We start from the raw sequence: 117,494 nt of genomic DNA on the forward strand, positions 1-117,494 counted from the left end.
TTCGATTTTACAAGAGCGGCAAGTTGGGAGGGAAAAGAAAATGAAAGAACGCAGACATAATAGAAGAAAAGGTTGTTTCTACTATGTTCTATCGTGAAATTAAAATGAAATACCTACTGCGGCATGCTACTAGAGGCATGTTTTGTCATTTCAACAAATTATTTCCAGTTACATTAAGAATGCTTCGTTCTCGTTCCTTTTATTGCAGCACAACGAGAAGTACAACAGGTTTTGTGTTTTCAAATGAACTGTTGTCGGTCAAGGCCTGCCTGTACCACTTGTGGGGAACTTTTGTTTTAGTGGCTTAATGATTTCCCCCCATAGCAGGATAGTCAGTCCTTCGTATGGGGGCACGGTCCATTCAGGGCTTGAACCCATACAGGGAATGTTGTTAGGTCGTACGAGTTGACGATTGTACCGCGAGACCGGCTGAGAATATTCGGTTATTTACGTTGATTTAGCGATTTCAAACTTTTAGCAAAACTGCAATTTATTTTGAATGTGACAATTGTTGGAGGAAATTGCACCAATTTGACGTATGAACTGTCTAAACTTAAAATTCTCGTGACTCGGGGAAAGACTGTAAATATTTTTTTAAATCTAAAACCTAAAACGCTAAATAATGATCGATTACGCAATCATTTCTTCCGAGTATTGAGCATTTCAGATTTAACTTACCACCGACGTAACAGTGAAGTTAACTCGTGAAAATTTAATTTGTAACCCCAAAACTGCACACTATCAAATCTATTATTCATCCCGGTCAGCATTATCCATGCGGTTCGCTGCTGAGCCGTGGGTGTGATTTTCCCGCAAATACGCCAACCACACGTGGCAGTTAGGCGTGCACACCGTCCATCCTGTTCGAAGACTCGAAGGCTCGCATCATATTACACACTGGATACCGACTGCAGACACACACGATGCAGCCCGATGCCGGTGACCGCCAATTTAAATAACAATTTCCACCTTTCCATTAGTGCGGCTAATCGGCGTGCCGGTGGGCCCCGACCTGATATGCTGGCTCCCACGCCAATTGCGTACCAGAGGCGTTAGGCGTACGTGTGCGTGTACGGTTCGCGCTACGCGCTGTTACGGATGCGTCAAGAAGTTGATCCATGTGATTGGATTCGCAACGGGGCGGGGGGGGGGGGGGTCCAGTAGGCTTTGGCGCGTTACGATTCCACACTCACAGTCGACTTAGTTTGCCCCGAAGCGATTGGGCTCGGAGTGTGTGCTAGTGCGGTTACCAGCGGTCGACGTAATGTGCAGGAGCTGTTAGCTCCACGGGATGCGGTTTGTTTTACATTTGCAGTGCAAATAAGGTGGGTTTGTAGGTGGGTAGCATTAGCCGTGCGATGCATGATAAGATGGTACAGAACCAGGTCGAAGTCGATGTGGCCGTGCTGTTGCGTCACTTGTGGGTGAGGTTGTGTCGATAGCGATCGGAAGGCTTGCTTGTGGGATTCAGCAATCCCACAATGGTACGGTGATGATGGCATGGGTTCTCATCATATGAGCAGGATTATATGTAATTTTAGTGTATGGATCGTTCAATTAATCTCAATTGAAGGATATCTTCTAAAACAATGCACCATGATGTACAGCGAACTTTGGGCGAAATTTGTTTACTGATTTATGCTTATGCTTATTAAACTAGAACTAGGAAATTTATTCAATAAAAATATCTAAAAATTTTATTGGTATTTTTAAAAGATACCACGCTTTCAGTGAAATTATTGTCAACTTTTATATTTTCACAGCAGCAATATTGGTAAGTTTATAAGCAAATCAGTTTTCTTTTATTTTTCTATTTACTCACGCAATGCACTGTTAAAAAAATGTTTGCTCTTCTTTCATATAATGTGAACAGATTGAAGCAACAGTGTATTGTGTGAAAGTTATTGTTAATAATACAATGAAAAATTATTAATGTCTTATGTCAAAAGATTTCGTTTCCCTTTAGTCCTCTCCAAGAACTACAATAGTTAAAAGGTTAGACGGCGGAAGGAAACAAATATAGCATTTCTTATTGTTTCCTTCAACATAATATCTTGCGTTCAAGAAATACATCAAAGTGTCTGAGAAGAAATTAGAAGCTGGTTCTAATTATGAAAACTTAAAAAAGTGGCGCCATCTGTGTGTCTGAAAAAGTAGATAATTTATTATAATTGACAAAACACTAGCATAAAATACCAATAGCCTCCCATTGTTATGAGCTGAATCACTGTGCAATGGCGTGATGCACACTGCTGAATAAGCCTCTGAGGACTTGGCATACATGTCTGTGGAAAAGTACCAAAAATACATTAAAACTGGAAGAAATGATTATTTTTACAGAACTATCTACATATTTTAATAAAATAAATAAAAACAAATAATTAATACTTGTACCTAGCACTTATGTAGCAGCATTGGAGAATGCGTTTTTATCCGAAAAAGAATTTGCTCGATTTGCGTATAACCTTCCAGCAAAAGATTCCCCACACAAGCTTAACCTCTATGAATATTAATATCGTTTCATTTCATAACACGTGCATTCACCTTCGCGCACGATGATAATCTGGCCCGATCCGCCAGCATTAACTGATCAATTATTTGCATTGCGCGGGACTGTGGTTTTCCTTGAGCCGCATGAAGCAACAAAACAACAACAGCAGCAGTGGGAAAATCCATCAGCGATGATCAAATATTTGGTTCAATTTGGGCAGCTAGCTTCACACATACACACACACACCAAACAGGACAGAAAATAAAAACAATCCAAACGGTACAATAATATCGTTCGTGATAGTGATGGAATGAGTGTGAACAGAAGGGGAGGGAAAAAGGGGAAAACCAACCGTTTGAACGATTGCAATCAGAAGTGCCCGTTCCCGCTTTGGCAGTGCAACAATCTTATGGGAAAAGGGAAGGAAGAAAAATAAGGAAAAGCAAATCTATCATAAAAAACAATGGTAACATGGAGAATGGTTGAATCATCGTTCGAGTCCAACATCAACAACGGCAGCACGAAGCAGCAGCATCATTCCTGTGCCATCACCCAGCATCACCGGTGCCCGAAGGGTATGCGGATTATTTTGGAGCTGTCTTCGTGCGGGGTAGCCTTGCGCTGCAAAACAACATCCACCCTCGGGGGTATTTGTTCGAGGTGGATTTTTTGTTGCACGTTGCCTTTGTTGGATTCCTTGGCGAAGCTGCAGCGAAACCGGGCTGGTAGCACATGTGAAGGATTTTCCCATCCCGAAGGCGTGCTTGGCACCGAACGGAACTGTTATGATATGCACAAATTTTATTCATATCTTTGCTCGTGCTTTGGACGACACACAGAGCTCACAAATCCATACAGTTCCGTTTTGGCAAAACCCAACCCAAAAAAAAAGGACAAAGACAGTGGCGGAAGGACGGAAGGGCCGGATGGTTTGAAACTCAGCATAAATAAATACTCATTCAGTTCCAGAGCTTACGCGTGTCTGCTGACGTAGGGATTGAAAACTAGCAGCAATGGGCCGAGCGGTGAAAACTGATGATAAAACATTCATTTCCGACACAGGTGGTAGATCCCTTCCGAAATGATAATGCTCCATGATCCTGAGCTTGTGTGTGAAAGGACAAAATATATTCGAATGAGCTGCAAAATAAAGGGAGTTCTTTGGAGAAAGTGAGACAGTTTGTTGTTTCCGTTCGGCATGCCTTTATTTTTAAACTTAATCTGCCCTCTCTTTAGCATAAAAAGAAGCCTTTAAATACTGAGAAATCTCCCGATCTCCTCCTCTCCTTGCAAAAAGTCAGTTGCACTTGTAGAGAAAGTTGCTTCAGTACATTCACTCTGGTTCGGCTTTGTTTTACACCACTCACTACTCTAGGTTGGCTGTAGTTGGTGCTGAAAGGCCAACAAGATTGGTTGAGAAATCACATCCTTACATTACCTTTTGCCTGATCCTTCTGCCATGGCATGTTCTATCTTTGTACAACGAGAAAAAAATGGAAGCATCCGAAGAGAAGCTGCGACTCCTCGCAACGATTAACTCCACCACCGAGTACGACCGGAAAGTTGTCCGTTTTCGGGTCATGTTCAGATTTGTGCCTTGTTTTGTAGGATTTTTTGCCTATGTGCGTGTGTGTGTGTGTGTGTGTGTGTGTGTGTGTGTGTGTGTGTGTGTGTGTGTGTGTGTGTGTGTGTGTGTGTGTGTGTGTGTGTGTGTGTGTGTGTGTGTGTGTGTGTGTGTGTGTGTGTGTGTTTGTGAGTTGATCTTTTTTCTGCAAACTCCATCGAAACTTTGGAAAGACACTGAAGAAAGAAAGAATAGAACAGGGAAAAGTTTTCCCCTTACAGAGGGAACCGAAAGCGAGGGGTAGTGTAGTGTAAAAAGTTGTGCAGCATGACAACATGTCATCTGGCTGGCTCACGGGCAGCCTACCGTATGGGTCTGTGTCCGGGAGAGGTTGTGTATTAGTGTGGGTTTTTTTTATCCCCTCGGTTTCCGTATTGTTGGCCCTGAACGATACGAAGCTGTTTAGTATATTATGGTGTGCCGGATTGCGGTGGGAAATGGGTTTTTGAACTATATTTAAAGAGCATTAGCATGATGAGGAAGCTGGTGCGGGTTTCGATCGATTGTTTTATGGAAATTGGGGGAGAAAAAGATCATCACAAAGAGTGGGTCGTTGTTTTTTTTTGTGGTTGCTGTGAGACTAAATGGTTATTCCTTTAGTCCCTACAGGCTACATGGTTAAATCATTTTTGAAATCATTATGTGAACGAGTTTGTGGAATGCTTTCCCTGTTCAGATTATCATCCTTTGACGACAGACTAGAAAAAATCTTGAACAGGATATGTGGAGAACATTTTAGAAGAAACCATAAATGTCGTATGTAGGTTGGCTTTGTTCTGAGATGGAATTTTGAGAAAGGGTTTTGATTAATCATCCTTTACTGAGAAGCTCGTGATCCTTTCTGATGCATTTGAATTCCTTCGAGACGAAGACGTTACTTGGATTTTTGGAATGGTCAGAATTGTACATTGCGTTGAAAGGAAATGAGGTACTTTAAAATGAAGAAAAGCAAACATAGATTTGAAATTCAGCAAAACTTAACTGAGTTTGGCGTGATGAAATTGGTGTCTTGAGGTTGAAATTTTGGCATCATAAACTCCGTGTATCGAATAGGAAACAGGAAGCGGAAGCGTCTGATGGGGGATGATGGACTCACCTGTGTCCTACTCAACTTGACGTTATTGCCTTATCGCAGACGCGAAGGAAACTATAACTCCTTACTGATGATATATCATTAGTTAGATGCTCTCCTATATGGCCTAGGCTTTCTAATAGATCGTAAAGACGGCCAAATTGATGGTGACGCTACGATCAAACTTACCATCAAATCCATGTTTTTGTAGGATTGCCGTACTATTAAAGTCGTCCAGGATTTCATTGACTTCGGGTCAAAGCCCATCATCGACAATAGCTGGGAAGGTTGTGCTCTAAAATGCAAGGTTACCAGCTGGTCATAATATAGCCTCAGAAGGGCAGCTTTATAGTACCGCTACTCATATACGCATCTGATGCATCTGAACACTGGCCAAATTGTGTCGTAAGCCTTTCTGAAATATCTACCGAGATGTTGTACGAGGAATTCTACTTCGAGGGCTCGAGATCTGGGGGCCCCACGCGTCCACTTAGTCTGCGTACTGCTTATCCTGCACTCTAGCACCAATCGTACAAAATATCGAACATGAAATGTATGGAATATGTCAGTGATTTGGGACACTCCTTCCACCGGAAAAGGGCGCTAATCAGTTATAGAGCCTAATAATTCTCTCTCTCTCTCTCTCTCTCTTTCTCTCTCTCTCTCTTTCTCTCTCTCTCTCTCCTGTTGACCATCTCACGATAGAGCATGTAGAAGTGACATGGCCCGGTCAACAATAATTCTCCAGGATGCAGTCTCCCATCCATGTAGGCGCCCGATCTCCGACAGGTCTCGCTTCACCTGATCCAGCCATCGAGTTCGCTGTGCTCCCCTATGCCGGATAATTAAGTAAGTTGAAAAGAAATATTACCATACGTGAAGGTGATATTCTCAATGCTATAAAATCATCGTTCTATTTGGAAACAAATAATGCTCAACACTGTCATAATCATAGCCGAGATTAAAACGCACCAAACTTCCCCCTTCCATGCCCACAGTAAATAAATCGCATGGTTTGTGGTTTCAAATAAAGCACCGTTGATTTATGGTTTAGATTATAGAGGACCATATGATAGTGCAACTATTCGCCTGCTCACAATATCATTGATTTAGTGAACTCAGGCTCTTTGTGCTGTAAAGATTTACGCAAACACAAACCGCTGTTGTAAAAAGGCTGTCCCAACACGGTCATAAATCATGACACAAAATGAAGTGAGGATCGAATGACAACAGCAACAAAAAAACTCGCTTTCAAACAAGGATAAGCCTACGGAACGCTTAGCCTTTTGCTCGTTTTGTTAAAAAACGGTGAAGCTAAAGGGGCGGAAAAAACGGGGAAATAGTTTGAATGTGTGTGTGCGCGCGCACGCTAGTGGATTAAAAGAAAGTAAAGTACAAAAAAAAGAACAATCAGTGGATAAAGGATTTACTAAAGAGAATAAAAAAAGGTTGTACAGGAAAAGAGAGTGCGAAGAGGGTTTAACGAAATGTCGAAAGTCATCCCGCGCCGTACGTACACCATCAGCCATTAGGATTATTCAATTTTATTATTCATATACGCTGCTACTGCTCATCCTTTTTAGCACAAAACGGGTCCAACCGTTCACCATTTCCCACGTTTCCCTTTCGCCATGGGCACGGGATCGTGTGCCAGTGCCGAGGCGCTATGAATCATTAATCTGTTTGAATAGCTTCCGGCGCTAGTGCGACCTGTGTGCAGCATTGTTGTGGAACCTAATCTCGCCAATGGTCCCCGGAAAACGTGTCGCCGTGACGAACCTTTGCGACTTTGACTTTGTGTGCTAGGGCGCGGGGCGAACTCACCGGTAGTAACCGGATAGGCTTGAGTTGCGACCGGGAAACTTCGTGCCAAGATTTACAAATAGTGCGATGGACCGGGACGCTATCTATTTGGCTTGTTCGTTGTGTGAGGCGGCAGACCCTAACCTAGGACCTAGGAGCGGTACGAGCGGTACGGGCACGGGGTACGTTTTGTCTGGAAATTGAGACGTTCCGGTGCTTCACAACATTAGCTGATTAGGTCGACCCAGGGAAACCGAGCCCAGTCGAATGGGGCTTTAATTTTTAAGCACCCACCAGAGGGAGAGTGTTGCTTTGGGTGAGTTTAAACGGCATAAACAAACCGGCAAAGGCTAAACCGGCTGTTAAACGTTTCGTTTCGATTCGTCAGGCGGGAATCGAGCAATGGGGGAGCGGGAGGATTATGAACAGGGTTATTAATGTTTGTGTATGCTCAGCTTTGTAATGGCGAAACAATGGGCGGCTTGTTTGCTGTGGAGCTTTTGCTGTTTCTGTGAATCGATTGCTGCGGGGTTCTGCTTTTGAGTAGAATTGTGTCGCTTTCACTATAAATAAAACAAATAAGATCTTGTTAATATGTGGAACGTGGTTTTGTTGGTTTTATTTCCAACATGAGAGGATGAGGTGCGGATAAGAAAATTGAATTAAAGATTAAAGACTGCTTAAAGATTGCTTAAATAGACTCTATTTACATTATGTTAACTCCAAACACCCAAATTCTAAAAGCCTTTAAGTTGTATCCGTAACTTCACTTGGAGATTAACGCTAAAACATGTAAAATTCTTCTTGGAAGTATATTTTACAGGTCAGCATTGGTTCCATTACGCACGCTAAAGAGCCAAACAAATTCAGAGATTGCTACCATTGCTTGCGTCACGCTGTACAAGAGATATAAAACACGGAATGCAAATACACGTGTACCGTAAAAACAACACCACGAATGGTCAGAGAGGCTGATTTCGCTCTGCTCCTCTTTTACGATTGCAGCTGCGTTTGATGACTTTCATTTTTCGGCCGAATGCTTTTACCATTATTTTCGTCTCGACTCCGAATCCAGATGGATCGAGCATCGCAGAAAGAGCGACATGAAAAATGAAATGTGTAGCACAGATTGTATCTAACTTGATGATCAACATTGTTTTTCCTTTTCCAGGAAATGGAACCAAATTGAATGCGTCATGGGAAAAAGGCAATTTAATTGGCAGTGAGCGGCAGCCAATTGGGTTTGATAGAAATGGTCAGCGTGGAGTGGGATGAATTTATTAAACTAATTGAACATTTCAACAAGATTTGGCATTGCATTCATGATGTTTTGGATGTCAACAGAAAAACATACTGATACAAATAGGGTGGTTCAGTGGTACAGTTGTCAACTCGCACCACTTAACAACATGCCTGTCGTGGGTTCAATCCCAGAATGGACCATCTTCTCGTAGCAAGGACTTCGTGATACTGATTAAGTCTCTAAAGCTTGGGATGCATGATGTGGGATATTTTATCTATTTTCTGAGAATACATCTGAACAAAATCAGAACAAACAAAGACTAACATTAGCATTTATAGCAGATCAAGTACTCAAATCAAGCTCTCACTTCCATGTCTGGATTGACTGCAGTCTTTATACAAAATTACATGTTAATGGCATCAATCAAAATCTGGGGTCTTCGAACTTTCAATTCGTTGGCCGCATTGCTTCGCATATTTAAATCTCGTTTTTATAACAAAATGCTAACAGAAATCTTTTTAGAACAAAAATCAAACAAAGCTATCGGACAGCATAATAGGCTCTCGAGGGCAGTTTGGAGTCGCAGACCCCCAGTTTGAAGTCCCCTGATCAAAATCATACATTTCTCACAATTGAATCACCTACATGTTTGATATTATGACAGCTCGATTCTCGATATTAATATCTATTATGCATCACATTTAACATTCCAACATTACAGGAATAAACTGCGACAACTGTTAGAACCACACAACCATTACGGTAGTAATAGAAGAAATGTACATTTTATTGTTTTTAATGGTATAAATGGTTGTTTGAAACAAACAAAAAAATGAAAAATGTATTTTTGTGTGTTAAAATATAATTGTATTTATTTGATTGAATATTATTTCGTTTAAAACATATCCTCACCACTACCATTTCGATTACTATTGCTGCATTGACCCAGTATATGCAAAACTGTACAAAAATTATCTTTTAAATACCAACCCTCGACACATGCAATAACAGTTACAAAACGGCAGAATGAAAAACAAAAAAAGCTATTCCATTGAAAAATGCCCGCACTCACACATGAGCAGCCACATTATTAGCTCATTGAAACTTTCGACATTTATGCGCTGATTGAAAAGCACTCAAACGAGTGAACAGATGCTGCACTACGAGGGCCATTTTGCATTCGTGTGCACTGGACGCAAAAAAAAAAAGAAAAAGGTACAATCGGTTTTTGTCCTTTCGGTAAGCCAGTGGAATGAGCGCACATACTCTCATGCCGAAAAGAATTTGCATATTTATGTGCTTGTGACTGGGCACTGGGTGGCGGTGGGGGGAGCACTCTATTGTTCCGTAGTTCGGTGTTTACGTCGTCCGACGTGTTTGGACTTAATTTCCGCTTGCAGAGTTTGCTGAATTGTTTACGCTTTTGGCAGGAAGCGTGACACAGAGAGAGAGAGAGAGAGAGAGAGAGAGAGAGAGAGAGAGAGAGAGAGAGAGAGAGAGAGAGAGAGAGAGAGAGAGAGAGAGAGAGAGAGAGAGAGAGAGAGAGAGAGGGAGAGAGGGAGAGAGAGAAAGAAAGGCTAGCTTAAATAATAATAGTTTAACTCCGAACCTTACCAAACACGTGTAAAAAGCTGAACATACGTGAGTGGCGAGTATTTGCTGCCGGACTCTGCCTCAGCCGGGCTCGAAACAATCAGGATTCTTTTATTTCTCCCTTATCACCAGGCACGCGTTAGCCTGTTTCAATCGGTGCTGTTGGTTGGCGTTTGTTGTTGGTGATGGTGATGCAATTTTAATACGGAAAACATCGTGCCAACACCGAGTGGGATACACATTCACAGTATATCGTGTACAATTGGTTCAACATGTAGATTATCATAATTTTATGTGATCTATCGGATGGTAGCGTATTGTTGTTGTTGATTCGATGACATTTCCAGTGCGTGCTTTTGCTGTCTTTTGCCTTACAAATGCTGACTGAGCTGGTCGTTCTGTAAGTTGTTTGTTTGCCGTTGCCGTATTTTTCCCCCCGAACTTGATGAGTGGTTGGTTGGAACATAAACATGCGAAGAAAAGCGAATAAATAAAAACAACAATCGGAAAGCTTCCACACAAACACAGGAACACACATGAGCGAGCGTTTTTTTCGCAAGGTAGCCGGTTTATTGATTTTCCTGCGCGTGCAGGGTATCTGCTTTTGACCGCTTCGAAACCCGCTTTGCCGGCAAGGCCGGGCAGGACGTTCGTTTCGAGGTCGACCCTCAAAGGCAGGGTACACTGTTCAAGGGCAACGCAGCATAGTCCGCGAACAGCTCGAGGCAGCGGTTGTTTTTGCTCCTTTGCGTTTGCTTCTGTGAGATCGATGAATAGCAAACGGCTAAAAGTGAGTCATTCCAATGCTAATGCGACCCATAGTTGCATGAAAGTGGGCAATAAGAGGGAATGTTACAGCAGTCAAGAGTCTGATTTTCTGTTGTTGTTTGAGCGCATCCGTAAGACGTTGTAAGGCAAAGCATTGGATGGATTTTTGTTGGAAAATAACACAAAACGAGACGTATGATAAAACAACGCAGTGATTGGGGCATTAGTGTTGATATTGAAGGGTTTTGAATTTTGATTTAAATTGTGGAAATGGTTTAACTTTGTTACGGTGCACTACGCAGCCGAATCATCATTTTTGATGCTTTCAACGACTGAAACGCTCCAGTATAGGTGAACCAAATCAACCCCATTTCCGAGCCCTGGCTGGTGGGAACATAGATGCCGTTTAGAAAGCTGAAAATAGTACAAAACATTAGCCATGAATGCTTTCAAGCCGAAAGTATGTTAAGGTTAATTAATACGCTTGCAACCTCACCATGAGTAACAGTCCTTGAACCACCAGCCGCCACCGTACTGGGCGCCACAGTTCAATCCGTGCTCATCGTTATCCTGATCGTAGGTAGTAAATTTGGAACCGACGTGAAACGATAGCGAATCACCAGCTGTGCCGGCGTATTTGCCCACCGTTTTTATCGCATACTTTTCGCGCTCCGTGCCAATGCTAAACGCATCGTAGTGTGCGTACACGGTAGTACCTTTAAAGCTTTCCATAACGATCAGCAGCTCGTGCGGTCCTTTGGCTAGCAGTTGCTCGAGCGCCCTCAAACCAAGCCAATGTTCACCCAGCGGGTTACCGAAGCCGACCCGATAATCGTCCCAGGTACGGTTGAAATTGAGCGAACCATTGAATCGTTCCTGAAACAGGATCCAATCACCAGCCAGGTTTTTTCCACCGGTGAGTTCGGCTATTTTTTCCAGCCTGTAGCTGTTTGACCGCGGTCGCCCTGCTGCGGGAAGTTTAACCGCCGCCGAAAAGGGACGTGGTTCACCCAAACCGCAGAGCTGCTCCAGCTGTTGGGATTGATTTTGAGCGATTTCGGCGAGCGTTGCTTGCAGCCGATTCTCCATCTCTGTCAGATGGGTCAGCAGTAGCTCGAAGTGGAAGCCCTGCAGATCAACACTAGCGGCAAGGAGTTGCTGACGGTGGGTAATTTGCACTGCACCAAACACGATGAACACTGTTGCGAGCAGCATCTTTCTTGCTTTTTGATTTACTGCAGACTGTCGTCGAGAGTGGTTGAACAGAAAATGAAGAGCAATGTATGGAGGAAAGGCTGCATTACTACAATAGTTAGGACTGGCGATAAGAAAGTAGGTTATTTTTAAGTCAAATGGCCAATTTTGTGGTTTTTGCGGGAGCTGATTAACGAGAGTGATAAAGACAAAAGAAGGGCAGTACTGTAGGTCGCTCTGTTTCAGTTTGTCTCAGAGGCAACTAATGATTCATATATTAGTGAGAAGTTGTTCATAAGATTTGATATCGTGTTGGTTCCTTGTATTCTTATTTTTTCTTAGACTGTCTTCTTAGACAGATTTTTGTTAGACTGCCGTAATCGGTCTAGGTCTTGTAGTCTTAGTCACTAATGCGTTTTGATATCTGGGACTGACTGGTGTACCCATAGCACGATAGATTGCCCTATCGAGGACGAAAGAAGGTATGGAGAAATGGAGGAAGACGGTCCATACAAGGCTTGAGTCGGCATGATGGGTTACTGAGTCATGCGAGTTGACGCCTGTACCAAGTGACAGGCCCAATGATTTCGGCTTAGCAATCGATTAATGTGATGGAGACGAAATAACTGCTTGCCATAAGTTTAACTGGTAGTAGGGTATATACCCAACAGTGCAGTGACGATTTTAACGGTAGGCAAAGTAAGCAATTACGGGGGGGGGGGGCGTCGATGGGTGGCCCCGCGGATCTTTAGTCCAGCATCTATAACAGTTGATAGAATATGGTAGTGTATTAGCAAGGGGGGGCCCGTGGGCGATGGACGTTGGGGCCCCGTGCTAGTCGAACCGTGAGTACTCCCCCCCCCCGGTAGTAACAAAATTTAAGTTGAAATGTTACATTTTACGACGAGTACCACCCAGTAATCATATACAGAAGGCCTCAACAATTCTTACTGCTCAGGGCCCCCGACACTGTACATCCGCCAACGTGGTAAAGGAGCTCAGCTGTCTTGGAATACTCGTAACTTCACTCAACGACATCATCATAGAGACCAGGGATCTCCAAACTACGACCCTCGATAGTTAATAATGCGGCCCGTGATGTGTTTGTAAAGATTAAAATGAAAAGTCTCTTCTGTTGACAATTTCAATCGAATTATTTACAACAACATTTGAAAGCCGTAAATCAAGCTTGAATAACACAAAACCTGCAGCAATTTGATGTATTTAGTGAAAGATATAATTTGTCTATCATTTGACGTTCACCTGTCGAAGATCGGGATCGTACATGGATTAAAAGCTGCCGATCTTTTTTGTATTCAAGGACCAAACATTATTGTTGAATAGGCCAACAAGAGACCAAGTGGAAGAGAGAGAAAAAGTGTGTGAGAGAGAGAGAGAGAGAGCGAGATAGCCTTATAATAGAGCTCCTTTTGTTTATTAACCTGATTTGATTGGTAGGACAAACTACGTATGATCAAATCAGATCAGATCTCTATTTAAAGGAACAACTTTCCCAATTATTCAGGTTTGATTTTAGTATCCATCAAAATAAAAAAAAAAAATAGATTATGTGATATTGTTAGCTGAGTAATTGTATTGAAAATGTTTTAATGGAATTGATACAATAGATTACATTAGTTTCAAAAATGACGTCAATTATTCCATTTTATAAGGACCTTGTAAACGAAAAAAAATTGTATATCTTAAGGCAAAGCGGAGCGGGCATTAACCAGACAAGTATCGCCACAACAAGATACATAAACATCATAAAATGATTCGATCTGCAGGCGAGGAGGTGCGGCAAAAATGAGGTACACACAACATAATGCCCCAAAACAGGGCTATCAAGATTGTCTACCATAAGGTCGGTGTGTGTATGTGTGTGCGTGTGTATTCCTTTTCTGCAAGTGGGCGGCAGAATCAAGCGGTAGAAGTTAATTTTTCAAAACTTCCAAGCCAACGCTCATGCCAACAGGAACACCACGGTGTGGGTAGTGGTCGTAGGAAGGTGCCCTTTCAGACTAATCCTTCCAGCGACACCAGCTTCCGCTGCAAAAGCTCCCGAGTGGCCACTCTCGGCGGTTGATCGCTGCTGGGACGTTGGAGGGTTTGCTTTTGTTTTATAATTGGAGCAAGTGGGGTGGGCAAAAGGGGGCGAAAGGGACACGGTGTACTCACCCGGCCGCTGCCCCGCTGGAATGTAAAATGATAGCATAAATTTGTTACAAGATTTTATTTTTAATGAGATGATTAAAAGTTAACTTTACACTTCTTCTTTGCGTTGGGCGTCGGTTTTTTTTGTTGTTGTTGCTGTTGTTTTCCGTGTTCCCTTTCCTCTTTGGCTCTCTGTGAAAAGGCTAACGTCTGGTTTCGCGTTTCGCTCTCACCGTTTCAAACGATCGGCAACTTCCTCTTCGCTAGTACCCTTTTCCATCGCAACAGTTTCCCGTGTTTGCCAGTGGTGGGTGGGAAGCTCGGGTGGTTAACCGGTGTGTAAGAAACAGAGATTAGCAAAATGAGCGGAAGCGCTCAACGCAATGCGGAACCCGTAACGCAAAAAAAGCATTGAAAGGAACGGGGGAAAAGGGCACCGCACAAAAAGCAGGGCAGGAGGGGAAACATTCCCTAACCAGGTTTATTAAGCGAGCCGGATCGTCGAAAAGCTGCCCGGAGGCTTCGTGCGTTCGTGCAAAGCGTAACGGCGGAGAGCTTTACGGTAGGCCGGGCAGGCTTCAGGTTTTGCAAATGAGCGAACGGAAACGGAGCGACCGGAAACGGTTGCGGTGGCACGGGGGTACAGAAAAAAATGTGTTACAAAAGTGAGAACAAATTCATGTGCGAAGGGCGAAAAAAAAACATTGCTTGCCCACGGGCACGGGAGTGTGGCGCAAGGCTTGTTAGTAGGCATCACATTTGCGCGAATGTTTGAGCAAACATTAAATTACATGCATTTCGTGTAGGAAAGTTTTAACGAACCCGCGGGACACCGGTTCCGGTGTTGTCGGTGGTAACCATCGCGCATTTGAATGGAGATTTGAACCTTCAACCGCAGAATTGAATGGAGTTGTTTGGGAAAAACTAGAGCGTGCTTTTGAAACACAACATTCAAACACCATTCTTTGCTTTGAAAGAAGGTTTTTTTTGTAACTTTGCAGTGATCTTCCTTTTTTTTGACTGATGCTGGAGACTGGATTGATAGTGTTTAAACATCATAAATGCTTAAAAAATAAGCTAAGATTTGATAACCAAAAATTGAATGCATACAAATGAATGTTTAATTTATAAAAATAACTTTGTTCGCGGTGTAAAACAGGAAAAAAATACTTCATAACCCACCCCCGTTCAGCAGCAACAAGCTTCCACGGAAGCTTTAACTTTTCCCTTTTACCCTCTGCTTTTCTGCCTACTCCAACATCAAATACTGTTTTGGACCGATTGTTGTAATCCTCCTCATTTATTCTCATTAAGCCAATTGGCACAGGAATAATTTACATTGACAGGGAGGGGCAGGAAAGTGAAAGCCCCGTCGTTTTGAAGCTGAAACGATCAAGCTTCCCTTGGCCCTTCTCCCTCCCGCACTGGTTGGCTGGACAGTCCGGGGACGGCTTAGCTGAATAATACCATCGCCATTTCATTTTGATTACGATGCGAACTACAGTCGCCACCATCATCGTTTTGCTACAGACCATTTTCCGCGCTGGTGTTAGCTTCGGTCGGGAGATTCTTGCGCCACGGTGCGCCATCACTTGTGGAGGTTGGTTTTTTTTGTCGATGAAGCATAATAAAATGTGCTTTCATTGACAGTTCCATACGGTAAGCTGGTGAGACGGAGGGGGAGCGAAGGCCGGCTCATAAATGGACGTTTAAAAGAGAAATCGAAATTAAAACCAGTCCTCGTCCTCCGGTAGATTTGGCAGTTGAGGCGAAGGAAGAACGGGAGTCTGCTAGCTCCAGGCTGTTTCTAGCAAAGGAAATGGTACATTTTTTTTTATATTTCACAGCTTCATTTCGTTTTGGCTTTGAGTGAAGAAATTCAGCAGTAGAAAGAGATTTGAGAGAAAAGAAAACAGACGGAAGTTTAGCCTTACCTCGCTCCCGTTCCCTGTCTATGTTATCAGCGTAATTTGATGGAGCTGGGGATTGGGGGTAGATAATTTAAATTGAAACGATGCTAAGTGGCTTGCATAAAAGCTGGTCCGTTTCAAATTCGGTGGATGAGTAATGTATCGTAAAAATTGCAACGGGCAGATGGTTTTGATGATGTTCTGTGTATCGTAGTAGGCTTTGAGATACAGCTTACAGGGTTTCCCACGATTTATTGGTCAGTTCCCATGATTTTTTGGTGCGTTCCCACGATTTTTTGGTCGTATCCCATAGATTTTTGGTTCGTTCCCATAATTTATTGGTATTTTCCGATTGGATATCAATACAATTGGACCAACAAATTCTGGGAAACGACCAAAAAATCGTGGGAACGCACCAAAAAAATATGGGAACCCACCAAAAAATGATGGGAACCAACCAATAAATCGTGGGAAACCCTGTAAGATGGGAGGGGAAAGCTCATACAGTCAGGAAAGTGATTGGTTGTGTTGGCAACATTACTATTTTTGCGCAATCAGTAAGAAGCTTATACGTTTTACGTTTACGTCGTCAAGAATCTCATACATACGTGCGCCAATTGCGTGAAAGTTTACGTAATACGTTGTTGGAACCATATGCTGTTCTGGATCTGATTCGCTCAGCTAGTATCTTCCATGAACTGTTGAAAGATAATATGAGTGAAAGTAGATAAAGACGAACTTAGTGGTAGTGACTGGCATTACTAAAACCTTAAGAATAAAAGTTGCTAAGGTTTATTTCAAGAATGCAATCTCATCGTCGATTAGATCACAAATCTTTATCTATGCGCATGCTGGTGGTCGTAATTTGACTATAACGGATATTAAGATTTACGTTCTTTAGTGCTAGTGATTTCGGGCAGGTTGTCATTATTATCAATAACATGATCTATTTTACCTATGCTATCGATTCTTGATGTATCAAATCAGATGCCATTCAATTACCACCTCAAGATAAACCTGAAGTCATATAACATCCAGCAACTGGTATTTAATTAATTACTTATTCGGCGCTACAACCGCTTTGCGGTCTTGGCCTTCCTCAGGAATGTCCGAAACCGCTCGCGGTCTCGCGCCTTCGTCTGCCAGTCCGTTATCCCGACCTTAACGGCGGAAACCACGCCATCTTGTCTCCTCAATTTGGGCCTACCACGCCTCTTCTGTCCTTGTGGACGGCCTAAAAAGACTTTACGGGTTGGGTCGTCCGTTTCCATGCGTACAACATGCCCAGCCCACCGGAGCCTGGCGAGCTTGACATGCTGCACGGCAGTGAGGTCGCCGTACATTTCGTATTGCTCGTCGTTATAGCGGCTCCTCCATTGTCCTTCCACACATACGGGGCCAAGTATCCTTCTGAGCATCTTCCTATCGAACGCGACCAAGAGGGTTTCGTCAGATTTGGACAGTGTTCATGTCTCAGAGGCGTATGTAACTGGTAAGAACATTTAAGTAGGCTGGCGAATTGATGAAAAAAGTGACCACAAATTATGGTGTTCCACGCACGCTGCATTTCATAACATCCAATATCTTGCCACGACTTACTTGCCAATGTGTTCAAAGTGCTAATGTGCCAATAATAGGAAAACTTGTAAATTAGGAGTAGGAATAGGTGGAAATATGGTCTGCAGTCGCATATTTGAGCTTTTTACTACACTCAAATCCTAAGCTGTCCTTGCGTAAGCCTGAACCAACCTCAACAGCTTGTACGAGGTTTCAAGGAGGTTGTAGTTCCAGAATTCTACGATTTATCAGAAGTGTCACCAATAACTCCTTATAAATTTAAAAATTGCTTGGAATTTCTTTGTTAAAGGGAAAACAATTTATAATATTGAATATTATCAACACTCTGTGCTACTCTACTACTACTACTCTACTATCAATGTCAATGTTAATAATACAGAATGATAATATGTTTTTAATTCATAACAAAAAAAATTTAAATTTCATATAAATTTAAAGTTTCAAACAGTTTATATTCTAGTATAATTTAGATGTACAATGAGATCTGCACGTATCTCATAACGCTAAATTTATAAAAAAATTATAAAGTTGTATTGGTGGTATAAAGCTATGCATCCTTTTGAACTGTACCATAGCTAATTCATCGATAAAACGATTTGAAAAGAGTTACAACAGTTGATCCTTTATGGCTAGTTTTAAGGATCATTCTCCTTTTTGTTAACCGGTATTGGCCTCTGATTCTAAATAGGATCTAGGATGATCTCTTTTGTGTTGACACGTTGTTTTTTAATTTATTTATTGCAATTCGATAGGGTGCAGATTCGTTATTTTGGTATTTTGCACTAGGTTTACGGAACCCGTCAATTTGACGGAATGCAAAATTTGAAGTGAAATACTAAAAATACTTTTTGTTTAATATTGATCTTTACTTTTCGTAAATTTATCATTACATTCTATGATTTTTTAGCATAAGTATTATTTTCATAACTTTCATATATTTTTAGATACATATGTGGTGTATCTACGGAACCCATCAAATTGACGGGTGGGTTGATTACTATCAATTGCTGATCCATTTATTACTCGTGTTTTCTGATACTCCCGCGGACATCGGTAAAAATGTGGCACCGAAAAAATATCCGTTCATGTGTTCGATGAAACAATAACGACTGTTACGATAAATTAGCATTATACAGATAATTTTTTTATGGAAACCAAAACATGTTGAACGATTCATAATTTTAATGAAACAGGGTTTTTCATGTTTTTTACCAATCGAAATACGTATTTTTAGGCATCCGTCAAATTGACGGGTGTCCGTAGAGATAGGTATATAAGAGACGGCCGTAAACCTAGTGTTAAATCAGGCTTACTGGTGGACTTTTTTCATTTCTATTTCAAAGTAAATCAATCATCATGTCATCAATCAAATCATCTAAACAAACTACAGTAATTAATAAAACTGTCTAACTTAAGCATTTGTTATCTATTTATACAGAAACTGTTATCCCTATAATTCCTACATCCAATTTAATCGATACGAAGAGTTAAACTCACCCTTCACTGCAAAGATACCTTCTTTCAATTCACCACCACTAAAGACCACCGCAGCCTAGTCTAGTCGATGGCAAAATTTATATGCACATCCAAATTAGCCCTACGAGAGCACTTTGCACTTGTGAACAGCGGGCCCAAAACTTTCGCTTCCGTACAGTCCTTTGGACGTAGCATTACCATACCCACGCTTACTTAAGTACTGCGGCTGTGGCTAGCGGCAAGCTCAGGCTCCAGGAACACTGCCGTGTGAAGACGGATGGAGCAACGGGAAAAAAGACCGAAAAAAGAGAACATTCTCTATTCTTCGTTTACGTGGGTAAACTTTTCCGGTGTAGCAAACTGGAGGATGGTGGTGGTCGTCCCAGCATTTCCCGCCAGTGGGAATAAGCTCTGCGTCGTCTGCGTGATGACATTTTTGCTGCCTGGTACGTTGCCGCTGCCAGGCGACAGCGACAATGACAGCGAGCATAATGACCGTGGCGTTCAAAGTTAGGCTGGCCGCTTCCGGTCGAGACGGTATCGAAGGTTTTACGATGGTGGTAGCAAAAAAAAAAAAAAAAAAGGCATACGTAGACTGCTAGCTGGGGCACACCTGGCCAGGGCAGTGAGCTAGCCGGTTTTATGGCGCATTTTTCAAGCGAAGCGCAGGACAAATTTTAGCTTTAAACAAAAGCGAAACAAACGGCACGGACGCAGAAAAGAGAAAGAGGTATGAGGGTCTGTCCGTCCGTCCATGCGGTACACTGCGGGGTGGCGCAAACTTTAGTGCTCTTAATTTGAATAAATTTAATTTTCATGATTACAAGCCGAAAGTGATGCGGCGTGATAGGCCGGCGCAAGGGAAGACAAGCAGGTTGGTGATGGTAGACCAGGCACGAAACGTGGTGTGGCTGATTTTGATCCTGTCCGTGACTCGGCCACCGAACGTGACCGGGTGCCTCCGCTGGGTCACATCGAGTCCCATTTACACCTTCTCTTCGTGTGTTTCGTGATGCTTTTTTGTTTGACGCACAGCCGAACGAAGAGCCTTTGTGGCGCAAAAGGCTTTACGGCAAAGGGCTTCCTGGGCACGTGGACGGGTTTGGGCAAATTGGTCCTTAAATCGTGTACTTGGCCGGCTGCCAGCGGTGAATGTACTGTGCCACTGTGTGTGTGTGTGTGTGTGTGTGTGTGTGTGTGTGTGTGTGTGTGTGCAGCGCGGGTACAGCACTGGATCTGTTGATTGAAATAAACGGTTCGTGGCGATGGCTTTACAAGACTGGGCAGACTGTCGGGTCCGGCCAGTCAGTGGGCACCCGCACTGCTCGAGCGTGAGTGACCAGGGATTAAAGCAGGTGAATAAAAACGGACCTTCGCCAAAACAAAAACGAAAAAAAAAAAAACAATGCGGTGCATGATGTGTATAGATCATGATGTTTTTTCCTTCTCCTTCTGCTGTTGGGTTATTCGCGCAAGCTTTGGCTTTGATGACGTCCGCCACAAAGGAAGATTAGAAAGTATGAAAAAGTTAGGCGTGCGAAAAAGTAAAAATGTCAATAAACTAATAGCGGGCTTACCGAGGTTGATCTACCGTCGACATACGTACATACCGGCTCGCTGACGCTTCCGCTGGCTGACCTGTTCAAAGGGGATCAGGTTGAAAATTAGCCTTTTTTGTTGGTTTGCTGCAAAGAAAATTGTTCAGAAAAAGGAGAATACACAAAACATCCCGTCTTGAGGTAGTATCTTTTAGGGGGCCCTTTTTTGTGGGTCGTCCCTTTGTGATGTAGCTATTTGTCATCATTATTCATCGTGAGTGTGCTGTTGGCTGACGGTAAGATGGATGAAAACAGTAAATGAAGGTGATTTTGATGCTTTTTGTTGGTGTTTAATAATTCGTAATGGTTTAAAATTAGCAAGTATATTGTGCTGTTTAGCAAATATTTTAATGTTTTTGTTAGTGAATCTGGAGTGAGAGCTTTTTTAAGTTTTTGAATAAAATTTGTATATCAGCAATGAGTCAGGTTTATTGTAGTGTTTTCAGCCCATACTATAAATTTTTAACTTTTTTTCGTAGTTATGTTTCAATGTGAGATGTTTTTCAACAGCACAGCTGCCAAAAATATATGACAGCTGTTGAAAACCATCTCGCAAACCTCGATTAATGCTGTTTCCATTGGAAACTTACATGGAAAACAGTGTAATATGATAAACTAACCCCAAGGCAACACCGAGAGAAATGCACAGGAAAAGGAACTAGTGAAAAATTGCTAGTACAGTGGTTTTCAACCGTTCAATTGGGTCAAAATTTCGCTAAATACTATAGATTGTCACACTTTCCCCAGCTCATGAACTTGTAAGGGGGAAATGCAATCCTACAATCCCATGTAGGGTGATGGGGGAAAAGCTGCAAAAAGGTCGAAAAACACTGTTCTAGTAAATCCTAATGTCCCTATAAATAAATAAAATTTTTTTCTATCATTTCACTAGATATTGGGCCAGATGAACTTTGTCAGCTATGTTGATATTTGTGCAAACACCTATGACGATTAATGACGAAATTTCGAGGCTGTTTTAAATTTGAATCAATACTCGAACTCGAATATGTACGAAATTGAAATACAAATAGGGTTTAGTTTCCCGTTTTTTTTGCATTGTTTAGAGTTACATTATAGCAAATTCTCGTTCATTTCTCAAATGTTAGAGGTTTGCTGGGGTAAAATAAGGTAGCATGATCAATTGAATCAATGTTAGTTCAAAAATATTACGTGCAAAACAAGGCATACGGGTCCATACTTCGCATGGTCCATGATATAACCTTCATTTCTACTACACATTGCTGGCACTCATCAAGAGTTACAAATTGAAGAAATGAAAGCATGAATCCGTTTCCATAAAACAGATAACGCAAGAAGAAACACAAATTTTGCGTTTTTTTAATTCAAGAGAATAGTAACGCAAGAATAAAAACGTAATCTGCAAAACGTCGGAGCAGAATACAAGCCATTTCCTTCAAAACAATCAGACCTGAGAAACAACAGAAACAATTTGCTGGCTGTGTAAACTCGATTAACGCGCAGCTTCTTGGTTTGGTGCACCATTGCCATGCCCTTTCGCTATCGTGTGCAAGTCAACAAACGTAGCTGAATGTTTCTATTTGTATCCAAGTTCCTGGGTTAACCTTCATCGTATCTTTCCCCTTATGATACATTAATTTAATTTAATTTACAATTTATTTTTGACTACAAGATGTGCTGTTGCACAAGTAAGACGGAGCTGCTCACGGTACAGAACAGGGCAAAAACACAGGAGCGCATTTTTTGTCATACCAATGCTTATTGTTTCGCTCAAAACTGGTGTGGCAGACCGATTCAGTGCACCCGTAAAGTTCCCCAAGGGGTTCTTTAATTGAGTTTCCGTTAATTATCCAAAATTTGGTTAATCATTCTCGACAGGGCGTGGGCATGGGGTGTGTTTTTAAAATTGATAGACAAACCGGTAGTAACAGCAACAGAAACGACAGCACAAAAAAGGAGAAGTAATTCACTTAGATCGAGATGTGAAAGCTCGAGAGTAACGACAAAAAAGAGGAACGGAAATAACTTGGAACCTGAACTGGCAAAATGGCACAAAGAGCAATGGTTGTGTGTGTGTGTGTGTGTGTGTGTGTGTGTGTGTGTGTGTGTGTGTGTGTGTGTGTGTGTGTGTGTGTGTGTGTTTGTAGATGTCTTACCGTTGAAATGGGTTTGCCTGCCGCGTCCTAAAGTACCCGTACTGGCAAACTGTAGCCGTCATAATTGCGGCGTTGTCGTTGATGTAGGTTCGAAGGATTTACAGCGCATTTGAAACAAAGGGAATGAATCACCCGTGCTTGGGTGCTTTTAGGTTTGATTTTGGAAATGACCATGTCATTATTACGGCTTGGTATGCCTGGGAGTTTTCACATCTATGATTAATGAAGTTTGCTGGCAGCAATGAGCGGATGGAGGCGCATAAATTGTGATAAATTTCGTGAAATTTCTTTTTTATTCGGTTTGGTTTGTGTTGTTGAATTAATGAATTTATTTTATTACAATTATCATCTAAAAATAAGTTATGATGTCGAGGAGACCTGCTAAAGCATAGCATATAACAAGAAACTTTCCAGTACTATACTGTATGATACACTGCTCCTGATCTAGCGTGTTGTTTCAGTTGAGATAAATCTTCGGCAAAACGGCATCCACTTAAGCCCACGTAGCTTGTCACTCTTTGGTTCGGTAAGCCAGCGGGCCGAATTGGTTGATGAAATGATACAAACAATGGCTGTGTGTGGTACGAACACGGAGAGTGTGTTTTCCTTCGCTGGAATACTAGAGCAAGGACCAGTGGATCAGCATGAGAAGCATATGCAAACAAGCCAAGTTAACAAGTTAACCGTGCGCTTGATGAAATGAGTGTCTGCTACCAATGCTGGGGCGAACGTGCGGGGGCACTCTGCTTGCTGCTCGGATGTCACCTCTGTCCGTGCTGTTTGTCGTCGTTCGTCGTTCTGCGCTCTGCTCTGTAAGCAGATTATCATTACATAATTTTGCCCTGATCGGTACTGGCTATGGCGATGGTATCAGTATATCTTCTTGAAGCACTGATCCTTCAGCGTCCAAGTGAAGGGCACAACGCACAAACCCTGAAAGCGCTTGCCAGCGCGCCAGAGCGTGGGAATGATTTTGTGAGTAATTGTTGCTCGGCAAACATGATTCTAATTTACTGAAACGATCCAAGCGACAGAGCGATGGGGATGGGGCGGTCGGGCCAGGAAAGCTGGCTGGTGCGAAGTGTTAGAGTGTAAATGTGCCAACAAAATCACACGCCGAAAAGCCAAACCGAACGAAGCGGCAGCCAAAGCACTTCCCAGAGTCGAGCCGGTGTGGACGGCTGTGGTGTGGTCGCGTTTTTGCAACCCAACCGTACCCGGCATGCTTCCGCCCAGCGTGCGAATCCTGTTTCGCTTGACAAGTGCTTGAGACCGGAGGATCAGAGACACAAATCCGGTGTTGGCTTTGTAGAGAGCCCTAGCGGCGGCTGCTGCTGCTGCTGCGTACAGAACGGAATGGAACTGCAGTGTATTGGTTCGTGCTTGGAAATCGCCGTTTCATCGCAGTGTGCTTCCCCTTCTCAGTCCTTTCAGGCCACTGCTGTCACACATTCCGCACGGGTCCGTAGTGGGTTTGGACATTCCAAATGGCATATAATTAAGTAGAGTAAGCACCGAGCTCTAGTTTGGTAGAGCATTTTCATTACATTTAGCTTAATTGAATGGCTTTCGAAGTCATCTCGGGCGGAAAGGTAAACTGTGGCCGGGGTGCGGTGGTGTCACACTTTCGCTCGTGCTTTCTGTATCTGTGCGGTCACAAGAGTTCAAGAGGCGGTCCCCGTTTGGATAGGGTAAAGGGTAGGGTGATTGGGAATTGTCATTCGTCTGCGTACGACAGGGGTGGGTCAGAGCCAGATAAATGGAAGGGCCACACCTCGTGTTGCGTGCAACATTTCACTGTTGCTGTCTGAGAGAGAGAAAGAGAGAGAGCGAGGGTGAGTGAAAACGTGTCCTTTGGTTGTTTTTGCAAACAGTTCTGGCTTACACCGATGGCGTGTTTTGGTACGATTGAGGGTCAGTGGCAAGTAGAGCGCAAATTCTGGATTGGTAATACCAAGATTTAATGACAATTTTCCAAAGAAGTTTGGAAGGACTGTACTCGTTTTGAAAATAGCCGCATGAAGTAACGCGCATTACATTTCTGAAATTTCCATTTCTGAAGTTTTTCAATTTACTGCTATCGAGCTTGGATCGTTTACCAGTATGCTATCGGAATCGGTTGCTGCATCAGAGTAGATATTCATTCGGTCTCAAAAACGGATTTTCGACTGAAACCCGGTTTATGTACAGATCTTGGACCGTCATACATAAATAATAATTGAGCGATACAGGATCGCTTTAGGAGAATTAGGATCAGTTCAGGAAATTGTATTGCTTCATGACCAGTTCCAAGATGGACTTAGCATAGGTTTCAAGACTGATGTAGGGTTGAGTTCAGTTCCCGGATCATTATGGGTACATGATCAGTTCCTAGACTAGTATGGGTCTAGGATCTGTTTCTTAACAATAGGGTTTTCAAAGCTCTATCTATTCAAAGCTCATACAATGAAATTTATGTAACTTGTTGTCTCTTTAAGATGCATAGATTTTTCTACATGCTATTTAACATTCCCGTTATATTCTTTCATATTGTATTAGTCTCCCTAAGACAAATGTCTCCCTAAGGTGCGGGTCCAAAAAAATGTCGCGGCTGAAATACTAACAGTAAAAAGTTTTTTAAAGATAGGATCTCCAAAACGAACAATGTTCTCAATTTCGTACGTTCATGTTGAAGACATTTTGACCATAAATTGTTCCAGTTACCCTCAAACTACACCATTGATCATAGATTTGGATCCAGATATTGATATGGTTTTGGTTGATATGGTTCTAAGGGTTGTCAATTGATATGGGATCCGTTTTCAGATACTACTTGCGGACCGTTTCGAATCAAATGTTCATACTTTAACCATTATCTGTCCTTAAACGCATTTTAAAGGATGTTATTCGTGTAATTTAAAATGATTTATTTTGAGAAAAATGTAAAATTGAAATTTATTGCAGTAGAATACAGCTCTGCAGACCATTGAGTACATCGATTGGTGGCAAGTTTTTACACTGTTGCTTCAAGTGTATCCCGAAAAAAAAGAAGATCGTTTCCAATTCACTCCCCGAAAAGATGAAACCGTTTAACACCTAAATTTCCATTCTGCAATATTTATGAGACGGGTAAGATAAACAGTAAAACCCCGTTTAAAACACATTGAAACATTTTAAGATGTTTACCGTCGTGTAGCGGTAATGGTGGTAAAGGCGAACAGCGCTACACCAAAAAAAAAGCACCAAGCTTTCTCCCATTACACAGGAAGAAAGAGAGAGAGAGAGAGAGAGAGAGAGAGAGAGAAAGAGGGAAAAAGCTGGGGTTACTCGCAAGTAAGAAGGGCACCGTGCAGACGACGCAACGCGAAGCATGCCATAAAAACTCTACCACCAATCCGTCCATGAAATATAGAATCCCATCAAGTGGATTAGCAGGATCCGTACCAAGTCCCTTCCGTTTTCGTTTTCTTTCGCCTTATAATATCGTTTAAACGGAAGCGTGCAGGTTCGGTACACATACACATGTGTGTGTGTGTGTGTTTTTTGGGTGAGAATTTCCCGGTAGTGGCAAGTGGCAGTGACGGGAGGGCATAACTAGGAAAGGTAAGTGTATTTCATGAGACCACCATTGTGAGAGTGTATTTATGGCGTATGAGATCAAAACAAATAAACTCCCTGCAGGTGGCCGTAGTAGTGATGGTGGTGGTGGGGATGCTGGTTTATGCTGACTTCTAAATTTGATGCCTTTTTGGCCGTGTGCTCTCGGTGGTTCAGTGTTGGTTCTACAACACTGAAGATACTGAGGAAAAAACCGCAGACGATACGGTTGGCCGTTGTGGGCAGTGTGGAGTATGATTTAAACGCATATTGTGGCCTTTTCTTGACACATTTGCGTGTGTGCTACTGTTGTTCTCGAATCGAAATATACTTCTTTTCACTTTCCGCAACACATCATATACGAGGATGGAGGGATTATTTTTATGGATTTTTGTTTGGTTGGTTAACATTCAGCCATTCAGCAAACGTATCAAAATGATGACATTGTAAAAAGGGGCCCTCTAGGACACCGTTGTGGCGAAAAAAATAAAGCATAGAAAAGCTATATTTGTGACGCAAAAGGCAGCAAAACATAAAGCAGTTATCTAAAATCAATTATCTTCATTGTAATAAAAAAAACTGATACGTTTGCGAAATGTTCTCGCAATTGTTGAAGACGACAATAATTGAATAGAAAAGTGCGTAGAAAGAACCGGGTTTTTAGGATGATGTCTCCAACCGACTGGAAGATGTAAAGATAAGGCGCATGACTATTGTGAAGGAAGAGATTGTCATTCACAAATGTTTGAGAATAATCAACTGAAAGCCTTTTTTATGGTATGAGCTTCGTATATTTGCTGGTGTTTGAGAAAAGCGATTGAAACCTTTCAAGATGCACTCCGGTACCAACATTGTCATGGTGTGACGTATGCAGGTACTGGAGATGACTTGAGCTGCTCTAAATCTAGAGCCCAAGTGACCCACATTCATGGGTGGAATCGTCGCAAGAGCACCGTCGGCAGTTTAGCTAATCGGTCGTGCAAACACGCCAAGACACCTTCCCCGTGAGGGGGGGGATTGTATGTTTTCACTCTCCGTTCGGACGCGTGAAAAAAGAAAGTCCATCAATCATGCGTTTCGCCGTACTCGATTCATATTCTAAACCGTCACTCGTGGCCGACGTGGGGGAAGAAAACGGAACGATTGGTGCGATCTTAACGTCTTCATATTGCTTCGTAGGTGGAAAGAACTCGTATAGGTAACTCGTACGACCTCTCTCTTGCCCTGCGATAACTGACCTGAACGTACACGTTTCACACACGGCACACGGGAGTGGAAATTAGCGCCTTCGTTCGTTTCCGGAGCGGAACGTCTCGGAAGCTCCAAGACACTGCGGCCCGAACGGCAACATTGTGTGGCCACCAGTCTTGTGATCGTTCTCGGATTGGATTGGTGGGACCGTTCTCGGATTGAAGCCAACTGTAGGGGCTTGTCGCATTGCAAGGCAACGGCCCTCTGAGTCTTACAGCCAGCGTGTGTGTGTTTAATTATTTACGCTTACGCCAGTGCAAGGATGAACGTGTGGTTGGTGGTTTTCTGTCTCGGTGTCCTGCACGTAAGCAGAAGCTGTTGCGCCGTACAGCAACGGTCAAATGTAACGGACGTGATTGGGAGCAGCGAGCTGGATGTGGTGCAGGCGGGAGTGCAACGCAGTGGAAGATGTGAGTTGAGTGGAAGATGGTGATGGTGGTGCAATGGAGTGGAAAATGGCACAAATCGGTGCAAAAATCTGTGGCGCCCGAAAAGAGGAAATTTGGCAAAGGGAACGTAGTGTGCCACTTTTTAATTTCTCGATTAGGTGTGATATTTTGCTACGTCGTGACTTTGGTGCTGAATGATAGTATTAAGGTTGAACTGATCATAACAATTCAAAGACGGCTTGTTCTGTGGAGCTTTTTACAAGAAAAAAAAAAAGTCAACTCTAGAAAAGCGAGGCACGTGGACTTTGAATGATGGAAATTAATTATTAAAAATGCATTTCAATCAACAACCACTGTGCAATATCTCAGAAAAGATAATGAGTTTAATATTGATTTATGCGTTGTAACTACTATTTGACTCACTTTCAATGAATTGTAACTATATTTTACCATCAAAGTAGTTAGCTTGTTTAACCCAAAAACCTGGGTCAACGATTGGTTGGTAACACGTTCATGCTGTGGTTCGACTTGATTCCTGAAATTGACTTTGATGTGTATGAATTGATGAATTCATCTGTACAGAAAAAGTAATTATAACGTGCCTACAGGAATTTCAAATTACAGCATTTTCAATTCATTTGATTTTACTGAAAAAACAAATTGATTTATATTGGTCGAAGCATGGGTACTGTGCATCAGAAATGTTAATATGCAACTCTTGGAAACAGCATTCAATGAAATGAACATGGCATACAAATTCAAAAGAGGATTTATAGGACAAAATTCAAATCAAATAAAACGCACAGTATAACAAAGGTTATTTCATATTTTTAAGCTTTTCTCATAACTAGACTTTATTAGGTTTGATGTCGCATGGCGCTGTCACGATAAGGGGAATGTTGTAATAGACCACAGCACGGTTCTAAAAATATTAGAAACAACAACGTTTTTTGAGTTATTAGTATTTTTGTTCCAATGTTTTTCATCATCCTGCGTGAGAGCGAGGTCCATTCCATTCCATTGATATAACCCACAAGTTCATCATAAAGTCCGGCGGGACGCGGTTGTTTTACGGTGCTGGCAGATAAGAGTTGAAATATTCGAGAGCTGGGAGCCTCCGGTAGCTGCAGTACAGAGCTATTTCACGTACAATATTTACTCGTTCAAAAAATCGACTGCAATTCTTCGTTTTGATGGGTTTTTTTGGGTTTGCTTATTTGTTCATTTTCGGGTGCAGTTTTTCCCTTCTACACGATTGGTCGTATTGCGAACGTACCGTGCACGTCACCCTCGGGCCTATCCGGAACCTGTCTGATTGTGGGCGAGTGCAAGGACAACGGTGGCCTAGCGTCCGGTTCGTGCAGTTCCCGCACGAATCAGGCCGTCTGCTGTGTGTGTGAGTATTGCAGTGGTCGGAAGCAGCAAGGTTTGTGATTTGTTACCCTTCATGTACCATCCTTCTGGCAGATACGAAATCCTGCGGGGGCTCTACGGACCTCAATAGTACATACTTTACAAACTCGGGCTTCCCGGGCCCATACAATGGTGGTGGAACGTAAGTGCAATAGCTTCTGAGACGCCCCGGATATGAATGTTACTCAAGAGAGAACTGTTCGTGTTTTTTTTCACCTTTCAGCTGCACGTTTACGGTCAACCCTTCCAGCGGTATTTGTCAGCTTCGTATCGACTTCCGTTCGCTAACGCTTTCCCAGCCGACGGGCGATGGTTCGTGCACGACTGATCGGCTGACGATCGTGGGTGGCAGCCCGGCCGTAGTGCCAATCTGTGGTGAAAATACGGGCCAACATCTGTACCTCAATTTTGCCGGCAGCAGCCCTATCTCGCTCCGCATTGCCACGAACGGTGACGTGTCGTTCAATCGGCTGTGGAACATCGAGCTGTCGCAGATTGCGTGTGCCAGTGCGGAACGGGCACCGAATGGGTGTTTGCAGTACTACACGGATGAGACGGGTGAGATCAGCAGTCTGAACTATGGGCTCGGTGAGAATCCGGCCCTCAACACGATCGGTGCCCGGGGCAGTCGGCAGTTGGCGAACACAAACTATGGGATCTGCATACGACCCGCCGCGGCAAAGTGCTCTGTTAGCTATTCCCTGGTAAGAATACTTGTGGACCGGAAGGTTCTGTCTAAAACAGGCATAAAGATGGTAAAGCAGCACGTATATTTTATTTACAGCCTCCAAACGATCGATACGCCTTTACACTGTCCGACAATGCGATCGTGATCGATCCAACTCTGCTCGGTTCGGCCATGCTGAGTGCGACCGGGGCGGCCTGTACGACGGATTTCATCATCATACCGAACCCTACCGGCATGACCGCGGATCGGTTCTGTGGTCTTGGATTTCCGGGCGTCACGTGTAAGTATGGGACAGGGTGGCGGGTTGGTAGGATCGAAGCCGAAATGGTAACCGTTTCAGTACCGTCCACTCCAACAGCAAGCGCCCGGCCGTTCGTCGTGTACACGGTGACCAATGGGAATGAGACGCCGGACGTAGCTAACCGAGGATTCCGATTACTGTACACCCAGAATGCTTGTAGTGCGGCGTAAGGCTGTTAAAATTGAGATACGTTTTTAATACGGTTCGAGTTGAAGGATTCAAGGTGCGCGAGCGGTGCCGGTTGAAGGACTGATGGAAGCTGTTATAGAATGTGTTGATAGATGATAATTACTAAGTGCTTCTAAGATTTCTATAGCTGATATGTAACAAAACCGGGGTTTATGTTAAGATGGGAAAGGATTAAGAAATATATTGATCAATCTTTTGCCGAATAAATGAATGTTTATGAATGCAGATAAATTGTGCACCGTTCTAACCAGAGATTCCCACGACGGAGATGAAACAATTTGTTGGTTTTATGATTTGTTGTGTATTGATCAAAATTCATCGGCCCGCGAGTGACACTATTTAAGCGAATTCGATTACATACATTACATATATACATGGTTTAGTTTCGTGACCTTCACAAATGACATTGAACTCACGGCACATATAAATAAACGGACCAGAGGAGCCAAAGCGAGTGCAGCGATCTAGTTGGGAGCGATCTCGGCGGGACATACACGTTGTGCTTCGAAAGAAGCGCTGGCGACTCGATCCGATTGTCAAAAAGTCCCGCGAAAAACAGTTTCTTGCAGTTCCGTTGCAGTTCCGTTGTTCAGCGCACAGCGTTGACAGCGTCCTTGCAATACAATTACTTTATTATTAATAATTTTTGAACTATATATACTGCCTTAATTACGTATAACATGTATAACATGTATACGCTTAGTACTGACGGATTAATTTTTTTCCAATCAATCCAATTTTGAAATTTAATGAAATTTTACTCTTTCCACCAAGTTACTCTTTCCACCAAGGATAACTTATGTTAATCCTTTGGAATGTATTAGGAGTACCAATAAGTTCATTGTTTATTAAATGTTTGTTTAACCAAGCAACTTCTTTAGTTTTCTGCTCTACTGTAAATCAATTCACTGAAATTGGAACTTCGTATAACTTCCAATTTGGCACTTCCAAATGCTCTAAACTGATTCGTTCTCCTAATGCATCAAGCAATGGTTAATTCAATTTGGTGAATTTTTATCGCCCAAAGCTCCACCTTTTTCAACAAATGTATCTAGCTTGAAAAGGATAATTACAGACCGCAGATCTAGTCCCGAAAACAGGAACCAATTACAGCAAACTCGCAGCTATCAGTGTCCACCAGTGCGTGTCATTTGAGATGGCGATGAGAGGCTGTAAATTGGTGTTTCATTACAGCGATTATAGCTCTACGCCCGTCAAACCGAAACCGAGTGGCATGGAACGATCGATTCACACCCTCCCAAAGTTCGGTGACGTTCTCAGGGAGTCGTACGTGTCAAAATGATGATTTGGAAATTGGGGCTTGATTAAACTGCCAGTTCATGGTACTATCATACCGTCGATACCTGCATTGAATGGCTGCTGTTGCCGCGCTCGGTGGTGTTAGCTGCTCCAAAAAGCTACCATGCACTGGCATTCGTTTCGCTTGATGTTCAGCGATTGCACTTGCTACGAGGGGCGAATGGTAAGCCTGTACAGCCGTTCCTGTTGTGTTGCAATGCAAATGTTTAGAGTGCATGGGATTGCTGGTGTGGTTGGTATTAGTACCGATCGAGTGCATGCGGGCAATGTTAGAATGAGGGTTTGCAACATTCAAGCGATATTTATGAGCTCATTACTGTGGTTATTTATCCAGTCGTATTTGGTCAATTGGTCGCTCAATAGTGGTTACACTTTATAGATGCTTGTTGTGATAATTATCCTTCCGTTGTGCCATAAATTAATTGCTTCAGCATTCCAAGGGATGGTTCAGCGTATCAAAACATACAATTGGTTTAGCTTCATTTACAAAACACTGAAAAACAAAGCGGTGAATGCTTCTGTTATGAAATGAAAGTGATGCTCGAATAAGTTAATGTTTTGTGGTGGTATTTGTTTGTTTATGATGTTACTTTGTACAATGTTTTCAACAGGATTTTATGGGATTTTTTTGTATTTGTGATGCGTTGTTTTTTTATTGCAAAACAAATAATATTGATTCATATGTTATTTACAATGTAAATGAAGTTCTTTCTCACTGAATGAAACAGAGTCGAGTAATAATTTTATTTAAATTACTGCGCTACCGCTTCGTCCAGAGCGACCGAAAACATATCGATTGGTCTGTTGGTGCTCTATCAGATAAGCTAAAGCGTGGTGTTGTTGTCCATTGAAGAAATAAAAACAAAACTCACTAGTTCGAAAAATAATTTCATTCAACGGGGGATTAAGCGCATTTTTCTCATAACCCCTGGGCAACACAATACCCATCCATTGTCGTTGTGATTTATCGGATTTTAGTTTTGGGTAAAGTCAGTGAAGCGCAGTTGCATAATTTACGCCAACAAAGAGTAATGGATTTTTCACCGTGCGCCCCCCCCCTAGATGGGGATTATTTATTTTACCCCCCCCCCCCCCCCCCCCCCCCGTGGTCTAGAGTCGGCGATAGAGCAGTGGAATTATCATTTGGAAAGATGCTCGACATCCACGGATCGATGTACGTGTAGTGCAGTTCGTGTAGGTGCAAACCGCCCGTCGTCACGGTCGAGATAATCCATCAGAGATGATATTCATAGTTGTCAGCCGAAAAGTTTGTTAACCGTCCCTGTCAACGCTGGGCCGGGAGAACACACGAGTACAAGCCACAGACCCCGCACCGCTTATCGATTATGTATGCAAGTTGATTTGTCGATAAATGTCTGCATGTTGTTGAAGCGCAATGCTGCTACTGCTTCTGCACCGCACTGAAAGTTCCCGAGCAAAACCCCACGCTTGGTTTACGCTTGTCGTGGGATAACGAGTTTCGCTTAATGTGCAGCTTTGCTGCTTCTCGTGACGATGGTAGCCGCGTCGAGCACTGTTTGCAATCAGCACGGGCAGTAATGAAGGAGCGTCGCCGTAGTAGTAGTTGCTCTGCTATATTACGTTTGTTGAATGGCTCGGATGTTGATAACAAACTTCGTGCCAATCGCGACATAGCAGCAGCACACAGTACAGCCAGGCAGCAGTTGCAGGAGTGATGCTGCTGAGAAGGCACCGTTTGCGCCGCCGTGGTTGTTGTGGTTACGCTCTGACCACACGCCATACGCGTTTGCACTGGATTGCCCCAGTGTAGCGATAGTGATGACAGTACTTGGCAGTGTACATTGCTTGCGGTGCTCTCGGAAGAAGCTCTCGATCGGGGTTGGATGGAATGACATTGGATTAACATATGCTATTCAGCGTTGCATCGAAGCCAGCGACGGAGGATTTCGGGCTTACACAATGGGGTAAGGATGGGTTTGCATTGGGGGTAGGCTAATAACTTTGACAAACGCAACTTAAGTGGTGCTGGAGGTAGTCATTGTAGTCGGATATCCGTTCGCAGAGGATGGTGGGAATGAAGAACGGTTGGTGGTATGGGGAATAGAATACATTGATATAGTGACCACATAAAAACGGAAATTTGGCAGACTAGTTTTAGACGGTGCTCCAAGCGAGTTATGGTTCATTCGATGTTAGGTATGATACCGTATGATCTAAAAATATTATTTTTTCAAAAGGAAGGATGAATCAAAACCGGAAAATGATACTATGCCACATGTATTGTCGTTTAGAGGTTCATGATTTCACAAAAAATTACTTCATTTCTTGGAGGAGACTTTGAACTTTCAAAATATTTGAAAAAGTGGGGTTAGTTTTTATTTGCTTCAGTTTCTAGGATTCTCCAGTTATTAATTAGTTTAAGACTTTTGCCAAAATGTTATCTCGATAGAGTCTCCTCTTCAAAATGGCCTAAAACTGTCCGATCGTGCGGAACTAGATCACATCAGATGGTTTGGCGTGCTTGAGCATAACCAAAAAGCACTGAGACTGCTCTGGGACTGTTGCTTTATCAATTGGACATTGTTTTTGCACAAAGCGGTATTTTGTTTGATGCAAGAACTTAGACGCACGGATGAAGTTCAACACGTTTATTCACAATGAAAATATACATTCGTTCTCGTTGTGATATTTATGATAAGAGAACGATCGATTCGCTGATAAATCGCTTTATAGAAGCTTCTCGCAGAAAGCAGGTACTCGCTCGTTGTCACGTGCCGAAAGATAACGTGTCGGCTCATGATCGGTTGAGCTGGTGCGTGGGAGGATCGCACTATCCTTGGCGATAATTCGTATGTCGACGGAGTCGGAGTCGACATTAGGATTAACAATTTGATATGTTGTGTTTCTTGTGACAACCAGATATACATTTTCCTTCCAAATATTTCTTAAATTTGTGGCCGTTAGCACTAACCTCTCGGCTTTACACACGGATATAAGTGATGTCAGTGCCTTCCCATATTCCATAGGAGTTTTTTGGTGAGTCCTACAATTGCTTAAAACGATCTAACGGCTGCTAATAACGTAGGCTGCTAATGGACTCTCTCTGCTCAGATCGCCACCAAAGTAATTAACCTCCAAGTTCATTTATTATAACCTATTGTAACGTGTCCGTGTATTATCTTCTTTTCGAAACATTTATAAACTTCGTAAAAAAATTAAAATTTCGTAAACAAAATTATGGAGCTGTGAAACTTACACATATACCGTTGACTAGCATACTAGCACATATACTAGCACATATACCATTGTCAGGTGTATCGACGATCAGATGGAAGGGAAATTATATGACAGTTCGGATCACATCCTTACGCTTTCCCTTCTCTTTTTGCTGTCTTCGATAATCATATATTTAAAAAAAAACTTAATCCTTCCACGGTAAACATACAACCAGGCAAGCACTAAAAAACTCATTTAAATAATCCACCTGATTATCAGGAAACAAATTTAGCATCCTTCAGCACATCCACCTTCGATTGGGGCTTTGATTGGCTGGGAAATGTAAAATGTCACCTATCAGCACTTAGTCTATTTACCAATGCCACCTTTTAACCGCTACCGAAAGTCGCTACCAAGCGTGGTTGTCGTTTCGTTCGTGTTTGTTACCTTCACCAATCCCACCGGGCAGTAACGGTAGCATCTGGCAAGAAATCGTACCTTCCGGTCGAACGAGAACCATTCTAGAACCATTGGAGTGCATGGAAAGCACATACAAGCACCTGGTTTTTGCATGTATCAGCACCTTAATGTCATTGCACATTGAGTGTATGTCATACGATGGGGTGGGTGTTTGATGCTACGTTCTGTATCCGGGGGCACCCGCAATGGTTGATACTGTTGCGTGTATGCTAACCCAGGGGTACGGGTTCCCAAAAAAGAAACATCTGAGATCGAGTTTTGTAGCATCCTTTTTTGCCATCGAACGACGCTTGCAAAGCTTACAGTTGTAAGAGACAGAGAGCAGAAGCAGTGTTCTTGTTTTTTCTTGCGTGTTTTGGCAAGCGACAGCCCTGAGGCTCTGGTCCCAACCGGCCGACAGCAGAAAGAGCAATTTAATTTGATTTCAAACACAATCGCAGCCGGTTACCCAGAAGCGGCCCCAAATGTTCACACGATACCCGATGTGTATGTGTGGTCCTACTGGCAATCGGTTTGATAGAACGTTTTGGTGCTGCACCAGCAAGAACAACAACCACCCAAACCAATCGATCCAGACGTGACGCGAATGGGTGAACGGAGCCACAAATGTTTGCCTGGATGATGTGTTCGTCCTCGGCGATGGTTGAATGGTTCTCGTTTACTTGTAGTTAGGGTTAGGGAGACGTAAGAGGATAAAAAAACAACAACGCGTATCTGGCTGCAGCATGCACACATACATGCAGGGCCAAAATACAACCCCCCATCGAACGATGCTTCTTCGTTACAGCAGGCGTTACAGTAATCAATGCAGGATGGGTCAAATGATACTGTGGGCCACATTTCGCCACGCTCAACTCCCGTGACGAGCACTCATTTGTGGAAATTTGTTCTTGAAAAGGCGCTCCAAACCGGCATGCATTCGCTGTCAATTCCCGGCGTCCGCTGGGCCTTCGCTACGAACGTGCTTATCTAATTGGACGTGCATTAAAGCGCTGAGTCTATGGCCACTCATTTCGGTGCCAATTCCACCCTTCGGGAGGGGTGGTGATGGAACTGAAGCGGAAGAAAGAAAGCACCGAGTACAAAGACACATTCTTACACGGGCGGGGCAGGCAGCATTGTTCTTACAAACGGGAACCTGTCGAAAGAATGCTTCAAAGCGTTTTCCACCATACGACCGGCGGAAACGTCTCTCGGTGCACGGGCGTCGAAGCCCTTCGGGCGACCCCCTTTTCATTCCTCCCCTTTTCAATGCACGACTCGCCTAGGGACACGTTGTGCGTCCCGGTACAGGAAGCGTCACGGTGTACCATACCGTTGAATACTTTATGAAGTGTCAATCGTAATTATCGAAGCTTTTCTTTGTCTTCCGGTACCGGGAAACGCTGAAGGAATGTGTGGTTGTGTGTGTATGTGTGGTTATGCTATTTTTTGTTGTTGTTGTTGTTGGCCGGAAGCGTCCGATGCACGGTGTGAGGAGCGGCTAGCGGTTGTTCATTCATTCGCACCGGAGCGCACTACCCACTAGCGTCATTATCGCACTGACGCAAACGGATTCGTTCGGCTTCGATATCGGAAATGGGGCAGGGCGGTTGGGGCGACTGGGGAACCGCTATGCGAACGAACATTGAAACGATAAATTTCGGCCACTAATTTGACGCAGAACGGACTGCGCGTAACCTGCTGCCAATGGGGCTGTGACCCCTTTCAGGCATGAGGGGGGGGGGGAGAAGAGTTGTGAGAGGCCATCGTTCGTTTGTTTAATGCATGGAACGTGTTTGAACTGTTGTAAACAGAAAAGAATATATCCTCGGGAAGGTAATGGCACTGTTGTGGTTCTTAATGAGGCTGGTAACAATGGTGGACCGGTTCCGGTGCATGTTGTGTTGTTATTGGTGGTGGATGCTTTATTGTATTGTTGTTGGAGGGAATGGCGGTAGACTGTTGGTTGTAGAGGTTCGATAATGAGGGGAAGTGTGGAGCTCATTGAATATAGGCATAATTTGGCATTAGAATCTACTTATTACAATATCATTACATGGACCATCACGCTCGATCCTCGTGGTGCGTCTAATACGTTCCATACTAGTTGAACTGGTCTTTACTTCCTAGAGCTCGTAAATGTCCCTTTTTTTTCCTCCAAAAGCGACCAAATGACTGTTCCATGCGAATAGTTTCAATGCATGTTGTTGAAACGTTATCAGCAGCACTCTTTCTTTCGCCCGCAGTTAATTATTATTAACTAAAAAAACAAGCGTGCTTTAAGCTCTCCTTGTGATTTGGTTTTATTTAGAGACGCAAAAACATCCGGCACTTGTCTCGGGCTAAGACGAAAGAGCAAACATTTTCTTCTCTCGTAGCCCCGATCGTCTGACTTCAGGAGTGTCCGATATTTGTTGGACGTTGATCACACTGAACTATTACCGTGTCGCCCTCTGTCGGCAATTACAGGGAATAGCGCCAGGGCACTCCGGTTGTTAATCATTATTAACACTGTGGTAAAATTTGGATGTGAAAACTTTGAACGTTGGATGATTTCTAAATGTTTTAATTCACTAACTTTACAGCCTTACCATACCTCACGAATGGCCAAGAAGAAAAAACAAAAACACATTTACGACGGCTGTACATCTAGCTGCTGCTGTACGAAAAATGATACATGATTTAAAATTGTCAAACGTTTAGGTCGCGGTACATTGTCCGTCCTTGCTAGTGTAATTTAAATTTTCACTAGCGCATTTGGCGGCGGCTGACCGAAGATGTTCGCCAAACAATTTGGAGCCACTACAGAAAATATTTTATTTATCTTTTTTACTTTCTATCTTTTTTACATAAATCGGACGCGAACAGTTTTGTAAAAAGTAGACACACATGTTCTGCACGCATTGAATCCACGATACTTTATTTTCAGGTTCGGCCCGACCATTCCCTCGTTTACCAAGAAAAGCTTCCCCCAGCCGCTGGCAGATGCGCTAGTGAAAATCTAAATTACACTAGCGAGTACGGACAATGTCCATCGGCATTTTGGTTTGTTTTTCAAGGGTCCCTTTCATGGCTTGAGCTAAAATTTGACAATTCAGCCTTACTTAAATCGAATATTAAATGACAAACAGAAGTTATTTTGGTTATTATATATAAACTCAAATCAGTTTGTTTTCTATGTTTCTTTGGTATAATAGTTCGAGTACATGGGGCATTACTTGAGTATGAGGATCCCTCATATGGGCTATTACTTGAAAAATGCACTTTTATATATGCAGGGCGCACCAGGCGACGGGGCCAATGGCGGGAGCTCAACGTTGAATTTGCCACTGTAATGAAAGTAAGGATGTTTACATTAATTTCAAGAAGTCAATCATTATTGAGATTTTTATGTTGTTGCATTTGGTATTGCTTAAAGGTTACAAATAGTAGATCAAACTATCACCGATATTACTAACAGGGATGGTACATACAGATGTCTGCTGCTAGATTCAATTGTTGTTCGAAAGGCATGACTACGCCGATAGAATTTACTTGGTTGCTTAAAATAGAGTGATGAAAACAGTAACATGTTCAGGCTTTATGAACCCAAATAGAAACAAGCGTGTGGAAATTATTATGATTGACAGAATAAAAAAACAGTACTCCATCACATATAAAGTGTGGTAGCGATCAATGAACTCAGTTTCATACATTGTATCCTTTCTGCAGTTTTTCTCTCACCATGATGGACATGTTTAATCGATATCCCAAAAGACGGACAGAAGATAAAATACAAGTGACCAAGAAAATCGATTTAACAAGTGGCACAGATTTAGAAGAGTATGTGTGTGTGTGTGTGTGTGTTTGATAATAAACTCATTTTTGTGCTTTAAAGATGGCCCATCTGTATGCGGCAATAATGGGCCCGAAAGCTTCTCCTATAGGTTCAATATTTACTTTCAAGCTCAAGTCCACGGAGCGGCAAATATCGGACATTTCTCGAACGAACCCTCATCAATACACTCTGTCGACAGGTCGGGGTGCTAAAGACCTATTCTGATCGCTATCTTACCAGTGCCGGAATGAAAGAGTCTATGTGATAGATATCGACAATAACCAAAGCAACACAGCGCTCAAACACAGACAAAAAAAAACTCATTCCGCCTGGCTTTTGATCGAGCGTAACGAGCGGCTCGTCGAAATATCGACACTCCAAACCTCATTGGACGATGATGTAAGAACTTGCCACGCCGCTCGGTGCCGTGTGGCCGATAAAAGCCGTCAAACCGTCGCGTACTACGCAGCCATGCATAAAAGCGTTAAACGACGCATGCCGATGTGAAAACCGATCCGGGAGCGATTATTGTAGGCCCCGGGAGAGGTATCACCCGAACGAGGTCTGTGGCAGGTCTGCCAGTGACAGCGTTAATAAAAGTCAATATGTTCCTTTTGGGTTGAGCAGCGAGGGTCTGGGTCGTGTGCCGCAATCGAAACCGGAAAACCGGAAGTTGTTCAGAATGATGGGAGGACACCGGCGGCTTCGCGAAGATCACACTCGACGAGTGTGTCGTGGTCGAAGGGCACTCTGGCAGCATGGAAGCCTTACCCGTCCTCGAGCTTCATACAGCAGTTTACATCCGGTTAGGCATCGTTCGGGTGGACCGGGTAGTGAGGGGACAGGGCTGTGGGAAGAAAGAAAGCGAGAATAAAATGGTAAGGAGGGAAAGAACACACCAACACAACGGCCAAGCAAAACGCGCCAAGTCATTAATGATGTATCGTAAAATATCATTATCTGGAAATATTAAGTGATGTCATAATCTAAATTTAATGGAATTCCTCCGTTTTTTCTTCTTTCCCTTTCGCTTTAGCGCCTGCTAGCCGCGTCATTCACCGGCAGGCGGCGAGGACACTTGGGCAAATCCTCTCCGCACTCATTTTCATGTCCCAACAGAGCGCACCGCACTCTTTCTTATCCGCCACATAAGGGGTTTGGCAGTGAACTGTATTCTCCTTTTTATCATCCTTAATCGAGTGCCGTTGTGGTGACGGAGGGATTTCCGGGGGGAGTGGGATTCCTTTTTTTTATGTCCAGAGCTCGGTATCTGAGATTTGTGGTTAGACATGTAGGCAAGCGTGCCGCGAAGCACGCGCTTGGGGAGACGTAAATTATTGGTAAGCATTTATATTGCGCCAGCCAAAGGGGACAAAGAAGGTTGACATTTGAGTGAAGAGGGAGCAATGGAGGAATGTTAAATATGAGGCATGTGCTTTATCTGTAGCAAAAAAAGCTGTGCGGAGAATTTGCTACCTCGAAGAAAGAATGAAGCAAGCGATGGCAGGTGTTTTGGGTTACGAGTTCGTGTTAAAAGTTGACGCAAAAATGGAAGAAATGAGTGTAGAAATATGTTTGAAGATGAAAAGATGCAAATGCTTGTTTTGTTATTGGAAAAGAATTTTAAGAAGGAAAGCGCCTTGTTTGATATTACTTGTCAGACACGTGTATTTTAGGTAGAATTCGGCACAACTGTAAAATGTTCCCGAGAACGAATTACAATGTTTGGTTCCACAGAATATGTCCACTTATGTACTTGCTTACGCACGTAACACCCTCTCAACGGTAAGAGATAAATGATTTAAACCGAAAAAACACCTATAAAGCCTTCAACGAGGCAAAAAGACAGCAGACGGTTAAATTATAAACAAAGAAAAATCTCCTCTTCTGATCTCCCTTTCCCTACAGCATCTGTTACCGCATGCAACTGCCGAGAGACGGGCACAATCCACTTCCCAGGCACTTCCGCACGTTAGGCGCACAGGTAATAATTTATTTCACATTTTCCGTTCCGTTCCCCAGCCTGCAAATGGAGCGATGGATGAAAAGATTGTTTTTTATTAGAATTTTATCGGATGTGGTTGTGGAGGAAGCTTGTTTCCACACCCACCTCACACCTTCTCTGGGTAGGACTGGATTGGTTTCGTGGAAAGGTGAAGCAAGCGACGCGTCATAAAAATCATCCCAACGTAAGGAGCGTTCCGTGCGAGGCACGGAGCACTTGTGGACAAAGCGGTTGTGTGATGCTTCGTTGTAACCACTCCTTAATTTCTTTTCGAGTATGTGCTTCCCATGCTTTCCCCGAAGTACGGCTTGCTCCGAAACGGACGGTGTAGGCTTTGGTGGACTCAACCCCAAAAGCAGGGGAAAACGCGGAAAGGAAAAGGTCTGAAAGTCGTCGCTGATGGCTGGAACGTGCTTCCGGTAAAGGGGCGAATTTTGTGCAGGCTTGTTAGCAAAACAAGGGGGGGTGGAGGGGTGGAAGCGTTTGCGGAGAAGATGGGTGACATGGAGTGTGGTTGTGGAGTTCGCTGAACCTGTACCCGGACCGGTCTCGAGCAGCAGCACAATGCCGAAAGCGCTCGGATGCATAAGCGGGCAGCACAGTTAATCTAATGGAATTATTCTCAAATTAATTAGTATTTATAGTGATGGGAGAAAAATTAAAGTCTATTAATATATTATTTACGTTGAATAGGGGGAGGGAGTATAATGCCGCTGCCACCGCTTTGCTTTTGTCGTCTGGCAGCTTCCGCTTTCCGGCGGTTGCCCATTTTGTGACAATGTTTCATAGCTGCTGCTGCTGCTGCTTCTGCGAGGCATGTCGGGGACGACGACGAATGGCGGACGAGGCTTTGCACTAGCCATTTGTTTCAATTAGAGTCCTGGTTACCCCAGTACAGTTACACCTTCACACCGCCAAAGGGTTGGGTAAGGCCGGAGGTTTTTGGTGTGAACAGAAAGGCTGTGTTGGAAGCCGACAAATCGGACCCGAAGCCGTGGAAACTCGAATTGTGGCACGTAAATGGGTGGGCCCTTCGGAAAGAAATGTCACACTCGGGGAGGGTTTCGGGAAGCTCTACTGAACAGTAAGTGGGGACGTTTTTGAACGTCAACGGAGCTTCCTGTACGGCTGCTTTAATGGGGGAGTGGTGCTGCAGCTATTCATTGAGTAATTGATTAAATGGAGAGCACGTTTTAAGGCGAATGGCGTGATTGTGAAGTTAAAGCTGTGAGTGTTGGAAGTGAATTTTGACTGTAAGCTGAATTTCGAGTTAATTTTGTGGGAAAGAGTATTTAGTTTTAATGGTTAAGTTCTGCACAGATTTTGTGGGAAGTTTATTTTTGCTTGCAAATGGAATTGAATTTCCAATAAACGTTAAGGAAAGGCAAGCAATGGACTAGCAAGCATGATTGTTGTGGCTATGGTATTTGTTTGGAAAATACAAGGATTCATGTTTTTTTTCCATTAATCCAAGGCTGAAAATTCAGATTTCGTACTAAATCAATTAATTTTTTGGCTCTTTACACTTTTTATAATATTTTTTTGTGAACTTAGAACACTTCAAAAGCTTCGATAAATAGACTTTACAATGTTCACATAGAAACAGAATTTAGTAATACAGCTCATTAGTAAGTTTCAATAGACAAAATGATTTTGTGAGCCAAAATGTTCCTTAAAGAGGCAAGATCTTTCTTGGGATGAAGATGCTGCAATAAATTTGGTGTAATTTGAGGCCGATTTGAAATGATTCAGAAACTACAGAAAGGTCACAAACAAACGATGGGTTAAGAACTGTCTTCATCACATTGTAATAATTTTCTTTGGTTGGGCAATGTAACTGTTTCCTACCCAGCGTCCTGTATTGGAGTTTAGATTGGCCTAGAATATATTCGAAATAAATAAACACAATCATCCTAGCCTCATACAATTCAGCATGGTTTATGTTGGGGGTCCGATTTAATACCCCAACATATAATATGTCTCTTTTTTGGGGTTTTATCCTCCCCATTCACCATTTCATTTACACATTATACTGAAAGATCATGTTATTTATTCTTCACTGCTCCATACTAGTTCTTCTATTCGCCCCCGAACGTAGAAGAGGTAGCCGCCCCAGAACCACTGACTCTAGCCAACCAAGCACGCAATGGTGTTGTGAATTGGTATAATTTCTGCTCACTGGTAGGACAACGCCTACATACATGGGATCGTGAAAAGGAATGTTTGCCCGCACTGGAAAGAATATTAATATGTATTCCATTGCAACGGCTTCCAGCTGCTCCCTGCTGCTGCCGATATCAACCATCGCTAAGGATTCGTTCGTTTTCGCTGCTCATTAAGTTGTTACGGCGCTGGATGCTGTGTTATGAGGAGAAGCTTGACTGAGTACGATCGTGTTCCGGCAGTGCGGGCTGGGTGGTGGTTTATTTTTATTCCTTCTCGGCAGTTTGATGTTTCCACCCGGTGCTTTATGTTCCAGCGCTCTACTTCAATTACCCGGGAACGAGCATGGTAATGGCAGATAGATCCGTCTGTCGACTTTGACGTACTGCTTTCCGGGGAGTAATTTTTATCTTTCCCGCTCACCCATTCGACCATTAGTGTGGGACGAGCTGTGTATTGCCTTTTTTTTGTGGATCGGCAGAGGAGCCCGGGGAGCTTCCTGGGAATGGCAGGTCATGCAGCAGGAGAACGTACAAACAGCAGCAATGAAGTCGATCCCTGCATGAATGGTTTCGAAAGTTGTGATTCAGAGCGTTTGGAATTGTTTTGCACTGGTTCGAACGACCAGAATGGGGCAGCTTCGAGATCAATTTTCCACCTTTGCTTCGTGACGCAGGGCAGGACCGGGAAAGGAGGGCAAAAGGTAGTAGAGCAGGACGGTACAGCATGACACGAGGGTGTAAGACATTCCGAGCACGATGGAATAAGTTTTCGTCGGGAGATGGCATCGTACATTTAAGCTCTCTTGCACTCTTCCTTGCTCTCTCTTACTTTTCAGGACTATTCAGGCATTCACGAGGGAGAGAGAAAGGAAGAAGAGGGCACGAAAGGACACGCGTCGTGATTTATGGTTTTTGGCAGCAATCCGACGTGCCGTCGGTGGAGCATAGAATTTGGTTAAAAGGGCGGAAAAGAACTTTGGCATTAGTGGTGTAGAGTTGTCAACATTTTGTGAAAACAGTCATGATATGGGTTTGACGGTGCGACGGGTGTGACCGTATCTTGTATAGCCCATCTTTGATGGTACGCTCTTCCTCACATCAACAAACACAGCCATACATAGCGATTCCACACAGGCTTGCTTGTGAGTGAATAATAGATATTGACTGGTCTTGGTCTGTCGATGAGCTGCCGGTGCTTCTGTACAGCGGATGAGTCGGATGTGCCGCAAATGGTTTCCGGCAGCATGCGTGAAGAATGGAAAATTGATTGGAATATGTAGGTCACCGTGTTGGAATGGTACGGTTCTTTATCTCTGCTGGATAGATTCAGGCCAAGATTGGGAACCTCGTTGAATGATGCAGGTCACCAGTAAGTGCTGTAGAAGATATAGTCAGAATTTTAAAATTAAAAGGCAAATATATAATCGATTGAACATGTCAAATTGTCATCAATTGTTCAATGTAATCAGACACCTCAAATTAACTTCTCTATGTGCATCAGCAAAAATACTTGAAATTCTTTTTCAGGAAGCGTTACTCAGGAGTGGCTTGAATTAAATCAGTCCAAGCCAATACGGGTTTGTTCAATTTGTGTCTGAATGCCTTACGTCAATGGATGACAAGATCACAGATCGATGCAGTTTATACTGATTTCATGTCAGCATTTGATCGGATTAACCATGACATAATCCTTGCGAAACTGAGCCGGCTTGGCTTTCATAATAATCTAGTGATGTGGTTAAAATCATATTTAAACCAAACATCATACTGTAGTATAGGTGCTTGTCCAACGTCTTCGTCAGTTCGTCCTGTGCCACAGGGAAGTAGCATTGGCCCATTATTGTTCGTCCTATTTATTAATGATGTTATATTAGCGCTTCCAAATCAATGTTTGCTTATGTATGCGGACGATATCAAGATGTATGCGACTATTAGAAATAATTCGGATAGCTCGACACTTCAGCATAGCCTAGAAAAATTTAGCAATAAGTGTTGCGTTATTAGTTTTATTCGTAAAAAAGACACTATTAAGCGAGACTATCTCTTGACTCGATAATCTTGACTCGTGTGTAATTCCACGTAAGATACAAAACTAAGGACCTCGGTACTATTCTTGATTCGTCACTCTTCTTCCGTCAACAGTATTCGTACGTCATCGACAAAGCATATCGGCAGCTTGGTTTTATTAATCGTCTGACATCTCATTTTAATTACCCTTTCTGTTTAAAACAACTGTGCGTCGCCTTAGTCGGGTCCATACTTGAATTTAATGTTTTAACATGTTGTAACAGAAACAAAAAATCACAAAAAATAGCTATACGAACCTTAAGGTGGAACATGGACCAGCCTCTAACATATAAAACTAGACGGCTTCTTCTGGGTTTGCAGTCCTTAGAGAAACGTAGGGAGGTAGCACAAGCAGTTTTTGTAGCAAAGTTAATAATTAAAATTGATGCTGCCTAGCTTCTTCTTAGGATCAATTTGTACGCTTCTGACCACGCAGTACGTCCTCGGAATTTTTTGATCAAAATAGACCGGGCTCGTACTTATAGAGTAGCTCATGATCCATTTATCTCAATGTGTAAAGCGTTCAATAAGTTGCACTGCTTTTTTGAATTCAATATTACCGTTGCCACGTTTAAATGTTCATGTCTGTATTCAAATATATAGCAAGTAAGTGAGTTATCTTAAGTTTTATTTTATTTTTAATTTTGCAAAGGCCCCTGCGCGCGCCACGCAATTATCTTCAATAAATAAAAGGTTATAATGTTGAGGATATGTAATATATGAAGTGCAGAACAATGATAAATAGGAAAAACTACCTTTGGAAACAGACAATGTCAAAAACGAAAGCTTTTTTTTTTATTCAACCTGGACTCTAGGTTCTAAAGCAAGGGTATCCAAACTACGGCCCGCGGGCCGCATGCGGCCCTCAAGATCATTTAATGCAGCCTGCAAGGACTGGGTTAAGGTTGAATTAAATAGCTTTCTTTTTAACTGATTTTTTTTTTTACTTCTGAAAGATGAAAATCAAGATTCAATAAAATAAAGCTGCATAAATTTCATATATTTCAATAGTATTTTCTTATTAAAATGGCCATCCACATGGTTGATTGAGAAGCAATGCGGCCCGCGAACTGAAAGGTTTGGAGATCCCTGTCCTGGAGAAATGATCAAAGAAAATCTAAAAATAAACAAGTTGTTTACAATAATCATGGTTATTGATTGTTTGATAACTAATCACGCCGTTTAAAACATTTTAAAAACGGATTGTTAAAATCGTTGTTATATGAAATTTAGACTGTTGTTTGGTGAATAGTGTACTAAATATATCAAAAGCTGTATAAGGTGTGAGCAAGTTCACGAGAAAAGGCTGTTTTGCCATAGTGGATCAATTTATCAGTAATTTGTTGCTATTTCAGACGTTCACTTAGTTTTTTATAATGCTGTAATAAAAAAAGTTATTTATCGTTTAAAGAAGAATGTCTTCTACTAAGTCCAATGACTTGTCAAATACTTCTCGGTACGTGATGTATCCCAATCGCAAAGAAAGTAAACCTTTAAGAGCTCTTACCATATCACTGAACAAACTGCATCATAGTTGTCTATCTCTCCCGCACTGCCGCATTGTAAGTATACTCTCTTCTCTCAACCCAATCAAATAGTTTTGAGCCGCAAAAAAGTATCTAGATTTGATGCATTGTTCTCACCGTTCCTTTCTTTTCAGATTTGGATTACAGAAAACAAACTTTGCGGTCGCTTGCTCCTACCACCGCTTCGGGGCGTGCTATGCTCGTACCCAATCCCAGCCCTAGCCACTGTCGGGACAGTTTGGGGGAAAAGATACAAATCCTCCGTGGATGGAAACTGAATCAAAACACCGCATTGTTGGAGTGCAATGGCGTGAAATGGTTTTGGCCCGAAGGATTTATGAAGTCACCGACACATTGACCGTTCAGGGACCTTTGGAATGGATTTCGGGCACATGGACCAAGGGTTTTGACCTTTCTTCTGCTGTTACGTCGTGGGGTCGAGAGTGCTACAAAGTGCGTAGTGAGGAGGGTGGAATGATGTCCCCTGTTCGACCAAAAATTGCACTGTTATGACAAGCTTATAAAGATGCAAATTTGGAAGTTTATTTTTTGTTTGTGGTAGTTTTATTCCCTTTTGTATGTGTTTTTTTTGGTGGTTTGCTGACCAGCTCGTTGGGATCGCTAGCTGAGCCTAGCTTCTGCAGTTCACAAGCTGGCTTGGCATTGGTAGGATGTCCATGAGCACTCCGTAAGCTAGTAGTTGCTGTAGCTAGCTAAGGTGTAGCAAGGCGAGTCGCTCACTGAATGGTGCTCTTGTACGCTTTGTGCTGCCCTGTAAAGGGCTCTTGAGAGGGACCTCAGCACCATTGCAGTAGGGTGAAGACACAATGCAACGCTCTCCACGATACAGTAGCGTTACAGTGTTTCAATAGATGGCATTCACAGGCTGGGCGTTCAGTCGTACAATAAAAGCTTTGGAAAAAAAACTTCCCAACACCTTTCGGCGATACCTTTGCGTTGAAGGGGTGCGCAGGGTGCGTTGAAGGGTCATTTATTTTCGAGCTTGAACGTTCGGATGAGTTTCCATGCGTTGTTATCTTTCCGGCGCTGCTACGGTTCGGCTGACGAGCTTTCACGAGCTTGCTACAATTATGAAATACCAGGCGCCCCCTTTTTTTCCACCAGGCACCAAGCGTCTCCATCGAAACTGGAAGGAATCGTACCTATCGCATGTATGTGTGTGTGTGTGTGCATGTGTGTGATTTTGAAGCGATGGATTTGAGCATCATACACAGCGACAGCTGTGGGAAAGGGGACACACTCCACGCTTACGGGATGGGGTTATTGGGATGGATCGAGCACCGACCGGATACGCCGCGTTGTTACCGCGATGGGATACACATTTAATCCTTTATGACGACAAGGACTCAATTCTTGTGCTGGCGTGCGCAGCGATGTTTGTTTGTTCGTTCGCTTCCTTTGCTTCCCATTGTTACGAATGTTTGTTTTTCATACCTGTCGTACAGCCTGGTATGAAGGGATGAAAGGGGCGTTTCTTCACGTTTATTCCTCTTCCTTTTTTGGGAAGGAAGACCGAAGCGAAACGCATATGCGAGCGGTGTATTCTTCTTTTCAGGTCACTGAATTCTTTGCGGGAAGATGGTTTGGCAACTGATTATGAATAACGAAAACCGGCGTGAAAGGGGTACGGGATGGGTTGCGGGTCGCCAATGAAAAGCGTGCCCGCTGCCGGGATCACTGTTTGCCATTGAGATTGTGGCAGCTTTTATGGTTTTTAATATCGAATGGATTTTCTTGCAAAACTTTGTGCAAGTGGCTTACCGTGGGAGGTTGTTGAGAGACTGAAATTTCGGTTCACGGCTTACGAGGAGCATTTCTTCCTTTCTGCCTCTTTACCAATCGTAAGTGGATGGGAAGAAGGAGTGAGTGTGTGGGTGTGTTTACTGTATGTTTAAGAGAATGCGTATCAAAGGCACCGGCAAAGCACTGCATAATGAACTTGCCAAAGTGTTTGATGGTTTAAATTGAGTTTGAAATCGTAAGCAAACGGGCAGGACCAGACTGAAACAAATTATGCTCTTATTTGGTTATGCTTTCGGATACAGGTAGTCTGCACGATGCTTCTCGTGAGGTAAAGTAGGTCTGCCTCACACGTATGTAAAACATTTCCCGTGCAAAAGGGGTTTTTTTCCTCGGCCAAGAGCAGGTCAGGATGGAAAGCAGGTCTGCAAGGCTGTAAACGTATCAGGTTTATTTTTAGTTAGTTTACGATACCGGTAACGCTGAAATGCCAGCGAAGGAGTGTTTTTATGGGCCAAATGTCGGAGTCATACGAATGTTGTTATGTTACGTAGACGTTCGCTTTTGGCGGATCAGTTTAATGTGGGCTAACTGTATGCCTAGGGGAAGTTGAAGTTCAACCTTGCGGAATGTGAACGTGAGCTGGTGGATATGCAGTCGTTGGGGGAGAAAGGATCGAAAGCGAAAGAAATTGGCAACACTTAGCGAAAAGCAACTAGGCAGCTGGCCGGTTGTAGCCAATGCAACTAGCAAAACTAAGTTGATGTGCAACGGAGAAGGGATGTGCTTAGTAATTGTTCGGCAAGAAGTTGTGCTACACTCGATCGGTTAGCACTGATGAATGAAAAGTTTGCCTTGAGTGTGTGTGTGTGTGTTGAGAACTTATCGCATAACCCGTCGCAACATCCGGCAGATCGGTTTAGAAACAATAATTGTTAACAGTGCAAAGTTTTTCGAGCTTTCGGAAGTGTGTTATGCTGGGCGGGTTGGAACCAATTTCGTTTGCCCTATTGATTATTGGTTGGTAGCAATGTTTGCAGATTTATTTTGAACTTCTCAAACTTTGTTGAGTAAAAAAGCAAAAACATTTTAATCAATGCCAGTGAATAGAGGAATTTAAGACAGACATTTTTAATGAATATAAAGGTTACAAAATTTAAGCGATTAATTTACAATTTAAACTAATTCAATCTTTTTTAACATTTCTTCAACATTTTTGTTAAAAACTTTTGCATTTCCAATCTGCAAAATATGTACAATATATAAAAATAAACTGCAAGTTTTCCTATTGGAAAACCACTCACAACTGCAGAAGAAGCATTTACTTTCATATGCAGCATTAAGCATTGTTTTTTCGCCTCGTGAACACACTTGCCCGGTCTCGTCGAGTGTATTCCCATGCGGCTACAACCCTGTGCCACATCGATATTGCATTCCCCACGCGAGAGAGAGAGAGAGCAAAACACGCTTGAGCGGAGAGAGTAACCAAGCGGTGAGCACTCGCTACATCGGATCCTTGCTACAGAAGCTTTTAAATAGAGAGCGCTGTCAGTAAAGTATCCTTCAGTCGCTAGCTGACAGTCGTTCGAGCTGGTACGAGTTTCGTTCGTTTTCCGCAGTGCTACCAATACGAAAACCGGTCTTTCAATCGCTCTTGTATTGACGCCGCTGCTGCTCGCGCCGGGCCCAGGTGTGTTTGGTCGTGTCGGTTGTGCAGCCTCGGTTCACTTCGTCTTACTGCACAAAACTATCCGCTGTGAGCTGGTGGAGCAGGTTTTGGACGAATTGAACCCTTCTGCCTATCATCGCTGCGAAACGAAGCTTTGTGAATGGTGTGGGAGCAAACGACGGCAGGGGTAAAGGATAATGGTGTGAGAGTTTTGTTGTAGTTTGTGCTGCTCCTGAAGGGTTCAAGCGTTGGTGCATTACTTTGACTTGGAGCTGATCGTATTTCTTCGCGGGTGCGCGAAATCCGGTGCCGGTCACCGTTGTTGGGTCGTGTTCGCGAAAAGTGGGTGTTTGTGTTTGTGCAGAAAGTTGTCAGTTGAGGGTGGGAAAACGCAATAGGAATTGAAGCGTGCTGTCTGAATAAATTGTACCGTTTGCAGATGGTGACTGAAGAAAAGTGAAGCACTGTGAGGGATAGTGAACAACATGTCCAAAGCTCGATTTTTTCTTAGAATACTTTCAAAGAAAATCATTCATTGAGGATTATTCAATAATTTAGAACAATTTTAGTACAAGGAATAGGCGTTAAAGGGTGCGCCTGGTACTTTGTACTGTTCTAAAGAGTTTAAATAACTGCATTCAACTTGAAATATAAAGCAAAACAGAGAATAAGTTGTACATATCTTCTTTCTTTTTTTATTTTGGCATCGCTGAATTCATACTAAATAGTGACGATGTGTAAAGAAAAAGAAAAATTACACAAAAACAAGAAAACACGAAAAATGGCTTATAAGAAAAAAGTATCCCACAAAAAAGCGCGTTGACAACGGTGACATTTCACACCCAGGTGGGGTAAAATGTTCCAAAACATTCCAAAACACAGTGCTGTCGACCAAACAGCTTGAAGTTGAGCCGAAAAGCTGTGCTGAAAGTAAATAAATTGTCCAAATTAACATTCCCGTTGGTGCGGGGGTCCGTTGAATTTTGTTCCTGCTCTTCCGGTGGAAGCCATTTCCCTTTTTTTCCCTTTTTGTCCTGTGCCTTGCAACATCAGCAAATAACGATCCTGTGTGTTGGGGAGTGAAAAACGTATCAGAGTGGAAAAAAAAAACCCTATCAAGACGTTCGTCCCGTCCATGGGCCACTCACAGGACAGGGGTCATGATTCCTTCTCCTTCGCTTCCCGGTTCGCTAGCTTCACTTTCACTTGGCATCGTCGTTAATCCACATAAATTTTGATTACGTTAGTTGTGCGAGACCCTCGTACAGCGCCACATTCGTACCTTATTGCAGTGCCGAAGCGCAGGAAACACCGGCGAAAGGGAAAAACGTGTATTAAAAGAGCGAACAGCGCTCTTCGATATGACTAGCGGACTGATGGTTAAAGCTGCCGTATTATTGTGTTTCTGTGCATGTGTGTGTGTTTACATCCCAGACAAACCATTTTCTCTTCTTCGGCCGCGGCAAAGGTGGGAGGGTTTGCGCCCTCGAATGAAATGGAGAGCACTCCAAATTGAGGGGGTTGAGTTGTTTTTTTTTCTCGGGGAAAGATCGTCTAGAAAATAGACACGAAGTGGCGGTAGATACGTATTTCACGCACCATGTACAGGATACAGGAGCAAGGACAAAGTAATGCTTTCTTTGTTAAGACAAGAGTCGTTGGAAAGACGCACAAAAAAAAAAAAAAACCAAACGATCCAACGGCCTCCTGTGTTGTAATCTCATAAAATTGTAATGCCAGGAAAATGAAATTTGCACGCCCTTTGAAGGAAGGTGGTGGAAACAAAACTGGGCATCACAAGCTACTTGGACAGTATCGTTAACGTATGTGTGTGTGTGTGTGTGTGTGTGTGTGCTCGTTTGTGCGCGTGTGTGTATGTGTGTGAGTGCCTTGTGTGGCAGGCGAAATCCTTCAGCAGGATTAACCTCGCCAGAGCTCGCGAGCGAACGAAGATCTTGGCGCTTACGCGTGGATGATTAATGCATGGGCACCCGCTCGATGCTCTCAGCGCATACCCAACGCACCTTTGCTTCCCTCTCTGATGATGTATGTTTCCGTTTTCAGCTGCAGATTTCGTGACTGGGGAGAAAAAAAAACCCCGCATGTGCGTATGTGAGTGAGGTGTTAGCAGGTGCTTGATTTGAGGCCGGTGCCGTGGTTTTTGGTGTGTCTGTGCTGATCGGAAGCAGCCGCACGGAAATGCGGGAAGATTTTTCGCAAACAAGAGCAGCAAAGCTTCCGGGCTCGGTTTGCATATGAATGGTCGATGATTGTGAAGTGCAAGGGGGAAGAAGTTTGGAGTTGAGGGTACGTGTTGGAGTTGCTGTGTTGGTGTGTAGTGATAGGTGTTTTACGTGAGAAAAGGTGCTCATCCCTGTTGAACGTGTTACAATCGGCCGCCCCCCCCCCGTTGACGACCAGACGGGTCGATAAGCAATCTGACGGTTGATACAAATTGCTTCCCAAAATGCGCCCTCACGTTGGACGCTGAAGTTGTTGCGGTTGGTGTGTATGTGTTCGTTTGTTGTTTCATCAGAGTGTGTGTGTGCTTTAAGTTGGACCTGACCCTGGCGCGAAGAGGTTAAAACCGAATAAAGGATTTGCTGGCGGAGAGTGTTGAGCGCAGAAAATCACAGCACTTGGCTATCAGTACCCGGTAAGTGTATTGTGCGCTGGGAATGATAAAGACAGTTCATCAAGAGTTTTGCTCCTATCAGCTCTTTAAAAGCTGTCTGGTTTGGAAGAAATAAAACACGAACCCAACTGTTAATCTGCTCACATTGACGGGATAGCGAAAAGAAAGTGAATGGAGCGCCCAATGTTAAAGCATCTTCGTTGTTAGGTCCGCTGAAGCCGCCCGCAGGCGAAGATAAATGGCATCAGATTTACCTTTTGCCTCGGTCGTGTCGTTCAGGATCGGAAGGATTCATTTGTATTTGCTGCAAAAAGGAAAATGTAAGAGAAAGAGACAGAGAAGGGAAGGAGAGAGCGAGAGAGGGTACAAGAGTGAGCCCATTTGTTTATTGGCGTCACCGGGCTGGCTGCTCGGGGTAACAACAATATTTGGAATATTTATTTGACCCCGGACGTACCCCGAAAACAAAAGCACTGGCGGCATCAACAAGGGGTTGGCAAAGTTTTCAAACTTTTACCAGCCGTGGGGGCTTGCTTTGTTGCCGCCTTGTGCCGGCCACGGTCGTGTACTTTCGCAAACACACACACACACAGAAGGGGCGATGGGGGTATTTTATGGTAGTTTTTGGTGCAGTTTCGGTGCTGCTTGCGGAGCGTGGACGATTTTCGGTATCAGAAATCATATCATAGCGTGCACGATAGGCGGGATCGGAGGGCAGCTCGGGTGCTGTAAGGCAGCGCAGGGAGCCTGCGTCGACGGGTGGATAGAAATAGCAAAGTTTCATCGTTCATAAATGCTGACAGCTCGGCCCGAAATCATTTTATCGTACCGGCGGCAATTCCAGGGCAGCGTGCAGCAAAGTCAAACTCGGGAGGGTGGTTGAGTTTGTTTTAAAAGATGCTTCCCCCGGATAGCGATGATTGTGGGTTGAAATTAATGTTGGTCCGTTTAAAACTTTCCCACCTCTAAGCTTTCTTACCATTCCCCCCCCCCCCCCTCGGTATGATGCAAGCTCTCGTTTGCTGTTGTGCTGTTCCGTGAAAGGTCCTGGTGGAATGTTGATGGAGTTTCATGTTTACGATCCCTGATGGTGCCGGTCGGCATGACAAAAGGCGCGCGCCGGATGATTCCGGTAATGCTTGTTCGCCCCGCAAGCCTTTTTATGCCGGAAGGCCACCGACGGAGAGTGAGCAACCCAAAGAGAGGATGTGGAAATTATCGTTAAAAAGATTACGAAGAACAATGTAACGGAAGCGAGTTCCAGGAATACGTACAATTTACAGCAAACGAAAATGACACACACACACATCAGTGGGGAATGTGACGAATTTCATTAACGAACTTTGGTCTCCATTTTGACTCCTTCGTTTCCATTTCCTTCTTTGTTTTTGTGCTATGGTTTTAGGGAAAGGGAAATTAACAGCAAAAAAAGGACCAGGCAATGTATTACAAAGCGACCCGACAGTGAACGGAACAGGAACACAACGTTCAAACATTACAGAAAAGAGAAAAAGAGAGAGAGAGTGATAGAGAGAGAGAGAGAAAGAGAGAGAGAAAGTGAAAGAGAGAAAAAGTCAACCCATTACAAAACCAGCATTACGTGATATGAGCCCTTTGATGGTTGACACGTTTGATGATGACGATGTTGACGATGATGGTTTGCTTTGATCGTATAATTGCTGGAATGATTTGGTGAGAAATGGATGTGTTTAAAATTTGCTCCCACGCGTGTGTGTTTCGCAGGCAGGCGATGCTATATTTTTCCCTCTTTCTTTGATTTCGATGGAAGCTTCTTTTTTTTACTAAAGTTCATTACACACCTGGTAGAAGCGTATACAGTGCTCCTTCGACAAACTCTGTTACGTGAAATTAAAGGTCTGATGGAGGAACGCAAGGGGGTTAGACAAAGGAGGGTAAATGTGTTGTTAATTACAGATTGAGGTTTGGTCTTGTTCTTGCGCGTGTATGTGAGGTTAACGAGGGGACGGAAATGTCAAATTAAAACTACTTTTTATGGACTTTCGTTTTAAGCGGTGGTTGAATAATGGCAGGATAATGATGTGTCTCACGCCGAGTTGTAAGGACATTGTTAATTGTATGTAGTAGATGTTTTTTCATGGTTGACTATTACACAAATAAATCAGTAAAAAGAAGCCAGGTTCGGGTCAACAAAGCATGAGTCTAATTTACTAGAAAATCGTTGTCTTTGCAAGACACAAACTAGCTCTAGCTCAACCGTAGAACATCTCCAGAACATGCCTTTGAGTTGGATTTAAACATGTAAACAGGGGTTTTGTATGATTGGAACATCTGATATGTCTCAAAAGAGCGTGCCAGAGCATCAGCAATGACCAGCAATGTCTTGAGATAAATATTTTAAATAGATGTGTTTTGAGCGGTCCTGCGGTACAGTCTGCAACTCGTTCGACTTAATAATTTGCCCGTCATGAGTTCAAGCCTAGAATGATTCGTCCCCACATCGTAGCAATCCGGCTGCGTAGTACTGAATAATGTCTCGATTGCCTTTATAGGTTGGCATGTGCACGTAGTACGTTACACCGAATAGAAGAAGATGCTTTAAATAATCCTGGATCTCAGAACTAAAGCGTAAGTGGCTCAATGATTGGTAATCATCACCACTTTAGATTGACAAAAGATTCCCTTCAAAGGAGAAGTATTTATGGCAATGTTTGAGCTTACAGAAGATTTGCATTTGATTGTATTTCCGCAATTTTAAAAGTTTCTTTGTAACCCGATGGCAGTAGCATTGGGCTTTAGCGATTGCCACGTTGTAAAGTGATGTAAATCCTACTCAATTCCTAATTTAAGTACCTCGCTCTATTAAAATCGCCTTTTTGTGATGAACGCATACAAAAGGCGTAATGTGTTACAAGCCAGAATCAAGTTTTAATCAGCTCAACTAGGATGAGTCGGCAACGTGATTAATGATGCAGCATCCCTCGGCAAACCGAAGGGCGTATGAAAAATGTGTTCGCTTCAATTAAACGTAGCTCTAAACAACACGATACCATAAAACATCCACGGAAGTTTGCCCTCACACACGCATTGTACCTTAATTATGCATCCAACCACGGACCTTCAACCCTCAACCCTCGACCGCAGCTGTTGATGGTTCGCAGCTCGTGTGCTCTCATTAATCAATAAACTCGATGGACACACCGGGCGGGATGGCTTTTATTACACTTTGCAACTCCCACCGATGGGGGTTTTCCGCAAAAGGGGTTCTCTCCGTCTTACCCCGCTGCACCGGGTGGACGAGCAAATGGGCAAACATTAAACGCGCATGGGAGCACGAAAGTTGCGCCACTTTAATTCTATAACGGTGCTCTAAACTTAACGTGATACGTGTGGGATAGAATTTTCTCTACCCATCGTGTGATAAGAGAAGGTGATACGAGTTTGTGCCGTCTGTTGTCTGCCTGCATGTGTGTGTGTGTGTGCGAGTTTTTGTGTCTGTGAAGTTGATTAAATCGATCCGCTCCACATGGCACAATGAATCCGGTGCTACCGAACGGCGGTACCAATACGAACATCGCTCCAAGAAAAGCGCCAGAAGTCAGAGCCACCGCCGGTTCCGAGATTGAAGCCCCGTCCGACCGGCGCCAATTTCTGCCATCAATTATTAATTGGTGACCCTCGCATTTGTCGTGGAAGGGCGTCTCGACGACGGCGGTAGGCTACGCAATTCGATACTTAAGGCAAGCGTCTTACCGGTGTTTCCCTCCCTAAAGGTACCTTTTACCACCTGGCAGCACCCGGCCGCTCTCATTAATGTGCCGGATGTTCGTCAAATATTTACACCCGTTCGAACGTGGCTCACGAAATCCTTAGCAAGGGTGGCTGATGATGGTGAAGGAGGCGATCGCCGGTTGAAGTTGATTGAGTTAGCAGACGAGTTTATGGGTAGCAGTAGCAAGATACTCCTTCCATAAAAAAGGGGAGTTTTGTTGTTTGCACTGGATGTGTAATCTTTGACGGGCGAAAAATGACGAACGGTGGCCCCGGGATCCCGGGAGCAGTCGTGGGAGCAGTTTAGAAGCGCTGTAAACCCTCCCAATAAGAGACGGTGCTCTCCATCCGGAAACGGCGGTTGGGTTTGTAATTGAAGCCATCGTCGATCGTCGGGTGCTAGCAAGCAAGTCTAGCTGCTGATCTATAAATCATAGACAGTGATGCCCGAATGCTCAGTTTTTGTGCAGAAGGAGAATTGTGAAGAAATTGTTACGACAAGCGCATTACACCGGCTCAGTGTAGCATAAATCTTAGTAAATCATGTTGGAAATTAGATTGGTCCCGACGGAGGCCTTCGGAAACGGATACGGCCATCGGTGGGCGTCCGGCTCAGCACGTGCTTGGTGGCAAACGGTACAAGAGTGGAGCAAAACAATTCGCTTTCCTTGTAAAACTCTTCACACACGCACACGTACGCACAACACATAAACAACCACACAGCAACCGGTTAGAGTGGTGGAAGTTTTGAGATTGCTTACCGGCTTATGAGGCAGCTTAGCCTTCGATAACGAATTCGCAAACAAAGTTTCATTTCGCAAGACGCGCTCTCACCTTCCTGCGCTAACGCGGATGGGCTAGCGATTGCTATAGGGGTCCTACTCGATTACTTCTAAATGCGATTACGGTCCGACGCCAGGAAGTGGTGAAAATCCATATCCGAACTCCCTAGACAACTGGTCATCCTGGGACGGCGGTAATAACAATCCGCCATGACGTCGTACGACGGGTACGTGCCAAAGCGGTCCCAGTTATTGCCAAAGATGGACGGAGCGAACGGGCGGCGCTTTTAATAATCCCACTGCCGAATGATCTGCTTCTCCCGACATCTTCCGGCGCAGCGTTAGCATCATTCCGGCCGAAATTGATCGTGTTTTAGCGGGCGGGGATGGAAGAATGTCTGGTGCCTTTTCTTTCGCAGGTCATGTCCCTCAAGACCACCGTCCAAGCGATGCTGTGATTGGGTACGCGTCAAGGTTGTCGCGTTCGGGTAACCGTGCCATGGCAAAGCTCGCACTCAAGTGTCGTCATAATCGTGGAGGACAAATTTAATGCTCTTTTGAGCCTAAAATCATGGTCGAGATCCCCGGCGCACGGAGAACGATTTAAAGCGTGCCGTGGAGTGCCATTGTTTTTTCGTATAATGATGGGGCATGAAAAGTCGGCATAAAAAGCCGGCATAACTGTTTGTTCCCTGACGAGATAGCTGTGCCGTGTAAAGCAACCAAGGAAGCAGTTGCGGGCGAAATATGACAGTTTTTAAAAGGCCCCGGTCGCATCATTGACCACCCTATCCACTGTGGTTGATTTGTCGGGGTGTGTTTTTTTGCAGACCTTTCTTTGAAAGTGTATTACCCGACTTGGTCGGTGTAGCAATTTGGGTGCTTTTTTTGGGAAAGCTTTATCATGATGTGAAAAGCGCTTCGATCGCCCGGACGGCCCGAAATGGCCCTAAAATGTGGCGCTAGCTCCCGTTGAAACGATAGCCGTATATTGGTTTTATTGAAAGGTACTGGCACCGTGGGACGCTGTTCAGGGAAGCATTCCAGGTAAATTGGATAAAGGTGGGATTTTCTGACGCTGGCACTACCGGGAATCATTAAAGTAGCATTTATTATTATTTCACTTGCGGGAGCAACGCGTAGCGCCTAAATCAAACGAGAGCACTGTGCTCCTCGGGAGCTCATTTGTTTAATGGTAATGAATGCACTTTAAGCGCCGGAAGTGATTCCAGTACTAGGAAATTAGAAGCTAGAGATTGCTGAAGGTGGTTGTTTGTGGATGTTTTACAAGCGCCCGCGGGAGTGGTTTGGAGTAATTATTACGAATCATCCCCTGATGCGGGAAGCTGAAAGCTAACAGCGCTGAGGAAGAGATATAGTTCTTAGGATCGTGTGAGAATTTTCCCCGAAATCAACAGTACCATTCCTAGAAATAATTTAGCAACCATTAATGGTATTAACGAAGAACTCCTACCCTTGGAAACGAGTGACAGTTTATGTCAACATTTGCTTTATGAGGGTTTTATCTTTGGAAAAAGTCACATTTGTCCTTTTTGGCAGCAGATCCAAGCATCGATAGAAAACGTTGTAGCATCTTACCCTATGGTTGGTGATACAATAAACGTTCCGTTTGTGTCTCGCAACGAGGTTCAAAGCACGTGGGCTTAAACTATGTTCAAGTTAAAACGAACAGGGTCACTCTACTCAAAGCGGCCGTGTTCGATGTCCGCCCGATAGTGCAATGTCGGTGATGCCTGTGGATTACTGATCCCTCTTTTGTGGCTTTCTCGTCACGGGTTGCTGGTTGCTGGTTGCCCTCGCTGCTCCACGTCGGTTTTGTGGAACGATGGTAGTAACGAGACGGCACTAGGTGCCGGTCCAGGGGCCGACCGTTTTCGGGCGTCACAAAATCGCAAGCCTTTTAAACCCTGAGACTAAAAGGAAATTATGAAATTGAATTTTCTTTGTCCGTGATTATCTGCTGATGAAGGTTATAACGTTTTGTGGCCGTGCCCTTTTCCCTGTGTGCATGTGAGTGCGTGTGTGTCGATGCTTGGGAAGCACCACTGTCTTGTCAACGAAGACGGAGAACACCAGACTGTTCCAGACAGCAGACTGGAAGAAGAATCGATTTTTAACGGAGTCTCTAACAAGATACACCGTGGACGGGGTTTTTGCTTGCAGCCTTGCAGAAAGCCATGTTCGGATGTGTTACAGCTTCTGTGCCGATGTCGCAAATCGAAAATTGGTGCTGTGGTTTGATGTACACGATTTTCGATTGTAAGTGCGTCGTTAAAACAATGGGGTTGTGCTCGTGTACTTGCTATCCTACTTAAAAAAGGGAGAGAGAAAAAATAGAACTTGTACTGCTATTGCAAAGCGCTTTGTTTTCTGAAATAAAACAACGAACTTGTTCCGCAAGAAACCCCTTTTTTGCCTCCCTTTGAGTTGGCAATGTTTGGACAGGGAATAAAAGTGTTAGCGAATGAAATTTACTGCGGAGAAAATGTAGCCCCGAGGGAGCACAAAGTGCACGGTAATTAAGTTGGTGTGGAAATGCTACTTTTTACACAATGTAACACACAAAAGGGACTGTTTCTCGCCAGCCTGATGCTGAGTGTTGACTTGCCAATGTCCCCGAGGGGTTTGCTTGTTTGAGGTGGCAAAGAATGGTGCAAAAAATTGCACGAGAAATAGAGTGCACTGGTAGTATGGGGAGCTGAATGGGAAGCCGGAGAAAACGGTAGGAAATAAAAAGATCGTTTGAGGTTGTCTTTCGGCACAAGGCACAGGCCTTGGGAAAGTGTTGTAAGTCTTTACGTTGGGTTGCTCAAAATACTATAACATAAAGCGTCTATAAAGTGTAAATAGAATGTTCATTCTTAGGGAAAGTTAAGAAGAAGGTAGGCTTGTTATATTTTCTACATTGCAATAAGACTAAAATTCAGTTATCATCCGCTGGGATGAAAAATCGATATCATATCAAACCTTTTAACGAGCTGGATTTTACGCAACAGTTTACTGCTTCCAATTTTCAGTAATGTCAAATGAATCTAAACATTGTGTACATGATGTACATTTGAAAACATTTTTTACGGAACAAGCTGAACGGATTATTCCCAGAAAAAAAAAAACAATACTCCCACAAAACATCAAATAGCACAAACTCAAACGGGGTATGTCAAAATTTTCCTGCGCCTGACTTTACAGGAAATGAAAGATAAATATTGCGACCATTTCCCATCATCTGCCGAACGGAAACGGGATTGAATTTCAAAGCAATCCGTACTTAGAATTCAGACAAAAAAAATACAAAAAAATCACTCGATCTTTCTCTCGCTGTCCAAAAATGTTTGTGTGTTCAGATGAAAATACAGCTGCATGATCCGAAATCATAACAGCGCACCACAGAGCACCGACATGATGCATTGTTCCGGACGAGAACGGGTTTGGTGCCTGGTTCGATTGGCAGCTTGAGAGAAACACTTGCAAAAATATATCTGTGCTTTGATATGCAGCCGATTGTTTGCCCCGGATGGGTGAAGTTAACTTTCAGCGCTCGTTATGGATTTCGTGCCATGAGTGTTGATAGAAGTCAAATTTGAGCACAATCATAATCACCATTACAAGGGAGTAGCAAGCGGTCATGAGTGGGAAGGGGCAGGGAAGGAGTGTATTCAAAGTCATTATTTTACCAGAAAGCGTTTCTGTATTTAGAGTCTTTTTTTTGGCATGCATTGTAATCGAATTTCGAATTGAAATTACGGCGTAGCTTACACTTATTGCGAGAAAACGTGATTAAAATGCAGACCGCTGTAGGGCAGCCCGAAAGCCGATACCGAAAGTGATGGATTTGAGTGAAAAGGATACCAAATGGGCAGGGGGAGGGGTAGAAAGTGGGTCAGATCATTAGCATACTAAAAAAGGGGAGCGAGCACAACACAACACAAAAAACACCATAACAACGTCGAGCCAGGCACGTCCGGATGTAACGTGCCGGCAACTCTTCCAGCAAACGATACAAACAGAGAGAAGAGAGAAAAAAACGCAACAGGCAAAACAAGGCGAACATAAAAAGCCCAAAATGTGAATTGGACAAAAAAGGGTGCCTCAACAACGCATTCAACCTCGATTGGAATCGATAAATAATTTACAATTCAACAAAATAACCGAAACAATCGCTCATCCGTTACCGTTACTGCCTCGTTTTGGCGAATGATTGTGCTTGTGTAGCGCATGGTGAAAAAAAGAGGTGAAAATTTGATGGTAAATGTTTTATATTGATAATCATTACCGACATTGTTATGATAAGAATAAATGTTTATTGAGTAGGATGTGTTGCATATGAATATAAAAACATAAATGTATTAATGAGCTATAGAATATTGCCTTTTACGCAATGACATGCAATTACATGCTTAAAATAAATGTCATCTTCGAATTCTTTGAAATAAACCATTAACATCACTTCAAATATATTTTGACGAAAGATTATGAATAAATTTATTCTCAAAATTGAGTACCAATTACTTTATTTTCACCGTAAGCTGTCCCTACTCGTGTTGATTGTAAACTGAATACTGTTATTGTTCAACACGGTTGTACAAGTCGGCATCGTCGATGAGCGACCCAAAATAGATTTGTATGTGATTACTCTCCGGAATTTAAAGCAGAATCGATTAAAACGGGTAAAATAACAGGCCGTGCATGGATTTTCTCCATGCTTTTCGTTAAGCAGCTCTTCCAATAAGTAATTCCAAATCAGAATTGAAAGGATTCCGTCTGTTAAAGGATCAATACATGGCCCAGCATAAATTGCAATGAAAATGAGAGAGAAAAAGAAGCAAGAAAAAACCCTCCACGGAGCATGAAAACATGCCTCCTTCCCAGTAAAGAGCCTTCTAATTGAAAGGCAATTCCGGGACCGTCGGGCGAGCGGGGAACCGTTTCACTCGAAGCTAATTACTTAGGTGCCTTCGACGATCTGCATCTGATCCGTTTCCCGGGCAAGTGCTCGGGGTCGAGATGATTGAAATTGGCATTTATCCATTCCGGGTGGAGGGTTTTTCAAAATAATACCCACCCTTCTCCTCTCCACACGACAAGCCGAGAGTGGTGAAAGTGGACGAAATTCAATTAAACTCATTCGTTAGATTTATCCGCCCTTGCAGGTAGGGCAAGATGAATTTTAATTTCAAATTACCCAGCCGGCACCCATCCCCGGAGACCCGGAGACCCGGACACACACGACAAGGGGTAGCGAGCAAAGCTAGGAGGATCAAGGCGGAGACCAAGTTTTACCCACCGCCTAGCCCTTTCGAGGGGCGCTTTCGATCAATTGAAACAACTTTGCAGCAGTGTGCAAGAAACATGCCATTATGCCGCGCGGAGCCAAAGTCGAGGAACATTAAATATTCATAACCTTTTTACAGAGTGAATGTGTGATGAGGTGCGGGGGGTGTGCCGGGGGCGTGGGCCGATGCTTTCTTACTTACTGGTTGAGAGCAAATGGAAATGTTGGCATTCGATTTTCGGGGATTTTTGCACCGGCCCAAAAAGGCCGCAAAGAACCTAGACGCGCGCATCGAAGACGTTCGAACAAATTCGCATGGGATCGAAGATTACCAGCGATGGGTAGTGCGATCGATCATGCTCGAGTGTGTTTTGCGCGAGCGCATCCGAACCGTAAAACAACCGGAGACCGTAGATTGCCGGTGCACTTGCTGGAAGAGAGTGTTTTTTCTGTTTTTAGAAGCAAAGAAAATCTTCCCACGGCCCCAAAATGCCAATTCAAACATGAAAGTCAAAAACTGTCGTTGCTGCAAAAAGTCTGCTAGCCGTGCTAGCGTAAAGTTTGCCGTTTGGATCGTGGGGTTTCGGGGTTTCAAAATAGCAATTCGATGCTAATACAGTTGCGCTTTCATGCAAACCAGCTAGCGGAAACGCGACGCAAGCACCGGTGGCGGAGCAAACTGTTCCACCAGTACCGTTTGGAGGTTCCTGTTTGGCGGTGAAAAATGTGATTCCCAAACATGGCTCAGTGTGCTGCGGTGGTCGTGTCTGAAGCAGGTGTGAGAAGGGGGTAGGAAGGTAGCCGAAATAAAACGCAGAAAAGGCGCGAGCAGCAAGGGGCGAAAAAGATACGAAAAACAAAATGGCCATCCAGCAGCGGAAGACGAAAGTATGTCGAATGACTAACATCCGGCCGTTGTAGTATCTAACACCAGCGATTTCAGGAACGAGGAACAGTTTCCGCTTGCTAGAGAGTGAAAAGTTTATTATGCAAATATAAACATCATTGCCGAGGTGAGCCAACGCGGGCGACCATTTTGTGAAGCACGCGTGGGGTAAACGAGGGGGCGCTACATTTTTTCTTCTTGATACCCCACGACATAGATACGCTTTCCCGTGAAGTCATGGCGTTTCAGGCCGTCCAACTTTCAAGTGGTTGTTGAGAAACTCCCAGGACTCTGCTGAGTGTGTGTGTGTGTGTGTGTGTGTGAAAGAGCTGTGACAATACGTCACGCCGTGTTCTGAAGGGTTGTGTGAAGCGGTCGTGGAACGTACCTCAGCGGTGGAAATAGTGAAGCAAGTAGTCATCTTACGCCTCACACACCCATACAAGAGGCTTGTTGACAGCCACGGTCTAAGGATGTTCAAAGTCTTTGCAGGCTACGCTTTTATGCAAGGGAGAAAAGGAGTTTTTTTGCCTCTTTGGGGTAAGGCGCTAATGATACGCTAATATGTGACGCGTGTTAATGAGTCAGGTATAATTAAAACAAAATGTTCGTTTGGTTGGGCTGTCGTTAAATGCAATGTTTTACAACAAGCAGTAAATTCGAGCCATAAGTGCTCATTATGGATGGATGAATAATTAAGGGACGCTAGAAAAAAACAACACATCTTTCAGTTTTATGGTTCGTTGAGTGGTGTGATAAAACAATAAGGGGTGCCTGTTTGCGGTTGAAGTTGATTGTGATGCTTTGTTTTGATTGTTTATGGTTTTCCCGTGATGAAGGAAACCACATGAAAAGTAATCTAATTATTGAAACATAATTGAAATATGGTTACGGCTAACGTCTTGAAATACACTTTTTTATGCAAGGTTTGAAGAACTGCAAATTAGTATAATCCTGTTTATTGATATTTGAGCTCGAAATGTTTAGTAATGAAATGTGCTTTAATAAAAAAATGTAAATTTTTAGTTGGTAAAATAAAAATAAGAATAGATTGCATAGCTTCAGGCGTTGTAGAAGGGAAATAAAGACTCCGTTTATAGGCGTACCTTTTTCCGGCTATTTGCTTGGTGGTTCTCTACGGACACGAGTCCTGGACCATCCGAGCGGACGATGCAAACGGTCTGAGCGTGCTTGAGCGACGCATCTTCCGGACCATCTCTGTCGGTGTTTTCGAGCATGGAGTTTGGAGGAGAAGGATAAAGCACGAGCTTGCTGAGCTGTACAGCGAACCGAGCATCCTGATGGTTGCGAAGGCTCGAAAGATACAATGGCTGGGGCATGTTATGAGGATACCGAACCAAGAAGGTGCTCGACAGCGATCACCAGTTCGGGATGAAGCGCAGAGGAGCACAGCGAACTCGATGGCTGTCGGATATCGGACCGAGCATCTTGGAGAATGATTTTCGACCGGGCCATGTCACGTCAATGTGCTCTATCGTGAACAGGTCTACAAAAGAAAGAGAGACTTAGAGAGACTTCATTGTATATAATTAATTTCCTATTTCTATAAATCTCCAGAAGGATCATTATACGAAAATTTCATTTAAAAAATTAAGTACATTACTCTGCTACCACGACCATTAAGATCTAGCAGAAGCTAGGAACAAGCTTATCATTTACCATTACACTGCTCGTGCTGTCTAACCGACAACCGAGTAAGGTGTGTATTTGAAGTCCTTCACTCAGCAACTTTCAAAACTACCCTGATTGATATATACGACCGTTACTTCACCTCCCGGTACGGATTTTGCCACAGCGAAAAGATAACGTTCACTACTACCAACCGCACCGGCTAATGTACAATCATGAACTCAACGCGCCCCATCTACCGCGCAAAAAGCTTATGATTTATTTCATCCGTATCTATTTTTTCCTCCCAACACAACTGAAACTCGCGGATACACTTCCTCTCTCCAAGGTCAGGCGGGTAAAAGGGCTGGAAGCGCAAAATATCTTCCACGCTTACACTCCATTTCACCGAGCTGGAGCTGAAGTGGAGGAAAAAAGCGACACATAATTCGCTTCAGCTTTCACAGTTGATGTAACCTTGGCTCGGAAGTTACACCACGGATAGCGTATAATAAATACGCCATGCCTTCCTTATCAAACCCGATGGATTTGTTGTGAGGGTGTGTGTGTGTGTGTCGGAGGCAGCACCAGACGCTCGCGGAAGACCATCTTCTTCCGGCAGCGAAACTACTTGTACACACTCACAGCTACGGGTATCGCACAAGATATACACTCAATCTAAACTCGCACAAACTGTTCGTCGTGTCTAGTGAGATGCGTTCTAGGGTGCCCCGTTGCTTGGGGCGCCCGAAAACCCATCAAAACCGGTGACATAATCGCCCGACAGCTTGCACCTCACCTTGCACCGTGGGGCATCGTGGTGCATCTTGGGCACAGCTTGCAGAGATATCTCTGTCGCCTCCGGCGTACTTCTCAAGATCGCGAACATCATGATGATGATGATGATGACGGTCATGGTGGTAGTGGTGATGTAGCAACAAAATGCATTGCAGTTTGCGGGAACGCAACACGAACGAGTGCGCTTTTCCAATTTATTCTCAACTCCACAGCGTAGCGGCTGTAAAGGGAAAGATGTCTCTGGCAGGGGAAGGAGGCAAAGATTTCGGGATAACAGTGGAAAATGTTTCCTCACTTTATCATGTAAATTGAGAAGATTAACATTTTCACTAGCGCGAAGCCCCGGTTTCGCGGTATTCCGTTGGGGGTATCTGTTGGACTGGAAAGCCGTTGCTTAGAAGAGGCAAGATTGAAAGCGTGAGTTGAGCAGGGGGATTTTGGAGCAGGAGTTAAAAGGCTCCCGTTACCAGCCGGAAAGGGTTTTCGGCTTGATTTCGGATTACAAGCGTGAAGATGGATGTGTTGCTTCTAGTCGAGCTGTGTGCCAGGAGTGATACTGCTTTAGTCTAAACGTTGATGAATGTGCTGTTAAAGTTAAGGATATTGTAAAAAAAAATCTTGTTTGGAAAACGCCTTCCGAAGGAAGTTCTCAATTAAAGGACGCAAAGATGGTTGGCAGCACAGATTCGTCCAAAAGCCTCGCCCAATCCTGATGTTCAAAGTTTTGGCGGGCCTGAACGAATCTGTTACCTCACTTAAGCGTCGGCGTTTTCTGTTCTTCTTCGTAAATCCTCATCAATCTGAGATTGAGCAAAGGCGGAAGAAAAGCGGACAGACAGATGATTTATCATCATCGACGTCGATTGATTGACGATTATTTTACGAGCGCAGGTTGTGGGTGTGGAATCAGCGCGAGCGGAAAGCCCTTTTTGAGGGTGGGATTGAAGCCCCAAAGAGAGTGTAAATAGATATCTGTCTCGGTGGCGAGCTTGCGGTATAGGCTTGCTATTGTTTTTCACAGGAAAATTTGGCATTTGCTACTTGAAAAGCGCTTGTTCCCGTGAATTGTCTTTGATTTGGTGATCAACCGTATCGGTGGCGTTCGGGATGGCGCTCAGCCCGTAATTAATGATAACTGATGTAATAATTTAACATAAATTAATATCTATAAAACAATCTGGCGGTGGGAAGGCGGTGGGTGAAACGTGCCCACACCCGTTGCGCAGCGTATTTATTAATTTCGCTTAATCACTTACCGGGCGGTTGCGTGTTTGCGCTGCGTGGCCCCAGAGGCGGTTCATTTCCGCGCAATTTGCGATCAATTTACAGGCACAAAGCGGGTAGAGTAAATTAATAGCGAAGCTTTTGATTACACCATGCTACGCTTTTGGCGTGTGTGTGTGTGTGTGTGTGTGTGTATGGGTGCGTAATGAGGTGATTTTCATCCCACCAGCCAGTATGCAACCGTAAATTGATCTATAGAAATCGGACGCCTTTTCGGTATGCATTTCAACGGAAAATAATCCTTCCGAATGGTGCAACAATGGGTTGCATACTTTCGGGCGCCGTTCGGCACGGACAGGCTGTTCAATATTGTCACGCAAAAGTCGAAATCGATCAGTAACGCAGTAATGATGTGCTATTCTGGAAAGCGGCTAAAAAAAAAACATGAATGCATTATGCAAATCACATGCAGATGGGAGCTCCCGACTCCCTAATTTTGAATTAATTACAACCGATACAATGCTGGGCGACTTTGGAATGTTTGAAATGCACGAGCAAACTGGACAGTTTTGCCAAAGTTTAAAGCAGATTGTTGCAACTTATTATGCAGCTTTAATGATTAAAACATAATTTTGAACGTTTTTTTTTACACTTTAAAGCAAAACCCTGTCTGTACCGAGACAGGGACATGTTTAAAGTAAATTCGGCTTCTGAGAGCTTGCTGTCAGTGGGAATAAAAGATTGCACTGTAAATAGAGGAAAACCGGACTCGTGCAAAACATGCTTGCTTCAGGTTTTATGGTCGTTGCCATGTTTTTTTTTTTTTGGAGTATTGCTTCCTAGTTTCTATCAGACCTGAACATAAAAAACACCTTCAATCAAGAGATAAAAAACAGTGAGCGAAAGAGACGTCGAGTCGCTTAGTTTGACAGATTTTGGAGTAGTTAGGGATAGAGCTCGATCTGTTTCCTAAACCGGGGGTGTCCAATCGCTACAGACACAAATACGGTCGTGCAGCATTTTCCGGACCAAACGCTTTATCATCCCCGTTTTGTGTGCGCTGTCCCACAAAAAAGCCAAACACAAACATGCCCAGCCGGAGTGTCCGGTGTGGAATTAGTGTGATACTGGAGGAGGAGGACGACGGGAACACAGCTCACATACAGGAATCTGTTCCTCTGGATTGGAAGATGGGAGGAGGCAACAAAAAAGAAAGAAAAATACCGGACATGTCAACCCTAACGTGGTGTGAAAGTATGGGTTTGTTTGTGTGAGAGCTCAGTGAAAGGAAGAAAGAAAGGAAGTAAAAAGCGTTTGCAGGACCTTCCACAAAATTAAACCATCAACCTCACATCCCGGGAAAGGAGGATACACCACCAGGAGCCACATGAGGCTCGGTCCGAGCAAACGAAGAAATAGAAATGCCACTTATGGCTAGCCGACATCGTTATGCTCACCACCCTCCGCTTGCTACAAAGCACAGCACAAATGGGAATGAAACGGAAAACAGTCGACCTGCCAGGCCCGCCGGTCCCGGACAAGCCCGGAATAAATGTCACCGGAACGTGTGTTTGCAAACACGGGGAAAGATGCAATCGGGTCGCACGGGTAGCCCCGGGCTGCCGGATGGAAAGCTCACGGGTTTTAAAGCTATTTCCGGATCGCGTTTTCATGTTTCTTTTTTTTCATTGTTTTCCCGCTCCATTTTGTTGAGACGGAAATTTTAACCAGCAGTTCCTTTTTTTTGCCTTGTTCGGTTGTAGCTCGGCTCGAAAGTGTTGCAGAAATCTCATTCCCCACTCAACTCCACACCGCACCCAAGCGGACTTAACCCCCTTCGGGCTTTGCGAAACTTGCAAGCTCATCATCGTTCGCAAGCGACACCGAGCCAAAAAGTCGGCGCCAACTACGGGCGGAAACGGGAAAAGAATATTATTTATTCATTTTCTCATTGTTTCCAAATCAACTCACCTTCCAAACCGACGGCCGGATGGTTGGTGGAAGTGTGCGAAACATAAAACCACTTTACGATGGGTATGAGTACGTGCGAGGAATATGGTGTGATGCCACGTGTTCGCTTGTTCGCGCGTAGATGGTGCTTGATTTTAGCTTCAACAAGCGTTTGTTTTTAAATTGCACTACTACCACACTGGCTGGCAGTAGCTTCAACTCGCATGCCACAAACCAGCAGTCGAGCGCTGGGGTTTTCCATGGCAATGTGCCTCATTTTTAGGCTAGGACCCTTAACCTCAAGAGCAGTGTGTGCCCCTGTATGGCCCGGTGCTTTTCATCCCGCCGTTACACCGGCAACAGAATTCGATTCGCAGCATGTAACACAATTCCAGCACACAAAAACACACACACACCGCGATGATGGGTTGGTTGTTCTAAAGCTGGGAAAAGATGCGATGCGCAAATCATTTGCATGCACTCTGTACGTTTGTTCTTCAGTGCCACCGAAATTGTATGCTTTATTGTACGTTTTTTTGCATCGCGAGTCCTATTAAAAAAAACACGATACCAACACCACTCCACACTCAAGGCACACGCTAACGAGACGGAAACAGATTGAAACGTTGTTTGCAGACAATTAGCTTACGATTGGGTGGGTGAAATGTATGGGCTGTAAAGAATAAGAGAGAAGAAAAAAAGCAACAAACAATTATCCTTCAAAAGAAGCCAAAAGCAGCATCAGAAGAACGGGTTCATTTGGCGTTGGGAATGATTTTTGGAGATGGTGTTTTTTGGCGAATGTTTACGATTTGGGTGAGTGTTTGCGCCGTGCATTTTTGTATGTTTGGCTTCTGCGCGATGTTTGAGCGCCCAGTCAAACGTACCGTTAGAAGTGGAGCGGTGAAGTTGAAAGCAAACATTCGCTGAGAACCATTTGTATTGGGTTGGTTTTTTAAGCGTTTCGTTATAGAAATTTATATTATTCTAAATTTGAAAGCTTCCAAATGAAATGATGTGTTAGTGCACAAATGAAGCATTCAATTAAAAAAATCATTATTACGAAAAAAGAGGTAGCCAACACTGAAGTTATTTGACATCAACGGGTCATTTTAGAGTCATAGTGTTGTTTTTTGCTGTATGGAGTTTGACGTTTACCAGCTGAAATGACGTCATTATTACATACAACACCACACTAAGCCTCAGTATTTGAGCCTGAAAAACATGTAAACAAACCCAGAATCGTCGTATTCACGATCAGGTTATCCTGTACATGATTAAATTTTTCTGCAGAAGTAGAAATATGTTGTGTGAAATATTTAGAAGTGTTTGGAAAAATTAAAGCAAATTGAAACTATGGTATAAAATGTATTTAATTAATACTTCAAACCCTAATCCACAAATAAAAAAGTTAAAATACATCTTTGCTTAAGCATGATTGTCAACATTATCATGAATTGAAAAAATATATATATTATTTACATTCATTCTTCTTCGATTTGGTGTAACGTCCTATGTGGGCATGCCGGCCTAAACAGGCTTTTCAAGACCTAATTCATTACCACACAGCCGTCAATCATTGGTACGGGAAGACGGTCCAATTCTAGGTTTGAACCCATGACGGGCATGTTATTGAGTCGTACGAGTTGACAACTGTACCACGGGACCGCCCCAAGATTTAGAGTTATGCTTTTTAAATGTTTTTGTCTCAAATTTTAGGACAGAATTCAACTTGCCTAATGTGCTAAGAATTTCTACGCCTCTCTCGTTTATACAATTAAAAACTCCCAAAACGTGAATCTTTCTGTTAAATCAATTATTGGTGAAATAAAACGCTAGAAACAAAGCAATAAATAGCAAAAAATCTTGCAGCAAATATACTTCAAAGCCAATTTTAATTGATTGTCGGTTCTAAAAATCGATGATCACATGTACTAAAAAGTCAACTCGAGTTGATTAAAACAACAACACATTTAGCTATCGTTCTGCTCCACAATGTCCAAAAATGATAAAATAAAACCGCAGAAGTATACACGCAAAGCTGAAAAATTCAACAGCCGTCGAAATTGTCATACCCACTCGTTGCACCCATTCCACTGTCCAGTGTTTCTAGTGTGCAAATCGTTTTGAACATTGTTACCGCCCTTAGCCAGAAATCAGTCAGCCCTGCGCCACAGGACGGCACCAAACAACAAAACGCACAAACTCCATTTTAATTGCGAAAGCAGCAGCTTAGCTCGGGTGCAGCACGATCGTGTTTGCCATGAATTACAGTATGCAAATAAAGTTGCAAAGGACAAAATTGAATTTAGCCTGTGCACGAGAAATACTCGCACAAAACGGTCCTCTGCAGGTCCTCTTAGACCTTTCGCAGCGGCGTGCGGTGAAGTGGATTCCTATTCGTTTGTAGTTGGACAATTTTTGCACAGCTCAGCTCGGTATATGGGGCTAAATGTTGAGTTTGTGAGTGTTTGTGTGAGTGCGATTGTGTCACGAAACAAACGTTGCCGGTTGGTGAAGGATATACGTACGCCTGGCTTAACTGTTGGCGGTTTAGGGGCCGGCCCGCTTTGCGCTACGGTTTGTGTGATGGTGCTTCAGTGCGCAAAATAAAATATGCAAACATTTGCTACGGTGGGATGCGTTTTGCCCGTGTGTTAGTTTGGTTTTGTCGTGCAGGCATTTTCCATCTATTTTTTGCTGTTGTTTGGTGCCAAAGTGTTTGGCATTGAAATGTTGTGCTTTTGTTTTTAGCGCCTGTGCCCACAGCGCAACTGGGAGTAAAATATATAATACAAAGGACAAGAGTTGACACAGAAAACCGGGAACTCCGATTACAGCAAGGAAAAGTGGCTGTTAGTTACATGCTACTAAGGATGGTGATGGAGATGGTGGCGTTGGCCACTGCCGGACGGTGGCCTTGCTAACCGTACCATTCGACCATTTAGAGGATTGAGCAAAATGCCTCCCGGGGGTGAGTTTTTTCTCCCTCCTCTGACCCTAGGACGGTTTGCACGGTGGCACGCTATACGTGGGCAGAAAGGTGAGCATTTTCCCGAACAAAACCACACCCTGTGTGGCTACGGGGAAGGAACTTACCGAGCTTAATGCATCCTGTGCTCGCGTGTGTGAATGTGTGGGGCTGAATTTTCCGACCACCGTATGACCTTTCCCGTGTACCGCATTTCCCCCTCATTTCGGCTCCGCTTTTCTCCCGACTCTCGATTGCATGACTAATGAATGAGCAGTAAAGGTAAGTCCGGCGGGTGAGGCAAAAAAGCATCTTTTCCCAACCACCGACCGGATAGCCCGTAGGGCAATGAAACACACACATACACAAACCGGGGGCAGAACTAGGCCAATTCGATCGGTAAGAGTAAACACAGAAGCGAACGGGAAAGGACGGTGGCGATGGCCGCCGGGAAAACATTGCGCTCCCTCCTCCCCGGGACCCAATCCAGTCTGGCGTTTTAACGCTGCCTCGTGGCTGTGTGTGGTAACTGACGGAGGGATTATTAGTTTTATTGATTTTTGTAAGCCCTTTTTTACTCCTCCCATCCTCACTGTCTTCCCCACTGGATAGAGCTAGATGACCTCCCGTATCATCGATCCCGTGTAGGGACAAATCCAATAAACCAATCAAACCCGCCGCAGGACGACTTTATTCGCGAGCGTCGTAGTGAAGGCGATGAAGATAAGTGTGTGTGTGTGTGTGTGTGTGTGTTTTTTTCGTATGCAACGGATGGTTGGGGTGGTTGCTGGAAGCTAATTTGATTTACCACGGATCGTGGATGTGTTTTCTGGGAAAATTCTTGATCAAGCGTAAGCTCTTGACGCGCACTGCTTGCGGACACGATTTTGCACTGCTTGGTTAGTTTGTTGGAGGAATTTAATTAACGGAACGTTTGCGATGTATCGCAAGGTTACTACAGAGTTGTATTTGCTGTGTGATTGCGTTTTAATATTTTTTCTTATACATTTGTTGAAGTTGGTTGCTTTTTTAAATCAAATCGATGCAACTCTTTCATTATTTTTGAACCTCTAGAGATAAATTTTTAATTATATTTACTTTTAAAATCCTGTATAAAACATACAAAAATATCAATTGACTTATGCAAGCGACGCTTCATTATATTCCCTCCCTATCATTAATATGATTTACATCGAATACATTAATATCGAATCGATTAAATGCAAATCGTCTTATCGACACGATCTTCCATTGAACTCACCTGACGCCGCTCTACCGGGCAAACTCAGTGCCGAACAACGGTCTGCCAACGAGGCGTAGCCTTCCCTCACGTAAATTAGATCAACGATTGACCTCGGGTTGATAAGGGGCCAGCCGTGCACCGTACGTGCTGCCCGAGTCCGTGAGTGAGTCAAGCTGTGCGGCCGTGTGGGTTGATTCTGCCACCCCTGGTAATCCTAATGAAGCCGCTCGGAATGTTAATTCACCCGACAGCACCACGCCACGGTAAGGTCGGTAGGTGCGCGGCCGGGTCGATTTCACCGCCTGCATCATGTCGCCGCACCATAACCGCCACCCTCCTTACCTCCAGCTTTGCCAGGTGTCACGGGGTCACGGCAGGGAGGATTTAGTGGCATCGGGCCAGAATAAAGCCGTAAAGGGAGAATGGGGGAAAAAGGGCCACCCGGTGACCGGGTTACCGCAGGGATTAACGGACAGGGTTCGATGCAAAACACGTGGGTTCCGAACCGTCGTTCAATCGACGGACACGTAGACAGCGGTCTGGTTAGGTTGAGCGAATTGGCTCACTGTTGTGAATCGATAAAATTGCAACCATAAAGGATGCATGCTACCACCGCCAGTACCCGCGCCGGCACGTGCCGGAAAGGTTTAAAAAGAAGTGGGCCGGAAATTTGCCAAAGCCAAAGTGAAATGGAGTAAAACGAAAGCAAAAACAAAAAAAAGGTATAATATATAACGAACACTGAACGGAAAATAAAACCAATAATATGGAACGGAAAACGGCCCCCCCCCCCCGGCTGGTTGACGTGGGCGTGGAAATTGATGGTGATTTGTTTTATTTTTAGTAAAACACATCCCTCCGCACCCCCATTCGATACCGTTTTAGATTGACAGTTGATTATATTGCGAGCGTCAGTGGTTCGATTGGTGGGAAAAAAACCAAACAAAATAAAAACTTGGAGCTCACACACCTGCTGTTTTCGACAGAAACACGATAAAGCTCTATTTCACATTGGTGGAAAACACAGAAATGCGATCAAACAGGCGCAGGTGTCGAAATGGCTAACACATTATCGACAATCTGCAAGAGAACTAATAGGAGGAAGACGAGAGATTAAGATGAGCAATTCATTGTGCAATAAATCACGGAAAAAACAGAATGTTTGAAAAAGATTCATGTATTTCGAACGAATTACGATTTTCAATTAATTGACTTTAGTTGAAATTTGTCGTTGCTATGATGCTGCTGTTGTATAAGCAAAAACAGCACTACAGGACGATTTTTTGCAATAAAATAAGCAAAAACAAAGGAAAGTACACTTTATTAATTAATTGAACCCCCGGCGATGTTATGCTAGCAGGAAAAATGATACCTAGCGACGGAGATTCATTATTCTCCGAGTCATGGTTATCATTACGAAAATCTTGGAAAAAATCGCACAACACTCCAGCAGCAATGTTTACAAAGCTCTTCTACTTTTACTGGCAAAGTTCTCCATAAACACACACAAAACACACAAAAAAAAATCCCCCACTCATTGTAAAGGTTGGAGAGTCCTCGCATCGTTTGCGGATTTCGCTTGCATTACACAGGCGAAACACACGAAAGGGGGAAATCTCTTCGCCGTTAAAAAAGCTCATAAAACAAACTTCAAAATAAACCATATCGTAGCGTACTTCCTAGGACGTGAAGGGCTTTTTTTGCTTTTCCCTTTTGTGTAGAAATTAAACATACCCTTGGTAATTACATTTTTATGATTCAGCATTATTTATGGGCTGCACGGGCTGTTGCCGCAAGGTACACGGAGTACCGTGTATCGGTTGCATCGGGGGCATTCTTCTTCGATGTGTGTGTGTGTGTGTGTGTGTGTGTGTGTGTGTGTGTGTTGTTAGAAGAAAAGTGCAACGCTACTGAAGCGACCTGAAGCTTCAGAACTGCATCATCCTGCTTTGATGATGGAGGTTTTCGTTGTGGAGGGACGTGGAAACGCTTTGTCAGCACTTTCGGCTTGGATCGAATTTAGATCGGTACACACCCCTATTATACTCTCGACTGGGCGTTGGAAACGGTGAAGAATGGCTTCGCTGCCATGGGAAGGAGTGTGCATTGTTCGTCTTGTGTCTTTTGTGTGTGTGTGTGCAGTTATGCAAGGGCTGGAAACGTTCTTGCTAACAACACACCGGATAGCGTCGGTACGATGATAGTCGCTAAATGCACCTTTGATCGAGGATTATTTATAGTGGGTCGGTCGGATCGATTGAGCCGATTGTTCGAATGATTGATGTTTGCAAATTCCCTGCTCAAAGATGCTTCAAGGATATCGAGCACGGGCGTTGTTTCTGGAGCGTGAGCATCCAGGTGTATCATTTATCGTTGGATGAAGCACTTTTAGCAGCCCATTGGAGTGAATATTATTTATTTACTCAATAATCGACCTGTAGCTTGAGCCAGTGCAGTCTCGTGCTTGATTGGTTGAAGTCTGGATGTTGTTTTAATGTGCTTGAAATATTAGACGAGCTAATTTGCCCTGAATATTGCGTGCTAATTTTGAATCAAGCTCATATAATTCATGACATGAAGTTGAAAAAATGAAATTGCTCTTTAATGCAATTTAATAAATTACGAAAGCCCCACAAAACAAGAGAAAACAGAAGCGAACAAATGGCCTTCCAGTCATGTTTGATAGCATTTTTATTGCATGAAAATATTGTCTAGCGGATTGAGTACTTGAAACGAACGATCCGAGCTTCCGCCAGCTTTACTTTAAAAGACGGGATTTTCAATTTTGCCCGCGAATAGCATTGTTCCGAGGGTTTCATCTTCGATGAAGAAAATGAACGGCCGATTAGCGTTGAAGATCTGCACACCATCTCCACCGAACTTGTTGACGAGTTGAATTTCTAACAGAAGGAAAATGAAGGTTTAGAATCATTTTTGCAAAACAATTATGCTTAACACCGTAGTGTCTTACCGGTAGCAGCGTAAGCCTCACTGCCCAGCTCATTGATGGTGATGCCGGCCTTCTGGAAGATCCGCGACACTCGCACCTCATCCCGTGCTCCACGTCCACGCGCCAGCAGTGGTAGCGATGCGTTTTGTGAGAAGATCTCACGAATACCAACCTAAAGCCGGGAGAAGTGGATTTAGCAAGTCAATGGGTAAAATTGGCAGCAATTCCTTCCCGTTACCTGTTGCAGTGGCTCGTTCAGCTGTTCGCTAAAGTCAAACTTAAACTTGGGCAGCGTTACGTTCACCTCGTTCTCCTCCATGTACCACAAGGCCTGATGGAGGGATGCACTGTTGATCCGATCCAGCACCTGGTTGACCGTATTTTCCGGGTTCGGCAGGATGAAGTACATCGCGAGCTTGTTGCCACGGTACGGCAGGCGCAGAATCTGAGCCCCGAGATCGGCCGAGTTGTCGTAGTAGAACTGTCCGTTCTGCTCCATGTACTGTGCGTTCGTGGGTTTGCCGCGGGTACCATAGAACGGCTTCAAGTTGTTCGCCACCTCCGGGAACGGGTACGTCCACAGGCCCTTGAAGTAGATCACATTGACCAGCGTAATGACCGCGCCCTCGAGACTGTCGGGCGTTACGATCTCCCGCAGCCGGCCGTTCGTGTGCTCCGACACCCAGTTGTTGATGGTGGCCGCCGTCTGCGTCGGGTTCGAGTAGGACACCTTCTCGAGCATTGCGTGGTAGTGCGTGTTCGCGATCTGCTGATACTTGTTGATCACCTCGATGAAGTCGTCCACGAAGAAGTTGGTCGCAATGTTCAGATCGTAGTCCTTGTTGTCCTGCTGGGCCGATTCGAGCAGCTGCTTGTAGTAGCTGCGCGTATGGTCGATGTTATCGTTCTGGATGACGGAGCTAAGCTCCCGCTTGGTGTTGGACACGGCATTGCCGAAGCTGGTGTCGGACGCCTCGTAGATGAGTGTGAGCAGAATTTTCACCGAAAACGGTGACAGGACAACGTTGGAGTTGTGGTTTTTGAAGATTTCCTGCAGAGACGTTTAAGGTGATCGTTTAGTTGATGGTTTCAATACATAAGCAGTGACAAAGAACAAACCTTCACGAACATCAAGTCAAACTCATTCTGCCGCTGACCTTGGAATGGGCCGTGTACATCCTGTTGGGCTGTGGCGTCAAAAACTAAAAGTGCAGCAACTGAAAGAAGAAACCAAATTTTAAACTAGCTGGGATTTCATTCCAACTGCTTCGCCCCTAGTTTGTAACTGTTGGGATTTTCCCATCGGTAGAACTGGTAGCAGCTTCGTTGGCCCGTTCGGTTCTTCGCTATTGTGTATCTCCTGCAAAGTGACCTACTTCAATTCCATCTCTTCCTCTTCACTTCAGTGTCAGTGTCATCCTCGACTAACTCGAGACGCTCAGTGTCAGCAACGACCACAAATAGAACCGGGAAATACCGGTGCTATCAACGCGACTGCTTTCAAACGGTGGGGAATTCCCACCGGAGTACGCTCTCACGCACACGCACACAAACGGTGAAGTTCATCGTATCAGCCCCGTACGAGCACAGCACGCGCCAGCACTATTCATTATGCATGTTGTGTTCGCACCGAATGTTCAAATGTCGAATATTTGAATATCCGAACCGGCGACCAAAACTTGACTGACCAGTTTTCGACATTTGACACCCAGTCGTGAACGAATCGATCTGTTTTGTCGGTAATATGATGCGCACGTATTCGCACCGATAGTTTCTTTATGTAGGGTTCGATCTTGGTGTGTGTATACATTTATTGCACGAATTCGCAAACTAGTCGATCGGAAAAGAAATAGATCTCACAGCTTGAGGAAGAACTTGATCAAGCGTTCGTTAAGGGAACTGGGGTAACATATAAACTGGTTACCTTAAAGGAAACGCGATGACAAAGGCGAAAGAAGAATCAACACCGAAGACGATCGCTAACGTCTGTGTGTGTGTGTGTGTGTGTGTGTGTGTGTGTGTGTGTGTGTGTGTGTGTGTGTGTGTGTGTGTGTGTGAGCGAGATGTTATAGTAAAGAAAAAACCACCGGTCAAGGCGACCTACGGGTGCCGCGGGTCATATAAACAGTACCTACGGGCTATGCCTGTAGGTTGGCTTGCGTTCTTATCTGTTCGATTCTACCAACTTGAAGAAAAACCTACACGGTACCTAAACAAATCAAACGGCAGTATTCCTTAGTGATATTCTGAAGTCAGAGTCACGATCAGAGGATTTTACCGCATAAAATCAAAATTCAAACTCTTTTACGCCACAGCTATCACTTCAACTTGCACACAATGATTAAAAATAACAACAAAACCTGTAATAACAATGACAATAATAGAAGGTTAACTTACGGCACAATATCACAAAGCTTAGCTTGTTCATGGTTGAAACCGCAACCAACACCGGAGGAGTCACACAACACAAACTGCGTCCGTACTGGAATACGGACAAAATGGTTCTGCGGTCGATCGCGAGCGCGAGATGAGTGCTCGAACGTGCCGTGCGCGTCTTCCCTATCTCACCTGCCCCTACTGCTTTGTGAGTGACCGGTCGAGATCGGGCTCGAACGGGCTGCTGATCGCGCGCGCGGTTCAGGTTCGCACTCGATCGCTGATAAACCGGTTTCAGTTCGGAAGCTGATGATCGGGCAGGATCGCACCCATACTCGCTTAGGCGCCGGGTCAACAGAATATATACATGACCCAACGATTGCCACACTGCAAATGTATGGTGGACAAGAAAGCGATGCCAACGGTAGTTTGAATAAATTAGCAGAAAGATTTTGTTTTTTTTTTGGCTAATTTTTATTTTAAGCCGGATCCGTAGTACTATCGTCAACATGTACGGCTTAACAACATGCCCGTCAAAGGTTCAAGCCCCGTATGGATTGTAAGCCTTATAAGGACGACTGACTATCTTGCTATGGGCTATTAAATAATCATGGATAGGCAAGTATAGGTAGGACTTGATCAACAATCGGTATGTTAAAAAAGAATAATAAGAAGAAGGGAAAAACCACACCTACATCTACATCAAATAAGGGGCGGAATAGTCCTCATATAGGTTTGGTACTAAACAGTGAACCATCTTTATTGATATTGCTCATACAAGAAGCTCTGTTGTTTGGTCACTGTTTGTCGCCCGCTTACGTTTGTGGATCTTCCACCTTGCCGGCAAACAGCCAGTTGCCCTTGCCTTCGTCGTAGATCAGGAAGAGGAACGGCCGGTTGGCAATGAACTTGACCGGTTGGTTGAGAATGGTAAACACCAGCGTGCCTTCGGTCGCCGCCGACGCTTCCGTCCCCTGCTCGTCGACCAGAATGCAGCTCTTCTGCAGTATCGTGCTAACCTTTAGCGGGGTAGTGCGACCTCGCGAAATCAGCGGTAACTCTGCCTGGTCGGTGAAGACCCGCGAGACGCCCAGCTGCTGCAGACATTCGCGCAACGAGCTCGAATAAGTCATCGTAAAGCGGGGCAGCTCGATTTCGACCTCCTCCTCGGACATGTCGGCCAGCGTTTCGTGGACCGCATCAGTCGTAAGCCGGGACAGTAGCTGCCCCAGCGAAACCTGCTCATCCGGCAGCACCACGATCATCGACAGCTGGTTGGAGTCGTACGGTAGGCGCAGAAACTGGGCACCCAACTGCTCGGCATGTCTGTAGTAGAAGATCCGCTCGCGCTGCTTCATGAAAGGAACGGACCGCGGTCCACCGTACCGGCCCGCCGTGTGCATTCTGCCGGTGAAGAACGGCCGCTCGACCGTTGCATTGGTCGGGAAGGGGATGGACCAGGAACCCTTGAAGTAGATCGTGTTGATCAGCATCATCAGTGCGTCCTGCAGCAGGTCCGGTTTGATGATGCTCTGAATCTTGCCGCGCGTGTTTTGCGCGATCCACGCGTTGATTTCGGCCGCCGCCGACTGCGTGTCCTGAAAGTCCACACTCTGCGTCGTGGCATTGTAGCGAGCCGCAATGATGCTGTGATACTTCTGAAGGAGCGTAACCGTGGTGTCGTAGAAGATGCGATCGGTAATGAGCAGATTTTGCTGCTGCTGTTGCTTGTACTGCAGCAGATCGTCTTGCAGCTTGGGAACGGCCTGCGAATTACCGCCGCTGAGTGCTTGCTGGAGTTCACGCTCCGTCTCGGATCGGCTCGCCGAACCTTCGTACAGTAGCGCCAGCAGGGCCTTAACGGAGAGCGGTGAAATCACCGCATTGCCCGGCGCTTTGTGGAGTACCTCCTGGAAGGGGGGGAAACAGAACAAAGTGTGATTAATGCAACACCACCGCCACTGCACCCTGGCACAGTCGTGAGTACCTTTATTACGCTCCAATCGAAATCATCATTCCACGGGCCTGCGAATGGTTCGTAGTCGACGGTGAAGCGATTTTGTAAAAACTTCCTTGGAGTAGCCGCGATCGTCACTGCGTGTGTGGGGGAAGAGAGATATTTGTGAAAGAACAGTTAGATTAGAGACTGTCACCTCCTCCCCACCTCAGTGTGTGTGTGAGTGTGTGGAGGAAGTATCAGCTGATAGAGGTAAACATACGCGCAAACACACAGCACAACACCGCTGCCCATCGTCGACCGTGGAAGATGCCCATTTCGTCCAGCTCGAACGATCTGCCAACGTTTACTGATAGGCGGACCGCGGCACGGGGTGTCTATGTTGGATCCACGCAAACCAGCGGACCGACCAGTGGGTGAGTTCATCCCTGTGAGTGCCCAGGGCGGAATGAATGTTTGTTTCGTAAGAATATTCCACGTAGTAGTGAACAAAAGATTACGGTACCCTTTTCGGCTGGGACCGTAACGCGATGCATACAATCATTGAGCCAGTCTCAACAACTGGTGAATTGAAAAGTGTTTGGAAAGAGTGTACCGAAATGGTTGTCTTATTTCTTGAACAAATTCGATTCAAGTGAATGTTATTGAAGGAGTTGTTGATTGTTATTGTACTACAATTCTTAATAATAAAATAGCATAATAAAGTGTCTCTAAGCGCCATTGTACACCTTCTGAAAAGCAATTGAATCTGATGGCATTGGCACGGTGGGACGAGGGTGGGGATTTTTATATTCTACAATCATTGTCCTCATTCCGCATCTGATTGCATTCTGCGAAATCGTTGCACATCGGTCGGTAAATAGTCGGGAAAACCCGGCCCGGTCCCACCAATTGGTCAATGCTTTTTGCGCTGATTAGATTGTAGCTTGTTTATTTTCTTACAAAAAACCTTACTCACTAAAGGAACTATAACTAAAGGCATTGTATGTTACACAACTTCCAAAGCTTTAACGTTAACGGGTTACGCCGCTGCCGGCGGCCTTGAAGGGTGGCTGGCGGGCGATGATTTGTTTACGGCTACTTGGTTGGCTATTTCTCTCTTCAGTCGTGTCAGCGTGTCGTCGCGTCGTCGCTCGGCAATGGGAGTTGGCTGCTAGTGTTTTGTCTCGTGATTAAAAGCTAAAATGCCGACTTACGGTCGCGGCACGTGGCATAGCGTTTTCGTTGAGCGTTTTTGTCATTAAAAATGTCTTCAGATGGTGCTTTGTTTGGAGCGGCGGTATGTTAGGGCGTGCTGCGCGAAGGATCCGTTACCTTTCCCACGAACAGGATCGCATTCGTTTCCTCGTCGAGTATGTAGAACAGGAACGGTCGGTTGGCCTCGAACACGATCGGCTCGCCGTCGTAACCGAATTTGTTGACTAGCTGAATTTCTGTGGAAGTAAAATGGTGAAGACAAACAGGAAAAACTTTGTGAGTGGAATGTAAAAGGGGTTTTTTACTTGGTTCAAAACTCTCTGGGATGACTGGGGAAAAGTAAGAAGTTTGATGATGATAAGAAACACTAAATCCATACAGCAAACACCAAAAAGGGGAAGAACGATTCGACAGCTGCCTAGCCGACGACATTCGACAGGGTCAAGATGTTATCAACTAGTTCCCTAGCAGATGTCCCCCCCCCCTCCCTATCTGAACTCAAGTAAACGAAAAACAAAGTATTTGTAATGCTCCTCGAGCACAGCGATGACGTACCAGTTGCTGCAAAGGCAAGCGTCCCCTTTTCGTTGATCTCGATTCCCGCTTTTTGCAGCATCTTCGATACCTGCACTTCATTCTTGGTGGTGCTCTGTTTGGCGTCATCAGCAGACGCAAGCAGGGGAAGTGCTGCATTTTTAGTGAAAACGTCGCGTATTCCCAGCTGAAAGTAGAACGTGGTAAAAATGAAAAAGTGAGAATCGGCAACTACCTTATGATCCCGTATGATACGGGATTGGTACAACTGTGACTTACGCGCTGGATGGCCTCGTTGAGCAGTGTGCCGTAGTTGAAGCGAAACTTTGGTATCAGCACCGTTACCTCTTCCCGCACGAACTGCTCCGCTATCGAGTCGAGCATGGTGGGCGTGAGAGCGTCGGCAAGCGCCGCAAGTGAAACGTTCCGGTGCGGCAGCACCATATTCATGCTGAACTGGCGTCCCTTGTACGGTAGCCGGAGCACTTCCGCCCCGAGCTGCTCGTGAACGGTGTAGTCGTACAGATCCATCTGGCGCATGAACTCGGTTGTCACCGTGTCGCCGTCGGCGACGTGAAACGTCCGATTGTGCGTTTGGTCGTCGGGGAACGAGTTCTTCCAGGACGCTTTCAGGAACAGCACGTTTGCCAGTACTAGCTGTGCGTCCTGTAGTGTGTCTGTGGGGCGAAAAAAAAGGATTGGGTTGAAAAGAGCTCCGATGATTATCAGCTAATAAACGAGACGTACTCATTGCGGGGAAATTGCTGTGTCGCACGTCACCTCTTACCTTCCGTAACTAGCTCCGTGATGCGACCACGGGTTACCTTTTCGCACCAGGTGTTTATCCGCTCGGCGGTCGCCTTTGTGCCATTGAACGATACGCGCTCCACCGAGGTACGGTACATTTGCTCCAGCAGGTCAGTGTACGCTTGGGGCAGCTTGGCGCGCGCCTTGTCCAGGAACATTTTTGTGCCAATATCGAACTCATAGTCACCGTTCGTTTGCTGCAGAAGGGAAGCAAGAAATGTTAGAAACAAAAAATCGAAACAACTACATCGATCTTTTTAAAAAAAGGGGGTAAAAATAACCTACCTGCGATGCATCTAGGAACTGTGTGTAGAAGGCACGCGTTTGGTTCAGGTCCGGATCGACCAGTGCCGCCTCGAGCTGCGACCGGGTGCCGGATCCCGGTTCGGCTGCCTCGTACAGTAGCGTTAGCAAAAGTTTGATGGAGAACGGCGAAAACACGACATTTGAGTCTTCGTGCCGGAACACTTCCTGGAATGGCAGACGGCAAGGAGAGCAAAAATGAGGAAAAAAGCTCAACTAAGCTCCGCTATCTAGTGCCAATCAACTGTGCACGGCGTGTCGTGGAGTGTACTTACACGAGCGAGATTCCAGTCAAAGTCACTCCTCGACACGAACGAGGACTGGTGCCGGGGGTGATGCCGCCGGAAGGGTTGCACCGTACCGAAGGAAATCAGCAGCATCAGGACTGCATCTGCAATGAACCGGAACGGGTGAAATGTAGCGCGCACATATCGATGCATCGAGCGTTCCCGGACGAAACCCCGCTTGAAGGCAGTAAAGAACGCTGTGTGTGAGCCGCACGTGGCGATGACGCACTAATGTAAGCATCTACTCCGTCTACTGCGAAGCGGTTGGGTGGTAGTGTGTTTGAGTTTAACAACTTTTTGTTGTTGTTGTTGATGTTGCTCGTGTTGCACGTTGTTGGATCGTTTGTTTACGTATTTCGATTCGCACAAGTGCAAACATCATACCAGGTCGTATGCTGTTGGAAGCACTCCTCGTCAGTAGTTTGGGGATGTCGGGCATGGTAAATTCTTTGCATGACGAATGGTTGTGAGTATGCGTACCGGTAGTTATGAGTTGGAAAGTTTCCAACTCCAATGAGGACTTGTACAACTGGAATAAGAGCTCTTCTGGTATGGAATTCTTGAAACTCATAAGCATGACTACTTCAGGGAAAGTGCATGAATGGGCATCCTGAACCAATTTATATGAGTTGAAGACAATTTACTGATTTGCTTATTTCGATTCTAAACCATATATTGGTATGAATGATAAAGCTCTAGCAAGCTTTCGGATAAAAATTTGACAAATTAAGCTAAGAAATCAAGTGAGCCATGCTAAAAAATCGCTTGTTTTGAAAACTTAAAGAGGAAGACAGTTTTTGAAATTCTATCTTTGTAAGACATTAAAAAATATGCAATCAAACTTGTTTAACACATTGCAGCCGCAAACCACACTCTTAAGGTAACCCCAGAGAAACAACATCTCGGAAGACTTATTTGATTTCATCCCGTATGCTAATTTGGTCGTCGCGTCTTCTTGAACTATATGGGAATCGTTCCAAAGATTGGCTCCGACGGAAAGCGAACCAAACCAACCCAAGAACCAACCCAAACCTCAAGAACATCATCATACCCTAACGCTTCAATCCGTGGGTTTTTTGCCCCTCCCCTATCGATTCGTGCCATTGACACCCAGAAAACCTGTTCGAAAACCTGTTAGCGGTCGCCGTTTAATTGACTGGCTTGAGAAAAAATCTTCGCCAATCGGAGTAAGCTTCCCGAAATTAAAGGTGCAAAAAAAAAAAAAAGAACACACAGCTTATGGATTGCTTGATGTTTTGATCGGTATCGATGAAGGCTGGTAGCAGGGATCTTCGTTCTGTACACCTGAGCTTATTAATATTCAATGTTTTGACTGGGAAGAGCTGTTTCGCGGGCTGGCTGCTTGTTTCGCCGGGATGGTTATCACCGTCGGTTAGGTGTCTATGGGAGATTGATTTGCATCAACAGACAGAACATTAGCCGAGCAGGCTGGGTTTAGTTTGCAATGCTTTCGCTAGACGTGAAGCTACTACCGGATTTGGGAAACGTTGCAAAGCGTGCAGCGCGCGCTCGATCAGAGTATCATCATCAGTCACGGCGACGACAAGGCGACGTCAGTGCATATGCGCGCACATGCTAATCGCCCTCTGTGTGGCTTGTGTGTGTGGTGGGATACGGCGGGACAACAACAAAAAAAGCGAGGGAACGGCTGGAAACGGCCGGAGATTGATTGTTTCGATCCGCGTACGATGCGGTGCTCGATGTGACGCAAGTGCGCCCTGTTCGAGCTGAATCATCGTCGTCTTCGGTGTGTCGCAAAACGGCGGGCAATTATGAAGACAACCTTCACTGGCATGAAATTCCAAAGCGATGTAATCGGTACAATGGAAAAAAGGGTAGTGTGTCACCAGCAATTGATACGCACTGGCTCAGGCTTCTCCGGTTTGTTCTAATTTGCGGATATCGATCTACAAGGCACCGTTTGCTGTTCGATAATTCTGCTCAAGCCGCGTCTATACGGAGGGTCTCTTTTCTGCCTGTTATTGCACACGAAAACCTTGACCTGAAAACGTAATCCCGTAGTATGCTTTTTTTTTGCTACGTAGTGACACTTACAGCACCTGACGCTATTGGGCACCGCCGACCGCATCTCGCTTGGGAAGCTGTCCGTCGCTAGCGGGATCTCCAAATCCGATCCCCCGACAGCTGTTTGGCTGGTATTAAGGTGAGCACTCTGTCTCGCACCGTTTGTGTTATTGACGGTCAGTTGCTTTTACACGGACGCCCTTACACGCACAGCACAGCCACCATTGGCGGTGCGTTGATGTGTGTGATCGTGCGTAAATTCCGCCACTCTGCGTCACGGGTATTAGATGATCGATGCAAACGATGCACACACAAACAAAATTCACTGGCTGGGCGCACGCCCAAAGCTGGAAACGAACGATCTAACGACTCCCGCGGAAGATGGGCTAAGGCCACGTTTGACCTTGATGGTGTGCCACCTTGTGATAGGCCTTGATGTGAAGAACGCAGCGACGCACACAAAACAAATCTAACAATACACACACACGCACCAAACAACAAAAATAATAGCAACAGCACCCCACGAACGCTGTACGCGACTGGGGACGGACGGTCGCGACGGCACGACTTGGCCGGGACGCGATCAAACTTTTACTGAGAAAAAAGATCGCCCCGATGCTGCGCTGCGATCGAACGCTGATTATGCGATCTCGTGTGTGCGTGAGAGTGCCCCATTTGCTGAGTGACTGAGTATCGCCACTCATCGGAATAAGCGCGGCATGTCGGGGCGAAATTCGTAAAAAAACTATTTCTTATATTAACGATGAGAGGGGGTGATTGGGAAGGTGGATTTTAATGATAATTCTAATCATGTTATTTCCAACTGGTTTTGGATGGGATTTGGAAATCAAACATAAAGTGTTTGAGAAACATTTTTTTTGTAATTTATTATGGAATTATAGCCTTAAAGACATGGAGCGAAGAATGCAACAACAAGAAGAAGCTATCAATCAAAATTAAGCGTTTTGTTTTCTGATGAGTGCCACCATGTTTTACGCGCCGTGCACGGCAACGTTGCTGTCGCCACCGTTCGGCAAAAAGGGGATTTCCCAACAAGCTGCTCAAATATAAGTACACCCGAGGGGGCACCCGGGCTTCTACTACTGCGAGGTTGCGTCCACTTGACGAAAACAATTTAGATCTCGCATACCGTCTATCCAAAATATGGAGTATGGCGTGTGCGTGTGCACGCCGATACAACGGCATGATGGCAAGCTGGATGGTGGGAAAGCCCATCAGCTCGTTTGCCGAGCAGCCAGCCAACTCCTGGGCAAATACCGGTGCGCAGTTTGCGGTTTACTCTGGCACTGGCCGTTTGTTTAGGTTTTGGGCCGGGGGAGATTCTACAAATCTGTAACCGTGACGCAGTATGTTTGTCAGAGTGAGCTTTCAACGGGTGTGGGTTGAAGGGGCAAAAAGAGTGTGAAATCACTTTTTTCCTCTGACGCACTTTCGGATGAGCGTTTAGTGGAGCCGGGCTGGAATGTGTAGTAGCTTGGATTGCATTCTTCACAGCGAAAAGGGGAAAGGCCTCAGCGTTGGACCAGTCTACTCGTCTGCTCATAGCCGTGTAATTCCTGCACTGTGCGCTGTGGATTTACTGCCCGGGTGGGAAAGTTTGCCAGTGTGGGGGACTACTTGAACCCGCACGTGGTCCTGGCGCCGGTGGTGTACAATTGTCAGTACGTGCTGAAGTAATCGTACTGTTCGGGGGTTTTTTTTCACTGTGAGAAACGGGAGGTTCCAGTGCAAGACTTTCCTTGCCTGCGGATGAAAAGCGCCCGCTCTCGGAGTGAAAGATGAAGTTTCAAGGAGGAACGAAGCCCTGTACTGCCGCGCTCTGCAGGGGAAAGTTTCTTACTTGGTCGTTTGGACAGCTTCAAATTAACCTGTGGGCTGAGAAGCGGACGAATGTCGGCACAAATTTATTGACCGGAAAATCAGAAGCGATTGCAGCTAGAGAGCGAGATTGCCCGAGGATTTGTTGGAGCTCGTTCGTTGTACAGGGTGAAAAACTTTCTACCTAAGTTTTATTGATGGAAATCTAATCTTCGGTTATACGGATAAGGTACATTGGTGAGTTAAGAAGGTCAATCAGAGCCTAAGGCAAAAGGTCTGACAGTTTATAAAAGAAATGAATTCACTTTATGTTGTATAAAAATGGAACATTTTTGTTACAACATTCATAGCAAACATACGCTAACTCTACATTTCTTCAAAAGCATTGGTTTCCGTAAAAGTTTTGACCAGCGAGCAACAGCCAAACATCCGCTGTGGGGAAAAAAGTTAATTCAAGCCGTGCGCAGCCCACTTACATCGCCGTTCCGCCGTCTTGCACGCCACTCATTAGAGTGAGAGAGACGTCCTTCGGCTTCGGGGTGTCGGTGTAAACGTGCGAAAAGTCTTGAAGTGTGCTGCTACCGTTCAAGATCCTTGTAAGACACACAACCGCAAACGGGGAGAGCGCCTTGGAGTTAGGGGCAAGATGGATTTGCCGACGAGCAGTATGTGAGAAAGCGTGTGTAGAAAGTAGTTTTCTTTCCCAACATCCATTTCGCAACTACTTGCTAACGTGGCAGGGAGACTCATTCCACCGCACAATCTCCACCTCTTCCCCAAACAACGTAATGCGAATGGGCTAGTCACACACAATTATGGGAGAGCAAGTTTTACGGTTCTGTAAATACATCAGTCGAGAAGTTTGCCCAACTTTGCACTACCGGAGCTCAGCTCGGGTCTCCGGGTGCCGGATGCCCTTTCTTGAGAGGGGCCGTTGCACAGCGGCACACAAGACAGTCGTCTTTTTCCTCTGGCGCTTGGGTTTCTTTTGGCTTCCTTTTTCGGGGCTGTGGATTGGATTGTAAAAAGAAGGAAAAATAAATCGGACTGCAAGAAACCAACCGATGTTGCTTTGAAAGTGCACAGTCGAAAAGATCTTGCCAAAAGGGTTTAACTTGGCCCAACTTTGGCATCAAGAAGCGCAACCCAATCGGAGGAGCATTGCATTTGGGAAAGGAAATAAAAGCAAGACAGGTGACAGGATGGAAGAGTAGGGGGTGACCACGTTCCACCCCCAAACCACCCTTTCGTATCAGGAATGTGTAATTGAGCCATTTTGTAGAGCAAACGATTGTTCGCCTCAAATTACACAGCATTCCGGGGTTTGGGGTTATGGCGGAACTGGAAAGCGTGCGGACGAACGAAAAATGGGCCATACTTCCTGATAAGGAATTAACTCTACGCCTGCGAAGGAATGCATGGTGGCACCGGGAAAGGGTTCAAGTACACGGTACCGGGCACGAAGTTTTATGTGCAATCGGTGAAAATGGATTGGAATTATACGTGCGGGAATTACTGCAAGCTGAGATTAAAACCCGAAGCATGGGGTGAAGTCTTTGGAATCACCACACCCTGAGACTCTGAGCTTGGTTCTAGTGTGCTGTCCTAGGTGAAGCTGTTTTGCGAGGGAGGTGTTTGCAGGTTGAAGTGAAATTATTGAAATTCTTTCGTGTTTCGCAAAGCCAACGTGGTCGCCCGGTGAAAGAAGTTCAGCAACACGTAGTAGAAGTCTTACACCCGCTGCTGCTGCTGCCAACTTGCCTAATGGTTGGCGGAACGATTTTCGGAAGGAGGAATTCTGAAAGCCACAACTGTTTTGAAGAATATTGGAGGGTGTACATGTTCTTTTTAAAATATTGTGCGTTGTGGCTTCTAGCGTTTTTCACTGGCAAATGAAGTGTTTCTTTTTTGGTAAGATGACTCTTGTCGGCCCTGCAAATGGTATACGTTAGCCCTTTCACAGAAGCGCGCAGTACGCCGCCCACTTAAGACGTGACTGGAATGTTGTGGCTTTTGTACCACAGCTTGTAGCGGTTTTTCTTATGGAGAAGCCTTTTATTCTTTGTTTGGCTGAGGGAAAGCATTGAATCGTTTCACCGAGTGAATTGGAAGCCTAGGCTAAGGGTGTATTGCTGGTGTTTAAGAAATACGACTATTTTCTCAAGCAATTGATATATGTGTTTAATGTTCAGCGTATTTGTGGTTTAAATTTAAGTTTATGGTAGGTGATATTCAAAAGCAGTCCAATCACTATCTATTGGTGATTATTATTCATTTTCTTTTAACTCTAAACTCCTTCTGGGAATAGTGTTATTTGCATCAGAAAACGACTCCTTTTGACAGCAACATAAGAAATCCGCATTGAATTTACATAGACCATACTTATGATGTACATTGTGATTCTTAATGAATCATGGTTTGTTCAATTGATAGTGAATGAAATGATTCGTATATTTACGAAAGGATGTTCTTCCTTTATGCATGAGCTTGTTTGCCACGGCAATTGAATAAGGAACGAACGTTAACGAATCGTTTAGATTTAACCTACTCTGCGTGATCTTCTTTATCGAGGGCGCTACGTGTGAGTCTGGGTATTTCCCAGTGGCTGCAAATCAAAGATCGCTTGTTAGTTTTCAAAGATTAACTCGACGCATCTAAGACAATATTTATTTACTGAGGATCTAGAAAGAGAATAAACAATCGCAGGCAAACTATGATGACTTACAAGATAATAGTTTCCACAGAAATCTTCCACTATTAACAACACACTCGTTCTTAGCCTTTCATACATCCGGTGGCACACAACTCGACCGATTTCGAAGAAGCGCCTTACATCGTGTCGTAGTTGCGTTGATTTCACAACCATAGCAAATGAAACGATATTTAATTAGAATAAATGTTCGATGCATGCGCTCTTGCTCTGTCTCTTGGAGTGGCGCTCCGAAGGCGTCAATTTGAGCCGCTCGTTTTCGTAACGTAAGCAAATGTGAGTCTGCTGAATAACGAGCAGACAAATATTATCATTGCGGATTAAGTAATTTCCATACGTCGGGTTTTTGGAAGTCAAATGCCACCCGCAGTCCGGACGATGGCGATGGCCTTTTAGGCGGAGCCATGCTTCTGACTGGCTGTAGACCGACGATTGCCCACGACGGTGTAGAATCACAGCAGCACCGTGTGCGTGTGCGCTATTCCCAAGAAAGCTTCATCATGTGTTTGTCACTGTTTCTTGTTTTTTTTTCTTTTTCGAATGCGTCTGCTCATGTTTGTCACGGTTTTCTTAAATTAGATGATTCCTAACAAATAAGATGGAGCAGGCTGTAACAGATTCCGCGTAGGACATCATCGCACCCGGAGGTTCCGTTCTCGCCGGGGCCATGCTGGTTCGATGGCCTCGGTTCTGGCCACTGAATAATGTATACTCTTCACCGGCAGACGATGTGTTGAAACGAATTGCCTAGTAAAGCTGTATGAATATTCGATACTGATGAAAATTCGTGCTGCGAGCTGACGACTTTTGCTGCGGCGGATGCGAGCTGCTTGCTCAACACACTCCGGCACGGGGCAGCGGATGGCAATCCTTGGTGTCGGCTAGGCGGGGCTGGTGGAAAGGTGGATAGGGCAACTTACTTTCCCACAGAATTATCTCCACAATCAGCTGAATTTACGGGCCGGGGGAAAATAAAACACAATTTACAGGCAATAAATATAAATTCGATTACTTAACGCTTCACACCTCGCGTGCGCGTGGTGAGGTCGGCTGCGGTTCGGCTCACGGATAGGTTTGGTTGATTGCACGTGAAATATTCGCTTGTGATGAAAACCACAAGCAGCACAAACTGGTACGTGTGCTGGCGGGAGATGGTAATACTGAGCCTAGCTTTTCTTTCCGGATACATACACGCAATGGGGGAGATGTATAAATACGATCAACCGAAAAATCATTCTTCTCTCCAGCCCCAAACGGCCTCAGACTCGTACGAAAGGGTAACCAGCCTGACGGAACGAACGTCGGAGTGTCACAGGCCACCGTCACAAAAAAAAAACAAGTAAAATAAAACACAGCGAGCAATGCGTGCCGGGTGAAGATTAGCGGTGTGGGCCCACTTAAGCATATGACCCACGGGACGCATAATAGAGGACGCAAAGTAGCATTTCGTCGCAACATTTCGATCGATATTTTGCTTCACGTGTCGAGCACGAGCAAGCGAACGACAGAGAGGAGTGAATAGGAGGCTAAAAAAATGGTAGCGTCGTCCTTGTGAGGGCATCTATTTGGCTTGCCTTTAACTTTCGAGTGTTTAGGTTGCTTTTTTTCATTTTTGGTGTGCGAGTTTGACGACGTTGTTGTGCTGAAGCTGCCATACAGTTTCTTTAGAGGAAGATCGAAACAGCGGAAATACGACAAAAAAACTGACATACTAGACACAGTGTGTGTGTGTGTGTGTGTGGTACAGTCATCATCGCCAGGCTCGGGACGGTAATTTATCGTGGCTTTGGAATGGCTTCGCGGCTGAAACTTTTTTGCATGAACCGCTCGCTTGGAACGCTTTTCGTGAAACGTCATTTGTGAAACATGACGCTGGTTAGACACTGGATGATTGTCGGTGTCGGTCGGAGAATTCGTTATTTTTTATGTTTTGACCTATCGTGCATAGCTTCTGACTATCCCGGTCGACCTTTGAGCTGACGGTGGTTCTGCGATGGTTACATATTGTTTATTATTATTTTCAGAACAAGCACTGATGGCGGTCGTTCGTTGCCAGCAGTTAGAAGTTTACTTTTTGTCATTTTAAGGCACAGAGCTGAGCTGGTCGGGAGTGCTTACAGAGCACTTCAATGGCAATGGAAAGGGGACAATATTTATAGAAACCCTTTAAGAGCTGTTCACCGATGGCGTGATATTTGAAGAAGTAGAACAAATTGATGTATTTTTGTTATAATTTTAGTACAAAGCTTACGTCAATTTTGCTCTCAATATTTTCTAATTTATTGGCCAGACGTTTGAAGCACGATCTCGTATTATGTCTTTCACATCTCAGATAAAGCATTCAGTTCAAATGCTCCTTAATCGAGTATCGTCGGAACTATTGTAAGTTTTTTAAGTTAACTAGAGTTGTGATGAAATTAATTATTTGAATGTTAAATGTTATCGAATATAGATAATATAAAATCATAGTGAAATAAAGAAAAAAAAATTATACTAGGACTGACAAATTGAACTAGACTATGTCCGAACTGTTTTCCTCGTACGCTGCATGCTGCCGCTCAAAGTGATTACTTAAATAATTCCACGAACAATTGAATTACTTCAACGCTTACTATCCTCTTCCACTTTGTTCGCTAAGTTTTCTTTTGTGATCAAAATGTTTGGCCGGTTTTTTCTTCACCTTCTGGTGAAGCAATTACTGGAACCGTTCTTTACCAACACGACCAGCATAACAATTCCAGCAGCGCTCGTCTGGGCTTGATTAAAACAACCAAGTTTTCCATCACCTTCACTTTAAATATCCCCTTGGAGGGCTAATTGATCGTTGGCATGCCCGCGGAAAATAAATAAGAAAAACACAAAAACAGAAAGAACAGAACACAAAAGGAACAGTGAAATGCGGATTCCCCCGTTCCACCGAGGACGGGAGTGGAAAAGCCCAAAGTTTAAGCAAACAATTGCTTCCGTCGGCAAGTGTTTCAACTGTTTTCACCTGTTCCGCCCGATCCGATCCACAAATGACTAACTTTTGCTCTTTCTCGCTCTCTATTTACACTTGCGCCGAACTTTGGAGCCGAGCAAATACACGCCCGAAATGTAGACTGAAACTTAGCGTGGAGAAAGAAGGGCAAAAAGCACCCTGAAGCTGGAGTGGAAATTTTCTTCACCTTTAAGACCTTTTGTCGGTGGCCTTGCTGTGAATGCAGTGTGTCTGTTTGGTTGGTTTGGTCTTTTTTTTTCTATTTTACACGGGCCCGTAAATGGGGCTGCTAAATTTTCATGAATTGAAGCTTTAAGCAGGCAGCACGAGCTCCCCGTCCCCTTTTCCGGTACGGTTCGTTACCTCTTTTTATGTTTTACTTTTGTGCAGTGTTTTGTGCTGCAAATCGAATCACTCTGGTTGGAAACACGGGCTGGAAAGACGCGTGCCAGCGCTTCTTTTTGGGGGGCCGAATTGAATCGATACAGCAAAAGTACTGACTGGCTGTAAAATGCACAGAAGGGTTTTATTTCTTACCGAGCCTAAAAGTGTGCCAAAAATTTATGGATGAGGATGGGATATTAAGTTTGGATTTTTTTTTTCCACCGACACGGCAGGTATTTTTATGCGACGTCTGCTGATGAAGGCAGCGAGACCTGGGGCCTCGGCGCTGCAGTACTTTGCCGCGGCTCGGCTACAGAATACAAATGAGGCTGAACTGACAACTTGAAGAGAGTGAGCGAGACCGCATGAGTGGATAAACTGAAACCGAACGTCGGAAAAATGTTCTTCCCCTTACTTACCATTGGAAAATCTCCATTTCATTCAATCAAGGTGTAAGGTAAATCTTACACACGCGACAGCAAAGACTGTACAATGTAGACCGAAGTTTCGGTAAGCCTGCTTGCGCCTTTTCGCCACCCTCCTGTTGCTTTCCACGAAGGACACAACAATTTTTCACTAAGTGAAACTTTTGAATAATATAAAACCCTCTGCAACGGTGTTCGGTGGCAGTGTCGTGGCGAAAGTTTCACGCTATTGATACCGGCGGATGGAAAATCACTTCACACATAATCGTACACAACACGGGGGCCCAAGGCACCTGTGGCGCGGCAGATGTCTAGGAGGATGTGGTGGAGGATTCTTAGCACCCTACTTCTTGTTGGACAGAAAGCAAGCGAAAGAAAAAGTGAAAACACAGAAAGAATGGAACAAAGTAAAACCTTCCTTCAATTCACAACATCAACGCGTGCTCCCTTCCGTACTGCATGCTTACTGCCCCCGGGGGCATGAAACCGATCCAAGGGATTCTCCCCCGTACCCCGTGTAAAATGGCAAAACTTTTAGAACTCATTAAAAAAAATCTCGTTACTAAAGTTATTTCCCTCACCTTGTCGCCCGCGTGAGTAACAGACACTAGCGCTGGGTCGTCGGTCCTTCTTCGCCTGCCCCAAACAGGGGGATTGGCGAAATAAATGGGCTGAGAAAAGCTACCGTCAACGCGTTAGCTGGCCCATTTTTTTGAATTTCCCATGGTTCCACCTTGGCCTCTTCCAACAGCTGTGCACTTCCCCCGGCACACACACACACACACACACACAAGAAATAATCTGCATGAAATTGGTTAACGGAATAAAAATACATATTCAAAGCGAACGTTTCGGGTCGTCTTCTTACGACGACCGCCTCAGGCAAATGCCGGGCAACACAAGCATAAGCAGGGAGGGTGGAAACATTTTTACTCTTGTCCGTTATTTACGATTTGCTCGTTCATGGCTTGGTCCGCCAGGTAGGCAAGTTTTACATTCCCGGCACCCCGGCTGTACCATGATAAATCGAAAAACGGTGTATCAGTAATGGGCGTTTTGCATTTAATGGCCAGTAGGGCAGGGCTGGGAAGTGTAATGGAAAATTAGGGCCCAATTGCCTGCTGGGCAAAGACGGACGGGGGTCAGCCCGTAAGTACGCGTGCCTTATTTCTCATATCAACCCCTTTGTTTCTCGGTTTTTTATTTATTTCGCAGAGCAGACAGACAGCATCATGTGGCTGTACAGTTGGTTCGGGATCCTGCTGGGTGGACTGCTAGACATTACGGCCTTTTCTATCAACACTGATAACCAGGTAAGTGGGGAAGGTGCTGTAATTGTCTCAAATTCGAAGTGAATTTTTTTATGATTTTTTGTCCTTTAAATGCATGAAATTCATTTTTTTCTTTTTTTTCATTGTAAGCATATTGTTTTTTGTTGTTTTTTAGCCCATAGCCTCTTAAAGTTCAATGAAATGAATAGAAATGTGATCATGCTGCTTACAGTGTAATTTAATTAAAACTTTCACGCCATAAACGTCAATATCCCGAAACGTGATCCCCGAGCCATGAACGTAAAAGTAATGGTGCGCTTCTTTGAGTAAAAACAAGTGCCCCTTTAAAAAGAGCAAAAAGCCCCGTCGAAAAAAGAAGGAGCTCAATTTACACAAAGTCACATTAATTCCCGTCCTACACCTGCAAAGATGCTCACTTTCGGAGGAAGCAAACTTCGGCCCGCCGGTATCGATACTCGCAATACCAATCGAACGAGAATGTATGGCGTGCCATTGAATAAAGTAGCGCCCCATTGACCACCGTAAATTGTGTCCCATTAAGGTTGGATGTTCGGTTACAAATCACACGCCATTGCGAAACGCTCGCCAAGCACGGAGGGAGGAATGTCTCTAACTAGTCACTAAACTTTAATCCCATCGACAAGAAAGTATGAGTTTCACCGTGCTGCGAAAAGGTGAAATGTTAAAGTTTGTACAGGGCGATGTTGCTCATTTGTCTTGCGAGTGTATGCACAAGGTTGCTGTATTTGTGTGTGTGTTTTTTTTCGTTCACTTTCCACTGCATAACTATCCAAGCTTAATGGAGAGACACGGAGCAAGCAAGCTGCCAGCTGTAATAAGGACGCCCAGCAAAGCTGCCTGACCGTACGGAAATTGGCGTAAATATGTCACTTTGCTGCCGGCCATAGTTTCCGCTCATGTGCCAAGGGACACTTGCATTGTGGTGGCCGGTGGCTTAGATTTCCATTTTGCTTTCTGGAGGGAGGGGGGGAGGGAGGGAGAAAAGGTTATCGCCGGAGAGAAGTGAAAGTTATTGAGATGGTCAGGAAGTAAATTTAAAATTTTACGATGCCCGGAACCAAACCAAAGGCTTCCGGAGATTGCGTCGCAAAACGGGCGCCAACCGCCCGTGTGCAGCTTCTTTTCGGGCAAACTTTTGCCACACTTTGCCAACTGGAGTGTGGTTTTAACAGAGACATGCACACAAAAAAAAATTGTGAAGGAGACTTTGTCGATGACGTTTATTTCCTGGCTTGGCCTGGCTGTGGCGTTTGTTGAGCAAGGTGAAGAGAACGGTTTAAAAAAGGAAAATTCTCTCGTTCGTTCTCGGGTTCAACGATGCCGTTGCTTGTTTGCACTGGCCGGAGAGATTGACTCACCCCGTTGGTGCTGGTGTGGTCATGAAGGTTAGAATGCTTATGTGTGCAATATAGATTATTGAATATTTACCACTTTAATGGCAGGATTATGGAGCGCCGCAGGTGGGTGTGTTGTGGGTTTTGTACCTTGAACTGGATACCGTACGGCTCGTTAGCACTGATTGGATTACGTAGGTTCCGATGGTCAAATCAGAGCATTGAAATGACAATCCACTGTTTTAAGGGAATGGGAATCAATGGTAATGGCATAGTTATTTTAGCTCGAAGCAAATGAGACATACGGAGGACATACGTAACTTTAGTGTAGTTCATTATTAAATGCATTTAATTGCTCGATTCTTTATGTTATTCACATTTTCGTGCTTGTTAATACCCTGCACTTCAAGTGTATTTCTTGTGAAATTGAGAAAATATCATTGATTGCTTTCATTGATCTGTTACAGATTTACGATCCACAAATAGGAGAAAACTATGGTAAGTATTGCAGGTCGAGCGACATGCAAATGAAACTCCAACGATTGGACCATTATTTATCAAACTAAAAGCCCTCGCAAGCTGTGCTTAATTTATATCAAGCAATATTCATAACCCCATCAAACCATCGCAACGTTCGCAGCAAATTCCAAGAAATGCACATTGCTACAATAGACCGGCAGCTAAAGTTGTAGCGCTTTTATTAGCAGCAAAGCGAACCAATAACTCAAGATGAATCATCGTTATTGAAATGAACGTATTTCTGAGTGCTCGCATAGTGCTATAGTAGTGTAGGGAGCAAATTATTTGTTACGGTTTCTTGGTATCGTTTCATCGAAAACATTTGCCACTGGTCGGTGTGAGTCGGCAAGAGCTCGGTTGGAGCTGACTTCATTTCCGTTGCCCGATGGCGAGCATCGCACAGTGGCAGCAGTGTATTGATTTTTCCTCTCGATTTTTTTTTGCAGATAGTTGCACGGTAGGGAACGGGACGTATTACCACGGGGAAACGTTCAAGCTCGATTGTCGAACACAGTGCGTTTGTCAGGTAAGTTAGACACCGGCGGAGTAAAGGAATCGGAAAAAATAATAACATATAGTGACAAGACATTTGCTGAGCATGATTGTTGGTATGGGGAAGGGAATTATGTGTTAATTCAACTTAATCAAGTATAAACTGTAACTTTATCCCTTGAAGCTTTGTTAGTGATTTTGTTATTCTTCTAATTGAATTAAAATAAGGAAAAGGAAATAATTTCACTCTTTTTAAACGGAGAGAGGCTAAATAAATAAATGGACTTTTTGCTACATAATTTATGTTAGGCTTAACAGTCTCACAACTGTTTATTTTAATGAAGAGGATAGCGGGGCAAAATGGGCAAGTTAGCAGTTTACGGAATATTCCTTTGAATATGCCACAAAACTCAATTGTTATACCATTATTGTATGCCTCCACCCTTTATCTATGGATTAAAATAGGCAAATAGAGTGAATACAACTTAAAAGCATCAAAACAGAGTAAAATAAAAGTTGATGTTTTACGAGAATCTATTTTGACACGCGCGGTAAAATGGGCATATGTAAACAAACTGTGATACGTCAAAACACTTGGGCCAATATGGGCCACAACAACTGCGCTTAGGCAATGGTCTATGCTTTTGCGCACGTATCGTGAAATGTATTTTCGTTCTATCTTTTGTTTTGCTGTTCAGGAAAGCCCTTAAAATTCTTCCAAAAATATGTTATCAAAATAAAAACAGTTTTTCACGTTTTAATCTACAAAATCGAATCTTTTGAAGCTCTGCCTGTCATCATTATTGAGGCGACAAATACAACACCATAGCCTCACCAAGCGCCCTATGTCAAAAGCATCTGCCCATTTTGCCCCAAACGTAACTGCCCATTTTGCCCCACGTGAAGCATTTTTGTATGTTTTGTTATATTAGTAAAAATACGCATTCGATCGCCTTGCTTTCTCAAGACAAATTGTATAGAAATATCATATCTTACAAAACATCTCATGTAAAACTTCAACGCATCCCTGTGACACTGGTTGAAGCTTATTTTTGAAGTGTCAAAAATTACATCAACATGCTACTAAACCTTATTTTGCATTTTTCTTGGTTATTTGTTATGTAAGGGTTATGAATCTTACACGGTGTTCATAGAACACTCTAATAAATACCTTTTTAGCATTGGAAAGTATTTTTGTAGTAAAATAATGCTTTGATAGAGGGTGCCCATTTTGCCCCGCTTTCCCCTACCTTTATTTTGTGCTTAGTTGTTTAATCACGTTGTACAGTAACTGAACGAAGAAAAGCAAAGCTGTTTCTAGACATTCACCTTATGGCCCGCTGAAATATGAGCAGCTAGATTAGATGCTTTCAGAAGGTTGCTTCCACCATTCCATGGTCCCGGTAATTAACTCTTCGGCTTGTTCCAACGTGATAATTACATTTAACAGCACTCGCTACCCTAAAAAACGGTTTCCTTTTTACACTTTGTCCAAAGATCGACTCCCGTTCAGGTATCATTTACTTTCCCTGTCAACATACACAGAAAAAAATAGCGGAATGTATAGGAGAAAAAGGTATATTTACTTTGGTGCCATCGTACCGATTTCCCTCTCTACGCTAGGGTTGTGATAGCCGTCTCCTTCTCTCAGGTAGCAAGGTTTTGTGAAATTTTGTCATCATCCCAACCGCCTCCCCTTGGCCACTTTGCCAGAACAGGTCAATCTGATCCGGTGATATCGTTTCGGTAATTTTGCTCCAAATTCAATCATGGTCGTCCCAGCGGAGCGTAACGCACGGAAGGGTCCACACGGATTCGAATGGTGGAGGAAAATTCGGTTTTTACAACCATGAACTGTTTGTTGTCTAATCAAACAAAGTTACGGCCCCGGCCCCGGAAGTGGGAGAAAGGTTTCGGCAGTGACCAACCGCGCGGCCCATGTAAATACGACGGAAACGAGGTTACTGCGATCGAGAGCCTCGCGAAGCGAAATCGAGGCCGTGGTTTGCATAGCGGAAAACGCAAAGGATATCGATTCTAAAAGAGATTTGTTTTTTTTGCTTCTTGTTTATATTAAGGTGTGGAAAACCAATTACCTGACAGTCAATATTTGATCTGACTTGTCGTGTTTTATTTTTTTTTCTTTGGAGTGGAATATATTTTCTTCCACTACCGTTTTTTGAGTGCTTTGTGATAGGATCGTTCAGATGGATCTAGGATAGTTTTTAAACTAATACACAAAAGCGTCCCGAAAAGATACTAAAAATAGAACGAGTGTTGTAGTTTGTAATTGTGCATAATTTAATGTTCAATTTAATACTTTTTTTCACAGAACGGTCGCCATGCTTGTTCAACGCTGTGTCCACATGAAAATCTACCACCACCCGTTGACACGTCCATTTGCATCGCTCCCAAGCTGGTGGAACTGCCCGATCATTGCTGCAGAGTGTGGCTGTGCGAGCAGCCAGCAACTGATGGTAAGATTTAACATTTTTAAAATTAAAAGTTTTGTTTATCTATTATTAACACTTAAAAAAGCAAACAGAACATTGTTACAAAGTTAGAACAGTAACAACAAAAATGCTTTAAAACAGTTTTCATATCTCACGCTGAGATTCTTACATGCTCTGCTCTGGTTACATTCTCGATGGAAATTGGCCAATCTAAATGGAAACTTTTCCAATGGTTCCTTCCATTCAGAAACCAAAACTTAACCACATACCAGCCTGATAGTCATATCTCTACAAAGAGTAGACCGTTCTCCGGTCTTCCGTAACCAGGGCCGGAGTGATTTACCGATCGTTCTGACACACATTCCTATGTGTATGTGTCTGTGTGTGCCGAGATTTGGCTGTGTTCCGTGGGCCATCTTCTGCTTCCTATTCCATTGAATCTTTCGAAATTTCGGCAAAAAAGGATGTCGCTTGCTTCCCGCAAAATGTTTCCGTTATCCGTTGCCCGTTGCCGAACGAGGTTCGTGTCCTGCCCAGCGGACGATCATTAATTTGGGTTGTTTTCCGTATTGTGTCGTTTCTTTTTTCCTGTCCCTTCTTTTATCTCGAGTGAGAGGTTCTTTTTTGGTTGAGATGTATCTTCAACGGTAGGGAGAATGCTGTATGTGTGTGTGGTGCTTAATTTGGTTTTACATTTTTGTGGGTTTGCTTTATGCGGTTTGGCGAAGTGGACGGTTGCGAACGGATGCAGCACACACTCAGCTCTGTTCACGGTGCGGTTTTCCGTTATCTGCGTGCCACGTAACGGTAACGGGACTGATGCATTGGTTCACGTCCCCCTTCCGGAAAACCACAGATCCTGGTTCAACAGAGCCCTGGCAACGAAAACACGTGTCAAAAAAGGCGCACAACAAAAAACCAAGGCACACACGTTGGTAAATACACATCTCTGTTGCGATTGTTTCGTTGCATGGTACACCCGATGGCAGTGAATGCGACCTGTTACAACTCGTCCACCACGCTGTGGTCACCGTGCTCGCAGAGCTGCGGTATCGGGACGTCGACCAGGAACATCACCACAACGCCCGGCTGCCAGAAGCTCAGCACGATACGGCTGTGCGAGAACCATCGGTGCAACCGCCCGGGCAATAATTACTACATCGCCGGTGACTACGCGACCGAGGGGCTGCCGGGCCGGGGTAACGCTGATCGCGCGGAAGAAGGATCGATGGACAGGGATGGTGACCGTTCCGGTGTTACCAGCCGCAAACAGCGACCGTACTACGATGGCAGCAGTGGTGGCTACAGCGCTCCCAACAGCGTTTCTTTGCTCAGTGAAAACGAACATCGAAGACGGGTAAGTGGCGGGTGGTAATCCGTGTTTGGAGCATCTTCTAAATTTGGCTAGAAGCATTGGTGTGTGTGTGTGTGTGTATGTCTGTGGGGCCAGTGTAGAAGATAATCTTCCATCGGCTCATTAAGCTTGAGTTCCGCTCGCAGCGTTTGGCGGTGAAAATTTTAGCCGCCACGGTGCGCGCGGGCAAGGATGAATAATTATCTAATGACTTTCGATCCTCCTCTTCCTCCTTCTCTTTCTCTCTTGCGTGCCCTCATTCATGGCAAACTACTATCCGGCAGAAGGGTCACGAGTGCCGAAGCATTCAGCGGACGGCTTCCTCCCGGTTGCGGCTCGGTCCGTGCGTGTCGCGGAAGCTTTACCGACCAAAATCCTGCAGCCTGTGTCAGGATTCCAGCATGTGCTGTGTGCCTTCAATAACCACTACTATTAAGGTAAGCAGTGAGGGTGAAATAGGAGTGGTTAGTGGGTAGTTCGTAATCGATAGGGGAGAAGCGGATATCATTATTCGTAAATATGTGTGTTTGTATAACAATCTGTTGGCATCGTCATTAGGCACAATGTGGATGCTTTCGCGATGCGTCTCTGGAGCGTTGTTTAATTGATAGTAAATAGTTTTTGAATGGGAGCGATTTGTTGGGTTTCACTGTAAAGTTGCTGAAGACAAAAATTGGTCTTTACTCAGGCAGATTTAATTATTATTTCTATAAAAGTTGTACGATAAAGAGCAATAAGTTTGCCTGAAAGAAAATATGATCTTTAAACAGAATGGTATTTGTTATATTATTTTCATAAAATCTCAACATTATACATTTTATTAAAGATTTTAAATGATAAATAAAACTTTAAAGATATATAAAAATAATTGAATTGAATTTGAAGATAATACTGAAAGAATTAGACGTGCAATTAGAAAAAAACCTTTTATCGATTACAAAACCTAAAACAATCGATAAGTGTACCATTTGGTTGAATAAAAACATAAAATTGTAGAAAAGCTACTCACAAATCTGGACTGAACTTAGCCTAACATTGTTTATGTGTCAATGTCTTACACTAGATTTGACGTCCATCTCATACCCATTTCAAAGTGCCCAGCTTTACACATCATTGTGGTTTTGCCGGATTTACATGCAATCGGAGACTTAACGAGGGATCTGATTAGTGCACAATATCGTCCGCTCAATGTACCGCCCTAATGCTCATTTGATGTTTCTTTTACTAATCGGCAGGTTGAATTACTGTGCCCTTTGAACTCGGGCGATCCGTTCGACTTCATCGAGCACGGGTACGACCTGTGGGACAGTGCGTCGATCGATCCGCTCGACCAGGAGATGCTGCAGTCGCGCCAGATCCACATCGAGAACAAGTACGTCGACGTCCAGTGGGTGCTGAAGTGCGAATGCGGTCCAAAGGTGAGTCTCTATCCCTCTCGAACGGTGGGCCGGTCATGAAAGTTTTATTTTACTCGACACGTCGAAACCACGGCCAAACCAGTGCAACAATCAACCGGGAAATGAACCTGCAAAGGTATTCTGGTTGACCGAGCAGGACACAGCCTCGCTATGGCTTTGATCTACCGGAGGGGCAGTGGTCATACCACTGCGACTCACAGCCGGCTAGGTTGGGTTGCTACAAACAAGAAAGAAGAAAGACGACAAATTACACCATCACGTGTGGCAAGCCAGCGCTCTCGAACGAGGCCCTCCACCAGACGGTTCGACAGTTTGTGCGGCAAAAGACCGGCATACCACAATGTATTAAAATAAATTGGTTCATTTCCGGGACAAAGTGCTGCTGGAGTGTGTCCGGCCATCGTCCACCGCTGATGACCATTCTGGGTCATGCAAAGTACGGGCGAATAAATTACTACACCCTCAGTATCACCCAGGTTCCGAGGCAGGATTGCTGAGACGACTTCTTTGTCGCTATGTTTCTCACTCTCTCTATCTCTCTCTGTCTGTGTTTGGCTATGTGTTTGCGAGGGGCTTTTTCCTCCGCTCAGTTCGGTTATATCCAGCCTCGCATTGTGGTTTCGGCCACGCTTTCGGCCGGTGAGAGACATCTTGATTGCTTCGTGGTGGTATCTCTCCACTTTGCGATAAGTCCCCAAACCCTCGAGCCAACGTGGGTTACACAGCCAGCCAGCCAGCCAGCCAAGCATGGATGGCGGTGGACGAGCCCCGGTCCGAGACCGAAACGTTGGAGGGCAAAAGTTCAAAGGGATAACCCTTATGTCGAGTGCGGATAAGCAGCAACGAAGACGAGGCATCGAGTGCGCCACTTAGCAGTAGCGGAGCCACTGCCGTAAGCGGAGAAAATTGAGCACAGACACAGATGAAATGGATCATTAAGGCTCCTCCCCCCCCCCCCTCCCCCCCGGGATGGGGCTTTTGTGTGCGTGTGTGTGTGTGTGTGTGTGTGTGTGTGCTGTGTTGTACACGCGCTGGATAAGCATGTTGTTTGTTGGTTTTTGCAGCCGACTACCAGCAGCACGTTTCAGGTGGTGGAAAAATGCCCCCAGAACTCCACAACATCATCATAATCATCTAACAGGTAGAGGTGGGATGAAGTTTCACAGTTCGATATCGGTGCTGGGCGAGTTTCACAATTATAAAGCCTCCAGCTGTACGTAGTTTTGTAAGCGATTGGTTTCTGGTACACCCGTACTGCTGCCCGATTGAACCGTAGAACATATTTACCTTTTTGTGGAGCAACCAGTGTACCGAGCGATAACCGCAAAAGCCCACAAACTCCATGCTCCTCCAACCAGCATCCAGGAGCTGTGGTACTTCCTGTGGCGGGCGGCAAAGACACGCTGCTGCCGGTGCTGCTGCTCCATTTGTGCAATCAAAACAATTTCCATAACACTTTCCAATCACCCGCATGCCCACGTATCGAATTGTGGCCGCAGGCACGAGCGCCTTCCGAGCTCGACGAGCAGCACGACGGCCCCGAGAGTTGGGTGATAAGGATGTCATTAAGAGAGGTTCGGAGGTTCGATGCAAGCAAGATAAATAAAATCGAACGATAACGGTTATGGTGTGCTCCTGAAATCGGAAACCCGCTACCAGATGTGCAAACGTGCTGTTAAGGAGCTAGTGTGTGTGTGTGCGTATCTTGCCTGAAGCGTGGAAGTGAAAGCGAACGAGCGTGTGTGTGTGCGCGCAAGAAAATTGGTTTACGAAAAACGTTTGCCTACCTTCGGGCGAAACACACACACACACCGGTGATAAACGTCTTGTGCCGGTGCTTACAAATGGGTAACTTCGCACGCCATGGAGTATAAGGGTGTGTATAGCGCACCTTCTTCTCCACCGTGGGATGGATGGTGGGAGGGTTTTCTTGTCATTTTCTCGCTACTTTCAACTCCCACTTCCCTGCAGGCTTGCACGTTGAAAGCATGTGCAAACCGGGCACACCGAAAAATGTGTTGAATGAGAGCTATATGTCACGGGGACTTCATCGGGCCCATGCCCCAGCATTACGTGTAACCGGTAACGGAGAAACAAAAACGGCACGCCATGCCACGCCAGCTGAGCTTTTCGTTCGAGGAAGGGCAGGAGCGAGTGTGGTACAATAGCTGGAGAAAATGTCACAACGATTACAGGCGGGTCGCTTTGTTATCAATCATCGTGAGTGACAAGCGGGAATCTCTCCGCTAGTAGCAGCAGCAGCAGCAGAAGGCTAGCAGATTTTAAGCTAGATGATGTAATCGCACATTCGGTGTAAGTTTTCAGCACATTTGTGTGGAGCGCTCGATATGCTTATTTTCGGCGTGCGGGGTTTGAAGTTCAGAAAGGGGGAAAGAGCACCTCCATGCCCATGTAGTGGAGGGAAAGTTTATGGAATTCTCGTGTAAATAATATCTGTTTTGACTAATGATAGTACCGTGGCAGGATTGCAAGGTGTGGGTTTTGTTGGAACTTCGGCCGAGTGACGAACTACAGCTCGGCCCGGTCCGGGTATTAGCACGTCTGACAGATAGTGATACGGGACGGGCTTGTTAACGGACCGTGGTTTACCGTGGTTCGGGGATTTCATGCTGCGATTTTACAACCTGACAGTGGATGGTCGGTGTATGTGTTTATGTTTTGCATAGTTTTGCTGAATGAGGGACATCCATCAGGAGAACAATAAGGCCCACATTAATTCATAGTCCACAATCGTTTGACAAGACCATTCGGGAAATAATAAAATGGCATGATGGTATACAGGTGGTGACAATTTAATCATGAAACTGTTGCATATTTATGACAATGGGTCATACATTGAATGTTGCTTATGTGTTTCAGGAATGTTGTGTATAATGTGGTGAGTATTCAATTCCAATACGACTAGGTTATTTGGCTAGGTTACTGGACTAGACTATGCAATTTCCAGATGCTCTTTAAACTCAAAGAAAACATAAAGTTAAACTGATTTTGAGTAATGACCGATTGAGTAAATGATCTTTGAATCATACCGGTTCTATAGCAGATATTGAGCCCATACCGATAGAAGAACAGATCCGCTATAATCTATAATGATCCCGGAACTAAGCCTGAAACCATATTGGCCCTATAATTGATTCCTGACTCAAAGTTTTGTCCTGGGATTCATCCCATACCCAATCCAATCGTTGAACTGATTCTGTTCAACGATCCTGGAACTGATCTGGATCCAAAAACTGAACCTGTTTCAGTTTCAGCAATATAACGGATTGTTTGAAAAAAGGAAAGTTATAAATTAGGTTAGAAGTATATGCCTTTGTTAAAGTATCATAGCGTCTACTCGTTGCTCTAGGATTAAATAAAATAATTAATAATTCGGGCCCTGTAGTGCAGTATTCAACTCATGATAACATGCCCGTCATGGGTTCAAGCCTCATATGGACCGTTCGGCAGTAGTAAGGACCGACTATCCGACTGCGTGATATTGGATAAGTCTCGAAAGCCACTATAGACTGACAAAGCTGCTTTGGAAGCTACACCAAATAGAAGATGAAGAATTCACAATCATATAATAATATACGAAGCACGTAAGGCTGCGCTCTGGCACCAATCGAACACGACATCCGACTCGAACAAACCCATATAATCATATGGAGGTGCACTGTCAGACACAAACCAACCAGCAAGACAAACCTCGAATCGAAAATGTCAGTTGATTCTGTCTGTGATGTTCGACACCCACCTGTGCTGTGAGTACCTTGGCTGTCAAACGTTTCACAGCTACAGTAAATAGAATTCAATTCGGGACATTTTCAAGTTTTTTTATGTAGTTTGTCTCTTTTTCTTCTTAAAATTGCGTGCAAAATATTTAAAATAGCTATCAATAATATTTGCTATGCTTTACAATCAATTATAACATCAAATAAAGAGGTTTGAAACGTATAAAACTACCCAAATAGCCAGCTCGTACTTTATAGCTGATTTAAAGCTGTTTAACGAAAAATCGGTCCGATGTCGTACTTTGTGGCTGATTAAGAGATAGACGGTACTTTGCGGAACTATGGAGCTTTTTAACAGGCACATGGTACTCTTTGGAACTTTGCTGCTGATTAGCACTATATGTAGGGTTCATGATGGAACTTGAAGGCTTGTTAAGAAAGGGTACTGAACTTGGTGGAACTTTATAGCTTTTTAATGCATGACATCAGTACGAGATGGCTCTTGTCAAAGTGTCAAAGACGGACGCCGGCAATAATCTCATTGCTGCTGCACAAGTTAGATTCGTTAATTGAAGAATGAATATTGAGTGAAGTGATTGTGAATTATCAGTAAATTGTGTGAAATTTTATGTAATTCATCAATACAAAAGATTAAAAAATATACATATGTGTTTAAACGAAACAAATCTTGTTGTTTATTTCATCGATGACGCTTGCTTGAAAGTAAAACACAAAGAAAAATAATCCCTGGCATCGTGGCATAAGGAAGCTGCTTAGGCGCTGTTTGAAAGACCCACCTAGAACTTTGATGCTGTTTATCTACTGCAAAAGGCGAATTAGAGCAGCGATCTTTAGCGTGCCAAAATGAGCTGCTTAAGCAATTCTGGCTATTTGGGTATTACGTGTACACAATGCAATGTATGTTTTTTTGCATGGACGTTTTTTTACATTTTTCAAACTTAAATTTGAAGGATTTGTATGTTATTACTGATGTGAATAACTGGTAAATTATTTGTTGAATCTTTCCCCTGCAGATGGATATTCATTTAAACTATGAAAATGCTTCATTTTAGAGATGAAAAGATAGGCTTATTGCAGTGCATCATGACAGGTCTATAAGACATCGAACAGCTGACAGATCAGCTATCGAACAGAGTCGTGTTTGTTTGTCTCGTTCGATTGGTCCCAGAGCGCCGCATAATACGTTCGATGATAAGGACGAATGATTCGGATGATAAATTACTTGGGGAGGGCATTACTTGGGGTGCCCTACACGATAAGATAATTTTAGAATTTTTCAAAATGAAGTCAACATTTTTAACCATATCGATTCTCAACCAATTGCAAATGATTTCCACGGCTGTTATCCGAACGAGATTTTTAATTGCCTTCAGCACCACCAACCTAGCACAGCCCCTCTCCCGACCCCTTGCTTTACCAGCTCACAAACCTTTTCATCAGAGCGGAACACAACACTCGCGTTTTGTAGTCAGCTCACCGTCTTGTTTTCATCACAAAACCGTCATGATTCCCCTCTCTTTCTCTCTGTCTGTTTTTTTTTTCCATTTCCCAGAGCAAAAACTGTCACCCCCGGAAGTCTGCGGGATCATCACCGGGTGGCCACTCGAGCAGAACAACCGACCACCACCACCAGCAGCAGCAGCAGCACCAACAGCGACGATTGGGCTCATCTGACCCGCAACCAGCGAGCGCAGCGGGATCCACAGCGGCCGAGCAGCAGCGTAACAGCACCGCATATCGCACGCTGCTGGGAAAGGCACGTCCGCACGGGGCGCAGGACGTGACCGGCGTGGATCTCGCCGTGGGTAGAGCCGATCCACCCGTCGACAACACGGATCCCGTCGACTACTACGATGGCGGTCAGAGCGCTCGGAAGGGCCACAAACATGCGGGCCACCATCGTTCGTCGGTGCATCGGCGTCTGGTGCACCGTGGGCTGCATCACCGACAGCAGCAACAACAACAACACCGACAACCCGATCCATTTGGCAGCTGGAACGATGCCAGCTCGGCTGTTGTGGATGGTAGTGAGGAGCTGCTGAAGCGGGTTCATCGAACATAATAAACTGCTGGCTCGAGACTCGCGCGTGTGTGCGTGTGAGAGTGTGTCCGGTGTACGGCAATCGATGCGCGGGGTTGAAATTCAATGCGGAAATGCAATTGGCGTACTTCCGCTTCCGGCTAGGCTGAGCTAAGGATCGGTCCCTTGTGATGCTGACTAAACACACAGACACGCACACACACACATAAGCACACATCACACATATGTGAAAGTTCTTCGAAAGTGCTGTCATATTGTACATCGATGCGTACAAATATCGCCTCAGACGGTGCAAGTTTTTTATTCGGGGTTTCGGTTTTCGTTGCCAAGGGATCTTTTTTTTGTCCTCCCGATGGGCTTGGTTTGCTCTTTGCAAAACTATTTCCTCCCCCCCCTCCCCCACCGGGGAAACAGAGCATCATGCGACATGCAAGATAAAGAAGAGAAAAAACACACGCACATACACACATATGCAAAGCTAAATCCCTTGCGGAATGTAGACTCACCTGCAAAAGGGAAAGAAGAGGTGCGCTGCAGATGCAATCGAATCGAATTGCTGCTGCTTGTACATAGTTTTTAATGGAATTCTCGATAGTGAGTGATGCAGCAGAATGAGATCGAAGCAAAAAAAAAAAAACGGAAGAAAAACCAAATAAACAAACCCATCCCTCCCGTTATAGCAGAAGAGGTACGAGAAGGAAAAGGGTCTAGTTTGGGAGCGTTTCTGATTCCTTATTTGCTCGGGAGTAGATCAGCTCTTTCGCCGGTTTTTTATCCACCCTACAGCTAGATGATGCTCTAGATGGCAGAGCATTTTTTGTTTTAGGTGTGGATGCATAGAAGAAAGCTTGTGCAAAACTTTATTAAATGCTGTGCTGCCTTGCAGTGGAGCGGCAACTCGTGTAGTTAATTTGTTCAAGCGTGACTTTATTATAAGAATGCACACATAGAGAAAGAGAGCAAAAAACATATACTATTATCCCGTGGAACCAATTGTAGCGCGAAATAGACAGTGAATGGATGGACGATTTTTATCGTGCATGGTAATGAACTACCCCGGTACGGTAGTTGCATCCGGCAGTGGAAAAGCAAGTGATAAAACGTAAGTAAACGAGAGAACTAAAAAAAACAAGAATACTCCCGAACATACACATCAAGCTACATTGCATCACTCGTATCTATTGTGCCCGCGAGGGGTACAGAAAAACCCGGACGGTGAAGTGCAATGCTTGGAAAACCCGCAAGGAGAGTAGTAAACCTGATCCGCAAAACCACCATATCCCCACAGAACCTCAGAGGCAGTGAGTGTGTGTGTGTACGTGTGTAGAAGAACAGAAGACATAAGCATCAACGTGACTATTATTATCATCATCATCATCATACCACTGCTACCACTACACCTTACTAGCTACAACAACTACTACTACTACTACTACTACTATTACTATTCACCCTTCCCAAAACCACAGTTTCGTATCAACGTGAATGGTTTCAAACAAACTCTTGATAGGTCTTTTACTGTGTGTCATGCGGAAAAGGTGGGAAACAGGGAAAAAAGGAAACGAAACATAAATCCATGCTTTAGTTCCGTTCTGCGGGCTAGCGCTTCTTCCGGCGAGGGAGTCGCTAGTTCGAGACGTTGCAGTCGTCACTGCATACCATTGCGGGTGGGTAATGAGTGTGGGAGTATGTAGGTTCTTGAGAGAGATGCGTTTCCTTCTATTTCTTTGTGGCCGCTGCGTAGGTTCAATGCTGCGTTCTTTGCGATTGCCCCTCCAAACGAGTGCGGAGCGAGGTCAGTTTGCAAGTAAGATGAAGGCAAATCGGCAAAAGAAAATTAGGTCACACTGCATGCTCGGAGGCGGGGAAAGGGCATTTTTTCCGCGATGCAGCACACTCAACGGTGGTAGGAGATAGTGCACACAGCCCACAGATACAATTCCACGGACCAAAGCAACTCACAAGTGATTGAACTCAATGTGTGGTGAGTTTGGTATTATAAATAGGCACGGTAGAAAAGGAGGTGAATGGAACAGGTTTTTTGCATTATTTAACAAAAAAAACTAAAGAGAAAGCACTTTTAAAAGCTTTATTTCAAAATCATTGTACTTAGCTTTACTCATATGCATGTGTAATAATTTTTAAAAGAGGAATTAAGGTATGCTCTCCTTAGTATCATTTAAAAAATAGTAAAAAATAGTCCTCAGCATCGTCAAGTAGTCACCATTGATTTCCAAACTATAAAGAGCCTTATCTGTTGGGAAATAATTGTTTGCAATTATGTTTTACTCCTTTTCGCTTAGTTACGATTAAATCCCTCTCGTTCGTTGCTACATCAATGCTGCGCCGTTGCAATCGGCGTATAATGTGAATGCAGAACAAGCTATCAAACACACCTTAACCAAGAGGAAAGAAAGCTTTTTCGATTTTACTGCACTGGAAAGGACTCAAACCGAGTGTAGCCGAGTGTAGTGTTAAAAACAAACAAAAAAAAAACTTAGTGAAAATTATACATACTATATTCTCAACCCTCTTCTGGCGGGATATCTTAACCGTGTATTGCGGTTAATGAACAAGCTCTTATCCAACACATCTTGACACAAGTACACCTATACAAACACTCTCAGACGCATGTGTGAGAATTCTATTCGGTGCATATACAGACAGACCCAAACAAACCCGTACGCACGACTGTACAAGCCACTTCACAGAATTAGTTATTCTGCACACAAGAGCACAAGAAACACACAAACTACAAAAACAAGACGTCGCCACCACTTTCACTGAGCGAAATAGTTAAAAAGAGCGAAAGGATTAATTATGTATTTCTGTAAGCTTGTGTGTGTGTGTTTGTGAGCGATAGAGAAGGAGCGAAATGAGTGAAACGAGTGAAATATCATTGCACGATACGTATGTAAATATGAAAATAATACTAAACAAAACCCCCGCTCACCTTCGTACGAATGTGAACTGCTAAACCTTCACTGCATCCTTGGAACGATTATTAGACGGGGAAGTGTTGGTGAGGGTGCTGTACATGAAGTGCATCGGAAGTCGAGGCAAAGGGCTAATTTTCACAACCAAATATCAGTGGTAGACAAAGTGGCACGGTAGCACGCGTGGTAGCCTTCGGTTTGAGAGTGGTTAAAAGCAAAGAATTAACTTGTATACTCAAGCAGTTTGCTATCAATTACCGAAAGGGCTTTGAGATGGGAGGTGAAGCGGCGATGTGTGGAACAAATGGTCATACATTGCAATGTAACCGACTTCAACGGGTAGGGTGATATGGAAAGGGATAAGAAAAATAAAAACGACAAAATGAATAGATGATATGCGAACGTGGTTGTGTTCAGTGAAGTAATCCGAACTGTCGAACATTTAGTAAATTGGTTTTACGATGGAAAAGTGAGTAGGTAAAGCATTATTTTAAAAAAAAATTATGTATTGTTAGCGCCTCTCTTTCCTGTATTATTATATTTACTCATGTTTTAGCACCAAATGAAATGAGTAGTTTTGTTTTAGAATATTCACGTTAGTTCACGTATTTTTAGTATAAACGTAGTGAACGTAACGTGCACGATTTTGGTTTTTGTTTTTAATAACTGAATTCGCAGGTGTCACAACAATTTAGGGGGAACATCAAGATAAACTAATTTTAACCCGTTACCGAAAACGAAACTGATCCCACTGGACTCTGGAGCAGATTTCGAAGCAATATCATGAGGAGTTCCTGGAACTGAAACAAAACTTATATCGGTCCTTGAACTGTTTTCCGTACCATTACTGATTCTGAAACTGGTCCCAAAACCATACCAGGCCTTGTATCGCGGACGGTACAGGTTTGGGGCCAGTTCCAGGATCAGTTTGAGTTCAGAATCGAATACCGAAAAGTTCATCATCATCATCAGAATCAGTCGATACATTTCTCATCACATGTGCTTTGGGTTGATGCAACACCTGGGAATATCATTGAATAGCCCTGTAACCAATGCCAAATTAATTAGTTTTAGAGTAAATCCCGTTGAAGCTACTTGCAGAAATGTAGCACAGCGTCCAACAAAGGTGCTTTACACCGAATTGGATGTTCCTGAGAGTTTCCCCAAAAATGAAGAACGAGCCTTTCTGTGGTTGGTGTTTAAATACAATTAAGATGCTTTGCTTATGTACTATTAAGTATATAGATCAGATGATAAATAGTAGCTATGACTATTGTCCATTCCAGAACTAGTTTAACATAACTTTAAATTATGTTGGTTATATTTTGGAGTCTGCATTTGAGGTATTTGATAGTAGAGTATCTTTGCATTCAATGTCAAATTTGTTCAAAATTCATCTTCTTAGAATTTTGAACAAATTTGACATTGAATGCAAAGATGTGCAGATCAATGGTAAAAGTGTAGACGAAAAAGTGTCTTTTTGGAAAACAGGGCTAATGATAGAAGAGTGTTAATTTTTAGTTATTTAACTTTTTTTAACAGGGAATTTGACTACAAAGCTCAGACTTTTCCTGTATATCACTCTATATGTATTTCCTTTTTCTCTCTTCCCTCACTCTACTGCATTTTCTCACTTTATTTTGTTTACATCCATCAACATCTCCATGAGACCAACTTTTTCATCAAAAAAAAAAAACCAACAACCACAACCTGTAAAAGTTACTCTGGCCCGCACAAACAATGCGCTCACCTCGCTCGGTGGACACAACAGGATAATGCGTCGAGCAGCCCTCCGAGAAACAAAAATATTATCAACATAAATAATTACACTTTTTCAGCGATGGCAGTGGCAAACGGTTGTTAGCTTTATCGTGCCGACCCGGTATCGGGTGGCCTCCGGCTGTCTGCAGTGTGTGTGCGCGCGAATAAATACAACAAAATAGCGCCACTGCGACACAGGTTGGACACAAACGCCACTCCATCGTCACGCTCCTCCACGCTGGCTACCGATTTTGTTCCGCCGAGTTGCTAATAAAATTTTAATCCATTTCCATTAACAAGGATAACAAGCGCGCAGCCGCGCAAGGGTGAGCGAAAAATGAATCACGGTTTCATTGCAACTAACCTGCCGATCGAACGCAGTGACAGGGTGCGTACGTTAAGGGGGGAATGCGGTTTTGCTCGGCAGAGGGAGTACTGCTGGGTGTAAACTGTGTGAGGTTAAGTGCAAATTGAAAAGTGTTAAAGTGCTGCACCAATGACCAATAAGCAAGCGGAATGCGGGAGAGCCATCGAACTCGGGGTTTCGCCTCCGGGTTAAGAAGCGTCATCCGTGTGTTTACTGCGAAGGCGATGGGCTGTTGTTTGCTGTGCTTTTTTTGCACTCTGCAGAGCTCGTTATTAATGCATTATAATTATTTTGCTGTGTTATTTATTTTTCGCATTTCTCGGAACGAAAGAGCTTCAGCATAAAAATGCGCAGGATGAAGCATGTTCAGGGATGATCGGGCTGTGAGTGCATTTTTCCATACTGTTGCAGTTTTTGTAAACGATGGTAAGTGTTCATTTGTTGATATTGCGTTTCATCAAGATATTTACCCAGAGTTGGGGTTGCGGTCGATGTGGTTCGATCGTATGGCGTAGTTTTTGCTCTATCGATTTATTCTTGTGAATGATACACACAATTCCACAAAAACGAACATTTTAATGCATTATTGAGAACTTCAAAGGTTGTGATTGTATGAAGTACTTTTGAGGAGTGGCTGAAAACGGGAAATATTTGCTATTAAATCACTTGATTGTTCATGGTTATTGAAGTAATGTTTTTTCCATAATGCTCGTTTTAAACTCAAACAACGCTTCTTATGTTTCTCATGCATTTTTGAGACTTTCTGATTACTTTTGAATACGTTTTGAGATTTATTCGGTACTTTGAAATTAATTAAACGATATATTAATTATTTTCCATATGTTTTTTTTGGCTTTTACGATTTAGTGATCCCAGCCCAGCATATTTCAAACAAATCAACCATTGAAAATTGAAACAAAAAACAGTAAAAAAGACAAAAAGTCAATAAAACGTGGGACTGATTCAAAAAATACGTAGAAACTGGTCAATAAATCGTCAAAAGAAAAAAAGTGGCATTGAACCATTTTTATGAAACCCTGTAGAGTTAAGCTCAATAGAGAAAGGATATGTTCTACTTATTTTATTCCCCTATGTACCAATATGCAATTTCTATTTCGAGCTGACTATTCCTTCTACACGTTTCTGCAAAAAAGGATAAAAATAAACCGATTTGAAGTATGCACTTTGCTAGTATTCATATTTCCCCCAGCTTATGAAGGCGATCATTTCTATCACTTACTGCTATCAAAAAAATATATATGCATCGTTTAATGAAGCGAACGCAAAACAGACATAGACCTAAAAAATCAATACCACCCCGGTAGGAAGATAATTAAAACGGACAGCTCAAATTGACTTCCGTTTGGGTTTGCCACCGGACCGCTGGGCCCTCCTCCGCCTTTCGAACGCCTTCAGCAATTGAGCTGTAATGATGATTTTCCAATAAATTTTGCGCCTGAGCGTTCATTATGCTTCGGTACGATTGGTTGCAAAATTCGCACCACCGGCAGCAGAAAGTAATCTGCAATCGGAGCATTGATGAGGATGGAATTTATCGTCGTGTTTTTTTTTCTCTCCCTCGCTCGTTGTAGTTTTTTGTTTGTTTTATCCAAGCTCCTCGCACATTCCGAGCTCTGGCAAGCTCATAAAACGGAACAGAGTTTCGTCCTTTTTTGTTTATTCAAAGAAAGCATTGGCTCCTCGCCTAAGCTAATGAGCTGTTTCGCTGGCGTCCAATCGTGGCGTGGTGATTGTTAGACAAATTGAATCAGTCTCGCGTTCCTCGGACGCTTTTGTCTCCTCGACCAGCATCCCTTAAGCTTCTACACAGCTCCGTGGACTGTTTGTTCGAGACGAGATTCGATGGTCAGATTTATGCTACACCATCAATTTTCATTTGACTGCTTAGCTTCCGTTGGACTGCGTTTGGAATGCTTTTGTACCGAGAGAAAGAGGAATCCTTTTGCACGGACCGGATCCATCACTCGACCGGCGCTAACAAGCGCCGGGAAAAGCAGTGCAAGCGACATGTGACGTTGTTTATTTCCTTGTTATCTGCTAATGAATCTATCGAGACGGAGTAGAATTAGATTGCAGCCGGAAGATGGCAGCGGTTAGATACCACGGCGGCGTGATTGAGCATTGGTGCCCGGTGTGTAATTCCACCGACTGACCACGGAGTGTTGAATTGAGATGAAATTGATTTGACTGGTAATGAATTCTGCTAATAAATTAAGGGGAGGGAATTCTAAAACAGCGTAAAGCGAGCAATTCAATTTAGGGCTGAATATTTCAAGGCATTAGAACAACCAAATTTTGATTGGGATTCAAATTAATGCATGTCCCTTAAAGCGTGATAGTTGTGTGCAAATAATAATCCAAAATGTGACATTTAAATGATGTTTTATGCTGTTTTGATACATAAAGTAATAAAGATACAAAGCTTTAGCTCAGCGTCTCTCCAACAGAGTCACTTAAAGCTCGACTGCTTACACCGGTCGCGATACATTTTGCACTCCGGAGGCGAACGAATCACTCAATAAATAACATAGTAAATTACTTTATCCCTGCTCTCCTGGCCAGTACCGGCCCTGAGCCCTCGGCTTTGATGGTGTGATTTATTGCCCCGTGAACGAATGAATGTATGTGTGCGTGTGTGTTTGTATCGTGTCATCACGTATCGTTTGGTCGATAATTTTTTTTATTCGGCAGTCTTAATATCACCAGCCGAGTCCCAATGTCGTCGGTCGTTGCTAAATTCCTGCGCCGGAAAGCGAAGACTGAAACTGGACAAGAACATACAGTTTTGGGGCTCATGTTTCGCTTTAGCTTTCGCTTCATTTTTAGTGATATATGATGGACCCGACCTGGCCATCGATCTGGCTAGCTGGCTGGTTTGTCCGTGTTTGGATTATTTGGATGGACTCTACACAATCACCCGCTGGACAGCATGGTCGAGAAGGTAAGCCTGCACAGTGTCAGCAGGCAGAAAATGGACAACCCGACTTGAGTGTGTGAGTGTTTGGAGGCATTTGGTCAGTCGAAACACGTCCGTCTCGTTCCATAGTTGCTTCATAATATGACGATATTTTCATTTCCTTGAAACAGAGTGTGTTACCTAACTCGCTTGCACGGTGCGGAGCGGCTGGAAGAAAGCTTTCCACCGCCTCCTCCAAAACGATGATCCTATCAGTTTGCCGGTGAATTGTGTCCAGCGGCTAAAAGGGACACCAATTTGTTGATGCCATCGAGGCGTTTTTTTTTTACTTGACCGAAAGAAAACTGTCTCACGCTGTGCCAGCGACAGCGCAAAACACGTGGCCAACGGAAAACATGGACAATCGAACGAGCGGAAG

General features: G+C 44.1%; 5 protein-coding genes across 7 annotated transcripts; 2 read left to right on the forward strand and 3 right to left on the reverse strand.

Moving 5' to 3' along the window:
• Positions 1–10,397: 10,397 nt before the first annotated feature.
• Positions 10,398–11,846, reverse strand: LOC121593267 (microfibril-associated glycoprotein 4-like). The gene is made up of 2 exons (XM_041915488.1): positions 11,091–11,846; positions 10,398–11,008 (listed from the first exon to the last, which is right to left on the reverse strand). The coding sequence occupies exons 1-2, from the start codon at positions 11,807–11,809 to the stop codon at positions 10,879–10,881; spliced, it is 849 nt and encodes a 282-aa protein (XP_041771422.1). The 5' UTR covers positions 11,810–11,846; the 3' UTR covers positions 10,398–10,878.
• Positions 11,847–27,728: 15,882 nt separating this feature from the next.
• LOC121592300 lies at positions 27,729–30,427 on the forward strand. The gene is made up of 6 exons (XM_041913699.1): positions 27,729–27,876; positions 29,093–29,251; positions 29,323–29,410; positions 29,492–29,972; positions 30,053–30,236; positions 30,315–30,427. The coding sequence occupies exons 1-6, from the start codon at positions 27,729–27,731 to the stop codon at positions 30,425–30,427; spliced, it is 1,173 nt and encodes a 390-aa protein (XP_041769633.1).
• A 19,919-nt stretch (positions 30,428–50,346) lies between these two features.
• LOC121591508 lies at positions 50,347–109,829 on the forward strand. Of its 3 annotated transcripts, none has more exons than XM_041912103.1 (10): positions 50,347–50,457; positions 52,501–53,092; positions 95,608–95,705; positions 97,507–97,537; positions 98,005–98,084; positions 100,383–100,527; positions 101,493–101,860; positions 102,142–102,294; positions 103,093–103,275; positions 108,586–109,829. In XM_041912103.1, exons 3-10 carry the CDS (start codon positions 95,625–95,627, stop codon positions 109,093–109,095), a joined length of 1,551 nt encoding a protein of 516 aa, XP_041768037.1. In that variant the 5' UTR covers positions 50,347–50,457; positions 52,501–53,092; positions 95,608–95,624; the 3' UTR covers positions 109,096–109,829. The 3 variants fall into 3 exon arrangements, with proteins under 3 accessions (XP_041768037.1, XP_041768039.1, XP_041768038.1); XM_041912105.1 differs by having other exon boundaries at positions 95,613–95,705; XM_041912104.1 differs by lacking the exon at positions 50,347–50,457 and adding an exon at positions 50,466–50,623.
• Positions 76,271–79,068, reverse strand: LOC121591509 (serine protease inhibitor 27A). The gene is made up of 5 exons (XM_041912106.1): positions 78,945–79,068; positions 77,667–77,764; positions 76,786–77,598; positions 76,569–76,719; positions 76,271–76,497 (listed from the first exon to the last, which is right to left on the reverse strand). Exons 1-5 carry the CDS (start codon positions 78,973–78,975, stop codon positions 76,361–76,363), a joined length of 1,230 nt encoding a protein of 409 aa, XP_041768040.1. The 5' UTR covers positions 78,976–79,068; the 3' UTR covers positions 76,271–76,360.
• LOC121592301 lies at positions 79,654–86,659 on the reverse strand. Its single transcript, XM_041913700.1, has 10 exons — positions 86,085–86,659; positions 83,997–84,112; positions 83,704–83,889; positions 83,399–83,615; positions 82,891–83,288; positions 82,633–82,798; positions 82,168–82,313; positions 81,143–81,257; positions 80,911–81,017; positions 79,654–80,833 (listed from the first exon to the last, which is right to left on the reverse strand). The coding sequence occupies exons 1-10, from the start codon at positions 86,116–86,118 to the stop codon at positions 79,739–79,741; spliced, it is 2,580 nt and encodes an 859-aa protein (XP_041769634.1). The 5' UTR covers positions 86,119–86,659; the 3' UTR covers positions 79,654–79,738.
• Positions 109,830–117,494: the final 7,665 nt, after the last annotated feature.

Source organism: Anopheles merus, chromosome 2L (assembly GCF_017562075.2).
Source record: "Anopheles merus strain MAF chromosome 2L, AmerM5.1, whole genome shotgun sequence".
In the NCBI taxonomy this organism is placed as follows: domain Eukaryota; kingdom Metazoa; phylum Arthropoda; class Insecta; order Diptera; family Culicidae; genus Anopheles; species Anopheles merus.

What these genes read in the sequence shown, in the direction of transcription:
- LOC121593267 (XM_041915488.1), bottom strand. Translation starts at nt 11,809, where the DNA reads ATGCTGCTCGCAACAGTGTTCATCGTGTTTGGTGCAGTGCAAATTACC. An exon ending in TTCAAGGACTGTTACTCATG is followed by an intron (nt 11,009 to 11,090) that starts GTGAGGTTGCAA and finishes TACTATTTTCAG; the next exon opens with CTTTCTAAACGGCATCTATG.
- LOC121591508 (XM_041912103.1), top strand. Translation starts at nt 95,625, where the DNA reads ATGTGGCTGTACAGTTGGTTCGGGATCCTGCTGGGTGGACTGCTAGAC. An exon ending in ACAAATAGGAGAAAACTATG is followed by an intron (nt 97,538 to 98,004) that starts GTAAGTATTGCA and finishes TTTTTTTTGCAG; the next exon opens with ATAGTTGCACGGTAGGGAAC. An exon ending in GAACACAGTGCGTTTGTCAG is followed by an intron (nt 98,085 to 100,382) that starts GTAAGTTAGACA and finishes TTTTTTTCACAG; the next exon opens with AACGGTCGCCATGCTTGTTC.
- LOC121591509 (XM_041912106.1), bottom strand. Translation starts at nt 78,975, where the DNA reads ATGAACAAGCTAAGCTTTGTGATATTGTGCC. An exon ending in AAGCTTTGTGATATTGTGCC is followed by an intron (nt 77,765 to 78,944) that starts GTAAGTTAACCT and finishes TTCTTCTTTCAG; the next exon opens with TTGCTGCACTTTTAGTTTTT. An exon ending in TGAACGAGCCACTGCAACAG is followed by an intron (nt 76,720 to 76,785) that starts GTAACGGGAAGG and finishes TCCCGGCTTTAG; the next exon opens with GTTGGTATTCGTGAGATCTT.
- LOC121592300 (XM_041913699.1), top strand. Translation starts at nt 27,729, where the DNA reads ATGAACGTGTGGTTGGTGGTTTTCTGTCTCGGTGTCCTGCACGTAAGC. An exon ending in TCAGGCCGTCTGCTGTGTGT is followed by an intron (nt 29,252 to 29,322) that starts GTGAGTATTGCA and finishes TCCTTCTGGCAG; the next exon opens with ATACGAAATCCTGCGGGGGC. An exon ending in TGGATTTCCGGGCGTCACGT is followed by an intron (nt 30,237 to 30,314) that starts GTAAGTATGGGA and finishes CCACTCCAACAG; the next exon opens with CAAGCGCCCGGCCGTTCGTC.
- LOC121592301 (XM_041913700.1), bottom strand. Translation starts at nt 86,118, where the DNA reads ATGCGGTCGGCGGTGCCCAATAGCGTCAGGTGCT. An exon ending in GCCCAATAGCGTCAGGTGCT is followed by an intron (nt 84,113 to 86,084) that starts GTAAGTGTCACT and finishes GGTTCATTGCAG; the next exon opens with ATGCAGTCCTGATGCTGCTG. An exon ending in GCTTGCCTTTGCAGCAACTG is followed by an intron (nt 82,314 to 82,632) that starts GTACGTCATCGC and finishes TTACTTCCACAG; the next exon opens with AAATTCAGCTAGTCAACAAA.